General features: G+C 37.0%; 2 long non-coding RNA genes across 2 annotated transcripts; one reads left to right on the forward strand and one right to left on the reverse strand.

The window, feature by feature from the left end:
• Positions 1 to 27,113: 27,113 nt before the first annotated feature.
• On the reverse strand, positions 27,114 to 99,462 carry LOC120772580. Its single transcript, XR_005705071.1, has 4 exons — positions 98,736 to 99,462; positions 80,671 to 81,296; positions 48,089 to 48,162; positions 27,114 to 27,180 (listed from the first exon to the last, which is right to left on the reverse strand). It is a non-coding gene; the product is annotated as an uncharacterized LOC120772580 (long non-coding RNA).
• Positions 99,463 to 106,701: 7,239 nt separating this feature from the next.
• Positions 106,702 to 109,399, forward strand: LOC120772581. The gene is made up of 2 exons (XR_005705072.1): positions 106,702 to 106,790; positions 109,271 to 109,399. It is a non-coding gene; the product is annotated as an uncharacterized LOC120772581 (long non-coding RNA).
• The last annotated feature ends 34,780 nt before the right edge of the window (positions 109,400 to 144,179 follow it).

Consider the following 144,179-nt stretch of genomic DNA (forward strand, 5'->3'; position numbering starts at 1 on the left):
ATGACGACGTTGATAACAGGCGCCATCTGCAGAAACAGCGACCATAATAACGGCATGTATATATTTTGTATATGTGTATGTATATACCAATACACACACATATATAGTTATATGGATATCAATTAGTTCTAATGTTAGCATCAATCTCGGCTGCGCAGCTGCCATCATTTACCGCAACATTTGTGCTCTGATTGATGTGTTGCAGTGTATTGTGATTACCGGTGATTAGACATTTGTTTGTAGAGTAATTATGGTACATTTCGGCAGCTCACAGAAAATGCCTGTACGCCCTCGTAATAACTTCAAGAGAAGTCAAATTATAATCTCTATAGTTGGTGAAGCTTTACTGGCATAAAATAGCGACTCTTTCCGGGGCAAGCTTCAGGGTTGAACTCTTGAAATTTGCATGGACGGCTTCACGAAGTTCGACCTTTCTATGTCGTTGTTGTTGTAGTCTGAAATTGTTTCTAAAATAATTTCGAGGAGTGCTGCCGAGTTGATAGTCCTAGGCCGGAAAAATCCGGGTCCGTTCCGATTTCTTAGACCTGGCTGTCGTGGGCTTTCTCTCAAGCGGCGATTTCACTCTTTTTACAAGAAGTTTCCTTGTTCTTGAAGTAATTTGGAGGAGTGGTGCCGAGTTGTTAGTCCTGGACTGGATAAAAATCCGAGTTCGTTCGGTTTACATAGACCTGGACTTTCTTCCAAGCGCCGATTTCACTCTTTACAAGAAGATTACACCGGAAGAACTCAATGGTATAGCTTTGGATCAAAATAAGAATGCAAATGATTTTCTTAAAACAATTCAGGCTTTACTTTCTAATACTCGGGACATGTAGTATTAACATCCTCAGATTCTCCAAGTGGACCATCTAGTTGAGTGTTTTGATTGAATTCTCCACTCCACTCCACTCCACTCCACTTCAATTCAATTCCATTGAAGTTCTTTCTTGGTCAGTTCTGAAAGACCAATAGCGTGTTTTTTTTTGAATTTTTCTTTGAAGAAACCGATTTTTAGAATGAATTTCTACTTCCGTTTGCTATCCAAATCTGCTTCCAGATACTTTATGTGAACCTTACTTGTTAACTCTACCCCCTTGGGGGGTTTTCCTTATAAATCATATCAGTCTCAGTCTCGAGGGCGTTTAAGTCTTTGTTCGCCGGTATCGTCCATTGGTAAATGACACTTACAGCGTCATTACCCTACTAATACTGTCAAGGAACTTGCCCGTCTCTCGTACATATATTTCATCTGAATAAACCATCAGCTTGGGTGCTCTTCTTTCACTTTTTCCCAGAAACTAATTTTCTACAAGTGGCCATAGGAGAGGTCACAGTCCACCTCCTCTAGGCGTTAATGTTTGCACTAAACTGAGCTTTCTTTGTTCCATTCTTTTATCCATTTTTGTCATTCAGCTTTTGCTAAATAAACGTGGTTGGCGAGCTCTATGCCGGCTGCTTCCAGCTTTGCGTCATTGGAGATATAGTTAAATGTTCCGCTTATGTCAATAAAGACACCCAGAGCATATTCCTTATATTCTAGAGCCTTTGCTATACTTAATAACAAGTAGGCGAGTGAAGTGCAGTCTCAGTGGAACCACTTTTGGTTAAATCGTGCTTACGTTTGGTGAGCCGATGGAATCTTGTGTCTAACGAAGATGCCCATATTTTTATGTGCATTCAAAAGTAATGAGTTTCGCCCATAGATAATCGGTTGCTTGAATAGTAACTCCAAAGCATAGCTACCTCGGTTCTCTTTCTAACTTGCAGCAGAAGCTTTTCTACGACTTCCTCTTGGTTACGGGAATGCCTGTTTCATATTCCTGATGTAATTCTGTGTACTTAACCTTATATTCCCTGTAGCAGGAGGCCTCATCGGCTATCTGTGCCAATTTGAAGAGTTCCTCAACTCCACCAAGGCGACTTCGAATCACGCCTTGCATGTGATGGAGGGCATGACATGTGGTACGCTTTATTGAGAGTAATTTGAAGAAGTATTTATTAAATATCTACATATATATGTATATGTATATTACCTATTTATATCCATTTAATTGGCCAACTAAATAAAAAGGGCGTACAAAGCCATGCACGAAACTACCTCGAGCCGACAAAGTTTGTTCAAGCAATTTGCTCAGTATTATCGCTTACCAACCACCAGAAGGAAGCCGCTTTCCAATGAAAATAAGCAAACTGAGCGCTTCAGCCGACATTCTTTTGTGGCCGCATACTTTTTCACAGTGAACTTTGGCTGCAACTCAACCACATTTGCGCGCCTCAGCAACCCACTTTGAGCTAAGAGGGTTAAGTGGATAAGCTTACAACGCCGAGTGAAGAAGATTGGAGGAAAAAATGTATATATAAGCTATAGAAAAGCCGCTATCAAAGCAGGCAAAGGAATGAGAACGACGAGAATGATGCCAAACGGCAGAAATAAGAATGCAGATTTGATAATATATGTGTATATGTATATATAATTATAATGAATGAATACATATATACATTTATATATATGTATATATATCTAATTGACTTGTGGGAGCATGTTTGCAATGTCAATACATACACACTCCCCCATTAATAGCCGCCTAATACGGCACAAAGTATCATTAACATAAGCGCCTTTCAAAGCACGCATGCAACGAAGAAAACAAAAACAAGAGAGACGTCGAAGTAGACTAAATGACGACGGCGCAGCCTTCTATAGCGATATAATCAAAATAAAGAATATGGAAGAAGCAATGTGCTTAACCTAATAAAGGCGAAACTATGCGCAAGTATTTGAAGCGTGCCACAAGCACCATGTTGCAAGTACTATGTGGAATTAATAGTACTTGTAATATAAACGTTATTGCAGCATAAACTTACATATGTAGCTGTAAGCGCTCAACAATGCAAAAGAGCGATTACACGCACAAACGCATAAATTCACTATATGCATATAAGCTGGAATTTGGGCTTACACACATACACACATACATGTAAAGGCGTACAAGCTCTTATTTTATATTATATATTAGTGGGAGGAGGAACCGATATTTGCCACGCACATGTCATTGGTGTGTATGCTAATAGCTATAAGTGAAAATCAAACAGCATTTTTAAGAAGTTTTGAACTGGTCTAAAAGTAACCAGTTACTAGTGCATTGTTGCCAACTTGAAATCTAGATAGAATGAAAAATTTTGGCATGGCTAATTTATTTTTTAGGAAATTTTCTACTGGTCCGAAAGTAACTAGTACGTTACTAGTAATATTTTTTGACAACTTGAAATTTACATAGAACACCATGCCAAAAAGTGGTATTTTATTTAGATTTCGAGTTGACAAAAAATTAACTAGTAACATACTAGTTGCTTTCGGACCAGTACAAAATTTCTTATACATTGTTTTTTATTTCCATTTACTTACACACTAATGACATGTGCGTGGCGTTTCCCTTTAAACTTGATAATAAATCTCCAGAATTTTTATTCCGCGTTTTCTAGATGGAAACGAACAGACCCTCCAATCAGTGATCTAGCACGATCTAGCACGCATGTACCTATTTTAGTCTGCTTAGCTTAGCATGTAAATGTGCTTGCAAAATTATTTCTCCTTTATACCGTTATGTCTCTTACCGTTAGCGATTACGACATAGCTCAAGCGAAATTCCAAGGCATTAAAAAAGTTTTGCGAAAATATGACAACAACGTTTGCAAGGCGTATTTAAAAGTTGATATGCAGCAACAACAATAACAGCCCTGCAGCAGCAAGGTGAAGGTTCTTTACTGCAATTTCGTCGCACGAGCAACGCACATGAACACACACATGCTCGTGAGCGCAAAAACTTACGAACGAAACGACAGCTTAGCGTAGATTTTATGGTGAAAGTAGTGTGCGGGGGAGGTATGTGGTAGGGTAGCAAATATTAAAGTATTAAGTGAGGTTAAATGACTTAAATGCGCAATGAAGAAATTTAATATCATGTAAGCTAGTAAAGCAGATTAGAAAATGCACAAAGTTGATGGAATTTGTATTGGCAATTTTATTTAATCCTCAATGTTGAGCAGGAGATGAGAAAAGAGCTTTTGCAAGGAGACTAAAAGCAATCGAAGTTGAAAGAATAGTAGTAGTAAAAATATGTTTGGGGTTACATAAAATTATAGTATACCTTGCATCATCAATTGAAAAAATTAATAAACAGGCTGTGTGGTTTTAAGAAGTTTTGCTTACCTGGAAGTAAATAAATTGCAAAAATGGTTAAAAATCAGATATGTTATTGCTATAAATTATAAAGTATTTTGTAATTTTATTTTAAAATTTTTACAATCTAGCAAGCCTTTTTATTGTGTAAAATTATTCCAATTAAAATAAATTTTTGCTTGTTATCACACTTTTTATAATTCACTACTCTTGTACTCTTAATATATTTAACTATTGTAAACACGTGGCAACCCTTTTTGAAATTACGTTCACCTTTTATGAAATTCAGCTTCACAGTTGCTTTTTTATAGCATGAAAGGGTATAAGAAAATCTTTGTTCTGATTTGGCTTGTTCCGTGTTACAAATTTCATGGCAAACTTAATATATGTACATACATACATACCATGTTCACGGTATAATAACAACTGATTTTCGAACAGGTGGCAGCTATTTTTAAACAAATTGCATATATGTATATTTTTTTAACGAAAGCAAGCAAAGCAACTTACTAGGCCTTATGTAATGTTTCTAAACCTTAACATTTTTCTATTTATAATTTAAACACAGTGGCAACTCTATCGAAAAATATGACGAGAAAATTTATTCTAAAATCTATTTTTTAAATTATTTTTATTTTATGCCCATATTACCAATTTTCTAAAATTTTATTGAAAAATTGTAAACATGTGGCAACCCTTAAATTTTTTCACTTCAGCTTTTTTCAGTTTAAGACTCAGTGTTCTGCATCTTATAGTTTATCATACTCACTTATACCAGAAAGTTTTGAATTTCATCGCAAACTTAATATGCAGGGTATAATTAAAAGTAATTTCGAATAGGCGGCAACTACATACATATGTACATACATTTAAGTATATGTACGAACTTCATTTTTATATGCTTTTTTTTTTTTAATTAAAGTAACTTACTTAACTTAAAACTTGTCTGTTTATAATTTTAACACAATGGCAACTCTCTCGAAAAATATGTGCGGAAATTTTTTTAAATTATTTTATTTTTATGCCTATATTGTCAATATTGCGTTAATTTTCAAAAATTTATTTGAAGAAATTCTAAACAGGTGGCAACTATTCTGAAGCAAATTTCATTTATATATATAATTAATTCTTAATTAAAGCAACTTACTAGGTCATATATAACTCTTCTAAACCATACAATTTTGGTATTTATAATTTTACTTTATAAAAAAATGGCAACACTTTCGAAAAAAAAATGTCTAAAAATTTTTTTTTATTATTTTATTTGTATGCAAAGATTGTCAATTTTGCGTTAATTTTTTAGGAATTTAACTGAAATAATTGTAAACAAGTGGCAACCCTACTTAAAATTATTTTCAATTCAGCTTTTTTTCTTAACTATCTTGTAAATATGGAGAAATTTTTTAAATTGTTGACTCGAAAGTCTATACTATCTCTACTCTATTTTTCTCTCTCGTTCTCTCCAGATTTTCTCTTTTTTCCTCTCTCTCTTGCTCTTTTCTGCCTTTACTTCTATTTCTCTCTCTCCCTCCCTTACTATACTTTTCTCACTTTCTCTTTTTACGTATTTCACTCTTTCTATTTCTCGCCTGACATAAATTTGTGCATGGGAGAGTGCATTTTGAATAAGATCAGGGTCAAGAGAGAACTAGATTTGCCGTTGAGCCGCTTTCAGAGACTTATATTTGAAATTCCTGCTTAAAAATATTATTGCAAACAAAAAATGGCTTTGTTTAGAGGATTAGTCTCTTAACTCGTTTAACACAAAAACCACTTTCCAACATTAATTTTATAGAAAAAATCCCTCCCCAACGTCAGCTGTTAGATTGTATGAAGTGTTACGGTATTTGGCATCTCAACTGCATTTGTGGCATTTAATGGCGACTAAGCCGTTGACTAACTTATTTTCACAGACTTTACACAAACACACTCACAGGGACACGCACATGCACCAACACATTTGTTGCAAAAGCCACTTTGCACTAAATTCACCACTAATTGCAATGTCGGAATTATTCACTAGCCTGAGCTCGCGTCCCGAAGCGTAGTAAATGTAGCGTCACAACAATGCAGCGATTGGAGCGCCTCAAGGGTGTTGTAGTTAGAGCACTTGCACCACAAGTACTCAAACATAGTACACAGTCCCACAGGTCTTTGTGTGTGTGTGCGTGTGTTTTTGCACACAAATCGCAGTTTGCTGACCCGAAATGTGCAATTTTCGACGTAATTTGACTAAAATAGTCCGCTTTTTCGCCACCGCGTGCGCCACAAGCACAGCGCTGCATTTTTTAAAGAATTTTTTTTTCACTGCTTCGCTGTTTGTGGCGACGAGTTTCAATTGCATTAAACAGAAAAATTTATTTTTCCGGTGATTGGGCTTTTGCAGCGCGTCAAATACGCTTTGAGCGCGGCAATTGCTTTTACTTTGCGGTTATTTTAGGTCGTATTAAGTGCAGGTGGTGTATGGTAGTGGTGTTTTTCGGAAGCACCGGTGCGTATGAGTGACTTAAATTTTTACAAAATTCTTTAATTGGTGAATTTTTGACTTTAGCTCGTCATTCAATTGCTTCCCTAAAGCTAAAGTGGATACGCCTAATTAAATACCGACAAGGGGAAGGTGGACGGGGAAAAGTTGCCGTTGAAGAGGCGTAGTGATGTATAGATCGAAGCTAGGAGGTAAGGTTGAAGAAGGCGTCTTATGTACAAGTTTAGCTTCAGTGTACCAGACCATTGTGATGCTTCTTAGAAAGGAAAAGCCGAAGCCTCTATAGAAAATAATACAATAAATTATTAGCATGATGAGTTGAGTCAATTTAGCCATGTCCATATGGTTGACAGTCTGTCTGTACGCAAGTTAGTACTCCAGTTTGGGAGATATGGCTCTGAAATTTTGCACACATGCTTTCCTCTCAAAGCAGTTGCTCATTTGTAGGAACCACTGATATCGGATCACTATAGCATATAGCTGTCATACAAACTGGTCGATCAAAATTTATTCTTTGTATGGAAAATTTTTACATTTAAGGATATATCTTCACGAAATTTGGTAGAGACTATTATCTAAAACAATCCTACAATATCCGCAGAAATTGTTCAGATCGAATTATTATAGCATAGAGCTGTCATACAAACTGGTTGAACAAAGTTTATTCCATGTATAGAAAACTTTTATATTTGAGGAGATATCTTCACGAAATTTAGAACTGAAAATTTGCCAAGTCAGGGGCACAATCTCTGAAGAAATTGTTCAGATCGAACTACTATAGCATATAGCTGTCATACAAACTGGTCGATCAAAATTTATTCCTTGTATGGAAAACTTTTACATTTGAGGAGATATCTTCACGAAATTTGGTAGAAAGTATTGACTAAGGCAGTGCTACAATGTCTGCAGAAATTGTTCAGATCGAACTACTATAGCATATAGCTGCCATACAAATCGACTGATCAGAATTACGATTTTTTATGCATTTTTTATAAAAAAAGCTCCTGTGTACGGTATTAAAGGGTATTGTAAAACAAAAACAAAAAATATAATAAAAAAGTTAACATCTTTTTTGTTTACCGCGAACTAAAAGTTTTTAGACTCACACACTAGGTCAAACATGCGCCCCTTCAATAGCATAATTTCAGGTAAAGATTATCATAAATATTCATTATTACTAAATATGCTAGAATCAACTTACATTTTTTTTAATTATCTATTTAACCTTTTTTCCCAGAACATAATTTTTTTGATGCAAACCACCTTACTTGACTCAGCTCCAAACATGTCGTCACTTAAAAGTCTTCCACACTTAAATGAGAGCACGTGTTCATGCATACATACATACACAGATACTAACAGCAGCCACGTGACAATCGTGAGAATGCTATGCACCTGCCTAACTCTTCGCACATGCTTTTAACTAATGTCACTTGCACATTAATGGGCTGACGGTGGATAAGTGAAACAATCGGAATTAAAAAAACTTAATTATAATTATATAATGAGTTATATAACAGTACAAGTGAGCTGGGAGTTCAGCTAGATTACTACATTTTGAAAAGCATTAATGAAGAGCACGAGCATGCCGTGTTTCGCTGGAAATCATAGCGCACCAGAGGGACGTGTTATTTCAGTAGGTTACGTATACGCCACGTCGGCTGCTAGTGTTGTGTAAATTGGCTACAATTTAGTGTAGGAGTTGCAAATTGTTCAAAATTTCGTAATAATTTTAGTTTGGAAACTATGTTTTTGTTTAAATTTTACTACACTCGGCAGTTTTTTATGACGGCACTTCCACTTAATTGGGTGCTTTGCACACACTAAAATTGTAAGCTGTTATGGGTGGTCGTTTAACCCAGCAATAGAAATGTAGAGAATGGAAGTTTTTTTTTTATAGAGTTTGTGGCTTTGAGCGTTAATCTTTTTCGACTAAAGAAAACTAATATTTTCAATGCAACATAAGTTTACTAAAAAACGTAAAATGTTATTTAAATGAATTTTAATCGCTTAGATTGTATGGAAGCTACATGCTCTAGTGACGGGATCTGAACCATTTCTTTGGAGGTTCCGCCATTGTCTTGGAAAATTATCCATGCCGAATTTTGTGAAGATATTTCATCAAATAAAAAAGTTTCCCATACAAAGGCCTGATTCCCATCGTTCAGTTTGTATGGCAGCTATACGCTATGGTGGTCCGATTTAATCAATTTCTTTGGATGGTAGACTATTGCCTTGGAAAGTAAGGCATGTGAAATTTTGTGAAGATATCTCGTGAAATGGAAAAGTTTCCCATACAAGAACTTGATTCTGAACGTCAATTTGTATGGCAGCTAAATGCTATAGTGGTCCGATATCGGCCGTTCCAACACATAAGTAGTTTCTTGATGAAAAAAGGACAGTAGCAAACTTTCAGATCAATACCTCAAAAACTAGTAACTAGATATATACAATGTCTGGTGTGTTTAACGTGGGTACCTACGGAGGACAGCCTTACCAAACGACGCTCAAAAGCACAACGGATCAAATCAATGTATTGATCAGCACGTTTAAAATATGGCTGGCATTTTTAGTGCCAATTGGCAGTGTGGAATGGACACATTAACCACCTTGGTAGGGTTCGAGGCCCATCTAGAACCTCTGTCGTACTTTGAGTTCTTACTACTTACTGCAATCGGTTGCAATGCAACTTCACATTCGACTGACAAAGTGTCAGTTTTTCCGCATTCAGATTTCAATCACAACCACCGCGATACTCCCCGAGGGACCAGTGTGCAGGCGCAGGTTGTAGCAAGCTCCAAGGGCTCCTGCTCCCAGTGGTACCAGAATTATGTCTTCGGTCTATCCTCGTAGCCGAAACTACTACCAGTTGAGCTTCCATACTGCCCTGGACTGGTGACCATTACATGACATTACACACACACACCATGCACACAAGAAGCTGATCCTAATTTTCAGTTAAACGTCTTAGCCGCGTAAACAATTGACGCGCAAACGACTCTAACTGTTCGGCATTCCGACAAGTGAAGATCGCACCGCAAACATTTGGACGTCCATCAGTCCAGCTAATCCCCATACCACCCAGACACCAAATATCCGAGTACATCGCGCATTCAGCAATTACATGTACCCAGTTCTCTATTCCCTGCCACCCCTCCCGCATAAAGACAACCCGACCTATCAGATAGGTGCCTCTGATGCAAAAATGCATTCAGAGGTCCTTGTTCCGTAAGCAGAAAATCCAGACTCAGACAAGATCTGAAGTCTGTGCTAACCTGAACGAACTCAACGTACTCATAAGACCGAATGTACTCATAAGTCACTCGTCCGTAAGGACCCCCAGCTGTCTTACCACCTACACCTGACCCTATCATCTAGAAGCCTCCTGCTCCCTAAACATCCCTCCCGATCCACATCATCAACGGAAATGTAGTCAATCGGCAGCAATGACATACTCAAGCCCCTTATTAACCTGAATGAAACAGCACGCTATACGAGTATAACAATCAGGTCATGAGAAGGTGCACCTAACAGAACCTGCATAGCATCCGTTGAGACGGTGCGACATGCAGGCAAACAGACAAGCATCATTCAAAGCCATACTGAAAGGAGTTTGTGGAACCGCAAGACTGTCGTGGCTGTTTCACACCATACAGCGGCTGCATATGCAAACAAGCCACAATACATGGCGTCGAAGACCCCAATTACTCCACAAAATCGCATATTTGTATACAGACAGACGAGCGGACAGACAAACAGAGGGCCGAACGTGGTTAAATCAACTCAGCTCGTCATGCTGATCACTTACATATAGACTTCGCCGAAATTCTGATGCTTCCTTTTCAATGTCATAAACATCAGGTCAAACTTAGTTCGCCCAAAAAAATATAAATTTTGGCTTAATCGAAGCCAGTACAGCCAGATTCTAAAATAAAATGATTTTCGTATAACAACTCGATTCAACTTGAGTCGGATCTTGAACAGACTTTTTAAACAGTTCAATTTCGATTAATTTGTTACTAGTCCAATACTAGTTACTATGAGACTAGTTTCGAAACTAGTATGTATTCGAACTATAAACTGCAATATTTGTTCCTTATGTAGACCTCATCCGCACACCCACACTCCTACACTGTCAGACATGCCGTTATCGATTGTCGGTGTATTATTCTAGTTTATTTTATTGCTGTACTTGCAGTAAAACTACTTTATGCAAATTACTTTGCAAACTGTTTTCATTTAATTTCCCACCCAAAAAATAAAAAGAGGGTTTTCATTACTCCGGCCGTAAAGTAGAGCGTTCGCAATTGGCAGTTGTTAGATGTTGCAGCTCAAAATGCAATGGCTTGCTGCACTAATACTTGCTTTTGTAAGGGTAGTCTAGTAAATGCTGCAGCACTAAGCCGGCAACTGCGATTTTGGCTGCCAGCTCGTTCTGTCTAAAGCATGTTGCATTTTTGGCCAGCGGCCAAGTCGATTGTTAGTTCAGACATTTCGCAGCTGTGGCTGTTTTGCTTTGACTAGCCAACAAAAGCGTACGCGCCTGTACAAATATCCTTTAACGGTTTTTGCATAGCAAAAAGCACACAAAAAAAGCAAGTAGTGCCGGTATCGACTCAACGATGGCTGCGTGGCACGTGAAGGTTCGGTAAAAGCGGGCGAAAGCCGCAACGAAAGCATGGCGTATGCAGCTATTTAGGGAAATTCCAGAGCGGTTGCGAGGCGGTAACACTGTCTGGCGTTATATATCTATATATGTATATAAAAGGGGTATGTATGTATGTATATAGAGGTACGTGAATGTTTACGATGTGTCTTACGTGCTACCGGCGCGCTTAAAAGATGCCCCCCCATGCACATTAAAACCTCACGCCACCTCACTAACTCTATATGCAAATCAGGCATTGATTTTCACCTGAAAGGTTCCTGTCGTTTAACACTCATTTATTTACTTATTTTTCTAGCAAGCCCTCATAAATGAACACACATAAATTGGCATGTAAATAGTTCAGTTCGCCGAGCCAAACTTTCGTATGTGCCGCACGTACACTTACTATGCTCAAAAGCAATCAAATAAGTACAGACGTGTAAAGCAAAATCTAAAACGAAACTGCTAGACACTTAACCCTGCGCTGAGTCAAGGACTTTAAGGACATTGGAGTGTAGAAATTTAATACACACTGTTTGGGCAATACGCTTGGCCTCATTGCTAAGCAAAAATCAATAAACTGTTATGTGGAGTAATTTTTTTCGCTTTCGGTTGGTGCGTAAGCCTTTAATTAAGGAAGAGATGGGCATTGAGTTGAAATGTTTGCTCTGAGTTTATAACGAGGGGCCTGATTTGAAAACATTTTGAGGATTTAGAAAGTTAAGTAAGCACTTGATGAAGTGATGAAGCCTTTTTCGGCAAGTATTTTTATGACCTGAGCAGTGTTTGCCGCGAACTTTGTAATAGCCAGCAGGAACGCCGGAGACCCTATATAATCACACAGTTTTTGAGATATCGATCTGAAATTTTGCACACGTCCTTCCTTTTATAAGAGACTGTATATTAGTCGGAACCGTCGATATCGGACTACGATAGCATATAGCTGCCATACAAACTGAACGTTCGGAATCAACTGCTTGTATGAAAAACTTTCGTGTTTGAAGAGATATTTTCACAAAACTTGGCCTCAGTTATTACCAGGGACAACGGTGTAATATCCAAAGAAATTATGCAGATCGGGATAATATAGCGAATAGCTGCCATACAAGCTGACCTTTCAAAAGCAAGTTCTTACATGAAAAACTTTTTTATTTGAGAAGGTATCTTCACAAAATTTAGCACAGATTATTTTCAAGGACGACGCAACAATTCGCGAAAGAAATATTTTTCATCGAACCACTATAGCATATAGCTGCCAAACAAACTGAGCTTTCAAAAGCAAAGTCTTATATGGAAAACTTTTTTATTTGAGAAGGTATCTTCACAAAATTTAGCACAGATTATTTTCAAGGACGACGCAACAATTCTCGAAAGGAAAATTCTCCTTCGGACTACTATGTGATATAGCTGCCATACAAACTGAGCCTTCAAAAGGAAGGTCTTATATGGAAAACTTTTTTATTTGTCGAGATATATTCGCGAAATTTGGCACGAAATATCACTCAAGTCCCTGGTAGTTTCTCCGAAGAAATTGTCCTGATCGGACCACTAGAGCGTATAGCTGCCATACAAACTGAACGATCAAAATCAAAATCAGGTCGGAAAACTCTTGAATTTGTGAAAGGTATTACTGTTTCGGTACAACCAGAGTTTATATTTTTTCTTGTTTTTGTTTTCTTTATTGCACAGTTAGTTCTTTTTCTTGTTGACTTTCCGTTTTTGCGCCGAAACTTTGAGTCGTTTCATATTTCAGCTGAAATCTTTGCAGTATCTCGTATTAATATATACGTTAAACAGCAATCAACTGGCAGACCGTGTGCCCACAAAATTTTGCTTGAAACTTAATTAATTTAAAGAACAATTCGTAATATCCATGCTAATCAGCAATGCAAAGAGAACAAGTTGTTTTACCAGTTTGCAGTACACTCTTGCTTATTTGTTTTGCTGCTTATCTGCAGCCACTAGTTTTTTACAGACATCAGACCTCACTTTCGAAATGTGATACGCGAGTGAATGTCAACAACTCAGCGTAAATAAATACCATATACAGTTGTTTGATCATATGCACTGTTTTTATGATGGCCACCAGAGTGGTGGAAGGGTGAGATAACGCAAAGATATGCATATCACTATGCTATAAGGGCTCCGAATTGCATTGATTATCGGTTCATCAACATCAACTGATGATCGACGCGTCAATAAAATAAAGAAATTGGTGCTTGAAATTCGATTATAAACGGTCAAAAATGTCAGTAATCGTTGGAATATCGGAAGTATCAGTGAAAACCATTTTAAAAGATCATTTGGTCCAAAAAAGTGATGCCACAATTGGTTCCAAAATCACTCAAAATCATTTATAGCATCCTCGCTTTAAAGTCTGTGAAATAATGCTTTGGCTACCAGGATGTCATGAAACGTATTATTACTGGCAATGAGTCTTAGGTATATGCTTGCGACCCTAAAACAGATACCGATAAATCGGCCGAATATCGTGGTAAAAGTGGGCCGAATTCGATAAAACTACGTAAAAGCAGGTCAAAAATTAAGGCTATGTTGCCAGTTTTCTTCGAGTATCGAGGTTGATGCACTCCGAATACCTTCCGACCGGCCAGACTGTCACCAAAGAACACTAGTGGAGGCCATTCGTAGAAATAGGTCGGAATAATGGGTGGATAACATTTAGTTTCTGCATCACAATACGGCACCGTCGCATACTGCATTGATTCTTCGTGAGACTTTCCTCAAATTTTTTACGAATATAAATTAGCTCAGTGTGGCTTCTGGCAATTCAGCAAACTCAAATGAACGCTCCGGGGAAACCATTTTGAGTCAATTGAAGACATTAAATTTGAATCGATACTCACATTGAAGACTATTCCGGAAATTAACTTTAACAACTGTTTCGAGAATTGGAAAAAACGTTGGCACAAGTATATTGTGGCCAAGTGGGATTACTTTGAGGGGGACGACATAAATATTGAAGAATAATTTAAGACTTTTAAAATTATGAACAAGATATTACTATTTGTATGAGTAATTATCTTCAACTCAACGTAACTGTTGAGTCAAGCCAGTTTCATGCCATAGAGATTTTGAGATATGGTTTAAGTGAATCTGAAACTCTTTATAAAGCTTTACTAATATTGACCTATTGGAAAGTCTCCAGACTACCACAGTAAACACATCTTTTTTGGACAAAACTCGTTTTATTTTATCCAACATGGTTCCCTTCAAGTGTGACTATAGTGGCCCTCCAACTTTTCGGTACAATTTTTGTAGTAAAATATGTCTTTTACATCAATAAGCCTCGGTTTCGGCGTTCACCTTTTCATTCGACAAAAATTTCATCCCAAAAAACATTCTTGTGGGAATAGGAAATATTTGCTGAGAGCCAGATCTGGAGGATAGAACTGCGGATACGGAAACAATTCGAAGTCCAGTTCTCTGTATTTAAATCAGTTCAAATTTTAAGAAGGAGCTCGGGTTCCCATAAAAAACTTGGAGGACTGAAATTATAACAGCAAAAGTTATCGACGCGTTCAATAAAATAATTACCGCCATGTGGAACGCTTCAGTATAAAATATCGAAAAACTATCGAATATTTGCAAATTTGAGTTATCAGCTTTAAGCCGTAACCAGCTCAATGCGAGCTAACATGCCGAAGATCTCGCTCACTTCGCTCGCTGCTGCGGTCAAATTTACTATCGATTGTTCAGCGTTGTGCTGCATTGTTAATTGCCGTCTGTCCGGCAATCCGACGATTTATTCTTCGCCATATTTGCGTAGATAAGCGCGAATGTCACTGCGTAATGGGAAATAGCGGATATCGTTGTCGCTATAAATATGGCGCACGGCCTTGCTTTCATTTTTTTGTTTCTCTTTTTTTCGACATGTCATGTGACCAAGCAAATAAATACATCGATAACGTCCGTCCAGTGGTATGCCTGTCAGGCGCAGTGATATATATCTACGCAGCACCAGCAGCAAACTAGCTGCCAACAAAAACAACAATGTGTTTGGTTAGCCATGACCGTTGGCCTGCAGCAGCCAGCTGACCGAAGTGTTATGGAATAAAAGCAGAAGTATTGGTGCGTGTGTAAGTGTATTGCAATTGACCCACGGCACCACCCAACCATACACAGTAACCTGCAGTTGAACTGTGAGAGCAAGGCTGGCGGAGTGTGGGATGGCAGTGAAGCCACGAAAGCGCTTGGGGAAATATGTTCTATTTATTTTGCATACATACAAACAGTTATATACAAATAAGGTATATACATACATATGTATGTACATATCTATGTAAGAACATAATTACAAAACCAGAAAACTTAATCAGTGCAGAAAATGCTTAGTTATGTATGTTTATGGTATAAAAATATAATATATATCTATATATATGGTAAATATGGTTTTGGTATATTTATAAGAAATACCACAATAGTATAAGGCCGTTATAAATTCAGGTGGCCAACAATAAGATAAATTGTTTACTGTGAGGAATATTTTTGCATCTTGGAAGACACTGCAATAGTCAGGAAGTCTGAAACTGAAGTTGATAGAGAGCTCCATCCGTTTGAGAAGCTCACTGCCGCTCTCCTGTAACGGCTTATATCCACACACAACTCCATCGTCGATATGTGGGCAGAGAAGCAGCCTTCAGACCGCGGTTTGGCGACATCATGATCCAAGTGATACGGTATGAAGTCAATGTATGTAAGGATATCCGAGTGTCCAGAGTCGGACAGTAACTTTCACAGCCATAGACTTTCCGACGATATCCACGGGCACTATACGCAAGATAGCGTTAAGTGTCAAGGTGGAAGTGAACCTTAGTGTACCGCACATGCTGACAAACGCCGCTCGTTGAACGCTTTCGAGTTTCTTTGCAAGTGTGACCCTCCACTACATTAAGACTCCTTATAACAAAATACGTAGAGTCAGAGGATCACTTTCGGTGAAAGATTTCACCTTTTGCCAATGACACTTTTACAGTAGTATAAGGCAATCGATGCCTTTTTTGCTCTCTTTCTTCGACATTCGGTTTCCATAAAAGCTTCCTATCCATCATGAGCCCTAGGATATTTCACTGTAACCGCCGGTGTCAGACGGTTATCTCCCATTTGCGACAGCGGTACCATCGGGATCTTTTATCTTTTGGTAAATAAAACCATTCGGGTGTTAATTGGGTTGATGGCGAGATCACTTCCGAATGTGAGCACTCTGCTCAAGAACTTCTCTTTGACAATAAGTGTTACATCGTCTGCACCACCTGGCAGCCACGTTCCTCAAGTGTTTTAAGCATTTCCAGGCCCAAGATCCATAGAAGAAGAGAGAGAACTCCACCTTCTGGGGTTCCCTTACTCACATTACGTCGAGCGCGTGCGTTGTCCCACTCCGTTACAATCACTCTGTCGCACAGAAGACTGAGGATTAGGTATTTGAGGTTTGATCCAATCCCAAGACCGTACATAACAGTAACGGCTGCTTCCGATAGGACGCTATTGAAACATCTCTCAATATCAAGAAAGATTCCAACAGCGAAATCCTTAAGCCTAATGGCTTCCTCAAGCCATAATATGCAGGGCAGTATCCACTGACTTACCCTAAACATGTTGCGCTCCTGATACACTTAAAGTCCCTCGGAATGCGTCTCTTTATGTATCAGTCCATCACTCTCCAGAGTTTTTAGTAAGAAGGAGGAGAGGCCGATGGGCCTAAACTTCTTGGCCGTAACTTGGGAGCGCCTACCAGTCTTCGGGATGAACGAAACTCTGACTCTCCAGACCAATGGGATGTAAACCAGTCTAATGCAGTTCGCATAGATAGGTGCCAATCAGCTGCATGACACCTTAACAGCATGTTGAAGCTGCGCTGGTAAGATGTCATGCGGTCCCGAGGACTTGAAAGGTTTGAAGGAATTGATCGCTCAGGTCAAGTGTCGTTCATCCAGAAGGTCGACAAAGGCGCGCAATCATCTTGCAGAACTCCGAGTGCTATTCCCCCAGAGGACGTATTGCACGGGAAGGGAGCATCAAGGAGCATCTGAGGTGTATGCTCACTGCTTAGGGTCCACTTCCCATTTTCGTCGTTAGGATAACCCGGGTAAACGGGATTCTTTGCGAGAATAAGCCTGGACCTAGAGGACTCACACCTCCGTGAAGTCCACTTTACCTTCCTTAACTACTACTATGTGGAAATCTATATAAATATATTTATACCCATGATATACTTAATCTCTCATAACCTTCCACAACAATGTGGTGCCGTGCATAAAAAAGTATCAAAACATATTTCTGCGTGCGGTTATCGCGTGTGCGTCCATCTGCCACGCCCAACGAATGCCGCAAACAAGCTGTCAGCTACACGATTATGGCCCTCAGCCACTGTTGCTACTAAAATTTGACCCCAACGAAAGGCTTCTCTATATGTAAATGCCACAAGCCGGTAGTTTCATATTGGCCCCTCCCAGTCGCAAGTGTTTGTGCGGCTGCGTTTAGCCTAAATTAAATTTAGCAGCCACTTCAATATACATACAAACAATATAAGACTTTGGTTGTTGCAAATGTGCGCCTGACATACCCCAAAAAAGAAAAAAATTGTTGCGTTCGAACGCCTGCAATGTTTCCTCAACCAAAAAGGGTTCACGACCATATCCCTTTGCCGCCTACAACGGCACTTAGTTAACCGCCTAGCGTCATTTTGTCGAAACATATGAAAAATAGTCGTTTCGATCTCGTTAGATGTATGTGTATTACCAAATTTCAGCTGGTAATAGCTTCTGTAGCTAGTTGCTGGAGGGATTAAGGAACATTGTGGCAAGAATAGCATTTTTATCTTTATGCAAATAAATTGTACGACGGATTTGAGTGTGTGGTAAGGTTTTATTCTTTTACGGGTGCGAGATAGTTTAGTTGGTATTATAGTGTCGCATGAAATGAAGAGTTCAATGTCGAGGTTTCTGAGAGAGCCGCTTTGGCTTTTTGATTGAATTTAAACCCTTAAAGCTCGCGGAATCCTCCAGTATCTTTCAAACGAAGGCAGTCAGAAAAGCTACTGTGATAGCTCATAATGCAGGAAACAACATAAAGAAGTCAATCGCATTACGTCAGAGAATGTCATTAGAAGCAAGGAAGCCGTAGATGTAATGGCTGGTTGAAATCGGTTGCATATATACTGAGTTCCTGGCCACAAGGGAGTTCCGGGAAACGAAATAGCTGATGATATTGTCAGAGCGCCAGCGGACTGGCTGCCGAATCAGTCCCTGTAATACGGAAGTCACTAAAACCCACATACAGTGAAATTTCCGAAAGGGCCTAATGACATGTAGTATCACCAAGATTATATTCTAGAGTTCTGAAGAAAAACACGAATTCTTTTTACTCACACGGTCTTTAAAGGATTGTAGGACGATTATTGGCTTAATGACATGTCACACCCTATTGGCATCACAAGCGAGCCGAATGAGCAAAATAACAACGATACATTCAGAAAGTGCCAGCAAGTACACCTCCTGTCATCAGAAAAACAGTTTTCGCATTCGCCACTTGGATCCCAAGTCACTGTTGACAACTTCCGGTATGTTTAACGCGGGTACCTGCTGACGACAGCTTTACTCCGCGGCGCTCAAAAGCACAGCGGATCAAAATAATGCGTAGATCCGCGCCTTGAGAATGCTAAGCATTTTCAGTACCAATTGGCAGTGTGGCATGGACACACTAACCACCTTGGTCGGGTTCGAGGCCCATCTAAAACCTCTGCCGTGCTTTGCCGTGCCCGGTTGCTATGCAACTCCACATTCAACTGACAAGGTCAGTTCTTCCCGCATTTGGGTTTTAACCACAACCACCATGAATCTCCACAAAGGGCCAAACCCAACGAGCAGATTGGAGTTACCTCCAAGGGCTACTGCTCCTCGTGGTACCAGAATTAAGTCTCCGGTCAGACCTCGTAGCCGAAGCTCCTACCAGTAGAGCTTCCATACAGCTCTGAACTGGTAGCCAGGATATTAGTCGCGTCTTACGACAGGCATGCCTTACCACGGGTATATTCTGTTTACCCCCCGAACCCAGAGGGGGTCCCCCTACCCGCAGGGGGAAGTCACTGTTGACAGTCATAACTTCGAAGTCGTGGAAAATTTCGTCTATCATGGAACTAGCATTAACACCAAAAACAATGTCAACCTCCAAATCCAAGACAGAATAACTCTTGGAAACAGATGTTACTTCGGACTGAGTAGGAAATTGAGAAGTAAAGCCCTCTCTCGACGAACAAAGACCAAACTCTGTAAGTCCCTCATTATTCCTGTCCTGCTTTACGGTGCAGAGTATGGACGATGACAACATCTATTGAGTCGACATTACAAGTTTTCGAGAGAAAGTTTCTGCGGAAGATTTATGATCCTGTGCTCATTTGCAACGACGAATACCACAGTCGTTGGATCGATGAGCTGTACGAGATATACGACGACATTGACATAGTTCAGCGAATTAAGAGACTCCGGCTACGCTGGTGAGGTCATGTCGTCTGAGTGGATGAAAAGACTCCAGCTTTGAGAGTATTCGACGCAATACCTGCCGATGGAAACAGCGGAAAAGGAAGCCATCCATTCCGTTGCAAAGACCGGGTGGAGAAGGACCTGGTTTCGCTTGGAATCCCAAATTGGCGCCAAGCAGCGAAAAGGAAGAACAACTGGCGTGCTGTTGTAAACTCGGTTAAAGCGATGTCTATGCTAATAAAGATCAGATGTGTAACAATTTCTTATCACTGAAAATAGTCTTCATATTCGAATAATCTACTTCTTGTAAAATTTTGCTTCCACGAAATTATATTTACTTATTTTTATCGAATTAAATTTTTATCAAATTGGCAATGCCGAATTTAAAAGATTTTCACTCAAGTAACCTTTTTTAATAAATTATTTACATAACCATTTATTTATATTGGCTATTGCTATTATCGAATTCTAGGTTAATATGCTCGTAACTCGATAAGTGGTAAGTAATCCATAAGCTAATAATAAAAGCTTAGAGGATTGGCCGCATTATTAGCTCTTCACCTACAAAACACACACAAAAAAGGCTTGCCATTGCATAACATCTACCCACAGACACACACGTATGCGAATATATTTAGAATTTATAACGGTAAAAAGTCTTCTACATATGTTAACAGCAGTAAATGACAGTAAAAATTTAATATGCCAATCACAGCGAATTAAGTTAGCAAGCTTGCAGACAAAAATATTCCATAAATATTAAATACACACCCTAAAAATCTATGTTACATTACCTATTGACATTACCTATTATTTGACGTACTAACAAAGAGAAAAGGACGATAGCCACAAAAAGTAGCAACTGGAATAACAAAAAAATAGGCGAAAAGGCAAAGGAATGGCGTTTGGTAATAGCTTAGTTTATTTTGAAGAGGAAGATTAATAAATACTGTATAGTCTAGTGTCACGTGTCACATATCAAAAAGTGTCTGGCAATTTTTGAGCTTTTATTTTAATTAGTGGATTAGCGCATAGTGTAAAGTTTAACAAAATTGATTATATGTACATCCCAAAAACACTAATTAGTAGTCGCTTTAATTCAAAGGAAGGTTGGAAAGGACGTTGTTGAGGATTGATAAATGTTACTGAATAAATATAGTTGGACAACCTCAACATTTATTAGACGAGTGAGGAATACATTTTGGGAGAGAGATACTGCTTACTCAGCCTTCATAAGCAAGAAAGTATTTCTAGCAAAAATTAAGTAATTAAGATTGGTTATACTTTAAAAAACTATACTATAAGCTTGAAGCATACAATAAGGCACTAACCAGCACTTTGAGGAATCAATTTGCACTCAGTAATACAATATACTATGTAGAAACCTCAGGAGTTTTGATAGATCAATGCGACAAATGAAGCTAACCTAAGTTATTAATTATGAAGATTAGAGAAAAAAAGTTGGAAAATTATATATTCTGGGGAAGTCCTTTATGGAAGATACCAAAGTGAAATCAAATAAAGTCCACTGTCCTTTTGAGCCAGAAAAAACGTGGTCTTTATTTTAGAAATGACAATTTATAAAACAATAAAGCATAAATGAAATGATATATGATATTATCCCCTAAAATGGAAACCTATAATCAATTTGAATTAAATCTTTGCTATTATGGAGGTGATTTTTGGTAACGTTGTGACACCCTAACATATCCTCGTCACCTCATACCATACAAAACAAACCTGGCTATAATCAAAAAAACGTTACTATTCAATTCATTTAAAAGTGGAAATGAACAGAAAAGATCTGCATCAATGAGATCTGCTTGTACCAACATTACTCTAAACTATTGACTGTGTTCGGTATTAATTAGAAAACGAATTTCAGTTTGTTCATCCGGTAGTGAGAATCACCCGTAAGAGTTGTTTTAGTTAAAGTTTACAGGTTTAGAATACGTATTACTATATCTAAGAACAACGAGAAACAATTATTTTACATATGGCTCAAGCAGCTCATAACTTCCGGTCTAAGGCCAAGTATCCTCTGTGTAACCAAAAATAATCCGTTTGAAAACCAGCCAGGAGAAGGCGAAACATTCCTCCACAGGATTGTGAGCTGGGTTTGGGACCCGCCACTTAAAAAATCACCCGAAATGAAAGAAAAAAACCGCCTTGGATGAAACACCCCTCTTTTGATAACTGTCATTGCAAACGCATTAAGGATTACGATTTAAGGCCAATCACCTGGAATGCCCGGTGTCGCTGGCCAGCTGGTTGATGTGATCGTGAAAATAAAGTTTGATATCACCGCAGTCCAAGAAATGAGATTGACGGTACAGGAACTGAGAATTGAGGCATTTACTACAGTGGTTTTATAAATGAGTGAAAATTCGGTGCCGGATTCGTGGTGGCAGAGAGACTGCGTCGCCGAGTACTTGCATTCACTGCGGCAGATGAACGTCTAGCGACAATTCGTATTAAAGCGAAGTTCTTCAACATATCGTTGATTTTCGCCCACGCGTCGACGGAAGAGAAAGACGATGTGACCAAAGATGAGCGCTTGAAACGCAAGTGGCATCCCCGCCACGGTATCAAAGTCGTGCTTGGCAACTTTAACACGAGGGTTAGCAAAGAAGGTATCTCGGTCAATTCAGCCTCCATGAAGTCGAGGCCTGAAATATGATTATCTGTTGTACTAGATTTCAGCATAGAAAAACTCATCAGCTACCTGACTGTCTCCAGATCGCAAGGCCACCAACCAGATCGATCATGTTCTGGTAGACGGAAGACACGTCTACAGTGTGCGTACGCTCTGAGGTCCTAATATCGACTCGGACCACTATTTTGTTGCAGCCAAGATACGCACCCGCCTCTGTGCAGCAAAAAACGCGCGTCAACAAACATAAGGAAGGTTCGACAAGCTGCAGTCACAATAGACAGCAGAACGAGTTTCTAATCGACTAGCACTCCTGTTCTCTGAGAGCAGTCATCACTATAAGAAAACTTTGAAACGGCATTTCAAGCTTCTAACGTACAGCTGCAAACGAAACTTCTGTTTTTCGGACAAGGCAAGAGAACTTCTGGTACGATGAGGTGTGTCGTGTCGCAGCGGAGAGAAAGCAGACTGCCTACCGACCACAACTGGTTCGGGATGGTATAGATACCGAGAGTTGAAGAGGGAAACGGGATTCACATTGACTTGACTTGAATACGAAGAGGTTGATAAGCTGGCCGACAGGAGTAATGCTGTGCCGGTACTAAGTCAATGATCGGAATAAATTATTTTAAGGAACTAAAGGTAAAAGCTAGAAGACTCTAACACATCAATAATAATCGTCTAAGCGGTATATGGTTTAAGGAGGTTACTGCAATATGACGTATGACAGTAAATGGCACCACCAATGGGTTGCTTGAGTCATATGATATGACGCCGGCAGACTATATTTAGTGGGGATTCGTAGAGTCAATGATCGTATTATTGACGAGAGCGGCAGAATGTTTGTTTCGTAAGGCATATTAGGGCTAACCACAACCCGGAAATCCATTAGTACATAGACCTATGATAACATTTTCGCACTCTGAATTCAAAAGAAGTTCTAGACTTCTATAAAAGCTACTCTCTGTTTACATATGTTATATATGTATGTATATAAATCTCTATGATGTGGTATGTAGGTATGTAAATTTGCTAGTTGAATGCAAATATTCTCATTTGCACGCTTCACACATGATTTGTTGTTGTACAATAAAAGCGATTTGCTTAAAGTCATAGATGCACAATAATTTACGACCGATGACCATGACACGAGCAGCAGCAAATAAATAAAAGGATACGAGTTTGGCAGGCCAAGCTGACGGGCAGCAAATCTAGCTTTCAAGCCGCATAGACCATTTGCAATTGTTGTTTTTGTTTATTTGTTATTGCAGAAGAACTAGTAAAAACTGGTAGGCAAAGAATTATAACGCAGCAGCAGAGTTGTGGCAGGTTGCAACGGGTGCGGCAAGTATGCTTAAAGCCGGATTGTAAAAGTGGCAGCCACCAAGCTGGCTTTGCCAATTTTTTCCAGACATGCAATGGGTGTGCACCATGGATAGCAGACGCACAGCTTAAGCGTTTACAAATATGCATAAGTACATATGTGTGTGTGCGTGTTCCTGGCAAGATAGTTGGTTGTGGCTCGGAATGTTGTGCGTATGCTTATGTATTTATCTTTATTGTACGGTAGCAAGCATTGCGTATTTTATTGCCGAATGCACACAAACACAAACACATTCACATATACATATACTCATATGCGTCTATACGAATATGGTATATTTGTTATTGTTTTATTGCTGGTAGTCGCTGCTGAAGCGATTTATTTATTCGGTGGCTTAATTGGCAATCTGTGTAGCCAATATTTGATTTGTGGCCGTTGCGCTCATCATTTGGGCGGACAATACCCCGGTACAGAATTGAAGTTGGTTCGAGCTTGCTTCATTCCACTAGACTGTGGTTTCTGCAGTGAATTCCGTTTTATTTCACAGAAGAGCTGGTTTCAACTCTTAGCCGTAGTCAAGTGCGTGACTACCACTCAATCGGTCTTGAGTTCAGTTCCTGAAATATCGATGATTAGTTTGCTGCAGTTATCTAATTGGCCAGACTACTTCCGTAAGGAAAAGGAAAATTTTCTAGTGAAGGGTTGTCGTGAAAGTCCTTTTCTTAGTTTAAATAAAGCTTTCAGGAACCAGAAAAACGCTCACGACAAATTCCAGAAGCCAAATATGTGCGAGAGAAAGGTTCTGGGGAAGATTTATAGCCTCCGCGCATTGACAAAGGCGAATACGGTAGCTGATGGAACGATGAGCTGTACGGGATATACGACGACGTTGAATTATCAGACAGCGGCCACAATGGCTAGGTTATCCGAATTGAAGAAAACACCTCAGCTCTGAGAGTATTCGACGCAGTATACGCCGGAAAAAGCAGAGAAAGAAGAAGACCACCTCTGCGTTGGAAAGACTAGGTGAAGAAAGACCCCGTTACACTTGGAATCTCAAATTGACGCCAAACAGCAAAAAGTAAGAACGATTGAAGTGCTGCTCTAATCTACACCAGTAAAGGGGAAGAATTGTAGACGTATATATTTATAGAACCCTGTAGAAAAACTCCCTGACCATTCTCGGATCTATGCTAACAACGGATAAAACAAAAAATTCGAATCCGAAGTGCTAAACTCATCATCTAGACACATCATGTAGACACATCTTCCAGGCGCTTTCTCTTTCTTTGTCCAAATTTCGTCAAGCTAAGGCAAAAGGTTTAACCATTTTAGCTACCATGCTTTTACGAACCCGGCGAATCGGCTGGAGTAGATGTTAGCCAGCTCAATACAATGCTTTGTAGATTTACGACAACCTTTTTGATCTGTATTTAGGACTTTTGGGCAACACAATGGTCAATCGTCTAGAGCAGTTCAAGTGGAATTTGACGTGGTCTCACAAATATTAGCCTATTTACCTAAACTAACTTTAGTACTAATTGAACCCAATTCTGAAAGAGAGATTTTTAAGTATTCCGTTAAAAGCCCAACCTTCCTATGAGTAAAAGAAAGCAAAGAGTTTCTAGGATTTCCAAAGGATATCCTCCTTCGCTTTACAGTTTAAAATCGTTTCCCTTCTCTACCCTCAAGTGGATATTTTCTTCCCACATCCGTCAATTTCCCTCCTGATCGACTAACCTAAGTAGTTTCTACGACGTCGAAGAGTTAAGTATTTTTTTTTTTTTGCTTAACAGTATAAAATCTATCCTCTTCTTCACTCTTAAGTGGTTATTTTCTCGCCATATCCGTATCTTCCATCCCATCTTTAGAAGCAAACTTTTTGCTACAAAGTGATATTGAGTGAGAAAGTTCGGCTTCTGTTTGTACTTTATTGAAGCTTAGGATCCCTTGAATTGAAAATAATATAAAAAAACATAGAGAGTCTAATATTCTACTTGAGAAGCTTTGACACGCTTCTGCCTAGAAACATAATTAGTCAGTTTTCTAACCTTCAAATCTATCATAAAAGAAAACTATGGTAGCAATGAGAATTCACCAGTCAAGATCCGTCAACCGAAATCAGTTTTGAGATTCTTAGGGTATCAAAAATGTTTCAAAAACTAGAAGTTTAGTCAACCGAAACCAAATTTTGAGGTTTTTATAGATTCAAAAGGGTTTCAAAAGTGAAGTGTTATGGATTATGCACTCAGAAGTAATACTCATGGAATTAAAGCGGATGAAGCTCATAAAATGTTTTCAGAATACATAGTATACATAGTTATATTGTGACAAAAAAGTACTAGGAAATTGTTTATTATAATTATTATTATTATGTGTCGTTATTATATATATGTCGTCTTCAAAGTAATCCCCCCAGATGTAATACACATATTCCAACGATTTTTCTAAGCCTCGAAACAGTTTTCATAAGCATTTTTTGATAATGACCCTCAGCTTCTTCAGCAAATTTTGTTTTATCTCTTCGATTGACTGAAAACGGGATTCATGCCGAAGATTTCTGACTTGTTTGTATGTCAAGCTCATAAACAATGAGCCACCATATGTTTCAACGGCAGTTCTAATGCTTTCCCTAAATGCGGGATCGGAATTTGCACGACTTTTTCGGGACGAGCCGAGCACGAACGTGTTTCATACCTAAAATATCCACCAAAATCATTTGAACGAACTCGGGAGAGTTGTCGAGCTCCCTTGCCATTTCTCTAACACTTGCTTGGCGACTTGAAATCCCCATATCCTTCATTTTTTTTAAAATATTTTCATAAGTTGAAGATGTTGAAGGTCGTCCAGAACGAGTCATGTTTTCAACGATCTCTCGAGAATCTTTGAAAGCTTTTTACTACACTGAGGCCTGTGTTGTTGAAAAGTAATTCAATTAAGACAGCGTTAGCCAAATGTACAAAAATTGTCAAAGAAATAAAATTTCCTCCGAGTTAAAGTCCATTCCGTCAAAAATTCTATTAAAAAGTTTCAAGAAAACTATAACACCGTAGTTTATTCTAACGAAATTTCAATGAGTTTCTTTATTTATTTTGAACCATTAAAAACGCTTTGATTTTCAACCGGTAACGGTCAACGGTTCCTAAGCATTTTTCAGCTTAGCACTTAACTATTTTCAATTGGCCATTATCTAACTGAGCAATTAAAAACTTTTTAACCGATTTCTTTATTTAATTAACACAAATATGTGTATATTATTATTATGTTCTTGTTTACTTCAACTATCCTTCACTGCACATAATAAAAATCTTTTTATCTTCGCTTACCTTTCTCCTTTCAATAGACGAAGCACCGTTCGTTTACAATCCAATGAATAACAGTACATCATACGTTATCTGAAATTGAAACAAAATAATGGAAAATACAAATGAATGAAAATAGAATTTAATTAAACTGAAATTCTACGAATGTGTATAAAGTCTAGATTTGTGCACTTAATTGGAAGTGATGAGTACAATCAAGACAATCGTAGACAGAAACTAGAATAAGTGCCGAAATTTATGGGCAGACTCATAGGTGTCGGTTTGTATGTTGTTCATGTGGGCAATCAACACATGGTTAACTAAAATGAAAATCTGTAGAAAACAGTAAATGTATTTTAGATAGCCGTCTACGTTTAAATAGAGAATTTCTGCAAGGAGAAGTTGCATGGCGCTTGAGACATAATAAGTTGAAAATCTTCAAAGTAAAGAGCGGCGAATCGAACAAACAGCTGGTATAAATTACTTCGACTCATATAAGAAAATAGAGACAGAGATAAGTGTGTCAGTTCAATGAGCCTTAGTGATGCAATACTAAGTTTGTTGCTGTATTCAAGCACACAACGCGCAGAGACCTGGCGATTGGTAAACAACTAGAGTTGAATTGTCAAGTATTTATACCACTTTTCTCTGAAATTCAGCCGTTAATGCTATGGTAAAACTAACAAAGAACTGAAAATTTGAAAAGGGTAGAAAAATATATAGACATAGAAGCGTAGATTGAAGAGAAAAGGTAAAGAAAAATATTGAAACAGCAATGTCGCGGGCATATTCCGAAGCTGTCAGCTCGAAACAGGCTATATACTGATCTAGTCGATAAACAGAGACTCACCAGAAAAATTTTTACACCTAAAAATAAATTGTTTCGATAGAAAAGTATTTGTAAATAGAGGTCGCTGAAGAAAAGGCACAGTCAAACCACGAGGGTATTTCTGACAAAAAATCTCATAACGACTTAGAGAAAACAATACCTTCCATCAGATATAAAATAGCTATTATTGTGAGAATATTATACCAACCAAATAGTTGTTAAAAGGGCCTCAAGAAACGAGAGATCGAGTATAATGGCCAAAGTCGCAGCATGAAAAACGAATATGACGAAATCATCTAAGAAAGAAGTGGTTCAGTCTCGATAGAGAATTGGTTGATTAGCACCCCACAACTAGAGAGAGGCTAATCTTACTGAGAGCAAAGACCTAATTCGATCTCTTACGGTCGAACTTGGGCGAAAAGGATCTTGGGACAGCGTCTGAACAGATAGCAACCGAGCGCTTACCAAGCTCCAGCGAAGCCCAGCTGTGGCATAGTAGAAAACAAGAGGAAAATGTAGCACCAACCTATTTATTCTGACATTTTACTGGTAGCGCAGCTAGGGCACCTTTCCATTCCAACTCGTCACCTTTACAGTTATCTGAGATTTCAATGTGACCTTGCATTTACACTATTATTGTCACAAAGTGACTCGATGGCATCGGTAACGTGGTCAGACATTCCCTAACCAGCCGTGAACGCACCATTAGTGAGCTCATTCATAAACTATTTCTAATTTTCGGTTATTATAGCATTAGACAGAGTCTTTGGTATAATAAATTCTCAAGCTAAGATTTTGTACCAGTACTTTGGAGTCGAATTTCCATTTTCATCGTTATTTTCAACACATAATACAATATTTAGACAAAGCAGCTGAGATTGGAATTGGATTGAGAAAAGCATGTGTTTTTTAATATTTTGTATACTAACGAAAATGTATTCGGAAGTCTCGTAAATAAAACCTCAGTTATAACAGTAATAATTGCAAAAATAATATCCATTATCTTAATCCATCATATTATAAATTATGAATTCCATAAATGAGCACGAAATATTTATTTTTGTAATCGCTTATTTTAATATCAATATAATCGCCATTCATTTAATCTCTCACGACTTTAATAAATAAAAGTTAATCATGCTTTATATGATATATTACCGCAACCTACGCCGGCACACATTCCTAATGCTTCATTACTCTTTCAGTTTTTTCTCTCAAATATAATTAATTATGTATGAGCTTATGTACTGTTAGTTGGAGAGAGATTTAAAATATTGAATTTTGTATTATTTTTAATCGTGTCGACATTAGCACTAGCAACCGATTATAGTTAAAATTTTTTATGATTTGTTTACATTGATATTATACATGTCTATATAAATAGTAAATGATGAAAATAAAGAATAAAAGTTAAGATAATACCAGGTAATAAATATTTGATGAGCTGATGGGAAAAAAGGAAAAAAATAAATTGCAAGAACAATCAAAAATATATGAAAGCAAGAAAAAATGGTTCCAGCAATGAACAGAATGCGCACTCTTTATCAGTGCCGTGACTAAAGGTGATTGTTAGGGAATACATGAAGTACAGCTATCTACCACACTCATGGAGAGAGGCTGAGATAGTTTTCATTCCGAAGGAAAGTAGAAACAATCCAACTTACTCAAAAAAGTTCAGGCCTATAAGCTTAACTTCTAGCGCCTCCTAGAAGCTTGTTCCAAGGCGCAGCACGCATATACGAAAGGCAGATCTGTAGAGACTGCACTCCATATACTGGTATTTAATATCGAAGGGGCTCTTGAATATAAAAAATACGCACTCCTGAAGATTTCTGTAGAGTTCTACAACGTCTCTACGGAAACTGTTCTGAATAATATAGTTTTAATACAGTCTAGATTTGGGCATTGGTAGCGGGTCTGGGTTTTAATCCGAAGAAAACGGATCTACTTGTGAAAAGGAAAACACAAAATTCCCCTATGGAGGTTTTTTTTCGATAAATGGGACACAACTCTCTCTCTCAAGGAGCACACCAAGACCTTGGGGTAGTCTTGGACAGTAAAGTAAAGAGTTCAGAGGTTCGCTCAGAGTTTACATCTAGAACTTTAAGCATAGCTCCGTGGGTAATGGCGGTTTGGCAAACACCGACTATATGATCTCACTTTTCCACAGGGAAAGAAGGTTCAAAGGAAACATAGAAAAAGATGGCTGACGTAAAGGTATGGTGAAATGGACAATGGAGTTGGTGCGAGAATAAACTGTCCAGAGTTAGTCATAAGGCTACCTCTTAAGTTGCTTGACGACTTTAGTATATTTCAAGCTGAGGTCTATGCTATTGCGAAAGCCGAAGAGCTGGCCTCTAATGCCCCTATAGGCAATTCCAGGTTCAACATCTTCGTATCGCATACCACAAGTGTCTTGGGAAGCAGGGCAGCAGAAGAAAGTCAGAAATGAAATAGTGGACGAGATTACCTAGAATGGGGTACGGATAACACCTGAAAACGTGATCAACATTGGGAAATCCATGCATTGTCTATATGATGATCTGGACAGAAGCATGCTAAAGAAAATCAAAACCCTACCTGGGTGAAAGCCCGCAATAGTCATGTGTAAAACAATAGATCGAAAGTACACAAAATTCCTATTGGCGATCGGTAGAGGAGACTATGGGAAAATTTTAGGAATACTAACTAGCCACTGTCTGGACATACGCTCAAAAGATGGGCTGGCAAATCGAGAAAACTGCAGGAAATGTCTAGAACACGGCGCCGGAGCAACAATGGAGTATCTCTTGTGCCCATGTCCCCCACTGGCAAGACAACGCTGTAAGCATCTGGGGTCCTCGCGGTATGATACACTGGAGGAAGTAACGAGGGTAAGTCCACAGAGTCTGTTAAAACTGACAGCTGGGTGTTCGATAAGGAGAGTCCACATTTGAGTCGATAAATGAATTTTCAAAAACAAATCGACTTTTAAGTTATCTTTATGAAATCAAAGATTTAGTTTTTGGATACATTTTTCAAGTGTCTTAAAAGTTTTTTGCCTTTGTGGACTGAAGGTGCAAAAAGCAAATATCCGAAATCGGAAGACCTCCACAGCAACAAAACGCTTTCTGCTACTTGCAGTCTCATTCATTGTACATACAATTAACATAAATAGCTTATTCTATATCATAACTTTTTGAATACTTCCGTCATCGTCATTATTTTTATGTCATCGCAACTTTTTCTATTACCCATTAACTGAAGAAAACCTCTTTAGGTGTGTGTGTGGCGTCAGTGAATCTCCGTAGCATCTTGCCAACTACGGCCTTACCTACATCGCTTCTATCGTTGGACGTCGACGAGTCTCTTTGTTTCTATGGATTTGCAACTCATTTGCATTTTAACGTGTTTCCAAAAACTTGTTATGTCCATATATACACATTTTGTCGTCAGCTCATCATGCTGGCGTACATGCAGATTGGGTTTTTGGTTTTTGGTTTTATTATTGGTTTCTTATTTTCTTGCTATTTAAGTCGACATGATTTTAACTTTATGGAATTTCTAATAGGAAATATGCTAATTCGAGCAAACTTCGCCCGCATCTTGCTTGGCAGTCGCACCGAATCAAATAAATTTATGAAATTGGAGACACTTTGTGGCGTAGAATTGTAGAAATATAATTCTTTAAGAGAAACACTTAATATTAATTGGCAATCATAAGCAAATAATAGTCTGATTTGGGAAATGTTGAATACATTTGATATTAATTAAAGCTTAAAACAGCTTCACTCCATTTTTTATAATGACAGAGAAAATAAGCAGTGAGAGTGGACACCAAAACTTATCTCACCTTTATCAATCCCAGCCACTTCGCTGGGTTCTCCAAAGATGTGTCTACTGAAATATTTCAATCTCTGTCTGGCAAAGGTCGGGGTAATAGTGAATAAAGCGACAACGCCTTCCTTCAAACAGGTTGGCAAAGTGCGATCGACCCCGTCTGTACCTATTGAACAATGTCCAGCCAAGAGACCTATAATTGTGGTGAGACTTTGTTAAGAGCTCGTAGTTTGGATGACCACTTATTATTTTTCTTTGGACCAGAAGGATCTTGCAATCACAGATGTTCTGTTTGTTGACCAGCGTTTGCCGAGCTCACTAGAAGTCTTGAGATCAAATGAAATTGGAGTAACGGTACACATCCTAGCAAGCTCATCGGCTTTGCAGTTTCCGATTTCGCTAAGATCGGCCTTTGCACTCCTGGACTAGCTTTGATCACAGAGTCAGTGTGCTCGAGACCATTATAGCCGCTCGGCTTTCGGAGCTAGGAGCATGTACTTCGAAAGGCCTCTTGTGATTAACTTTGGTCCAGAAAGATCTCGCACTCCCAAAAGTTCTGGTTGTTCCAGCGGTGTGTTTGGAAGTCCTGTCAAATGAAATTGGTATAAGGGTACCCTTCCTAACAAGCTCATCATCTAGCCATTCTCCGATTCCACAGTGATCGGCCTTCGCACTCTTTGAATAGTTTTGAGCACAGAGTGAGTGAGCTCAAAGTCAGTATGGCCGCTCGACTATCGGAGTGAATGCATACCTCTCTGAAGTAGGCTGCACTTCGGAACAGTAATTTACCTCTACCTTGATGGCAGCCAAATCCGTTTGGAAGACGCTACAGTGGTCTGGTGGCCTGAAACTAAAGTTCAAGTAGAGCTCCCGACAAAAGACTCCACCACCTACTCTCACTCTTAACTTCGATACATTGAGAAAAAGCTCAATCCACCTCTTCTCCAACAGCTTCGACCTGCCCACAAGTCTCTCGCAGGTGTGTGCTGAAAAGGTACTTCCAGGAGAAAGTTCTATAATGTGATCTAGATAGAGGAATGAAATCGAAGTAGTGGAGAGGTTTAGTGCTTTCCTTCCCGAGGTCATATATCCAACTTCGCTAAGTCTAATAGCAACTTTTGCTGCAAACTGTAGCTAGGTGTGCAGATGCAACATGTAGAATGGCATATAAGGCCTTTGTTGGGATTGTTCTTAGTTCATCAAAACTGTCGATGAGGGTCGCTCCATAAGATAGTGTGCTTTTTTGTGAATCCTCCACCAGACAACGATCTCATAAAATGTTATTGGCTTAACTCCGATTTCATAGAGACAGAACAGCACTTTTGATTAGTGGCCCCACCTCCTCCCAGTCGTTCCTTTGCAAAAGTATAAGACAACCTATCTCTTCCTCACTCTTTCCCTGATGTTTACCTTCCATGAGAGCTTTTTATCCAGTATACGATCCAAGTAATTTACCCTGCCTACCGGTTGAAGAATAGATCCTCTCACCGAGAGGAGATTAACATCAGGGATTTCCAGAAGTTCCTCCAAAAGACCATTCGCCACTAGGATTCGTGCAACTGTGGGAAAGGACGTCAGGTTAAGGCGTGACCCTATTTACTTTGCCGACTTGCCCTTCCTGTAAGCATGCTGAGCACATAATATAGTGTTGCTTGGAATTCTTAAAGTTTCGCGACTCCCTATAGTATTTTCAATAAAAACGAGGAGAGATTGATAGGCTTGAAGTTTTTAGCAGTGACATTATAGCTTTTATCGGTCATTGGGACGAAAGCCAATGGAACCTGGCTCCTAGCCAATGGAGACCATCTCTCAAATACCCTAAGAATATTAGATTCCTTTCAAGTATACGTCCAAACCTAAAGGATTCATGACAGCCCTCTACGCTTTCGCAGCAGGCGCTTCAAGAAGACCTTTTTGCCTTTGGTCATTGTTTACTTTCAGCATTATCAACAATCTGCGAAGTAAATATAATCAAGTTTATCGTTTCGAGGCTTACCTACAGGTATATTATTGAAAATATGAACAAATGACGACAAACTCCCAATAACTGCTCGATTATTATTCAATAACAGAAAAAAAAACAACAAAAAGATTTGCCAAAACTTTACGCTTTCAACAATGCCGCCATTTGTTTCTTTATTGTTGCTATTTTTTCAAAAAAGTAGGCAGCAGCAGCAAATAATAATGAATAACGAAAAATGTATTACAAATGTGATGACAAGCGCGAATACGTTACGCACAAAATAACGCAAAATATTGCCAATATCGCAAGCGCCACCCACATGGTCCACAGCCGACAGCCAACCGATAGGCAACAACAAAAAGTCGATTGCTAATGGGCGAACTTAGAGAATAAAATTCAAGAGACTTAAATGACGCGGCACTTAGGCATATTTTTATCGGTGTATTTATATATCTCGGTATACATATACATATGTATATACATATATGTAGTTATGTTTGTATATCATATATGTCGTTATGTACATAAGTATATAAGAGTTAATAAAAACAACAATAACACATTATAATAAATATTATGCACATCATCACGAGGCAACGCCATAACAAACGCATATGAAACAACTTAGTCATCGCCTTTGGCGTCAAAATCGCACGAACGCCGAGGCTTTATTGGCCTGCGTGGAAGAGTCTGGGTGCGCGCGTGTGTGTTTATGGCGGGCTTAGCAGTTGCTAGACGGCTAGTAAGTATATTAAATATTATTATCAACATTATTGTAGTTCATTAAACAATTTAACACGCCGTCATGGTGCGACTTCGGCGCGACAAGCCAATGATGAACAGGCGGCATACACGATATATGCATGTGCTATATGTATATGTGTAAGAGCTAACAGACGCCTGGCGTGTATGCTGCGCGGTGACCAACAATAAAATTGCGGCAAAACAGATTAAATAATGGAGCTCATCAAAGTGATTTTTTTTTCTTTTTGTTTCTGTTTCCAGTGTTGCTCCTTGCCGCTTGCTTGTTCCTGGCACAAGTAACTAAGTAATTTCGTGAGTGCGTGCGTGTAGCTGCCTTTTTGTGAACTTTGCCGCAAAGCAGGAGTCTGTAGGTGAGCTAATATTGTTGTTTTTGCAATTTCGCCGGTCACTTTAAGGCACATTTAGCATTTAAACGCAATTTTTCGTTGCTTCGCGCAAGTGGCGGCCTTCCTGAATGCGCGACCGAGTACATTAATTTTTTTTATTCTAGTGCAGATCATAACCCAGTCAGTCTTGTAGCTCTTGTACATACATTTATCCAATCACTGGTCGCCCTCATCAATCTCATCACGCGGTGGCGCGCTTGTGCCACCGCTGAGCCTTGTGTTATGCTCTGCAATCACTATGCTTGTATATTGCTTTGTTTTTGTAACCTTAATTGTTTTTCATTTTCATTTTCGCAATTTTAATGCGTAGCTTGGGGGCGTGTCGCAGCGGCGATTTTGTTTATAAAGTTGTACTCATTCATAGTGGCGTTGAAAAATTGCCTCACTTTTTGATTTATTTTCAAGTGCGTGCACTTAATGCGCGATTAATAGCTTTTGAGGTGTTGCAGCAGTTGTTTTTGTTTTCCTTGTAAAAAATTATACGAAAGGCTACGTTGAAGGTCGGACAGGTTTTTGGTGCGCGTAAACGTGTTGTGGGCGTGCAATCATTGATACGCGTTTTGGCCGTTTAATGAGCAGTGATTATGCTTAGTAATTATTGTTTATGCTCAGAAAAGTTGGGCGTTCATCGCTATAAGTCTTTAAAACTTTATATTACTTTTGCCTTTTTCTGAGTATGAAAGCAAAAAAATTCAATTAAAGATGATTTCGGACATGTACCGAATATTTTTGGAGTGAAAAAATTTTCGGAGGGAAATAATTTTCGGAGTAAAATAATTTTCGGAGTAAAATAATTTTCAGAGTTGGTTAATCAAAAGTAGTTACGGTTCGATGAGAGCAAATATTTTTAATTGCTTAAGAATATTTTCGGAACAAAATAATTTTCGGACTTAACAATTTTTGGAAATTTATTTTAGAAAATAATTTTTTTAATTACACAAAACTCTTAATTCTTATTCAAGAGTTGGTACCAAAATTTTTCGGAGTAAAAGTTATTTCGGAGTTAGTTACTTAAGCATTGCTTCTTAACATAAATTTTAGTCATTTTTCTTTAAGTAAGTGAAAAACCGTTCGGAGTAAAATAATTTTCGAAGTTATTTTTTCTGAAGTTATTTTTATTTAAATAGACAAAACTCTTAATTTTTTAAAAAGAGTTGTTGTGTTTTCGAACCATTAAAAAATATGCTTACGTAATATTTAAATAAATTTCTTTAACTGCGTACCAAAAAATATTTCGGAGTTATAAACCTAATTTTTGGATTAAAATAATTTCCCAAGTTATTTTAGTACACCTCATCCGGCATGATCTTTATATTTAATTTCGGAGTTCCGAAATTCGTATGAATTTCGAAATTATAGTATTTATTTACATATTCGGAGCAGATGGAAATGACCAAATATTCACTGCATTTGTTTTTATATAAAATATATAAAATTAGGAGCATAAAAAATTTCGGAGCAAACCCTTTGTTATATTTTCCTTTTAAAAATTTATCAATATATTTTTCTAAATTATTTTTGAATAATTTGAAGATGCTTCTACGAAACTGAAATTAATGTAAGGGTAAGAAAAACTAAAAATTTCGGTGTTGGGCTGTTTTGAATTTTTTTTCTATCAAATTGAAATTAACATTGAAAAATGTTAAACAAAAATTCATAAAATCTGCTTTTAGTCATCGAATCTTTTCTACCTTTTAAAAGCAGTAGTGTTTTGAAGACGGCCGAATTTTCGGAATAAATACTATTGAGAGATAAAAGAAAAATCCTTCCAATGAGAAAAATATTTAAAGCTTTCAACTAAGTCTCATTATGGGAAGGAATGTGAACAATTTTGATTAATTAATTCAAGATAAACAATTTTCGGAGTGAGTGTACTTTGTTTTTGTTGGAGAAAGATCTTAAAAGTTTTTAACTAAGAAAACAGTTTCATTAAATCAGGGAATGCGTATAATTTTGATCAATAAAGTTAAGGTAAACAAATTTCGGAGTAAATGCTTTTTTTGTTTTTGTAAGAAAAAATTATTGAAAGCTTAAATGAAGGAATGCAAATATTTTTGATTAGTAAGTTCAAAGTTAAAAAAAATTTCGGAGTAAACGTTTTTTGTTGTTTTTGTTCGAGAAAAGTCTTTCAAGCTTCCAACTAAGAAAACAGTTTCATTACAAGTTTCAAATTCAAGATATAATCAATTTCGGAGTAAGTGTTCTTCGTTAATTTGGGTGTTACGCAATCTCTTCTAGCATACAAAACATTTGCAAGTTAATATATTTAGAAACTTATACGGCCAGTGGTGCTTTATTTATTCTCTCCTTAGCAAAATACCTTTCAGAGTGATTGTTTGGGTAGATGAAACACAAAGGAAGCATTGTGAAGCATTGTGAAGCAGACCTACACTTCCATGATATTGACAGCTTTAAGAAATTTAATGCTCCTATTATGACGATGCCTTTCAAAGCTAAATAATACAGAGAAAAATACACGTATACATTTTTACTTTTCTTCAAAAAATCCAAACCAAAGAATGTTTGGCTATAATTTTCACATCATCCTACAATTTATGCAACCATCACTACAATTATTTTTTCACCACAGCTCAATGAAAGGCGGCCCCCAGTCCACCAGCACCGCCGCGCATTGTTATGAATGATTAATGATTTTTTATGACGTTAAGCGCATTTTTCAAATCAAAATTCGCTGCTTGCCACAAAATAAGATAACCGGTGCTTGGTGGATGGTGCAACAGCCACATGGCACATGCAGCATGCTACGACTTGCCACGAAAAGTGATATAAAAGTGGCAGAGGGCAGTGGAGACCAGCCGCCAGACAACTTGAAAATGCTTTTATTTTAGATGAGAAAATAAAAGAACAACAACAACGAGACCAAACTTCAAAGCTGTAAAATATTTCTCGCACGTTTTTTCTTTGATTTTAAACTCGAAACTCCAAACTCATTCAAAACGTCGCGCTAAAAGCGCCGGTAGCCATGGCAGATGCGCCGCGCCACAAACGAAAAGTTGCATGCAATAACTCAGTGCGGCAGTCGTCGTTGTCGTTGTCGTGCATGCTGGCCCAGCGCAGCTACCTTCCACCTTCAGCTAACAAGCAAAAATGCGCTCGTTCATTGTGTTGGGAAGCGTATAATTGTTGAAGATGCCGCTGCGTCTGTGAAGATGTTGCCGCCAACGAAAACGAAATGCTGTGTGGATGCGGAAAGCGAAATCATGCCGCTAGCAAACAACTCAAACTGCTGGTCAAGTTGGATTACTCTAAAGCAACAATTTTCGTCGTTGTTGCAGGCACTTGCAACTGCCGCAGTTTAGCAGGGCTGTGGATGATTGGATTTTCTTGGCGTTGACTTGGGATAGGCGGACACTGTCTACATTTTTATGGGGCGTCTGTATGTGTGTTCCCATGTCCAATTTGGAGTATATATTTTAATTTATTTCAATCTGCCACATAATGTATGCAATAACTTCATTTATTAATGAATTATGAGTCTATATTGTATGTTCGTGGCGCCAAAGCAAGAACCCAATTGAAGTTCGCAATCCTGTCATAAATTTTGGAATGCCGTTGACGTGTATAACAACACAATGTGAATTTTAGAAGGGTTTGTTTGGTTTTGGTTTGCGAAAGTAATCACGATATAAACTTTTCGTTTGTGAAATGAAGAAAAAAATTTCGGAGTTAACTCCTAATTTTCGGAGCATTTATTTTTTGAAGTTCAAAATCACAAAATTAACTATGTGTGTTTTGGCGTTAACTTCAAATCTTCGGAGTATTTATTTTTTGAAGCTAATGAGATGAATTTATTTCAAAACGATAATTACACTATTTTGGGAATAAGTCAAATAATTTGTATTATCAAATATGGAAATATTTTATTATATACCTTAAAAAATGTTTATTCGGTGTTTCCATCTACTGCTAATTTTTGGGGGAACTAATTTTTTGAAAACAGAATAAATAAATTAGTTTTCTGTCTCAAATATGAAAATAATATATGTACATACATACATATGTATGCATAATAAGTCTTAAAAAATTTGAAGCCGACGTCTTCAATTAGCGAAAACAGGAAAAGAGTGTTACCGATTCTCGCACTATTAAAAATTAATTGATATAAAGAACTTGTATTTTTGCATAAGGCAACGAAAATGAATGCTAACGATGTTCATTTTATTAAAAATTTATTTTTTCAAAAAGCATTTCGGGTACAATTTTTTTCGGAATCAAATTTCTCGTTAATCCGTCATAATTTTTGGTCAAAGAGTTTTATTTAACGAGCATAGTCTTAATATTGCAATCAATAAATAACTCCGAAAATTTTCGGAGTTAATTTCTTTTGGGAATTTATAAATTTTTTGAAACGGCAATTTAACATACTGATTGATCATGGTTTTTTATTTTAAATTAGTAAGTAATCATCGCTTAAATTGCGTCCAATTTGTTATGCTCATTAACTTAACCTAAGCAAATCTTTGGACTTTCTTAGTGCTGCTATTTTCACATGCGCAACGCACTATTAGCAACATCATTGCATAACCGAACTTTCCGCAAACTCCTAACACATGCACACATAACTTTTTAGCAGTCAGAGTTGAGCAACAACAAATTCAGACGTTTGTTGCAAATGTTGTAAATACTTTAATTGCCACACTCAGACTTTGCTTTTGCAAATTTTCACCTCTTCTTCGTAGTGGCAACATATGCGACTTGTTATTGTTGCAACCACAGCTGTTCTCGATAATTTGCGCACGCAGTCTGGCATACCAGCAACAACCAGTTAAAAACTTTGTTGCTTTCCGTCGCAACTGTGTTCGTTGAATTCCGGCAATGTGAGGTGCCGATTGTGCTTGTGCGCAATTGGGTGCGAGTCACGTGCCACATTTGACATTATTGCCACTTGCTTTTGATGGGCGCACCATTAAAAAATCTTTTCGCAGTTGTTGTTGCTGCCAATATTATTTTTAGTCACCGCTAGCATGGAGGGGAGCAAAAATATTTGCGTAATTCCAGCAGTCGACAGGCGTGGAACGTAAAGCATTTCGTCTCGCAATGTCTGTCTCTCGTCGTGTGTGATTAAAAGTTGTTTACAATGTTTATGTTAAGTATACGGAACCTTAAAAAACGTGAAAGTGTGTGCATTTAGACTAACTGTTGAATTTTATTAGTATACATATGTATGTTTCCTAATTAAAAAAAATTAATGAGAATAGATCTGAAAATTTCGGAGTTTTCGGAGTAGATTTTAATCTTTTATAAAACGATCATAATCGAATTGCGGCCCCAAAGGTGTCCAATCCAAGGTAGTTGGACTGAGATTGGCATTACCGTGACCTCCTCCTCTACGGCCAAATTCTTAATGCTGATCTAAACATTCAAGATTTTGGATTAAGTCACCGCCCAGAAATGGCAAGCTTTGGGCAATACGAAAGGTATTGTGTTTCATCAGCACAATATCTGGTCACGCAGATCGTTAGTGACTCCCCAGAAGCTCCCGGAGTTTGGCAAAAATGTTTTTATGCATCTACCTTATAACGGAGTTTCAATAGGGACGCTACAAAAGTAGACCGATGAGACTCATTTCTGGTCGTATAGCTTCATCAATAAGAAAAATATTTGTTACTGGTCAGGCAGCAATCTACATGTACTGCATGAGTCACCATTGCATCCCGAAAAAATTAAGGTTTAGTGCGGTTTAAGTGTCGGCGGCTTCATTGGGCCGTAATTCTTCCGTGATGATCAAGATCGGCACGTTACTATGATTGGGAATCGCTGCCATTCAATGGTAACCGAATATTTTTGGCGTGAGTTGGAAGATATGGACTTGGGCAATAAATAGTTTCAACAGGACGATGACACAAACCACACAGCGATTGTCTTAATCGATTTATTGAAAACCAAGTTTGGTGAGATAGTACGACGAAATGGTCCACTCAATCGGCCGTCTGGGTCGAGCGATTTGACGCCCTTAGACTACTTCCTGTGGAGCTACGTCAAGTCCATGGTCTATGCCAACAAGCCAGCAACAATTAATGAACTTCGTGCGAATATTTAACGTGAAATTGGAGCAGTATCGACCGATTTTTGCTTAAAAAACGTCGAAAATTGGGTTCAGCGTCTGAACTTCTGCGTGCGTACCCGTGGTGGCCATGGCATCGAATGTAATTTTATAAGAATAAAGAGTTTCATTGATATCCCAAACCGTTGTGGTTAGAGCTGGTTTTTGTGAGAGGGACATTATGAATCGGGATATCTTTAATATGGCACATTCAGCAGCGATTATTGCTCAAGCCAGTGATGCGATCTGTGGAGAAATTATTGAATTCGAACTCTTATAACATAGGGATACCATACAACCTGAACGATCGGTATAAAGTTCTTGTTTGCAATCCTTTTTCATTTGACTAGATATCTTCACGAAATGTGGCATGTATTGTTATGTGAGGCAATGGTCCAAACTCTGAAGAAATTGTTACGCTGGGATAGGTATAGCATACCATATTTTTGCCATACAAGCTGAACGACGAAAATCAAGTTCATATATGGATATATTATAGCTTCTGTGCAATCAGAGTTAGCATTTTTTCCTGTTTTCATAGTGAAATAATACTCACATTTCTTTATAAAGCAAATCACAAATAGATTTAATGAAAGAGATAACTTATGCAATAGTTTTTACAAAAATGGAAAAGTAATAATAATTATTATAGGCAAAGAAAAAACTAACAAATGAACGCTGATAAAAAAGTCATACACCTGAATAAACTGTAAAATGCGGTAATTTCAGCTGAATTGTTCAATTAAATGGCGGCCGCCGAATTCTTTACAATACTTTTTAATGAATCAATTGAATGAAGCGCCATTGCCGCAATTATTATTGCAAGAGACTAAAAAAAGGCAGTGAATATGGGAAAATAATTGGTGATATTTATTATTTATTTTGTTATGACAGCAATCAAAATAAAATCAAACGAAATGGGAATGAAAAAAGCAACAAAAAAAATTAAATTGGTGAAAGTGATGAGCGAACAACGGTATATTATGGGAAAATATATTAATATAAAAAATATATTTGGTATATAGGTATATGGAGATATATTTTCATTTGTATATATGTGTATAAAAACAATATACATACATACATATAGTATATAGTCTACATATAGTCAACCAAAGACTAGCATTGTCATCTATGGCGTGAAATGAACAAAAACAAAATTAATAATTGAGATAATTAAGAGAAGCAACAAATGTAAAAAGGTATTCTATGATTACTTCATATTTAAAAATGTAAATAAAAGAAACAAATGAAGGCTTTCAAACAAAAACATGAAAATATAACAAATTGAATACTGTACTAAATCTCTAATGAAATGGCAAAATCGCACTGTTGCAAAAGCGAAATTAAAATCGTGATTAAAAACAGCTAACGTGGGATTAAATGAAAAAAGGGTATGAAAAAAGTACCACAATAACCACAAAAGAGCACGCAATCGAAAAATATTTAAGCAGCTGTTTGCTGCACATCCGCCAAAAATAGAAAATAAACAAAAATTCAAAAAAAAAATAAAGAAAAAATTATATAAATAAAAAAACTGTTATTAAGATAAAAAACATAAAAAATTAACTCTGGTCACACAGCTGTTTGGCAACAAATTGATGTCTATTGTTGTAGTCATGGTGTGTAATTAACTGTCACCTTTTGACGTGTTCATCAAAGGCATCAACACTAACACGTCATAGTATAAGTATATTGCAACTCCATTATGATATGACATGCTGGTGCAACAAGCAATTTGGTTGTTGTGGAAATTTGAAAAAACAATTAAAAGAAAATTATAAAATGAAAATTATAAAAGATGAGATAGACAATTGGCGTCTGTGTGCCTGCTGTTGCAATTAAGCGCCAGATGAGTGTAGTTGAGCGCATGAAGATGGCGAAGCGCACACATAAATGGTATAAATCAAATTAATATAATAATATCGCAGGCAGGTGGCGCTGGTTGAGTGTAATAAAACAATGTGGGAAAATGTGAATCGAACAAACTGGTAAAACTGGTATAAATATAGTTAAAGATACAGACAGGTAGCGCTATTTCTACAAAATAAAAGATAATGGAATCGAACATACAACTGGTATAAATCATATAAACTGGTATAAATATAATTAGCAATGCATACAGGTAGCATTAGTGGTGTATAATTAAATAAAATAGGAAAATGTGAATCGAACACACAACTGGTATAAATCTTATAAACTGGTATAAATAAAGTTAGCGGCGCGAATAAAGATTCTGCTCAATATGGGTAAAATTAATCAATTTAAAAAGTAGTTAAACGAACAAAAAACTGGTATGGATATTGTTGCCACATGTACTGTTAGTTGCGTACAATTAATCAGTATGAAAAAGTGTGATTTAATCAATTTAAAAAGTTGTAAAACGAAAACAAGACTGGTATAGTTATCGATGCAGACATGTGATGCTAACTGCGTACTATTAATAAATATGAAAAAACGGGAATCGAACACTGAGCAAGCTTAAATTATACAAACGCATACAAATATAGTTAGCGGCGCGGACAAGTAGCGCCACTTGAGTACCATTAAAAAATATGAAAAGTATGAGACAACGGAACACATAACTGGTATAAATTACATAAACTCATATGAATATAGTTTGCGGCATGGACAGGTAGTTGAGCACAATTTGTAAAGAGTCACAATCAAAAACAAACTGGTATAAACTGATATAAATATAGCTAGACGTCGGCAACAACACTCTATCAGACTGATTTGATTTTTTTTTTATTTAGATGGGATGCTGCCATCTATGCTGACCGAATCAATCAAGAAATTACTTTGTTTTGGTCTTACAATTTAAGGGGGTATCCTGTTCTGGAAGCATGAATTTCAGGTAATTTTTAAAGTGTCGTAAAAAAAGGCAATTTATATTGTTACTATCCATTTTTTATAAGTTATTTGCTAATTTTGGAAGAGTACAGAAAAAAATTAAAAACTAAAAAAGTAAAAAATTTCAAAAATTATGAGCTGACGAAATGGGGGTCTCTAAAAATTTCCACGTGACTATACCCATGATTTCAACCCTCCTAGTTATCTGAAACCAAAAAAAAAGATTATTATTCTAGAATAATGTCGCAATGGCCGGAACCACGGAAAAGTGGGAAAAATTTTTTTTTTCACAAAATGGCGACTGACTGACAAAAAAGTTTTTTTGGATCACTTTTTCTGACTATTTCGAATTTTTTAAAAATAATAAAAAATAAAAATTTGGGAATGGGGCTAGTTCCAACCATAGGCAAGCCTTTAAAGAAGACTCTATAAAAATTTCAAGTAAATCGGTCCAGTAGAACCTGAGAAATCGTGGGTATCGTTCCGAAAAAGTCAGTTTTGAGAAAAACGCATTTAAAGTTTAGGAGACAATTCTAGTGAACACGGACGCCACGTCACAAAATCGGCTGTATCTCCGAAAATAAGTCGAATTTTGAAAAATCCTTCCAAGGTCATATTTTTGAAAGTCTAAACTTTCAAGATATGCAAAAAAAAATCGATTTTTTCAAAATCGTAGACAAGAATACCTCCTTAAGTTTTATAGAGCATATTTAGTAGAGTGAACGTCAAACCAGTGATCCATGCTGATGAATGAGCTTTGGCTGACTAGTTGAAAGCCAACATTCAATGTCTTTGTGAACAGATGAGGTTGAATATATTGAATAATATAAAAATATCTATGACCAACAAAATAGCCTTCTTGATATGCCATCCGAAATGTTACATACACGAAGTTTTTTTTTTTTTTTAATTAAATACCACACATAGTAAAGAAAGAGTATCGGTTATTTTTTCAGTTATTTGTCTTATTTGAAATAAAAATTCTCACTAAAACGCACAGCATTCTATACGTTTTCCGTTGAACTTAATAATAGAATTTTGCTTTCTATTTGTAAGAGAATTTTTTGTTTATGGTGCACCAGCTATTAAGTGATTAAATTTAATATTTCTAACCGTTGCCATAAAACAGTTGGATTCACACTACCGTTAAGCGACATATCGTACATAAAGCTGCATGTGCCTGCTGTTGTGGCTGTGTACTTATATCTATGTATGTCAGCTACCCTATTTTTAGGCGTCACGCCTGACTCGACGTTACACTTTAAAACAGTTAAAAAAGGTTAATGAATAATTTCAATTGTTGCACTTCGCGTACAGAGGTACCTAGCGCGCACACAAATAATATATGTAGATCGCTGTATTTTCAATGAAAACTAAACCATTTTGCTTAATGTTCCATGCAGTGGCAATAAATTAAGCAATGCAGTTAACTCATTTAGCCCTCAGGAGTGCATATGGTACCTTCACACCTGACAAATCAGCTGCGGTAAAGCAGTTTGCGGCACTTTTTCAATTGAATTCTTTAGTTAAATGCACGATTTAATGGTGAATGATATGGTAATTAAGAAAAAAACTATGGGTGCCTTTATAAAATATGTATAATATATAAAAACTAAAATTTGTCTCCCCTTTTTCTCTTAAACCTCTCAGCGATTAGTGGCAAGTCGCTGAGCTGCAGCCATTTGTGCATGCGCGTCAACTATCAATTTATTTGACACATAGTAAACTGTTTATCGAGCTTTACAATCCCACACATCAATACAAATATATGTATGCAATGCAAGTACTACAGCACGTCGATAGTGTTTACATCAAAATTTTTTAAAGTAAATACATAAATACAAACTTATAATCAAACACTCCTCCATTCAAAGGTGCTGCCAGAGCCGTTCATAAATGTATGTATATATGCAATATTTGTATTTGTATTTGCATTGCTGTATATTTGGCTAGTAGCAGGCGCCAAGAATTTCACTGTAAGCATTTTGTAAATATATTTCTACAAATTTTTGTACAAACTTACAAATTTTTATGTGTACTTATTTGCTTAATCGACGAATTTTTGAGTGTATGGTACGTAAGTATATATGTATGTATGTCTCTGGCATTTCCTTTAACTCGTGAATGTACCGTTTCTATGTTTGCGCTACCTGAATAATATACTGAATAAATCCAGTTGCTTTTATTTACAGATATGACGGTTAAATGGCATTATACTTGTATATATTATATATTTGTATTTACTGGAATAAATGACGAAAATATCGTATAAATAAGCGAAGGAGTGACACGCATGTTCTTCGTAGAAAAATCACATTATTGATTACTAATTTGAGAAGTGTAAAAGTGAGTACAAAACAAAAAAAAACGTTAACTTCGGTTGCACCGAAGCTAAATACCCTGCACAGGTGCATTTCTGTTAGTAACTATGTGTTCAGTTTGTATGGAAGCTATATGCTATAGTAATCCGTTCTGAACAAGTTTTTTAGAGATTACATTGTTGCTTTAGGAAATAATATTTACCAAATTTCGTGAATATATCTTGTCAAATGTGTAAGTTTTCCATACAACCATTTGATTCCGATCGCTCAGTTTGTATGGCAGCTATATGCTATAGTTAACCGATCTGAACAATTTCTTCGGAGATTACATTGTTGCTTTAGAAAATTATATATACCAAATTTCGTGAATATATCTTGTCAAATGTGAAAGTTGTCCATACAAGCATTTGATTCCGATCGTTCAATTTGTATGGCAGCTATATGCTATAGTTAACCGATCTGAACAATTTCTTCGGAGATTACATTGTCGCCTTAGAAAATAATCTATACCAAATTTCGTGAATATATCTTGTCAAATGTGAAAGTTGTCCATACAAGCATTTGATTCCGATCGTTCAATTTGTATGGCAGCTATATGCTATAGTTAACCGACCTAAACAATTTCTTCGGAGTTTACATTGTCGCCTTAGAAAATAACATATACCAAATTTCGTGAATATATCTTGTCAAATGTGAAAGTTGTCCATATTGCCATACAAGCATTTGATTCCGATTATAATATACAAATTTCGTTCAGTTTGTATGGCAGCTATATGTTATAGTGGTCCGATATCGGCCGTTCCGACAAATGAGCAGCTTCTTGAAGAGAAAATGACGTTTGCAAAATTTCAAAACGATATCTTAAAAACTGAGGAACTAGTTCGTATATATACAGACAGACAGACAGACGGACATCGCTAAATCGACTCAGCTCGACATACTGATCATTTATATATACTTTATAGGGTCTCCGACGATTCCTTCTGGGTGTTACAAACTTCGTGACAAACTTAATATACCCTGTTTAGGGTATAATTAAAAAGCAACCAAGTTGATACAAAACAGGCTTTCGGGCTTGCTTAAAAGATCGTCTAATTTTCAAGTTAAAAACAAAAAAAATTGTTTTTTGCCAAATTCGATATATTCTGTTCACAGTACAACCACCTTCTAACTTGTCAATAAAACTTACGTATGTATGTATGTATATGCGATTTGCTATATCTTCGAAATATACTTATAATCTAACAATCGTTAGAATTGAGTTTTAATATTTCTGTCCACATCTTTGAGTTGAGTTGACTGTGTTCATCGTTTTCGGTAACGAATGTACGGAGTGTTTGTTTTGCCAGGCATGTGTACAACCGTACTTGCTTTGTTTACAGTTACAGCCATCGAACGTCTCATAGCGATAACGGTGATAAGGCGTCAACAGTCAATATTTGAGGCCGCCAAAACCATTGAATACTGAAGAAGGTTGAAAAAATTCTGTCATGGGATTTCGTTGATCTAGCGTATGCTGAGGACAGCAATATTGGGAGCCTAAAAATACCCCCTAAGCACTTTCATAATTTACTCTGTAAAAGCGCGGAACATTGAATAAATTTCAATGTTGCAACAACTTTAAGTGACGTCAATAAGATATCCGAATGGCTAGGTCGTCCTGACACTTTTCAAAATTTTCAAGTACTAAATATCGGTTCTTTGTTAGATTAGAACTTTTTTAACTTCAGCCAGTACTGCTTGAAAATTTTGAAAAGAGTCAGGACGATCTAGCCTGGTCTCTTATCTACATGAAAAGTGTTGAGGAGTTCAATAATCTAACATAGTGTACTTTAGTATTTTATTGCAGGTTTAAATCTCAAGAAGAGAACAACTAAGGATTAGAAATAGTATACGGTCAGTCAGCTTCTCTTCCGAAGATAATTTTCCAGTATATGGAAGCTATGCTATGTTAAATAAATAAAGCTACAAAACAATAACTCATATTTAACTGAAACTTACCCCAAATTGATGCATATTTCGTGTAAAATCTAAACCGAACATCTAACTGTTCTTAGTTGCAAGTTGATGGTTATCTAAAAGAAATAAAAAATGGTCAAAATGGTTATTAGAAGATAACATGTTGATTTTAAAAAATTATGAAAATATATTATAAGATGGATGAGTTAAAACAAAAATACAGATCACTAAACGAGCATAATTTTCTTGCGCTTTGTCAAAAAATATACGACGAAACAACAGTTGAATTTAGTACAACAGAGTACGTGAATATCTTTCTAAAGCGGTATAATTTCCTGTTATTTTAACCACTTTTCATTATACCAGTTTAAATTATTTATACCAGTTTGTTATTTTCGCTTTCGCACAAGTTTTTATACTTATCATATAAATTTATTTTTATTATACCAGTTTAAGTGACTTATACCAGTTTTATATTCGATTATAAAATGTATAATTTGTGTAAAATCTATTATTATTTTGTGCTTTAAACTAATTTAAACTAAAATCACATATTTTTAAAGTTAGTTCTCTTGAGAATCTTTCCAACAATGTTTAGACCAGCTTAAGTTGCATATATAAAACAGTTTATTATTTTTGCTTCCCCACAAAGATTGGCTTTCAGCATGTTTAAGTTTAAGCGACTAATACCAGTTGTTTATTTCATTAAAATATCTTTAAATTTGGGTTAAATGTATATCTTATTGTTTAGTTCTTTAGATTTATTAAAATTAAAAATAGACAATGTCGGGGCTTCTTTTCTCAAGCAGCTTGCACATAAATTTTATACCAGTTTAAGTTATTTATACCAGTTTTGTATTCTTGCTTCGGCACAGGGTTTTGCACTTATCATATACATTTATTTACATTATACCAATTTGGAGCGATTTATACCAGTTGCTTATTCGATTAGAAAACCTAAATATTTGAGTGACATTTCTCACTTTTTAGGTTTTTAGTTTAATCAAAACCATTAATAGTTTTTTTTAAAGCTAGTTCTCTCAAGCAATGTTTGACGACTTCAGTATATATTTCAATGCTTGAACTCTTCGAAGAAATATTCAAAGAATAGTAAAACATGGCGAAATCATAATTTTGTCGGATATTGTATTTATGTATTGAGCGCCCATATAATTGCAACTCATCGATTCAAAATTTTGGCACTCTTAGAAGCCCCAACAATTGGCAATCTTATGAAAATATGCCGCTGACGTGTTTTTGTCAAAATTATTATTATAATTTTTTCTAACATTGCTATGGCTTAACAGTTGTTGTTAAATCGCACATGTGATTATCGTGATAACTGTTGTTGTATTACTTTTTTACCTTTTGTTGGTTCGTTAGCATTGCATGGCGTGACGTCGCGCGGCTTGTCGCGTGGTTAGGCGTGCCGGCTATACACATTCACATACTAAATATACATACATATATTTATACTCGTTCATATGAGTTTGTATGCCTTTGGTGACCCACATTTCGAGTGTTATATTTATGTATGTATGTATACATAAGTATAACATACTCACACATATACGCACAAATTTGTATCATGCATGTGATGCTGATGTTATGCCTCTCTCTACACACATACATACATTATTACTAATATGTGGTTTAATCATTAAATTCTCGTTTGTACCGTTGAACACACACACATCTAAATTGTGGCGCGACATGCCGAACAGCGGCGGCCTGAAATGCAGGTATGTCAGCCATAAATTGTGGAGCTTGAAATGTAAGTGCGTGTATTCGAGTATGTGTTTGTCATATCAATTCATTTACTTTTGTTTTGTTTTTTTTTTGTTTTTGCCATGCATTATGCCGATTCGCGTGCACAAAGTTGATTGAACTTTTAAGTTTGCTGACAGTTTTCACACTTTGCACGCAAACGGCTTAAACCGGCGGCGCCGACTTGAGCCCCCAATTGTTTTTGTAGTTGTTGTGTAGGCAAAAAATAAATTTAAATGCCACATAGCTAGTACATATGTGGTGCATTGCGCTGCTGTAACTTGTTTAACGCTGACTGACGGATTAGCAGCGGCGCACCAATTTGCCGGCGTGTACATACTTTTTTGATTGACTGTAGCGAATGCAATTCGTTTTCAGGCGCGGCTTGCCATAAATTGACATTTTTTTGCTTATGATTAATTCAATATTTGCACAAATTATGCTGAATAATAGCATGCACTGCGAAGTATTTTTTTTTTATTGAAAAATATAGTTTTTGCCTCTTAACTGAAAGCCAAAGCGGATTTTCCACAGAAATACTTAAAGCATACATATTTACATACAACATTCCCGCATACTGTCATACTAAGTAATTAGTATAGCCTGTAATCATAAACAGCAATATACATATGCTATAATTGTGTGAAGTGAACAATTTATTCTGATGCCTTAGGCAATAATCCACGCCAAATTCTGAGAAGACTTGTTGATAATTGAAAAAGTTTTTTATTGACCTTGACGACCTTTCGGAGTACATTGAATTTTCGTAGGTAAGTAAAAGTATAAGCTTAGAAATAAAATTTTCTTCGGAGTGAAGTAGAAATGCATCTAAGTAACTATTTCCGGAATGAAAAGTTCAGAGCAAGTTCAATTTTCGGAGTAAATAAAATTTTCGTAAAATTATTTTGACTTTATACATATTTTCGCTGTATACATATATATATGTATAGTATATAAGATCGCTAAGATATAAACGGCATTTTAAAAGATAATTGAATTTTCGGATTTCATTATATTTTTGAAAAAAGTGTTAGTTTAAGCAAGAAAATCAAATATTCTTTGGATTAAAAATGGATTCTAGGAACAAAAATTTGGAATAAATTTTTCGGAATAAAGTTATTTTTCGGAGTAATCTTTATTACTGTATTTACTCTAACTTTCGCTAGGAAATTACATTAACACTGACTTTTCTTAGGTTTACATATAATAGGCAAGATCAACCAGTTTTCGGAGTTCATTCAATTTGCGGAAATAAGTGATATTTGTGGCTTCGAAGTTCAATGTTCTACGGAGTAAAAAAGGATTCTAGGTACAAAATTTCGACGTGAAGTTATTTTTCGAAGTAATGTTTATTGCAGTATTTAGCTTTCTTCATTCTTATAATTCTTAATTTTAGCTGGGAGATTACAATAACATCCCTTTTCACAGTTTTGCATTTAAACAACATCAACGAGTTTTCGGAGTTCAATCAATTAACTGAAATAAGTATTAATTTATGTTTAAATGCATTGTTACTGTAAAGTTCTGGGGGAAAAATTCGGAGTAAATTTATTTTTCGGAGTAATACTTATCATCTTTTTACCCCTTTGTACTTGAATTTATATTATTAACGACTTTTAAAAGCTTTTGCAAAAACTGAAAAATCATTCGGAGTAAAGTTATTTTTCGGAGTAATAGTTATTTTAATTTTTATATTTCTTTCCGGTATGTATTTATGTTATCGACTTTTAGAAGCTTTTTATAAGAATTGTGAAAACTGAATAAAAGGTTCGGAGTAAGCATATTTTTCGGAGTAATACTTATTAACATTTTTAAATCTCTTTTTGCTATAAATTTGTAACAATATCAACTTTTAGAAGCTTTACGTAAGAACTGTATTTTTCGGACTGGTGGACCAAAGCTGATCAGTATATTATTTTATAAACCCTTACGTTTGCGTTCAAGAAAAATATCTTATATTAACTTTTCAGCGCACAAATATAAGAAATTTTTACTTAATGTCATATATATTTTTTCTGTGATCTTAGCCGCTGAAACTTTATTTGGAATACCAAACAATAGAATAAATTAATTTCTAACTTTGACAGCTTAGGTTGGATACATTGTATGATTTATGTCGTGAATATATTTTTTTGAGCTTATCTATGGCAATTGCTTGGATTATTATGCAGCAAAGGGTTATTTAAAGAACGTCTTTTGCTGTTATAACCCTTTCAAAGACTCTCATCATTATATCATTCCTTCAACCAGTATGCGCTTTGTCTAAGAACTGAATTTAGAACAACAGCTTTTAGCGCTCAAGAGCCAAGATAAACTCCGAAGTAAAATCGCCAAGTGAAAGCTGACTTATTCACTTAACCTCCATTTATTAAATCTGCAAAAAATTCGCACGAAGAAGTGTAATTATACAATTCCGAATGATTACAAACCGATTTGACTTAATTACAGCAACACAATTTGAAAACTGCAAAAAAAAAGTTATGAGAAAATAAATTCTCTCAGCCGCACATTATTTACACTTTGTGGCGCTTACTTCAAGAACATTTCATTTTAGCCAGCAATGCTGATGTGTTGTTGCCATTGTTGCTGTGGTTAGATGACAAACAAAAAAGGAGCATTTCTAAACGCCACAATTACGTCGTTAACGACGCACTGATGGACACTTCTGCTGTAACTACATTTATGTCAAGCGCTGAACATTAAACACTCACAGACTCATGCACATACATACATACATACATATTTATCGATCTTATGCTGGCCATAAACAGTCCATTCCTGCCTCCTGCCACTAGCCGCCTGCCACCAAGCACGCTCTGACGCAACAAAAGCCATTCCACTTCAACTGCAAACGCGCGTTCGGGCATTAAAGCGCTTTTTGTTAAAAAATCAAACACGCACACACACAGGCACATACACTAGTAAACTCATGTTCTCAACGCGGAACATTAATGCTTGGTCAGCGCTGTCATTTGGAGATGCCGTCGCAATGATAGCACGAAATGTCACAGCCAAAATGCTGGCCACAGGGTCCAAAAGCAGTAATTTAATGATATTAATAGCTACCCCATAACATAGCGGCGATGTAGAAATGGCTCGGGCAATCAGCAGTGGATGCCATTTGCATTTTAATGGCGGTATTCCTTACTTTCATAAGTCCGCAGTAAATGAAAATTAATTAGGAAAACAGAACTGAAATTAAAAATTTGCTATAAGGCGCGCTTTAACAGCGCTTAATAGCTTTTCGGAAAAAGGTCTAGGTAGAAAAAGATACTAAAGCTTCAAACTAAATGCGTTTATTTTCGATGAAAAGGGAGTGTGTTTAAGGGAGTCCAGGTTAGGTTGCGCTACTGAACACCGTGCCTGAAATCACCATCCTACTCTAACAGCTGAAGCACCGGTACTTTGTGTTGCCGAAGGTTCCACTTATGGATTCCAAAAGCCTCATGTATCGATGAATCGCTTTGAGTCTTTCAAAAATCGGTTGACGAACCTAATATGTATCAATTTCGGATGATTTACCCGCTTCGCCGAAGGTATGACATCCACAAAGTTCTATCCTCAGTTGAAAGCAAAGAAAATACCGAAGTACACCAAAGTAAAACTATTAGTCAGTTATATAGAAGAATGAAGCTCAGATCGATATAGGCTAAAAGAACTACTAGATATTTGAGTAGATCAGGCTCTGCGATGAAATTTCAAACTTGCTAACTTCAAAGCGTAATTGAAGAAATGGAGATGTAAAAGACCGGTGGTGGCGGGTACAGGCTCTCAATAGAGCTGCAGAATTGGCGGAATAACGTAGAATACAGAAGGTTTCAGGTGGACCATATCTATTCTAGTTTGGTAAATACAATAAATGTGCTTGCACGAACTTTAACTTAAGTCCAGTTATTCACTGCTGAGAGAATGCTGAAACTTTCTATTGACATCTGACTAGAACGACGAATACTGAGCAAAATATTTTCGGGACAGCACTGGAAGAACTAGAAATCGTCAAGAAGAAGGTACAGAAGATAGTAATAAGAACTACGGCACAGTCAGAGGAGACAGTTGGCTGAAAATGTTGGCTGGTGAGCGGTGGACCGCAGATGGCAGCTCAAGGTTATTATTAAGCCATTACTAAGCCTACCGAGTGGTAACCAATTTAAGTCTTAACCAGCAACTCAGATTATTTTTTTTACTCCCGCTGCCCAATATCTCTAAACTAGGAGTATTGGGAGCCGTGGAATATTTCCCTTTTTGACAGGGTGGACATTCATATAGATAATGTTCCAATTTCTGAATGTGCCCTGTGATGACCTTTACAATGTTGCTAAGCTCCCTTTGGGTTAGAAGTCGGAGCTTTTTGGTCTGTCCACCATCAAGAGAAGAGGTGTTCTGTGGATGGACCCTCCATTACTTCAAACCCTGCGGCCTGCGGGAAACTCATCTGACTCTTCCTTTCCTACCATTCTTAAATGACCGGAACAGATGATATTAAAGGAGTTACCTCCTGAGAGTCTATTTCATCCAGTTTTCAAAATCTAACGCAATGAATTCAAATTAGCGCTACGGATAGCCTTAATTGCCGCTTGGTTACCAACTAAAATGTTTATGGTTTTGCTGGTTAGAGCAGAAGCTTACTTAGCACCTATTAAGCCCACAATTCCGGTCTGAAATACTGAGTTGTAGTGGAAGCTCGCTTCTGTTCCTTTTCCACCTTGACCCGACAGTGAATATGTAAATTTCGTTGTTGAAAATGTCGATGACAGTGCCATTGGTTCAATCTTTCGACTGGAGAATGAAAACGATAGGTTTAGCTCCTCGTGGGTCCCTTTTACTCAATCGCAATGAAAGCTAACATGGCCGTAATGACGCCTAGCCTGACTTCAATGGCCCGAAATCATGAGCCGGTTGACAGGAGGCATTGCCTCATACCTCACATGTATGTATATTGTATGTGTTGTGGAGGATAAGCTCCAGAGCCTTTATTTTCCGTAATGCCCAGCAAGTAGGCCCAATATCTCTAAAGTTGAAGTATTGGAAGCCGTAAAATATATTCCTTCTCCACCGGCTGGGCATTCGCGTAGATAATGTTCCATTTTCGGAATGTGCTCTTTGATGATCCTTACAATGTTCTTATGCTCTCGTTTTCTTAGAAGCAGGAGCGTTTTGGGCTGACAGCTATCAACACAAAAGGTCTTCAAAGAAATTGTGCAGATAGGACCACTATATCATATAGCCGCCACACAGGTTTTTATGTAGAAGGGGTTAACTGAAGGGTAACATAGCTTCGGAGCAGCCGAAGTTAACGTTTTTTCTTGTTTTAATTGTGGATCGAAATATAAAAGTTTCGTCAATGTTTAGCTTGAAGATGTAAAAATTCTCAAAATCAATGGCTTTATACATTAAAAGGTAGTTTAGCAACAAGTATGTTGTTCTTGTGCCTTTGGTATTTTTAGAATTCGCTATCAAATATCAGAGACTATTTCTCTATGTAAATCTTGCTTTTATTCCGCCACAGCCAACACAGAAATGTTAACTGTCATTTATTTTCGTTGCAAATGTACGCCAGCTTATCTTATCTCCTCGCAGTTTTAGTTGTTGTTGTTATTATTTTCTGTTATCTGTTACCATTGTTACAACAGTCACAGCACACTACAACTACAACTTGTAGCGCATTTATCATGCCTAGACGCTGCCTCCGCTGCGTCGCCGCTGCCCCCAAGCACGCTGCGAGCTCGCTGCAGTCGAAGTTCAGCCTTAAGCCACCTTATACACCTTCATTTATTTAATTCTATGCATACAGCCAGCTTACATTGTTGTTATTATTATTATTGTTGTTGCTGTTGGCGAGCTGTCGGCATTTCATTTGGCTGCCGCTGCCGCATACCAAGTCTTGTAACTGGTTTCTGTTTCTGCGGAAAATGAAGCCAAAAAACAACAAAGAAATAAAATATACAAGTAACAACAACAAACGCATGTTGTTCTTGCCCTCCAACTCGCTGTTGGTTTAAGCGTATAGCGCGCTACGCTTAGTTGGCTTTAATGTTGCAGCGGTTTGTCCACTTAAAGCTGCTTGACTCGGCATTTTATTGCTTCGGCTGCGGCATTTCTTAACTGTTTCGCGCGCTGGAGGTGCAACGAAAGTCGAGTAGGCAACAACAACTATTTTTTGTTCCAAAAAAAAACAATAATAAAAACAAAAACTATAATGAAGTGTGGCGCATGCTGTAGCTGGCAGCTTTGTATGTGGGCAAGCATGCAGCAATGCTTTTACGACACCCTATACATATACATACATATGTATATAAGTACATATAAGTGTGTATGTACATATGTACATATATACTTCTCTTCATTTGCAGTTAAGAATCGTAATCAAAAACGCTAAAAATGCGGCGAGCGCTCACAGCCAACGGCAACCGTTGTGGCGCGCACCTCCAGCAGCCGTGCGGCAGTTGGCAACGCACTACGCTTGAGTTGCGGAAATGTTGTGCGCGTTAAAGGTATCTGATGTCATTGCTAATAGTGGTTTTCCATTTACTTTGTTTTGCCATTGCCTTCTGTCATTCGTTTGCATATCGTAGCAGCGCGCAGGCACACAGAGCCATAGCAGTAAATACAACAACAACAATGTTGCTTTACGCTGTTGATATTTTAAATGGCAAAAGCATTTAGCCGTCAAATGAATTAAGATTTTTATAGTACTCGCTGGCTGCTACCAGCGTTGCGGCTTTGTACTCCGTTTGGCAATTCGGCGACTGCAAGTTGCTGGCTGCCTGTATGTGTGTTCGTTTGTGTTGTAATTGAGCGTCTGTCACTGCGGTGGCCCAGTCGTGTTGAGCAATTGTTTATGGTAAATTGTTTATCTTTAACCTTTAATTATATTTATTTTTGTTGCTTGGCGATTCTACCTTGACCGCATTGGAAAAATGTGACATCTCGAGAGACATCACTTAGGCAACAATATCTAATAACGATTTGAAATGTTGCTACTTAAGTAGCTAAGATTTTACAACTGTAAATTTGTGTGTGCATATATGTATGTATGTATATGTGCATGTATAGATCTTGTGAAAGATCTTGATTTAGACTACATAAAAAAATTAAAAAAAAACATGATGTATACGACGGTGGTGTCTTATTGTCCCATGAAAAAATTTCCTATGGTATCTTAGTAGTGTAATTTTTTAGTCGTAATTGAATATTCGGTTTGTTTAGGGCGTTTGCGGAAGCAGTCGTGCCCTTCTTTTTCTTCAATTAGTCTTATCTCCATCCTAGCTCCCTCCTTCGCCAACCTCGTACATCAAGTTTCGTCACTACTTTTTAAACTTGGATACCACATCAGAGATACGATCTTTTTCTACACCTTTTACCACTGGCTCTCATATAGACAACTTTTTCACTTGGGGATTATCATCCATTTACACAACATGACCATTTCAGCGCAGCAGCTTGATGTTTATTGCCAGGAATGCCGAAGTATAGCTCATAAGCCTCGTCGTTTGTCCGGATATGATAATCATCACCAACACGCAGAGGACCAAAAATCTTGCGAAGGACTTTTCTCTCAAAACGCAGTTAGTATGAGCGACTCTACGTAAGAGCTTTACATTCTATTTGCTTACTGCGCTTATGGACCTCCAGGCTGATATAATTATCGCTGTTGATGACGCAAACGAAGTATTTGACTGCTTCGAATTTATAGTTCCCAGCTACTGGCTCATTCTCCGTCATATACCTGCTTGTAGCCAGCATAAGTTTTTCCTTATCTTCATTAATCATTTAACTATTTCGACAGACTTCCTGTCGACAACCACATACGCTTCGAAGACATCTCACGATGAACACCCTCATGACGAATTTGAAGAGATCACAAAATAAGTGATAGCTCTGTCTGATATCTCGCCTGACGACAAAAGGTTCTGAGAAGCCCGTTTCTAGATAAAGCTGTGGTTGTTGCTCGCTTTTATTCTGCCAAGGCGCACTAATTTTGGTGGTATACCGAGCTCAGACAATGCGGCATATACACGATTCCTTAACGGGCTATGCCTTGTAATAGACAACGAGTCGGCGGGTGTTGATTTCATATTCTCGAATTTTTTACAGAATTTGACACGGTGTAAATATTTGGTCAATAGTTACTGACTATTTTCCCCAATCGTTCACCGTCAAATATAGGTTTTCTAAGTTTCAAGATGATCACACGTTAGTTTAGTGTAATCACATTAACTACATAGCAGAAAGTTATCCGGGCTCTACTATACCGTATAACTGCGTCAATTATAGAAAAGCCGGCTCCATTTGGCGAAGAAAAATAGTCCTTCCACCATGATAATGTGGCAAATTTTTTTTCGGAATAACATGCAATGTAAAACTAATTTTTCCCACAATCACAATCTTTTGCTTAGCAATCCCATAATGGAAAATTAAGGTTAAAATATTTAAAGTAATATTTTCGGAGTAAATTTTTATTCTCGGAAATACAAGCAGCGCAAAACCAATTTATTCCTCTTTCACACATCATTTTTCATATCAATCTATTTATGGATAATTAAGATTGAAATATTTAAAATTATATTTTCGGAGTAAGTATTTATTTTCGGAATTGCAGGCAATATAGTATCAATTTTTCTCAAATAGCAAAATTTTTCATGGCAATCCAATTGTGTAAAATGAAGGCTGAAATGTTTTGACATTTTATTTTCGGAGTAAATTTTTATTTTCGGAATCACGTACACTTTCGAACCTAAATAATCCAATTGGAAAGAGAAGGTTGAAATATATCAATGCTAAATTTTAGGAGTAAATTTTTGTTTTCGGAGTAAACTTTTATTTTCGGAATAACATGAAATGTAATACTATTTTTTCAAAATTTCATAATTTTTTTAACCTACATATAACCTGCTAATGAAAAATAAGGTTGACGCATTTTAAAGTTAAAATTTCGGAATCAATTTTTTTGGAATTGCATGCAATGCAAATTAAGACACATACATATATTTTATAATTATATTTTCGGAGCTGGATTTATCGTTATATTATCTATTCGGAAACCACAATATCTAAACAGCAATTCAAATATTAAGCATATAGAATAAAAACAGCGCATTTTAAAAACATGTCAAACTTCCACTCTAATATCTCACTTTACCAGTTTGACTTTTATTCTTTGCTTCAGACCTGCGTGATATGTCAAAATATATCTAGCCGCACCTTCGCACCTTCGCATTTGCACATTTATGATTTTTCAAATGACATTCCACCTTTAAAATGCATATCGATTTGCTTGTAACGCAATTCCACGCTTGTGGTGATGCCACCAGACATTAATATGCCACCTTTCAATCGCATATGCAGTTAAATTGTTTGTGTTGCCTTTTTACAACATTTTATAGCACTTTTCGTTTATGGAAATATTTCGCAATAACAAATAATGACATGCCATTAAGGAGACGCTGCGCATAGTTGCCGCCGCCTCACGTAACATCTTCGGCAGATAAGCACGCGTATTTCAACAGAAATATTTTTTAATCAACGTGTTTGCTTTTGCAGTTAAGAAAAATATTAATAAACGAAAATATTTGCTTATTATGCGCACTAACGCTAATGACGTGACCCAAGCGGAGATGGGCCAAGCATTGCTTTGGTGACAATGTCGCCGCGGCAACTCATCGGCTTGTCGCTAGCAACAACAATATATGCGATGCGTCGTCTACTCGTCTGCTTATTAACGGCTTTAATAATGTTGAAGGTCGGCGATTGGCCAATATGCATGCTACACGCCTTTTTGTTGTTGTTTAGAGCTACTTGGATGTCGAGATTTTTTACTAGCAAAAATATTATTATTTAGCCTTCGAGTTACGAACCGTTGAAAAACCTGTAGTAGACAATCTGTTGAAGTGGAATGTTGCATTCGAGAAGCATATTTATTATTGCAGTATTCTAAATTTAATTATTTTTTCTTTGTAATAGCTTCTATTGTTATTTGTCTATCCACTTGATTATAAATGTTTTTTTATGTTTCAAGTCTTGCTTTATTAGACTTTAAAGAAGTGGCCATTAATCTTTTGTTCACATCCAATGAAGACATAATACAGAATCAAGAAATAATAACGGGTAATCTAAGTAGAGGTATGTACTTTTTCAATAGACATTTCTTTTGGCAGATCACGCTTGAGTCAGGTCAAGCTGTCATGTTTATTTTGTTCAGTATTGTTTAGCAATTCATCATGGAAAGTATTATTCGGCACCGTTCGCAGCAACTCGGATTGACGTATAGAACGACTTGACGCATTTTACGTTGAAATCTTAAATTTAAAGCGTACAAAATATAGCTTGTGCAAGAACTGAAGTCGCTCGACCTTCCCAAGCGACATCGCATCGCTCTATGGGATCTTGAAAAGTTCTAAGAAGATCTGACGTTCTCGAGTCAAATTTTTTTCAGCAATGAGTCTGATTCCTGGTTCAAACCGACTATTTGAAGCCTGAAATTGAAGCTTATGATCTCGGTGACATTTTAATTCCAACAATCCAACACACATTGCATCAATCAGTGGATTTATTGAGAGAATATTTCGGAGAGCAGATAATTTCACGTTTTAGGCCAGTCGATGGGTCACCAAGATCATGTGATATCACACCGTTAGACTTTTTCCTTGTAGGATATTAAATTTCTAAAGTCTTTGTTAACAATCGCAAAACAAAACATCTCGCGTGCCATTCGTCAGTTACCAGTCGAAAGCTCGAACGAGTCATCAAAAATAGGACTCAATGGATGAACCATCTGAGACGTAGCCGGAAAGAGATAATCTTCAAAAAATATGTGTCAAAGAATGCTCCTTTGAATGATAATAAATTCCCCATCAGATTTGAAGTTTCTGTGTCTTTTCTTTAAAAAAGTAGGGATTCTCGAAATTGATCACCATTTATATGTAAGTAGGGACAAATCTCTGAAGTTTTTCCTTCAGGACATTCTAGAACGATCTTATCTTTTCGATGTGGAAAAAATTTGAGAAAGTTTATTATAGAACTGTTCTTATCCATGTTCCGACCCACCGACTTACTCGCGAGATTTAGGCTGTTGAGGAGAATATCTCACTAATCTAATAGATTCAGCAAGATTTCGCTACACAAAAAGGCTCTTGTTTATATAATCACCGAGGAGACTATTTCACTTGAGATCTCACTGTGCGACTGACACCAAGGAGATTAATGTACTTGAAATTTTCCTGTGCTACTCCGAGTTGGTGCCATCTGTTCGTCAATAGGAAAATTTATCACATTGTCACAGCTGATTTCGACACTACGAACTGTCAAAGTGAAATCAAAAGTAAAAAATATCAAGTAAATAAAAGAAAATAATAGAAGGTAGTATCGTAAAAAAGAAGAGTAATGTAGTTTGAAGCGGCCGAAGCAGATCTAATGGAGTTATGACAAGAAAACATGCCACAGCTTCGAACGGCTAAGCAAAAATTTGAATAGCTTCAATACGGACAGTGCGGAGGGGGATTGCTCATTATGAGAATACACTCTTTCTTGTGTTTCTAAGTTTTTTCTATCGATTTTCACAACGAGTTAGTAGAAAATCTACAGAATCGATTTCCTATTTAGCCCTATTCACTTGGCCAACCAGGGACGCTTGAAGGTTCCCACTAAAGGCTGATACCTTCACAAGAACGAAGAAACTGAAAGCAAAATCAATAAAAAAATATTCCCACACATGAAGTAAGTAAACAAATTTCGAAGCAGATAATTTTTAACTTTACGAAATCCAGCCCCCAATTTGAAAACACAAGATTAACAAATCAAAAGCTTAAACTAAAACTAAGAGTAAAACAAGTTATAACTCAAATGATTGCAGGTTCGTCTAACATTTTTATGTGCGCGCTCACCTCCAAAAAGGAAAGGCGTGAATTAAAAAAGCAACAAAAAAACAATTACTAAGGTAATAAATTGAAGAAGCTCCGCCGCCGTTAAAACTCAGCAACACCTACCTTTCGTGTGCGGTAAATGGCTTAAATTTAAAGCACATACTATATAATTAACGAATTAAAAGTAATTTATAGAATAAGCCGAGATGAAGTCAAATTGAATCATACCCTACGAAGTGGAGTGAGAAAGAGCGACAGCTGGCCCTGACCCCGATAGAGATGTAGAGTGAAGTCTATTAAAGGTGTTGCAACAACACACTCAGAAAAACAAAAAAAAAAGATAGAGCAGAGCGAAAGGGTGAGAATAATCTAATTCAAGGCAGACGATTATATAATTGGCTATGAAGCTTGAGCAATGAAAATAAGCTTGCCAGCTTGTAGCAGCCAAAAGGAAACGTTGGAGACCCTTTAAAGTTTATGTTTAAGTGATTAGCAAGACGAGCTGAGTCGGTTTAACCAATTATTTTATATACGGAGGCCGATGGATTGCCAACCGAGCTGTTCAAACGAGACTTCAAACAAGGCGACTCCCTCTCGTGCGACTTCTTCAACTTACTGCTGGAGAAAATACTTTGAGCTGTAGAGCTGAAAAGAGAAGAGTATTCTTTAAGAGTGTGCAGCTGCTGGCCTGTGCCGATGATATTATCATCACTAGTCTCACCATCCGCGTCGTTAGTTCTGCTTTCTCCAGATTGGAAAAGTAAGCGAAGCAAATGGGCCTGGTAGTGAACGAGGGTAAGACGAAATATCGAAAATAATTTGTCTATTTTGGAACCGGCATTAATACCAACAACAACGTCAGCCTCGAAATCCAACGCAGAATAACTCTTGCCAACAGATGTAACTTCGGACAGAGTAGGCAATTGAGAAGTAAAGTCTTCTCTCGACAAACAAAAATCAAACTCTACAATTCACTCATTCTCCGTCCTGCTATATGGTGCAGAGGTGTGGACGATGACAAGATCTGATGAGTTGATGTGACGAGTTTTCAAGAAAAAAGGTTCTGCGAAAGATTAATGGTTCTTTGCTATTTGGCAACGTCGAATACGACAGTCGATGGAACGATAGTTCAACAAATTTGGAGACAGTGGCTACGCTGGCTAGGTCATGTCGTCCGAATGGATGAAAGCACTCAAGCTCTGAGAGTGTTCGACGCGGTACCCGTCGGACGCAGAGGAAGAGGAAGGCATCCACCCTGTTCAAAGACTAGGTGGAGAAGTATCTAGCTACACTTGGAATATCCAATTGACGACAAACAGCGAAAAGGAAGGACAACTGGCACGCTGCTGTGAACTCGGCTATAATCCCGTAAGCTATGTCTACGCCAATAAAGAAGAGGAAGATGGCATTGTTAAATTTCGACGGTACTTCGAGGTAGTCATATCTATTGAAAATTCGAAATCAGTATCTTTGTGAGCACCCTACGGCAGAAGGACTTTTGCTTGCTTCGAGATTCCAATTGACGCCAAATAGCAACAAAAAAGAAAAGCATGCTTCACAAAACTGGATATAAGCGACTCCTGCGATTATGGCGCCTACAAAAATATGAAGCAGAAAATCCGCTCTTGAATAACAAAATCCTCAATGCCACTTACGGTAATTTTCTAAATAACTCGGCCTCAACTAATAAGCTCTAAAAGCTTTATGCTGCATAATCGCCCGCCACCTCGAACTTGCTGGCACCCTGCTGTGCATTGTTTCCCCACACGTCAAACCTTTAATCCGCCTGCCCACAGTGCTACATCCTTTTAAAAGTAAGCGCCGGCACCTTACTCCCAGAGCATAAATTTTCATGGCATTCGGCGCCTTCCAGCCATTGTCATTAGCACACGTCATTAACTCATTTGTGCGAATGCAACAATGCAGCAAGTTAACTTAATTGTATGCCTGTGTGTTGTTGTTGTAAAAAATTCAGTAGCTAATGACCGTTCAGTGGATTAAGTTGGCCATTAAGCATACCAATGGCAGCAGGCTGTGTGTGTGTGTGTGGCAAAGGAGAGAAAAAATTTAATGGATGCCGAAATGTGGCAAATAAAGGGTGTATTTTAAGATTTGTGTATGGATTTTTTTTTTTTTTAATTTTACAAATTTGCTGAAAATTTTATTTGCTAAACTCAAATTATTACTAGGGAAGTTAGTTAATTTAACATACATATGTATTATTTATAGTTAGATATAGCTACCTATAAATTTTTTTCTAAATCGAGCTTTAAAGTTTTAGAAATATGGAAAGCTCATAAAATCGGCGTTTGTTATGCAAATTTCAAACATTAGGGTGGTCAGTCACAGAATATAAAATGTTGTAAGTAATTAAAGGGAGTTTTAAATTAGTACAGCTCTTTGTTATTTTAAATTTTACATGCTTTGAATAACTTGAATTTGTATAAGATGTTTTTTGGCGTTGCCACATATATTAAATTGTTTAGTACATATTTTATTTAAAAAAAAGTGATTGATTAGAAAAACTGGTAAGTTAAATTATTGAAGTACTTGAGTTTTCATAGAACACTTTCCGACGTTGCCACCTGCAATAAGTTCTTTAATACATACGCTTCGTAAAATTAAACTAAAAGTGATTGACTAGAAAAATTAGTAGTAGTTAAATTATTAAAGTATGTACTTCAATTGTTAGAGAATATTTTTTGGGGTTGCCACCCATAATAAATTTAAAAAAACAATTTATTTAAAACTATAATAAAACTGATTGACCAGAAAAAATAAGTTTTAGTTAAAGAAATGTTAGCTCAAAAATATTACCAGTGTTGCCACCTGTTTAGTTTTTTTTTAATTTTTGCAAAATCATTTATTGAAAATCCCAAATAGGTAGTGCTTTTAACAACTTAGATTTAGTTAGAACTAAAAAAGTGTTGCCACCTTAATTAAAACTCAAAATAATTTTAAACTAAATAAATACTATTGGAAAGTTTGTATTCGCAAAATATGGCTTTTTGGCATTGCCAATTTTTATAAATGTAAAATTTGTAGGTTAATTGCATTTTTTTCTGAAGAACGTGATAACACAAGAAAAGCCGTTGAATGTATCGGCCAAAAGCTCTTTATATAATTTTACTTTAAAATCTTTAATACTTTTTTATTTGGTTGGTTGGTTGGTTTGTTAAAAACAGTGCCTTAGGAGCGAAAGACCGCAGGCGGACGCACTTAGCTCCTGGATGCCAACATTAAGCTCCTGGATGGTAACCAAATTCAGCTTTATCCAGCAACTCTATGGATTACCAAATCCCGAACGTTATTTTATCCACCCCAGCTACCCAACGTCTCCTAATATATAGCACTGTGTACCGTGAAAGTAATACCGTCTCAGCTGCCTGAAGGCTGGGCACTCGCAAAGATAATGTGTCATCCTCAGTGTATGTTCTGATTCCGCCGAAACCACTTATCGAATTATCTGAAGGTGGGATCTGAGGGGACCCTGTGATGACTCCTGTATTATCACTAAGTTCATCCTTTCACCTAACATTAGAAGATTCCTGGTCTCTTCACCCTCATCACAACCTTAAGCAACTTTGTGGGTTGTCCTGTGTTGCTGGTGCTCCAAGATCTTAAGTGCTCCTCTAAGATCTATTGCTTCAAACAACACTTGAAAGAGCTGATTGATTTAGGCAGCTTTAGGGTATTGTGGTCCTAACTCACCTCCGGCCAATTCGTCTGCCTTTTCATTTCTTTAGAGTCCTATATGACTGGGGTACACATATGATATTAACCGAGTTACATATTGAGGGTCTGGTTAATGTCTGATAGCATAACCTTATACCGTGAGACTTAGTATAGGCGGGAGAGCATAGTCAAATAACCTGGTACCTTCTGCTATATATCACCTTCTGATATGTCAAAAATTTCGGCATGAAAGACCGATTTGAAGTCATTTAGATTAAAGCTACCTTCTGCGTAAGAATTACTACCGAAAAAGCCCGCTCCTGTTCCTATTTCACTCTATGATCCGTCGGTGAATATGTAGCTTTCACCATTGGAACTGTAGATCACAGAACCATTGGTCTATTATTCTCTACTGGCAAATGGATACATAGTGTTCAATTTCTCATGGCTCTTCTTTTCTGCTCACATTGCCAATTTCGTCTGAAATCTTTAACAAATTCGAGTACAACATCATGCTGCAATGACGGCGAGTCTGGTTCCTATGACCTAAAATCATAAACCCGTCGACCGTAGGTAAGTATTGCATCATACTTCATTTGAATATCTATTGGACGGATTTTCGATAATGACATCCACCGTAACACTGCACTATACGTTAGCATGGGGCGGCTTACACTTGTATGGATCCAATAATGGGGTCTTTGGGATAATTTATTTGAATAAGATTATATTAGAAATGCCAGCTTTTTAAACCCAAGTCGATAATAGTAGAGATATATACAACAAAAATGTTCTTTGTCTCCAATCTATTCAAAGCATTGCGAGCTTTGCATGCATTCAGCCAACAAAAGAGAAGTAAAAAAATAAAAAAACATTTTTATTGTATCAAATTATATAAAAACAGAGTCACAGTAAGCAGATACGACGGCGCAGCTTGCTTACCGACAGCACCCAAGAGAACGTGAAAAATTCGTTATGCAAGCGAACACGTTCATTCGACACACACACATATACATACATACACACATAAAGGCAGATTGAAGACAGCGGACCGCAAGCAAACACCAACAAGCTCCCAGCGACTTGGATTTCCCGCGTTTAATCCGAGAACACGGAAAAAAGAAGCGGAGGCAGATAAAACAAAACGCGAAGAATGGCGTAGAACAAAAGATGCAAGTCAGCTATACAAGCTGCAAGCCAGCTAACCACGAAGATGACGAAGAAGCTTAGAAGTATCCGATGAATGCTGTACGCGCGCTGCTCTATAAACTACACGCTAACGACTTGTGGCCGCGGTGGCGGTGTCAGCATTAGCAATAGAAGCACTAGAAGATAAAAAGAAGACATGCGCAACAACAACTACATACATACACGATGATTAGATGGCACTGGGAGTCTGCTTGGGAATCGGGGAATGCGTAAATGTGGCAAGTTATGTTCAATATATGCTCAGTTGCATATAAAACGGCAACCGCAAGGAAGCGCTTGAAGTTGTCATGCTGTTGCCTAACTAACATTAACAACTAAAACAACAACAACAACAACAGTGTTGGTAGCAGCATCAGCAGAAGTAACAAGCGTTTGTTAATGCTTGAATTGCTTGAATTGTATGGAATGGTGTAGAATTGAGATTTCCTGCTGTGACTTACATAAAAGAACTCGGCAGCTGCATGGCTTTGTTGGCACAAAAGAACAAGCAGCAGCTAACCACATGCATATAAATGCACATAAGTATGTAAGTTTGTATGTATGTTAAAGTGTTAACAGTTGGTGTGCACATTTATGTGACCACTGCCGCATTCTTTGTGGTGATAAGTGCGCTGACATCTACCTTTTATATTATGTGTATGTACATATGTAAATGCATACTCGTTTATATGCAACTCTTTATGTATATGCATATACATACATATGTACTTGTATGTAAGTAAGTAAGTATGTGGTAAGAAGCTATAAAATATATTATGCAGAAACTAATATCTATTTATGCAGCAGAGTATAAAAAAGTAAAGAAATGTGCTGTTGCTGAGAAAATGTAGTTGAGGGTGCAATGCTATGCAAGCAGATAAAGCTAAAAAAATGTTATGGATTACCGATATCTTAAAAGAGCTATTGTTTCGGAATTATCATAAATATTTAATATGGTGGTTAAGAAAAGTAAAAAATAAAAAAATATATAAATAAAAAAATTGGTGTTACCACCTGATTTAATTTTTTATACAAAATAAGTTGACAGCTTGAAATACCAAATATTTTTAAATGCGTGAGTTACGTAATAGCAAATTACAATTCGCAAACAATTTTGGAGTTGCCACCTGATTTCATTTTTAATTCAAAATAACTTGAAAGCCTGAAATATCAAAATACTTTTAAATGCTTGAGTTATGTAATATCAAATTATAAAAAAAAATTCGAGTTGCCACATGATTTCATTTTTAGTACTAAATAAAAACTTGGAAAACGAAAGTGTTTTAAAGTTGCCACGTTATTTAAATTTTTTTGAAGTGTAAATAACCTAAAAGCGAGTCTGAGGTTGAACCCAGAGAAAACGGATCTGCTTGTGTTCACAATTCATCTAAGGAGTTTCCCTTCGATAAGTGGGACACTACACTCTCTCAAGCACCGCACCAAGTACAATGGGCTAGTTTCGGACAGCTAACTGCTGTGGAAGCACAACGTGGACGCAAGAGTGAAGAAAGACAGCAATGCTTTATATGCGTGTAGGCAGATGCTCGACACAACCTGGGGGTTCTCTCCCTCTCTCATGCACTGGTACTACACAGTTATTGTTAGACCAATTTTGCGTTACGTTGCAGTATGTATGCTGGACAGGCTTATGGAAAACAACCTATCGGAAGCCAATGGAAAGGGTTCAGAGGCTCGCTGCGCTGTGCATAACGGGAGCTTTAACAACTCCAACGGGGGGTCTTGAACTAGTACTAAAACTGCTGTCTATAGACCTCTTCACTGTAAACTGCGCAACAAAATCGGCGGGACGACTATTGGTTGTAGGAGAATTTACATATAGAACCCTCGAACATAGCTCGGTGGGGAATGGCGGTTGGGCAAACAGCGACCACACGACCCCACTTTTCAGCTGGGACAGAAGGATCAAAGCAAGAAGGGAATCCAGGCATAAGGAAGCCTTTTAAGTTGCCGGAGCACTGCAGTATATTTCAAGCTGAGGTCTTTGCTATTGCGAAAGCAGCGAAGCTGTCCTCTAATGCAACTTCAGGCAATTTTTATTATACGAGCTACCTGGGTGCAATACCGCAAAAGTAATTGTGCAAAACGGTAGATCGAAAGTACACCAAATTCCCATTTGCACTTTATAGAAGAGACTGTAGGCAAAATTGGCAGTCTAACTGGTCACTGTCTGGTGGCGGTACACGTCCGGAACCAAATTTAAAAATAATAAAAAAAATCTCTAAATTTCATCCTTTGTTTCAAAACGGTTTCAAAGATGGTAATAAGTTCTGCTTACAAAAAAATTCATAACAAATATCTCAGTGGCTTGACAAATGCTTAGTTTTTCGATCTATCTATCTATGTTTCAAGCAGTGAGCTTGTTTTTTACAAAAATCTACATAAACTAGTTCCACGACGCCAAATCCAAGATCTATCCAGTTCCAGTCGTTTTATAAATTGATTACAAGATCGATCGATTGTGATGTATCATTGAAGTCCACCACTCGATTTTGCAGCGACAAAACTTTAATATTTCGAATGATAAAGGCGTTAATGATACCGCTACAAGAATTTCTAATATCCCTGAGAAGGGCAATCGATTTTCAACGATTCTATACTCACTATCCAAAACCCTACCTGCATCTACTTTTCATATTAATATAATTGATGTATAACTTTTCCTGCTTTCCTAAAATAAACTACCATAAGTATATTCACAACACCATTAACACTTCGAAATTCGCTACACTCCTAAAAATAGACTACAACTAGACACCACAGTCCTCCAACGAGCACCGCGTTGTGTCATTCATTACGACCAGGAAGCGATTGTGCCGTAGCCAATGATGCAATTAAGAAAAATCACAAACAAATAAATAAGCTAAAATGAGAAATAACCATAGAAGCATACTCATAAACACAAACACACACAGCCACACTAACAAACAAACAAAGACGGCAGCAAGCGGCGTGCTTCACGCTACAGTTGTTGTTGTTGTTGTTGCATGAAAAATGTAGCATTTGCTGACTGCATGCACCTTATTGAGCCAGTGCAGATCTAAAAACAAGACGAGGTGCAAAGCAAAAGGTACGACACGGACACACACACACACACACAGGTGAACATGCCATGGCAGTGACAGTGGCTGCCAAAACAAGGAACCTGTTTTGGAGAATTATTTATGAGTGTGATGGCATGCCAACAAATACAAACAGCAGAAGGAAGAAGTTGAATGTAACAACAAAAACAATAACAACAACAACGAGGAGAACAGTAGTTGCAGTGCTGACAAGAATTCAATGAACTCGGTGGCGTTGGAGCTGAGAACTGAATTTGTTTGCGGGCCGCAAGCGTCGAAAGGTGAGCGTGTGCAGGCTACTGCATACATATACATACATACATACAAATACACGCTTGTAGGGGCGTATGTTAATTTTCGCATACTCAGATATGTATGTATGTATTTGCATGTTGATTGTCGAGGAGGCGGTAATGTGGCAAGGTGGCGTTGCATGCAACAAGGCTGCATACGCAAGCAGAAGGTGTTGCACTGAGCTTAACAAGCAAAAATAAAAGTTAAAAAATCGATTGCAATAACAGCGGAAAGAAAAAATTCGATTTCGAAGCATATGCAAACTTTTTTCTGCGCCTTGTTGGGCATGGCAAGGCGGCGTTCAATGAAATATGGCAGCCTGCAAGAAAAATGTAAAAAAGTAAAAACGTAGAAACAAAAAAATATTTGTAGTGCCAAGAAGAAGGCAGAAAGAAGTGTTCTCAAAATTTCGAGGTAGCGAAAATGCAAAGTGACAGTTTGCTGAAAGAATTCTATAGGCCTAGCGGCTCAAGCAGATGCTGAAGCCTTGCGGAAATTGTGTTGTCCCTTAGTTACGTTGAAAGCTGTGTAACATAAGAAAGGCTTGAAAATTTTGAAGTGCTGAAATGAACTTTTTAAGGTTATGTATGGTTTCTAATTTCCTTAGATCTCGATTCACAGTTGGCGGTAAGTCTTTGCTGTCACTTTGTTAACATATGCTAGAAAGTGAAATACATATTTATCATAAGTTCTACTACACTGTGGTCTATACCTGCTGTACTCACTCCGCCAAGCTTTGCAGAGTGGCGAATCGAACATACAACAAGTGGTGCAAATCAAATAGCAGTAAAGAAAACCATTTTACCGTTTGTTTTGGCTCAGCTTAATATATTTTGTACCTTTCTATATACATGTTTGTCGCATCACCAGGTTGTTAATCATGATAATTAATTGAATAAAGTTTAAAAATGACATTTGGACTCAGCTTTACTTAGCACTCAAAAAGAATTAATATTGATTATTAAAAACTTAAACGTGATAAATAAATAATAAATACATATGAAGTAAATAATACAATAATCATTATTTCTTGGTAATTTTCGGTGTAATCAAAAAATAATTTAATTACTTTTCCATAACTTATTGATTACTTTCCATAAAAAATAAATTCATATGAAATAGATACTACAATAATCTTTATTTATTGACAATTAACCGTTGTAATCAAAAAAGTAATTTAAAATTAATTACAAAAGTAATTTAATTATTTCAATTACTTTCACTAAAAACTAAATCCATATGGACCACAAATTGAAATGTTCATAATTTTTTGATAATTATTCAGTGTAATCAGAAAATAATTTAATTATATTCAATATGAAGTCCATAATTAAATAATCATTATTTTTTGATAATTTAACGATGTAGTCAAAAAATAATCGAATTGCATTACGATTACTTCCAAAAAAAAAAACAGAAATACATATGTGCATACATATATAATATAATAATCATTATTTCTTGATGATTAACCAATGTAATCAAATAATAATATAATTACATTTCGATTATTTTTAATAAAAAATATATCAGTAGGAAGTACACAATGAAATAATCATTATTTCCTGATAATTAAGCAATGTAATCAAAAATAATTTGCCTACATTTTTATTACTTTCCATAAAAAATAAATTCTTATGAAGCACCTATTGAAATATACATTATTTCTTGATCCATTATTCAAAGTAATCAAAAAAAATTTAACAACATTTTGATTACTTTTCATTTAAAAAATACGTATGAAGCACATATTAAATTAAATGTTGTCATAGATAATACTTCGATCTAATCAGAAATTAATTTAGTCACATTTCGATTACTTGCAAAAAAAAGAAACATATACATACATAAAATAATAATCATTAGTTCTTGTTAATTATCTGATGTAAACAAAAAATAATTTAATTACTTTACGTTGACTTTCACTAAAAATTAATTCAATGAAAGCACTTAATATAGTAATTGTTATTTCTTGATAATTATACGATGTAATCAAAAAATAATTTAATTACTTTGCATTACAATATGAGGCGCATAGTTTGGTAATAATTATTTCTTGGTAATCAACTAATGTAATCAAAATGACTTTGACTAAAAATCAATTCATAAAAAGCAAATAATATAGTAATTGTTATTTCTTGATAATCAACCAATGTAATCAAAAAGTAGTTTAATTACTTTACAATAAATTCATATGAGGCGCATCATATAGTAATAATTATTTCTTAGTAATCAACCAATGTAATCAAAAAGTAGTTTAATAACTTTTCGATTACTTGCAATAAAAACTAAAACTATATGAAGCATATTAAATAATAATCATAATTTCTTGATAATTATTTAATTTGAAAAATAATGTAATTACATTTCGATTATTTGCAACAAAAATAAAATAATATTAATTACATAATATAACAGTCATTATTTCTTGTTAATTATCCGTTGTAATCAAAAAATAATTTAATTACTTTTCGATTACTTCTACTAAAAATATAGATTTATGAAGCACATAATGAAATAAACATGATTTCTTGATAATTAAGCGATGTAATCAAAATGTAATTCAATTATATTTCGACTTTTTTCAATAAAAAAATAAATAAATATGAAGTACATAATGAATTAAACATTATTTTTTGCTAATTAACAAATGTAATCAAAAAGTAATTTAATTACATTGCAATTACTTTTTTTTGTAATTGTAATTATTTTAATTTTTTTCAATAATTTTACAAATACTTGTTAAGAAAAATTATTTTGATATTAAAGAATTTATAAAAACAAGCCTATATTTTATCTATAATTTAACCTATTTCTTCGGAGCGCTTTGAGTAAATGAGAATAATGGTAGTGAATATTTAAAAGGTTTCTTTAATAAAATTAATCTTACAGACACTTAGCTTATATGCAATTAAATAAAAATTTTCTAAAACTGATTTAAGATGTCTTGTTTATTTATTTCCGTATCTGTCACTGAAATACAGTACCTACTTAATTTTATTCAGAACGTTAATGTAAACAAAAATATTTTTATTAACATATTAAACCTCTTAACAGTTGAACAAATACAGTTGAACAAATCTTTTTGTCAGAGAAGAAAGGAATACAAGTTTCTTGTAGTTGTGCTGCAGATATTAAAGCATTATTATAAGCTTTTTCGCTTGTTTTTATTTAAAAAAAAAAGTAAAAGAACCTATATTCTATTATTTTTTTTTAATTTTAAGCTTAGTTTGAAAAATAAGCATTTTATTTAGGAAACAGCTGAACATGTGACTCTAATTGCTGCGTTCAAGAGTAATAGAAATCACCTTGAACTTTCGTCTGTACAATATCCCAACAAATACCACCGAACTTGAGACATATGTGACCTTGAAATAGTTTATATAACGGCAATATAACAGCCATACATTTCAGGAGAGTTAGTGTTTACATATCTAAGCGTGCACATGCTTCCATTTATACCACGTTTTCTTCGATCTTCAGCTGAATAAATATTAAAATGTCTGTGGTAGACGTCAATTGACGCCACATTACGTCTATTTAGTGAAATTTTGGCTACTAAATATCAATTTCAAAGAACAGACTTAACCACCCTTCATATTTATACTGATAATTGTCGCCCACCATTGTAGCGAAAATAAACAACATTGCTACAGAGAATACCATAAAAATACCCAAAATCCAACAAAAATTGTTTTAAAATGATTTTTCCCTTTTTTTTATAGAAAACCAAATTTTATGGAAAATTCGTGCAGCAACAACTTTAATTCCGAGACACCACTTAATTTCGCGAATTATTATTCCATTTCAACCTTTACACTTTTTCACTACTTTTATTTCAACTTCTTTTCATTTTTACGAGCGTAAAGTGCCTAACACATGTGGTGGCATGCCGCAAGGCAACCACACACACGCAATCATATATGGTTGGCCTCACGAGCAAACCGCACGCCGCCGACGTCACGCAGCAGCCGCCAGCACTAAAAGCGGCTCACGCCTGCAACTTTACAACGCCAGTGTTGCTTGCCTTGCCTTTTCTGGTTCTATGCGCTGGCATTATATGCCTGGTATTCGCAGCGCACACGCTTCACGCTCGTAAAACTCCGAAGAAATTATGCAATAAAAACATATGAACTCTTAAAGTGGAAAAACGCAGAAAACTAATAAAGCCCGTAGGTAAAAAATGTTATTGGACTTGTTGCTGCTGTTTTTTTTTATACGCGCGTTTATGTTCTATGCAATTTTTTTAATTTACCATTTTGCTTCCAGTTGACTTTAGGCATTCAGCTGACGAAATGTCATGTAACAATACACATACTTACCAAATTATGTAAGTAGCGCAAACTATTGCTTGTGTAAACTATAGAGATGCTTTGGATAGTAATTTTTGTCAAATTTCGTGAAGATACCTTGTTAACCGAAGAAGCTTTCCATACAAGGACTCCATTTTGATCACTCAGTTTGTATGGCAGCTATATGCTATAGTTATCCGATATCGGCGGCTCCGACTTATGAGCAGCTGCATGGGGAGAAAATTATATCTGAAAAATTTCAGATCGATATCTCAAAAACTGAGGGACCGGACGGAAGGTCCGAAGGAGACACGGTGAGACAACAAAATTTGCTGAGTTTTTCGCGAGTAGCGGCCGACGACGGTTGTTGTTGTTGTTGTAGCAGCAGAATCCGTTCGAGTTGTCAGTCTTTGACCGGATAAAAAATCCGGGTTCGCTCCAATTACGTATACCCGACTGTAGTGCAAACAGCCTCGACGACGGCCCAAGGTGCTTAAAAGCACACATATAGATGAAGACAATACGTTGATCAGCTTTTCGCAAAAATTATTTGGTCCCCATGGGTCTGGAGGAAGGGACACCTTTTTCATCTAGGTCCGGTTCGATAAAGGTTTTAGCCGTGCTTTAGATCAGGCACCCGGTCACAGTGTGACTCCACACTAAACCTACTTTTCAATTATACCTGCCTTTAGGTTTAAACCACAGCCACCACGAATCTTCTCAGAGGGCCAAATCCAATGAGCAGATTGGAGCGAACTCCAATTGCTAACTTCTGCCTGTGGTGCCAGATTTGAGTCTCCGATCAGACCTTTTGACTTGTAGCTACCAGTTAAGCACCCATAAAAATTAGTTACTGGTAACATGTGTAGTTTGAACTTCCCCCACTTTGAGAACCAGCATTCATTTTTGGATAATATTCGACCGAATAGACCACGTCCAGCACGCAGTGAAGAAAATATAGCAGCTGAGAGCGTACACGAAGACTGTGTAAAGTCGATTCAGGCCCGTTCGCAGCAACTCAGACTGACTTATGGAACGACTAGACGCATTTTACGTCGAAATCTTAAACTGAAAGCGTACAATAAAGAGCTTTTGCAAAAACTGAAGCCGCTCCTTCCGACCTTCCCAAACGACATCGCTTCGCTCTATGGCCTCTTGAAAAGTTCCAAGAAGATTCGACGTTTCGAGAAAAATTTTGTTCAGCGACGAACTGACTTAATGGAAATGTTTGTAAACAAGCAAAATTTGGGCAATTGGGACGAAGAGCAACCTGAAGAGATTCAAGAGCTGACATTTCATTCAGAAAAAACAACGTTTTGGTGTGGTTTGTAGGCCGGTAGAATTATCGGTCCATATTTCTTCAGAAATGATGCCGGTGAGAACGTAACCATTAATGGCGACCCTTACCGCGCCATGATAACCGACTATTTGACGTCTGAAATTGAAGCTCGTGATCTCGGCGACATTTTGTTTCTACAAGATGGCACCATTTTCCACTCATCGCATCAGTCAATGGGTTTATGGTGAGAACACAGAGGTGAGCAAATAATATCACGTTTTTTGGCAGTCGTTTGGCCATCAAGATCGTGTGATATCACACCGTTAGACTTTTGCCTGTGGGGATATGTATAGTCTAAGAACAATCCCGCTTCGATTCAGGCCTTGGAAGAAAACAGCCGCGTATCATTCGCCAGTTACCAGTCGATATGCTCGAACGAGTGATCGAAAATTGGACTCAAGGGTTGGTCTATCTGAGACGTAGCCGCGGCCAACATTTGAAAGAGCTAATTTTCCAAAAATAACTTTCAAAGAATGCTCTTTCGAATGGTAATAAACATTCCCCATTAAATTTGAAGTTTCTGTGCTTTTTCTTTAAAAATGTAGGGAACCCTGATATGGATCACCCTTTATATATCTATAGTCTATGTGAATAAATTTCTATATACCGCCGATCAGGGCACCTGAAAAAATATCCTCCCGCCTTAAAATCAACGAAATGCAGCCTCAACGCAAAGCCAATGCCCCCAAACGTATTGAGCGTGCTTTGCATAGCCAATTTACAACTACCAATAATACAAAACAACAACAATAACAAATTCCAAAAAAACAGCTAACAATAAATTCTTATTACACGCACATTTTGGGCGCAATCGCTTTTGGGGAGACTCGGCAGCGCGGAAAGTAAATATAACAACAACAAAAATATTACAACAACAAGCAACAATAGAAATTGATTATTTATTTACGCCAATTGCATACCAAGAACTAATTTGCACATGAGCAAATAAGTACATATTTATATTGTACATGTGTATGCATGTACATATATACATATGTATGTACGCAGCAGTGAGACAGCGTTGGTATGTCTGCTAGTATATACTTATGTACACAATGTGGCATCATTAAATGGTTGAATTGAAATTACGCGAAGTTTTCTACTTTTTACTTGTTTAATTTTTTTATTATTTTTTTTTACGTTTTTTTATGACTTTTTTTAATATTTTGTTTATTTTTTTATTGTTTTGCATTTTTGATTTTTTTTATTATTTTTTATTTTGCACTTTTTATTTTTTCTTTATTTTACTTTTTTAATTGTTTTTTAATTTTATTTGCGCGAATTTGTTCGGCTTTTATTACACTTTTGTACACAAATGCATATGTTTGTATGTATGTATGAGCAAATAAATAAATAAATAGTTACATACATACATATAATATATGTATGTATAAACAAGAGATCATTGACTCTGGCTCGCGGTGAAACAAATATTCAGCCTTTTGTGTCTATGCGTCTTTGCAAATATGTGTGTATGTATGTAACGTATGTGCTTTTACTGCCACTGGCAGGTGCTGCTGTGAAAAACTTTTTCAATGACTACACAATTTTGCAAAGGTCGGCACATACATACTTATGCATTCACTAGTTGTATACAGTTTTCTGTACATACATACATATGTACATATATAAATATACACACCCAGAAATAGATACCCATAATAATTAAATATTTCCCTCACGGCACTTTGCAAATAAACAAGACTATGAGCTCTTAAACTCAAATTCATTTGTGATTGTTTTCAATTTAGCCAAAACAAAGAAACAACCATTAGCTCTAGAAAGCGGAACGAAGTGACAAGTACCAGATTTTGAAGAATTTATTTAGAATTCTTTTAATGACCTAAATTTCACAAGTGAGTTGGAGGGAAATACTGGCATGCATATAGAATACATACAGAGTTTTCAAGAATTCCTTCGTTAAACCCACATAAATTAAAGAAATAAAAAAATGCTTATAAAAAAAATTAATAAAAAAAGGAATATAAATTTTTTTAAAGAACAATGTAAAAAAATTATTAAATAAAGAAATATTTAAATTTTTAAAAGTAAATTATTAAAAAAAATATTACATAAAGAAATATTTTAATTTTATTTTAAAGGAAATTATAATTAAAAAAATAATTAAATAAAATATTTTAAATTACTTAAAAAAATTTAAAAAAAAAAAAATATTTTAATAAGAAAAGTGTTAAAAACCCATGTCATGAAATATTTTATGATAAAAACGATTACAAAAATAAAAAAATCTAAAAATTATTAAAACAAATCACTAAAATTAAAACAAAAAAATTATAAAAATTATTTTAAAAAAATCATTAAAAAAAAATATTAAAAAAATATTAAAATTAAAACACAAAAAACACAAAATTTTTTATAAAGAAAATTATAAAAACTAAAAAAACTATTCAAAATATTAAAAAAACTTTATAAAAAAAAAAGTAAAAATTATAAAAAAATGTGCTATACCTTTATTTTGAAAAAAATTGCTTTATCAAAAGGATTACGACATTCTGGTTATATAACTTATCGTTATAGAGGTGAAACTTCGTTACGATTGTAAGATTCTAAGAATAAAGAATTAAGGCCAATCGCTTGGATTCAATATGGAGGGGATATGTAACATATAATGTGTGTATACATATGTATATGTACATATGAACATATATTTAAGAATTATTTTTTTACATATTCAAAGAAAAGTTTTTTGAAAAAATTTTGCTTTTGTCGTCAATACTGCATTGCTTATCACATTTTATAAATATTTTCTTCGAAAAAATAAAAAAAAAAACAATTAATTTCTTTAAAAAAAATTAAAAAAGGTGGCAACATTTTTCAAATATATCGGCGACTAACAGATTTATTTCAAATTTAACACTTTATGTTTGTTCCAATTAAAATTTTTAACAGATGGCAACTCTCTGCAAAATTTATTCTCAACAGAAAGGCACGTTTAGCCTTAAAACTCTTCCAAATACTTTCTGTTAATGGCCAATATTGTATTACGAAGTCCACTTTATAAATCTGTTCTATAAAATTTGAAAATATGTACAAAGGTGGCAACATTTTTTGGAAAAATATCGGCGACGGTAATCTTACTTAAATCTTTCACACTTTATTTTCTTCTCATTAAAAATTTTAAAAAGTGGCAACTCTCTTAAAATTTTTTTTTTTGTTAAAACTATACACTTTATTTATTATAGTAGTGCATGTAAATACGTACATATGTATCATAATTAATTAATTTTTACAAATTCAAACAAAAACGATTTGAAAATATTTTGCCTTTTAGAAAATACTGTATTACTTATCACATTTTATAAATATTTTCTTAAAAAAATAAAAAAAAACAATTAATTTCTTAAAAAATATGAAAATAGGTGGCAACATTTTTCAAAACAATATCGACGACGAAAATCTTTCTTAAAACTATACACTTAATTTTTATTCCAAATAAAATTGTTAACAGGTGGCAACTCTCTGCAAAATTTATTCTCAACAGAAAGGCATGTTTAGCCTTAAAACTCTTCCAAATACTTTCTGTTTGTGGCCAATATTATATTACTAAGCACATTTTATAAATTTCTTTTAAAAATTTTAAAACAGATGGCAACATTTTTCGAAAAAATATCGACGACGGAAATCTTTCTTAAAAATGTAACACTTTTTTTGTTTTAATTAAAATTTTTAATAGGTGGCAACTCTTCGAAAAATTTATTCTCAAAATACATACATATGTATGTATGTCGATTTCGATGATATAGCTCGTCTATAAAAGCCACAGCAGCGGTGTTAATTCCTACTCCTCTCTCTTGACTATTCGTGACCTTACCATTCAAATTAGTTAACGATGATCTAAGCCAAGATCGATTAAGAAGATCATAGTTTTCCTTCGGAGCTTGGATCAGTAGTCCTCCAAGATTTCACAGAAAGTTTGAAGCATATCTTTGTGGATACAAATTAATGTCTGAATTGAGGCCCTGTGGTCTATCTACACACTTTGGGAACGTATATATGTATGTACAATAGTTTGGCTGCTATTTGGAAACGGGTCTATTCTATAGATTTCTCTAAAGCTGTCATATAGTTTTGCGGCAAAAAACAGAGCTACATCGAGAATTTTAACGTGATTGGGAGCCTACAAACACAGAAGAAGCTTATCAATTATCGAAAAATCGACTAAATCACGCAGTTTGAAAACCGTTGGCAATGTTGGAATGGCTTGACTCAAGCAAGTAGAGTTCAGCTGTCTTCTTATTATGTCTTTTCGGTAGACCTAGTTCTAAGTGTGACTACAAATATTTGTGCGGACGTAAACCATGGTAGTTTCTTTTCTTAAATGTATATACATATTTGGAATTCTCCCCTACCACCTGCCCGCATTGCTTGCTAGCAATGGAAATCAAATGAAATCCGAGTATTTATAGCGAACGCTAAGCAACTTGAAGCCAGCACGTTCGTAGAAGACGAGAACTTTCACCAGATTACAATTAAAATAATCTAGTTTTCGATTAGGCATGCCGCAGCAGCAAAGAAGCGCAACCAGAAAGTGCGCATATAATTTACACTTAATGAACGGCTGAGCGGCCAAGCGCGCAGGCGTACAGGCGTCGCTGAATTGAAGGTGCGCAGCAAGACCGCAGCTGGTTGACCGGTTTGCAAGAAGACACCAAAGAAAGACAATAATAACAAATCACAACGCAGTCAGCACAGAGTATATGAATGCAGGAAGACATGGAGCGGCGTGAGACAGGCGTAGCAAGTGTGTATGTGTGCAGAGTGAAGAAGAAGACGCGCATGAAATGACCAACTGCAATGAATTATCGCGCACATCAAAGACATGAAGTGACTTTCGCGGCGGTTGAACGAGTTTTTGTTGTAATTTTTTCTTGTTTTTGTTTTTTTTTTTTTGCTTTTAATTTCTTAATTACAAAGATTGTTAGTTGAAAGATGATGGCAGCGTTGTCGGTTTGCTGCATTTGTGGAAAAATTAATAACTGCGCAGCGTAGAGAAGACAACAATTAATTATGGCAGCAGATAACAGACAAAAAACAAAAATAAACACCAAATCGAAAATTGAAAATCGAAAAGCAAAAACAAATACACACGCATTGTAATCAACCAACTTACCGTTAAGCGCAAATTAATTTTGTATGGCAATAATTAGTTGGTTATGCGCGTAGCTACGCGCCGCGGGAGGCTGTTGAGTTCACCTTCGTGTTGCCAAGTCGAAATTGATTCGAAACTGTCGATCAGTCGCAAGAAAGTGAAACTTATTGACTTAAATTTTTGCTGTTTTTGTTTTAGTTGTTTTCTTGCTTGTTTCTTGTAGCTTTATGCCATTAAATCTTCTGCTACTCTCTTGATTGCATGCATATTCCGCTTAGTTTTGACACCGAATCCGGTATGTTAATGAGGCTGTTGTTGTTGTTGTGCGTCGAATGACAGGTTTCTCCTTGGTGGCGTGTAGCTAGTCTCGCATTGATTTCGTTGAGTTACAGATATGTATGTGTTTTATGCACATATTTTACTTTGCTATTTCACTTTTATAACCGTTGCTTACTTTTTTTCCAAAATCACGATTTTATTAGTCTTCTGAGATTTACTTCTTCGCACGCTTTTTCTGCTTCTACGGAAAATTTTTGCCATATAATTATATGAAGTGAAATTTTTTTACTCTGGCGGTTTTCGACAGCTAGACATAAGCCAATACACTTTCAGAAATTGCCGTTTGTGGGTTGTACTTTATTTTTAAACTGGAAAGAAAGTGATAGTAAAGAATTAGATATTGTAGCTTCATTTTTATGCAAACGCACTTTAAAAGTACTTTAAACTTAATTCCACCCCGAAAAATCACAGTACGCACCCTAAATGTAGGCCACAGTGAAATCGAATATCACATCCTAAATGTAGGCAACACTTTGTGATCGCAAAAAAGCAACTTCCCTAACTCGAACTTCTTTCACTCTAAGTTCTCCATAACTCGAACTCTAGAATTGGCAATAGAAGTCAAATTTAATACAAATTTCCTTCCTTCCATAACTCCATCGCAGTATGTTTGTGGATAATGATGGTTCAAGTTAGGAAAATTCAACTGTATACATTCAATATGGCCTACCTTCAGGCGCAGCATTCAACTTGAGTACCATAATTGTTAAATAGCTTCGAATATTTTCATCACGATATATTGCATTGGTAAAAATTCCTTTTAGCTATATTACTAGCAAAGTTATCGACTGGGCAATGGGTGTCGTGGTTTCGAGCTGGCTCTGGATACCTATGTATTCCCCTAATACCTCCTTGTGTGGAACACTTTATATGCAATCTCAGAAGGAGGTGAATGGGTGAATAGTACTTGCTTATAAGGTATCTGGGGCTTGCTACACCGAAACGCTTGGGGTAGAAACCTCCAAAAACAAATCATGGATGTCGACAATGGAAAGAAGGAAACTAGAATATCTGTCCAAATAACGTTGAGAGACTAAGCTGCTGCCTCCCGCGTGCACAGCGATCCTTCAAGCTATGTCACCAACGGCCACGTTGTAGAAAAGAAAGCGCTGCAAGCATACATATGTATATACGAAAAAAGAAGAGAACTTCTTTGCGATACTGAGCAGGTCACCGAGGGTTTTAGCTCTGGCAAATAGAGAGCGCCCTGAAAGAAACCTAGTCAGAAGGAGTGCAAGGTAAAAACGCGGTAAAAGGCGACGGCCGGGATAAGTAACCGACTCGACAGCAAGTCCAACTTAAAAGAAGAGGAGGTGAAACTGATGCATTTCCTCGGATACAGCTTTGTGGAATATATCGCTAGAAACAGTCAGTGTTCGATAAAGAGCGAACTGAGGATGCCTTTGAAAATGAGGAAGTGCAGAGACATAGCCGAGAAGCTAGAAGACAAGCACGCGCACTAGAAGCCAACAACATCCAAGGAAGCGGCGACAGTCAATGAGCTTAGGAAACGACATTTAAATCAAGGTCACACACGACATCATTAGATGGAGCAGTTATGGATTGGAGGTGTCAAAATCCTGAAGTGTAAGCCGCAGTTGGTCCGTCCAACCACACATTTTATATCTTTAGAATTTTTATTCGTCGATTTATCAGATGAAGTTTATGCGAAGACTCATTTTTATCGAGTTGCCACATGTTATATTATATGTTTGGTTGAAAGGAAAGGTTGAAAGAGCTCTGATCGACACTTGGGCTCTCACTAGGCTATTTTCCTGTTGTCCTACACTTAGATTCGGTATTCTATAAGCACTCTTAGGTTTATTTCTTTATTTTTACTCGTTCTAAATCGACTCCGTTTGGACAATATTTTCCTATCTTAGTTTATTTTACTATTTTCTGCGCTCATTGAGCTTCAATTCGTGAAAGAAACGATATTTCGAGAAGTGAAGTATACCCTGAATGTTAACCACACGTATGAGCACCAATTTCTATCGTCTTATAGACAGTCTCCGAGGTGCTTTACTTTAAAGTTTTCGTTTCTTCTTGCTACGAGTTGGGCATGTTCCAAAACTTACTACATAACTTTAAATGTAATTCTTTTTTAAATAAGCTATTAAAGACATACATAACAGCAAAATTTTTATTCAATCACAAAATCCGCTTTGTCTTCATGTAATTATGTAATCATAATACCCGCTTTACGAAATCATTTTAAATTCCACACATTTAGTAATAGTTACAGCATCAATTATTCACGCCTACATGTTTTCCAACTTTTCTTACAAATATACAGACAAACATATACATTTTAATCTGTGCAGCGATCATTAAATGTTTTCTCTACCCCACTTTACTGTTATGGCATTTTCTTCAAACGGAGAGAAAACAAACATGAAGAAAAACGCCACAGCAATCACCATTTACAAAGCCGGATTTCTTCAAATGCTCGGAACATAAAAACGCTTATCAATTCAAAAGCGAAATGTGGAATACAACAACAACAAAGTAGTAACAAAAGAAACGAGAGAACACATATACACAAACACATAGCCAAAGTAAAGTAGTCCAAAAAGGCAAATGGTAAAATAAAACAATTTTGCTCGAACGGAAGTGCTTATTTGTAGTTACTCGAAATGAATGACTTCAAATCTTCAAACATTCAATTCTGCTTCCGAACTTTGTATGCACTGCGCCTTCGCTATGTGACTGGGCATTTGTGCTTTACGAGTATTAGCCGAGCTTAGGAAGCGCTATGCAGAAAGTGGAGTGGCGGCATGTTGTGAGCGCTACATGAAGTAATACTGATATAAGTAATTACTGATTGCTAAGGAGCTTTCAGTTTTCGTTGCACATGCTGATTTAGTAACATGGGTTCATTGCGTAATTAGCAAGAGAGATAGTGTTTTAGTAATAACATTCCCCATAACTTTCGTCTATACTCTAGAAGCATAAAAGCTTCGAAAGCACTAACAAAAGAAGCAAGCTTTGGATTTTCCTTTTTGTTTCGTTTGTAAGTTCAATGGAATCCTAATCCTTCAAATCTTAAACAAACGGCTAAATTTTATATAGCTTTTCAAAGCTTTAAAGTTTTTCTGAAAGCACTTAAAAAAGGAAAAATTTCATACTCATATAAACGCTTAAAAGATTAAACCATCGACTATTTTATATAGAGCTTTTTAAGGCTTTAAAGTTTCTCAGTGAACATTAAAACAAAAAAGTAAAAGATTTTATTTTTACATATTAAAGCTTAAAAGCTTAAACAAACGATTTTAGAGCTTTTTAAAGCTTTAAAGTTTCTCAGCGAACATTTTTTAGCAAAAGAGAAAGATTTCAAACTCTTATTATTGCTTCACAGCTTAAACAAACAATTATTTTTATAGAGCTTTTTAGGGCTTTAAAGTTTTTCAGTGAACATTTTTTAAAAAAGTGAAAAATTTAAAACTTACATTATACAACTTTCGTACCCACTTCAGAAAAGCTCTTTTTGGATTTTCCATATTTTTTCCTAAAAGCTTCAAAGCTTCAACAACTAAATATTTTTCATAGAGCTTTTTTAAACTTTAGCAATTTCCATTGAAATTTTGAAAAACAGTGAAATTTATCAACTTTACAGCTTTCGTACTCCATTTTCATTAAAATTTTTAAAAACAGTGAAAGCTGCCAACTTCTTGTTTTACAAATATCGTATTCACTTGCAAAAAACAATCCATTGACAACAGCGTGTTTTCTTTTGCCTAACTGTCGTGTACAAAGAGACACAAAACGTTTATTGAGCTTTGGTTCTATTATTTCAGTTCCCTGTGCGACGAAAGCTTCATCGTAATCAATAGAGCTTTAGCTCCTTTACCTAAACAGGGTTTTCTCTTTCTTTTTCATCATAAATATTGTTCCTTTAGGAAGTATTTTACTCAAAAAAAGTAAATCTTTTATAACATAAATATTAATGAAACAAAGTAACTTATCTCTTTTCTTTTAAAAAGCGTCCACTGTGTGACCGAGCTTTCACTAAAATTAATAAATTTTGTCCAAAAATATTAGTTTGAAGTAAATCATCTTTTTTCCTATAAAAAGCTTCCACTATGTGTGCGAGCTTTCATAGAAATGAGCTAAACTTTCACTTAGTTTTACATTCCTGGTAAAGCAGCTTACAAAATTGGAAGACAGCGATGTTTCGCAACCTTTTTAATAATTAAAAGAGCTTTCACTTACAAAAATACCGAAGCTTTCACTTATACAAAACCCTTGTGGTAACTTATTTAAGCAAAAATATTAAAATATACCTTATCACTAAATAATTTATATATTTTCTTTAAAAAAGCTTCCACTACGTGCGCGAGCTTTCACAATAATCAGCTAAACTTTCACTCAAATACTTTTGCCTGTTAAAGAAGCTTACAAAATTGGAACCTAGAAATTTTTTCGAAACATTTATTATATTTAAAAGATCTTTCACGCACAAAAACACCGAAACTTTCACTTATAAAAAACTTGCTTAATAACTTATTTAAGCAGCTGCAGGGCATACACAGTGTCACCATTGACCGTCACTCCCACGAACACTTAAGTGTCTGTAATTTTTCGTGAATTCACTAAGGACTTGTTGTTGCTAAGACTTTTACAGCTACTCTTGTTCTTATTAGTAGCATTATATTTGCGCTTGCTACCAGTGATTTGCTTGCTATCTTTATAGTTTTTTCCAGCAGTTCGTGCGCTGCTTTATCGCCTACCATCCACAATTGCTTTTACATTTTAGGGTCCATTGTTTTGCTGGCTTACCAGCGCGCAAGATTCTTAAGCGAAATTCATCATTGTTGTATACATACAAACGGTTCGGCAACGTGGTGCGGGGTATTGTATTCATTATTTTTGTTGTTGTTGCTTGCTTTTTTCGCATCTACTACAGCTTCCAAAAACTTTTACTATTGCCTGCCTCAGCCTCTCGAAGCTGTGAATTGTTTGCTCCGTATGTATGTATACAAAGTATAAACATGTGCTCTAAACTAACATATGTACATATATATAAATATATATTTTGCGATTTGTTGTTGCTGTTATTCTTTCATTTTATTATCGTTGATTTTGTAGGCGCTAGCCTTAACGCTAACACAGTTCTTTCTTCAGTTGTTTTTCCTTCATATCTTCCTTATTATTTTACTGCGTGTTTGCATTTTCTGCCGCACACAACCCGCCCGCCCTCGCATGGCAGACATCCAACAAGTATTGCAATGACTTATCTGTAGTTTATGCCCTCACATTCTTGCAGTTAACAGCATTGTAAATAAATATATATGCATGCTTGTACAAAAAATGCGGGTTGTATTACTTGCTTTTGTATGTATGTGTGTATATACAATACATGTAGCCTGTAGTACGGGTCATATTGTAGTTGCAGTTACTTTTCAACTTGTGTTGTTGGCTTTGTCGCGACTCAAAGTCACGGAAAAGTAAAAGATTCGGTTCAGTAAAAAAAGTAAAACAATTGTCTGGAGATAAGCAACATTTGCGCCAAAGAAAACAAAGTCGCTGGAAAAGGGCACAGTGAGAAGAACATGATAGAATAAGTATGCTTTTATATTATACATATTGTAGGCGATTTCGTTTAAGTCTTTGTTTATTTTGTATATTTCTATTCAATGGCTGTTTCCCGGAACCAAGTTTTTATTTCAAAAATTGGTTTTCGAAAAGTTATTTAACTCCCAAAAGACATATAATCCAGCATAATAGCTTTTAAAGCTTTAGAATGAGCTTTTGTAAAGTTTTCGGTCGTTTTTCCAAATAAATTTTTTATTCCAAAAATACATTTTTTAATTTTTTTAATTCCCCAGAGATTTGTATTTGATTAAAAGAGCTTTTAAAGCTCGGGGATTAGCTTTTGTAAAATTGTTCAGGTTTTTGAGTTGAAGAATTCAATAATTTCACGCTTTCGTTTGTGTTTCTAAATAAAGAATTTCAAATTTCAGAAACTAATTTTTGAATTTATTAACTCTCCAGAGATTTATATTCGTTTTCAAAGCTTATAAAGCTTTTAAAGATTCGAAATGTGTTTTTGTAACGTTATTTAGGCGTATTGAGTTGAAGAATCCAATGATTTCTCCCAAAAGACTTATAATCGAGTTAAAGAGCTTTCAAAGCTCTGCAATGAGCTTTTCTAAAGTTATTCAAGGTTTTAAGATGTAGAATTCTAAAATGTCATGTTTCTCAAAATCAAGTATTTATTTCAAAAGTTATTTTTTGATTTTTTTAATTCCTCAAAGATTTATAATCGCGTTAAAAAGCTTTGGAATGAGCTTTAGTAACGTTATCCAGGCATTTTGAGTTGAAGAATTTAATAATATCTCGTTTTTGAGAAATAATTTGTGAAGTCTATTCAACGCATACATATGTATATGTTTATCAGCTGTTTAAAAGCTTAGATGGTTGCCAGCTTTTTCGAAAGTCAACTTTAATAAAATTGTTAAGATAAAGATCAAGTTTAATTAAATTTTTCAGTTAAATATAAATTTCAAACTAGCAGTTAAGCGTATTTTTGAAAGTGTTACAACATGCTCAAAATAAATTGAACAAAATTATATGAATGAGGGTTGTCAGCTGTTTCATAATTTTTGGTTAATAAAATTAATGAGATAAATAAATTAGTACATTATAATTTTTATAACAAATATTAAACTTAAAGTTGCAAATATGTTTTTAAAAGAGTTGCCACCTGCTTAGGTTTTTTATTAAATTACATGACTGAAATAAATATTATACTATTTTCACCAAACTAAGCCAGATTTTAATGACGATATTTTTTACAGTGTTGCCACCTGTTTGAAAAACTTAAATATACTTGTACCTAAAATTGAGTTGGTAGCTAGTATACTCTAAGGAACGATTTCTCTAGATATACAAACGTATTTTTCATGTGTTGCCACCAGTTCAAAACAAATTAAACAAAAATTAATTAAATAAAAGGATCGAAGGTTGCCAGCTGTTTTTTAATTTTAAAATAATGAATTTAATAAGAAAAATAAATTATTTTATTTTATTTTTAATATCAAATACTGAACTAAAAGATGAAAATATTTTTTGAAAGAGTTGCAACCTCTTAGATTTTATTTTATTAAAATACATAACGCAAATAAATAGTATACTAATTTCACCAACCTAAGCGTGATTTTGTAGAAGATATTTTTTAGAGTGTTGCCACCTGTTTGTAAAAATTAAATATACATATACGTTGATATATAAACTAGCAGGTGATATACGCTAGCAGCCAACTGCCAGTTAAGTTCTGCTTAAAGACGGAAGGAACCGAAGATCTGTTTTACTGATAGAAGGAGTCTTGGTTGAGTTAACCAGAACTTAACTGACAGACGGTTGTTAACCAGACAATGAGAAAACGGTCTTAACCGTGTCCACGTCAGTTGGGTTACTTAACCCGATTAACCGGGTTGAACCTGGATTTTTATCTCACCAAAGATTGTCAAGCAGGTTGCAAACCTCGAAATCTTCGATCTTTTTCTGCTGCTACAACAATAAAACGGCTTCGAAGATAGTACCTTTAATAATAGTAATTAATCCTGGGATACATTCACTGATTGATCTCCATATTCAGATTAATTTTTCCCAAGTGTAAACCCATTACACATATATTCACGTCTGTACAGATGAAGAAGAAAAATATAGGCATTATTTTATATATGAAAGATGTACGGGTTGGTCGTAATATTGGTGTTATTTAACAGGCATCCCGAAGAGGAGAAAATGATGAATGTAAGGCCTGCTCTTTCCAAAAAAGTATGGTGACTTAAAGGGCTGTAGTAGTACTACAAATCCAGAGCAAAACTCGACGACATTATAGACTGCCAGTATTCACTATTTCTCAAGCGAATAAGGCAGCTTATTTAGAAGCTACATTAGTGAGCATTTAAGAGCGCAATAATTCTGTTATTATGGCATCTTATGCTTCTCTCATATTCACCAGAGTTTTCCATTTTTATTCTCCGCTCTCTCCCTCTCTTTTTAGTTTCCGGTCTCCAATCATATGTTATGTGCTTAAAACACTTGTCTATATGAAATGCTAATTTATTTTATCGAGGAGCATAGTCTGAATAGTATAGTATTTCTTCAGAAGACGGTTTCTAAAGCGTTTGCTACAATCAGGTTAATGTATTATCAGGTTAAAAATAATATTTTTAAATATCCTATCTAAAAATATTTCAAACTATTCAGACGTTGAGATGCCTTCAACGAAAAATGCCCACGCAAAGTCGACAGGTTCTTCATATTATTTTAGTCTGTTTTCAAAAATAGCCAAACACTGAAACCAGATTAGTTAATCAGTATTCAGCTCACACAACCGGCTAATCGCTGTCTAATAATCTAAACACTGGTTTCTAAAGAGTATAACCCATTCACACAATTTAATTAAATTTTGCTGCACACTTTTGGCAATAAACTCGTTCACTTCCTGTGTGCTCGCGCTGCTCAACGAGCGACAGTCGTAAAAAATTCACAGCGTAAGCAAAAGCACACAAAAATTGATCATCAGCCAATTTGTTTATGGGAATCAATTTGCGCGCTCGCATAAAACTTGAGTAAGGCACATATTGAAGAACATAAAAAAACATAAAAGTTGTGCATGCTTCTTTGGCAAACTTTTTTCTTTTTATACCGTTCGTTTATTTAACTTTGTTTTGTGTATACTTTTATAGTCTGTTGTCGTGGGCAGTGCTAACTAATTTCACTTAAATGAATTTTAGTTTGTTTGTAATGTTTTAGGCGTCTTCGATTCGGCGCTAATTTTTCCTCTCTTTCTCTTCTCAAAAAGTAAACATGTAAAAGCTTTTTCGACGCTGTAATCTAATTGAATTCAATGCAAAAACTAAGTGTATGTATATTTAAAGTCATACAGCCTCTTTACATTTATTTTCCATTTTTATTATACCAGTTTGTGTAATTTATACCAGTTATTAGTTCGTTTTGCCACTTTTAAAAGTTTGTCGAATTTAAGAATTATAATCATATGTTAGTTCTTGACATTATCTTAGCAGATTAAACAACAATGTTCTTGATTATACCAGTTTAACCGAGTTATACCAGTCGTTAGTTCGTTTCGTCACTTTTCAAAGTTTGTCGAAATGAAGAACTATCAGTATAGGTTAGAATCAATGTGTTTTAATATACCAGTTTATGTTATTTATACCAGTTATTAGTTCGTCTTGCCACTTTTAAAAGTTTGTCGAATTTAAGAATTATAATCATATGTTAGTTCTTGACATTATCTTAGCAGATTAAACAACAATGTTCTTGATTATACCAGTTTAACCGAGTTATACCAGTCGTTAGTTCGTTTCCTCACTCTTCAAAGAAGAATTATCATTATAGGTGAAATCTTGGCATTTCCTTAGCACATTGGCATCAATATCTTTGATTATACCAGATCATGCGATTTATACCAGTTCCTAGTTCGTTTGACCACATTTCAAAATTGTCCCAATGTAAAAATTATGACTATATGTAATATAATTCCTGACATCACATGGCCATAAGCTAGTCAAATCCCAAATGCATTTCTAAACAAGCGAATTTTAAGAATTTTTCTATTTTTATTAGACCTATTGAAGCTTCGGTAGGACACCAAAATATAAGTATCAACATTTTTATATCGCCTTAAGCATCTTTTTCAAATAGTTTTCACTTACTAATCACTCACTTATATAACTGATTATGTTCTCAACAACTTTGCCTTTATTTAACCCTAAAGTGTTAATTTTGTTTCCGTTTTACTTTTACTATTTTTAAAATTGTTTCTAAAGCTCTTAAATATTCCCACATTACATAACAACCCAATTTCAGGTTTAAGCGCTAATTGGTATATTTTTATGAGTATTTGGTGAAGGTGTAAATTAGTAGTAAATTGTTTTTCCGGGTTGCAATTAGCAGTTCTTTTATTATCGGCAAAAAGCTGTTTTCTTAGCACATAATTTGAAGGTCATAAAAAGCTCTGACAACTAATAAAACTTAAAGCATTGTTATCTAAGTAAACCGCGTTCATGTGGTTACTTTCCGATTGGTTTGGAGAAAATGAAGTAGAACAAATTTGTTCAGCAATATACGCTAAATGCCTTCGTTTCGACCAATCTGATAATGTGGCGAATCGAACATAACACTCGTGTAAATCAAAAGCTCAATAATAAACGTGTTAAATTAAACATTTCGAGCATGACTTCATGAACTAACTTAAAGCAAACCTTAAAAGAATGGGCAAGAATTCCATATACTAGTTGTAACAACAAAGAATGGCAATACAAGATAAGGTCTCTCGAGTTTTCTAAAGCAAACCTTAAAAGAATGGGCACGAGTTCCATATGCTAATTGTAAAAACAAAGAATTCCATTAAAAGATTCAGTCTTGCGAGTTTTCAAGATTTAAGTTATCAAGCGCTTACTTCATCAAATATACAAAGGAGACTTGTTCTATAATTCATAGAACTCAGATTTCTTCTCTTCAAGACATGTTTTTATGTCCCTAAATTAGAATTGAAGTATTCAAGAGATAAAATTACTCACTTTACTCTTCGCAGACAATCGTCTTTCTGACATTAATCAAGAATTAGCACACAATTATACACACGTGTCAAAGCCCATAAGAATACCTTTGCCAATACGAGTGGTATTCACGACTGTTGTCGAATGTAGCTTAACAATACCACCGAGGCCTACAAATTCCAGGTGTTACTGACAATTTCACGCTTTGGCAAACACAATTACAAATATTTACAGACAATTGATTGCCGAATGGTGCTTGAGTAGAGGATATATTTACATAGAGCTTTGCCAATTGTCAAAATGTATTATAGAAGACTTACTTCTAGGGATACACATTTGGCTGTGTGTAGCTTTCAGTAAGCCTATTGAAAAGCATTGAGTGGTAACCCTGCAGGAAATACTTTAAAATAATAGCATCATATGATATTTTGACAGTGACAGTTCTCTCACGTTGTCAGGGAATGAGTAGCATGTCTCCATGGAGCGATAAAAAGCGGTTATATTGTAAAACTTTGAGCTTACAATCAGTTCGTGGGAATTTATGTTTAAAATCTTTTAATTTTTTGCTCTAGAAATTAGTCATATTTTTATTTCCTTGGTTTACAAATTCTCTAAATTTTTCTCAGATATTTTGGTGTACATAAAGTTCGATTTTCCGCTCTAAAAATTTTCAGCATTTTTTTCAAAAATTCTGGTGTTCTTAGGACCCATTAATATCTGAACATTAACTAAGAGAAAGGAATGCTTATCAGAGAAAAATAATTCGATCTAGATTCCGGCTCCATGAAGACAACCATCAAAATATTCAGCTAGGTACTATGTAATATACATATGTTCTCGCTAAATAAAAAGAGGCAGAAGAAGTAAAAGAGGCAATATATTTACCATGTGCTTACGACAATAAGCGGCTGTCAGACCACAGCGTCAAATGGAGCTTTAACTCAGCACCAAAATTGTTGCATGCTTCATAGAGCTTATAAGCACGTGAAAAGGGCTGAGCTATGATGACAGTAAGTGAACACAAAGCAATCAGGATGAGCAGCAGATGAGCTTGAGAAGGTTGAAGCACTCACATGTAAATTTAAAAATTATTGTGGCATAAAGAAGGCTGATTAGAGAACACACATGCCACAGTTTAATATGCAAATGTTGCAGACAAAATATCCAAAGATACTATGTTACAAAATATATCAGAGAAATATTAATAAAAAATTGCAGGCTTGTGCAGAAGATGTAAATATTACAGAGAGTTGCCCAAAAACAGCTGTGAGAGCGTTATAATACGAAAGCTGAGAGCGCGAGAGCGGTTTCCAAGCACTGCCAAAGTCCTTTATCGATTTTTAACAGCGGCGCAGTTGGAGTCAGCACACACAGTCGACTGCGCGGTCTGCCATTGATTATAGGCGGAAATGAAGTAAGCACAACAATGCTATAGGGCTGGATAATAAGAGTCGGCATAAAACAATGTGCTAATAACAACAATAGCAATGTCAATAATACTGCTTGAACAATGAGGGCTTACAAAAAAAATAAAGTTTGTTTTCAGCAAAAATATTGCGGCAGACAATACTAGCGTGCGAAGTCAATGAACGTGCTAAAAAGTAAAAACAACAGAGAAATTACAGAATAAATAAAGTGCAAGAGAGCGTGGAGAGTGGGCGGCGACGCCAACAGGCCGAAAAGTAGCAACAAACGCCGGTTGACGCGGCTGGTGACGCTTACAGCGCTGCTCTCAAAATAAAAAGCAACAAAGGCAAACCAAAATTATTTCGAATGAGAGACAAAAGACAATTGCTCTGATAAATAAACCAAAATAAAATACGACATCAGCTGCTGCGCGCACAACATAAGGCGTTAACAGAGCTGCTTACATGTTTTTAATGTAATGTTAGAGGTGCGATATGGCATAAATAATAATCTGTTATATTATATGTACATAGCATGAGTAAAAAAATTTAATATAGAGAATAAATGAAATAAAATAATTTAAAATAAAATAAAATAAAGCAAATGAAATGAAATAAAATAAAATAAAATAAAACAAAAATAAAATAAAATAAAATAAAATAAAAATAAAATAAAATAAAATAAAATAAAATAAAATAAAATAAAAATAAAATAAAATAAAATAAAATAAAATAAATAAAATAAAATAAAATAAAATAAAATAAAATAAAATAAATATAAAATAAAATAAAGAAAATGAAATAAAATAAAATAAATAAAATAAAATAAAATAAACTAAAATAAAAATAATCTAAAAAAAAAAAATTAAAAATATATTAAAATTAAAATAAATAAAGAACTAAGAAAAAATAAATATAACGAAATACTGTAAAATAAAACAAAATAAAATAAAACAAAATAAAATAAAAATGCAATACAATAAAGACGCAAAATAAAGAATAACAAAAATAAAAATTACTTAATCAAAACAAAATAAATTCAATAAAAAAGTAGTTTGCAATAAATGCAAACAATATAAAATTATTTAAAATAATTCGAAAAAAGAAAAAAATATGGTAATATATTAAAATCCTTAACTTAAATATAATAAAATAGAAAAGGATATATGAAATAAAATAAAATAAACTAAATAATGATGCTACAACAGAAGTATATATATTACCTAATATTAAAAAAGGGTGAAAACTTTAACTTCGGTTGCACCTATGTATGTATGTTATAATACTCCTTCAAAGTACAGAAAATTTCTTACAAGAACTTGATTCCGATATCTCGTCAAATGAAAAAGTTTTCCATACAATGATCTTGTTTTGATCGGTCAATTTGTATGACAGCTGCATGCCATATCCGATCTGAACAACTTCTTCGGAAATTGTACAGTTGCCTTCGGTAATAATCCATGTCAAATTTCATGAAGATACCTCGTCGAATGAAAGGACTTTCCTAACAAGCACTTAATTCCGATCGTTCACTTTGTATGACAGCTATATGCTATAGTTGTCCGATCTGAATGCTTTCTTCGGATATTACATTGCAGCCTAAAATAATAATACATGTCAAATTCAGTGAATGAACCTCGTCTAATGAAAAAGTTTCCTTATAGCCGTTACATTAAATGAGCAACTTATTGGAAAGAATAGGACGTCTGCAAAATTTCAGATCGATATCTCAAAAATTTAAGGACTAATTCGCATATATACAGACCGACGGAAATGGCTAAGTTCCTCTGAGGTTTCTTCTTGGGTGTTACATACTTCGTGGCAAAGTTATAATAATATACCCTTTACAAGGTACAAAATATGTAAAACAAAAGAACATTCAGTTATAAAACTTTAACTTCCTATTTCACCTGCCCTTTCAATGCTATTCAAATAGCCTAACTCCAATGTGCGTGTTGCAAATATAATAATGAATATATATTTCAGACATTAAAATGCTTTTTGCATTGTAAAGAACAATAAAGAACCAACAAATTAGGCGCTACTATGCTAAAACAACAACTACAACCAAAAAGAAGTGCAGAAAAGCAGAGAATAACGAAGAAAAAACTTAATGCATTCTAATATTAGACGCCACAAAGCACTATAATGTGCAACAGTGTACAATAACAACAATGTATAGAACATAATTTAAAGTAAATACGCTGAGTATGTATGTATGCAAGTAGTTAGCCTGTGGTAAATTATGAAATGTATGCAACGGCAGAACACTGCTGCCAAACGGCACCCGGAAAGCAGCAAAGAACGGGAAGATGAAGAAGAAGCATGCACTTGCCAGCGGTTGCATGTGTCACGCGCAAACCTACAGCCGAAGCAAAAACCATAAACATACCGAAAGCGGAAACACCACGACAATTCCGTTGTCACATTGTTGTTGGTCGCTTTTTGTGTCTTTTGTTTGCCGGTTCTCCACACTTTTCTTTACTTATTCGCTCATTTTTGTTTTTTTTTTACTCCACCTTTTGGGCAGCAAACACTGCATGTGACAAGTGTGTACGCACCTGACTTACGTAAGCTAGCGGTATGCTGTTTTTGTTGTTGCCACTTAAGGTGACGTTTCTATTATTTTTTGTGCTTGTTTGTTTGTGTGCTGCCGAGGCTTTGTGTACGCAAATCATTTGTGCACCCAATTAGTAAATTATTGTTTTGTTGACGAAAATCTTTGTGGCACTTTTCTTCGAGCTTTCAGAAGTTTACTTAGATGCTTTATTTGTTGGAGGGATAAACAGTAAATTAATTATATTAATTAAATAATTAATGGGCTACTTTCAATTTTATTTTAAAAATTTTGCATATTGGCATGGTATAATTTGAACTGATTTGAGTAAGTGGGAACTACTCAAAGGATTCCCACTAAATATTTCAGCGGACTGGAACACGACTAACGCATTTCAAGGTTTTTTTTAACAGAATTTAACTCTACAGGGCAACCATGAGTGATTTTTGATATCAAAAAGATTCATAAATCATATATTAGTCTTTTGGAAGTGTTTCCTGCTCGTTGAGACCTAATTTGCGGACGAAAAACGCTTTGGACGACAAATCGTTTAGTTTTGTAAGTTAATAATTTTGATGTTATCTTTAATAGCACTTTTTTGGAATATTTTCTAAGACACCCAATAGTCCACTTTTTTGGTTTTTTGTTTTTCAAAAGAGGGCGTTTCCCCTCAAAACTGTTTTGTCATAGAACGCTTTTATCAACAGTTTACGATAATTTGTTTATGTAAAAATTATTTTCCGTATCATTATTTAATTTTTTTTTCTTTTTTCTGTTATATATTTGTGTGTTGAAATACTTCATTTATTTCAGAGATTTTAATTCAGATTCACTTCTGATAATTTTATATATAGTAACAGATTCTACAAACGTTATCTTACTTAAACTGAGTTGTAACCAACCATAGTGTGGCCCTCTCATACGACATTCGACTGATATCCGTCAAAAACATTCACTCTATTAAACTATTAATATGGAAAAATTTATGTTTTTCGCCAGGTGGCAACTCCTTTTTAAAAAATATGTCTAAACTTAAGATTTTTGTCACACTTTTTGCTTAAAAATAAAATTTGAGCACAGATAATACACTTTAGTATTAATTACACCGGTCAACAAAACATTTTTTTATTTTTGGTTTCACACTCAAATACTCATTCTAGACATTGAAAATTTTTGGAATATTTATTTTTAGCTTTTGAAGTTTGCTTTAAGCTGATAGGAATGGGCCTGATTTGCCCATATGAACATAAAGGAATTACTAAAAAAAAATTTACAAAACTGAGGAATTTTTGAGATATCGATTTGAAAATTTACATTCGCAGATTTCTCACCAAGAAGCTGCTCATTTGTCTGAACGACCAATATCGGACCTAGCATACTATGTATGTACAAACAGATCCGTATGGAACACGTTTTCATTTCACGAAATATTTTCACTGAATATTTTCACATGCCTACGTGTTATTGCCCAAGGCAATAATAGGTTAGGTAATCAGTTTTGATTCTTTGCGATACCAGATGGAGTTCAGTTCCTAGCTCCAAGAGAAATATTCATTCTTTAGAATGCACTTGATTCGAATTTTAACAGACTCTGCGGCCTCACTGTCGATACCTCCTCCAGTGTATCATACCGTGGATACCCGAGATGCTAATAGCATAGTCTTGTCAAAGCGAGACAAGTGCTCAAGGTCTCCTCCATTGTTTCCCTGCTCTAGACGTTTACTGTAATCTTCTCGATCCATCAGATTTTTCCTGCAAGCGTGAGTCGCTATCAGACAGTGATCAGTTAGTATTCCATGAACATGATTCCTACATTCTCTTCTATTGAGTACCAGTTCCGATCTACCGAAACAATGATTAAATTTCCGAAGATCGGATTATTAAACCTTATAACTGCTATACAAGCAAATCTAAATTAAATTCTTGTATGAAAAACGTTTTCATTCGACTAAGTCTATCCAGCAAATCGGGCTATTGCCCGAGGTAGCGATGCAGTATTCGAAGAAACTTTTCATGTTGAGTCACTATTAGCATATACAGTAGAGGTCGCTAATCCGGATCAATTAAAACCGGGCTCTATCCGGAATATAAGGAAATCCGGATTACCAAAGGCATATCAGAACTATGTATTATGAAAAAATATTTATAAATTTATGTTTGTTTATTATAACAAATAATACACATGTTCCAAAAAAACAAAAAAAAAACTTAAACCAATAAAGCATAAAAGCGAATATAGTGAATTATAAACATATGATCCGGATTAGAGAATACGGATAGAGAATGTCGGTCCGGATTACAAGGGACATAATAGAAATTTTGAGTTTTTTAACCCTGTCCGGATTACAGTGAAATCCGGATTAGGCCATGTCCGGATTAGCGGGCCTCTACTGTAGCTGTCATAAAAACTGACCGATTACAGTTCTTGCAAGAGATCTTTGTATTTCCGAAGGGTATTATAGCTTCTGTATAACCGAAGTTTTCCGTTTTAACCGTTTTTTCTCGTTCTATTTTGAAACACACATTTTCAAAACACATTTTTGAAATTCTTAATGGCTTATGTCAGTCCAGATTTTCGAAAGATCGATTTATTATATTTCCAAGCTTAAAACACACTTAAGGACACTAAAACCATCATTAAATGTCAAATATTTGGGCAACTGTGAAGAAAAGCTTGCGATATTCAATTCTTCGTAGTGCGAAGCATCTGTTTCGAAGCTTAGCCCAAAAGCCGCCATTATTTTTTATCAAAATATCAATACAAAAATGTCTTTACACACATAAATATATGTTTAATAAAGCCTTAAAGACAGAAATTCTATTAATTTTTTCCTACTCTCACAAGAAATTGTTAAATTCAGGCTTTGCGAGCGCTATTTGGTCTGCTACCAACACCGCCAAATATTACTGCGAGTGTATATCTAACACAAACGCAATATTCATCCGTGAAAATATTGAAACCACGCAGTCTAGACTGAACAAATATCTTAAATAAAATTTATTAGCTGACCACACACATACTCTTTCATATATAACATTATTTCCGGTAGTTTTATATTTTTAAACACACACAAGTTTTATTTTTAATATCTCACAATTAATGTCGCCTATCTCCCACCCCACAGCAGCTGACCATTAAATATAGATTTTCTTCTTTCGCACAACACAAAACCAATTTCACTGCTACAATTTATGTCTTAGCGAAATGAGCATAGAAATCTATTTACAAGCACACATACGCATACATACTTTATTGAGCGTTTTGTTTTGAACCGCTTTTCCGCCAGCAGCTTCGCACGTTTTCTCCCACAAATTCGCGTCGCAGGCCAGCTGAAGAATATGCCAATCGGCTGTGCTTTACGGCACTTTATGAAAGTAATTTCGTTATTTTCTCTTTTTTTCGCTTTTCGCTCGTCACACACTTAACACGCGCGCTATGCGCTTCGCTTGCCAATGCAATAACAACAATAATATTCACAACTTTTTATGCAAATTTCTCGAACTTCTTTCAAGAACGCACGATTTTTTGTTTACACTACAATAACAACACGCTGACTGACTGATTGCCGCAGCGCACCGACCGATTAACTACTTTTTGACGACTGCCGCTCCGCTTTGCTTTCACACACAGTTCACTGCACGACGCCGCAAAAAAATTGCCACAAAACAAACAAAATATGAAACAATAATATTCCTTACAAAACTTTTTAAAAATGACAAAAACAATAAATCTTTAAGAACTACGCGACTCTTCCGCACTATTGTTTGACATTTATTTCGGCTTTTTGATTATATTTTTCACCTTTTCAATATTTTATTTGTTGCTTACACACGCGCACCTGTCACCAACAGCAACGACCGTGCTATTTGTATGTGTGTGTATGTACATATGTATGAAAACAACACTCACTGAACTCGAGGAGCAACGCGCTAACACGACAACAATCACCGCTGTACTGTTGACAACGAACCAACGCGGATAACGGCGAAACGAAGACTGGACTGCATGCGCGCCCCCAAAGGTAACCAAACAGCAAAAGCCAAGCCAAGCCAGCCAGCAAGGCATCTAGCCAAAGCAAAGGCAGCAGCAGCAGCGGCAGCATAAATGTATTGGCAAAGCACGGCAAGCAAGGCGCACAAGACCGCTCATTCGGCAAGCATTGTGCCGGTGTAGGCACATGCTGTTCGGCTATGTTGGCGGCGGATGTCAACGCTTATGTCTGCGCTGACGTAACAGTCGCTGTTAATAAGCAGACAGCATGCGGTTTGGCGCTGACGCTGCAGTGGCTGTTAGCGCGCGAATAACATTGGTTGGCGCATGTTATTTTTTCAGTTGTGCGGTTCGGTTCGGTCAGGTGCTCGGTTGGCGTGGAGCGAGTTCGATGGCGCTCAAGCAATTTTTAATTGGGGGAGCCTAGTGTTTGTGTGCGTAGTTTGAAAGGCACTGTATTGTAAGGTAATCGTTTAGTTATATTTGTAAGCACAATGAATGAACTAGGAAAATAAGTTTCTGGGAAGAAATAATTTTAAACTGATCATTTATAAAAAAAATTTTAAAAAATTTTGATTTTTAAAAGAAATTAGAAAAAATTTAAAATTATTTATGTTCCTTAAAATTCTACATATTTTTTTATATAAATCTAATTATATTTATGGTCCCTGAATAGAGACTAATTCAAATTTTAAGAGGTTATAATAGTCCATGATTTTTAAAACATCCAAATTTTTGGCGGAAAGTACTCTAGACCCATTTTATATTTTAGTACAAATGTCTTCACTCCAGACAATAACCCGAATCCATTATTGATCTGAAAATGCTTCTAAAATTATTATAAACGCCTGTTTGTTGGACAGCGCAGACTAACACGAGTTCTTTAGATAATAAAATGGGTCACTGCTTCGTGTAATTTTAATTCATATTCCCTAGAAATCAAGCTTTGCTTTTGAAGTTCATATTACCAGAAATCTGTTTACCAAATGGAGATTGCAAGGGTAATCAGCTCCTTCTCCACCTCGTCATTCTAACGGAGTGGAGGTCTTCCTCTTCCCCTGCTTCCCCCTCTGGGAAAAGCGTCGAATACTTTCAGAACTGGAGCATTTTCATCCATTCGGAATACATGACCTAGCCAGCGTAGCCGCTGTCTCTTAATTCGCTGAACTATGTCAATGTCGTCTATATCTCTTACAGCTCATCGTTCCATGGACTGCGGTATTTGTCGTTGCCAATGCAACCATAAATCTTGCGCAGAACCTTTCTCTCGAAGTAAGTAAGTCGACGACTATTTGTTTGATGACAGGAGATATTTTGTCTTGCCCTCGTTCACTACCAGACCCATTTGCCTCCAGACTGGAGAAAGCAGAACTAACGGATTTTGAGGCTGATGATTTCAATATCTTCGGCGAACGCCGGCAGTTGTACGCCCTTGTAGACGATAGTATCTTCTCTATTCAGCTTTCCAGCAGTATATTGAAGAAGTCGTACGATGAAGCTTTGTTTGATATCGAACTGCTCGGATCGTTCCCGAACCTGAAGGAGCTCAACGTCATATAGAACAAAACCTGCGTGGAATAAAACTACTAAATACAGGTATAGCATACCAGGATCTCTACCTTTACCTACAAATATAAAGTAACCTGACTGACTTTTCCTCCGTCTTGTCTTACCCATAGCTATAAGACGACAGAAGAGCCGTCATAGTTCACAGCACAATGAAAGCTTTAGAATCAAAGCAGACCAGAACTATTTATTCAAGGTTTGTCAGTTCGCCTGGAAATCCCAGAAGTATTGCAGAGAACTCTTCTGCCATCGCAACAACTGCAACAACAACAAGAGCCGCCTCCTGGGATGCATATGTACCTACTATCTAGAGAATAAAAAATAGTTCGCATGCAATTTTGCGTATTTCACGACTGCATATAATGGAATACCAACAAAAATAACAATGAAAATTGTATCTACAAGTGTACGCATGCGCTGAAATGAATTTCAATTGTGATTTTATGATAATGAGTATGTGTGTACTTTGGTGTTGTTATTACATTTTAGTTTTGCTCCCATTTCTGCTACCAGCGGCATTGTTTTGTTGCAATAGTCTGCCATCGATGAGATGCAATTTTTCGCTTTTTATCGCGAACTTTTTCGCATTCTTATTCTATTTCGTTAAGATGAACGCGCGCGCTCGCGCCTATAATGCATCTTCGCCAGTGGGGTTCCTATGCAACCGATCAGGCAGACAATTTCGGTCATTCCGTTTTCCCTCAGCGGCCGGCCATACTTCCTCTGCGTGTGGAGGCAGTCATATCCCATTGAGCCTTCAGTTTCGGCGACTCCTTGGCGCGCCGCTGAGTTTTCATTCCGACTTCCATACGATTACAGCGCATGACTGTCACTATTGCTGTTGCTTTTGTTGTTGGAGTATGGTGCTTCTTCTATTTGGGTTCTTTATTGCCATTACGGATCGTTCGCTGCCACTAAATTGCTGCTGTTGCCGCACCTTCTCCTCCTACGCTTGCTCTACTTTTTGTCAGATTGTGGTTATACCCGGCAAGCAACTGGTTGGGAAATATTATTTTTACTTTGGCTTATCTCATTGTCATTTGAAAAAATTATAAAGAAAACGAAGCAGAGGTATTTCGGGAAGAGGAAGATGTCTTTCTCTCCTTCCCATTAAGTTTAACAGACACCTTAAAATAAAGTTGGATTAAAGTGTAAACAGATAAAGAATACAGTGTCTAAACCTTTTTTTGAAATTCCAGCGAAACTCTGATTTTAATTAATCGAAAAGAATGGTGCCTTTGCCTATCCAGTGCTGGATCCATTTAATTTCTTCTCGAGTCTCGTTTTCTTCGATCCAAATATAGATTCCGTTTGAGGTAAGATATCTATTCGTTTTTTCAATGTAAAACCGAAAAATTTTGTTGAAAGAATGAGGTCTTTCACTTCTCTCAAATGTTTAACTCATTCCAAACGTTCTAACTAATATTTGTTAGGAATATAACGGCTTTAGTCCTTCAGGACAGGCGCTACATGTGTTTAGATTTGTTAAACCTAAACCTGGTAAAGAGTCTGAGACCTAGTTGATAAATGTTCTGAGTCCGAAACTCATCTACACACAACTGTCTATCGTTCAAATGAAAGAATCTCTCTTCATTAGTTCCTGTTACAATGTCGGTGATATTTGCCTTGAATTTTTCTCGTCAGAAACAGTTGGTTTCGCGTGCACTTGAAGTTATCACAATATTTGGAGCTTAAGATTTCTTATAGTACAGTATACTCAGCTCTACGGACCTATGACTATAGTGACTGAAAACCAGGCTGAAGCTGAAATTTTTAGAAACCATATCGCCTCATAAGAGATATTGACAGGTTCACCTAAAAATTGTTCAAAAAAAGTTGAAATTGGAGAAAAGATATCTCCTTCTATATTGCCATAGACACCGCTTGCGCCGAGCCTTTAGCATATCCGAGGTCTTCATTACGGTGTTTTTTTACGTGACGGGTCTCATAAACTTTAGCTCGCCTTCAAGCGGATGTTTCTTCGCTACCCAGAGGATAATTGGTATAAGACTGGAAGTCATGAGCTGCTTGAGCCGTATGTAAAAGAATCTTTTCGGGCCACTCCCAAGCGAATGGCGAACAGAGAACTTTCCTCACTTGCATGAACCTCTATCTATTTCTCCATCCTAAGATATAGCGAGAGAATATCACCAGGCCGGCCTAATTTTACTATCAAGTTTCTAACATAACTAATAACTGGTACACACGTTCCGAACACCTAAAGAAATCAGGTTTCCACCAAGAAGTTTAATGTTTCGTAGTTCCGACTGGAGCTTTCAGTTCATCCATATGACTTTTCGTCGAAAAATTACGCATACTCGGTGTACTTTGTACCTTCTACCCTGTATATATCGAGGTATCAAAAGTTAACGAAGTGGGACTATAGAAATGTGAAGTCTTCATTGAAAAAGTTATTTCGAAGAGTTTGAATAAATTCCTTCGATATATCCATACAGTTTAGATTAGTACAATACTTATGGTTGTTAAAAAGAGATCGAAATCGAAAATCAAATCGAAATACCGAAATACGATTGAAATTTTTGTTTACGTACGAATCTCAACGACCTTACTCATCATCCTTTTTTTTTTGTTTATGCTATCATAGATATCCTGCTGTTAAAGCTGCTGTTCCCATTGTTATTGCAGTGCTTGCGCCGACATTGCCGACCTTGTTGTTGCTGCTGTTGTTGTTCTGTTTTCATGCAGCTCCCGAATCAATTCAATTGTTTTCGCCAATTTTACAGTATTGAATTTCTTCATTGCATTCGGCACAGCATGCTGTGCCAACGAATCGATTTTCGTATTTCATTTCGCTTGTTTTTATGATGCTCATCTATAGTGTTGTTGTTGCTTTGATTATTGTTGTTATTCTGATTATTGTTGTTGTCGTTACTTGCTATTGTATTGCCATTATGCTAGCTGATATTCGCCTAGTTTATTTTGAATTTACTGATTTCAATTTCGTAATCTGCGTGTAGGCGGCAGGCTACGAGGATTTGCTGATAATCGAAGTGGAAGAGTAAGGGTGTGAGAAGGGAATATTGAGAAATTTAGCAAATTATTGCTTTTTGTAGGGGTTTGTTGGTGATAAGACAAAGTTGATAGTAGCGTGGCTTAATTAAATACCGAAACTTATTTACACTGAAATAAAAATTTCTGGATAGATGGAATTCCAGGTCCACGATGTGAGAGCTCTCGCTGAAATCGAGGAGAAATAATAATTATTACCGTGTTAATTTTTCATTATTTCCATCTCTGATTGACTTTGTTGGACTTTCTCTCGGTTTGATCTAAACATTTTGTCTTTCGTCTCCGAAATAGATGCGATGAGACATCCCCGTCACAATAAATTTGAGAATGCGCCTATTCAATGAGAGAGAAATTATTGATCTGGAATTACACAATATGCTTTTTTAGAATCATATTGCGGTCTTAGATCGAAAGCTGGGAGGTAAAATTTCTAGAGATTTGGTTTTTTAACCAAAATTCAAGCTCACCAAAATCCTTTAATATTTATATATCAGAAAAAATGGATATAAATGGGGCTTACTACTTCTAAATTTTTCCACCAAAAATTTTTAATGAGACTTATAAAATGATTACCAAAAAGTCAATTAGCAGAGCTTAATAAATGCATTTTGTTATATTCAGAATATAGTTTAAAGAAAGCTCCATTTACAGTATATTAAGCCCCCAATCTAACAGCTTTGTTGAGAAATTATAGGGAGTTTACAGAAGTTTCCAATAATAGACAGAAAGAAAGAACAGGAAGCTGACTGACAGCTAGAGAAAGGAATGAACTTGAACCCACAATGGAAAATGATTGAATTAGCTCAGATTGGGAAGTTGGAAGTGGCAACGCTGTGACTAAAACATTACAAAAGAGTGGTTGAAGATTTGTTTCAATATGACTGCTGAGAAGCTGTTAAATCCTATATACCGATCCATCAACCAAAAACCACTGGTTAACGTGGAATACCTCGTGTTTTGTGAACAATCCTACAGTTACCATTGAACACAGTACTAATCCTCATGGACCTTTGCCAATCTAAAGTACGAATCTCTTTAGAAAAACACATTCCCACTAGCTGATAAAATGTGTTAGAAACAATTGTAATTAGGAATGTATAAAAAAAGTATGTTAACGGTCTTCAATCGTATGTTCTACTATTCTGGAACGACTTGGCTCATTTTACGTCGAGATTTTAAATTGAAAGCGTACAAAATACAGCTTACAGTGGCAAGAATTGAAGCCACTCGACCTTCCCAAGCGACATCGCTTCGCTCTATGGGCTCTTAAAAAGTTCCAAGAAGGTCCGATATTTTGGAGCCAAATTTTGTTCAGCAATGACGCCCATTTCTGGCTCAATGGGTATGTAAACATGCAAAATTGCTGCATTTGTGAGGAAAGACAATCTGAATAGATTCAAGAGCTGCCATTTTATCCAGAAAAAACAACGGTTTAGTGTGGTTTTGTGAGCCGGTGGAATCATTAAATAATTCTTCAAAAATGAAGCCCGTGAGAACGTAACCGTCAATAGCGATCGTTATCGCGTCATGATAACCGACTATTTGATGCCAGAAAGTGAAGTTTTTGATATCGGCGGCATTTGGTTTCTACAAGACGGCGCCACTTGCCACACATCGCATCAATCAATGAATTTATTGAGAAGACACTTCGGTGAGCAGATAATTCACGTTGAAGCCTCCCTTTACAAACGGGTCTTATGCTAGGTTATATGGAGAATTCAAATGGGGAAAGAAAAACAATAGAATAGAAGAGGGGAAAGAGAGTCTGAGTGAGAGAGAGAGAGAGCGAGGAAGAGCAAGGTTATAAAAAAAAAACAATACTAAATGTTGGCGAAGAAGATATTGCGTAGGATTCATGATTATGGGTGAGACTGAAATGAGCTTTGAGTTGTCGATAAGTGGAGGCGAGAAAGTGATTGCCTTGATCTAACTCACTCAATAAATTATTGGCTTAGAAGCCTCATATAAGGCTTCCGGCGAACGCCTCCGGGTCTATCCGCCGACCCTTTAACATAATAACAACTATTCATCATATGTGGCAATACACCGGTATTTATGGCATGCATATAAATTTTTTTATAATTCTTCGCCTTATCTTAGTTTCAGAATTCAAACAGGCACTTGCTGAAACAGAGTACAAAGTAACTTGGGTCTCACGCTATTTAAGTAACGACTGTTTGTGTAACCCTCGAAATGTAATTGAGCAAATACTGATAAGCCGGATGTGGGTATACGCACTGTAAGGGGCTCCATACATACATAGATGTTATTGCACTGTACTCTGCTCCACAGCAACGCGTATTTATAACTATCCACGCTTCATTTATGACTTCTATTTACTTACCATTATACGTTTTCTTCAAAGTTCTGATAAGATTAGGTCCATAGTAAATTTGTTTATTTGCTTGCTTATCGCCGCTCACTTGCTAGCTCACTCTTGTGCTCGCTTTATGACATATTTATCACAAATAGCTGCTTTGTGCCTTATCTAGAGAGTCATATATTGAATGGAGACTTTATCTATTACTTGTACCATATAGTACTTTGTGTAATATTAAATTCCTGTGCGTGAAAATGATTTGATTAAAATTTAAATTTTGAATTATTCAGTTTGACTTGACGGTTCGGTGTTGTAGGACGTGCGTGGCCACTGTGAACTTAGGTTTTAAGAGCCTAAGCGGCTTTTTTGGGCAAAATGTGATCTTACTGGATTTTCGGTGAGTAAACTTTGAAGAAAAATATAAAGAACAGTTGAAATATTCACTCTGGGGTAAAATGAACATAAGTTGAAAGGTTAAGGAGCAGATAACATAAGAAGCACAAAAGCTTAAGAAATAGTTATATAAGTGATAGATTTTAGATTTAGATAGAAGGTTAAAGTTCACCATTACCTAATATATGAGAGGTACATATGTATATAAAGCAACGATGTTCATATAACCTGCACGGAAGTACAGTTTGTTTTAGAAAGGTGAGCATTCACTCACACACCAGAGCTTTGATATTAGCGTTGAGCTCTCAAACTTTGCTCTCAAAATAAGTCAAGGAGTGTCTAAACTCACTAGATGTATCATTAAGCTTCTTTATTATCAGATTCGTTAGGTACGTGAAAATATCGAAATCAGTGAAAATAGTCAATGAGCTAGTCAAAGAGGGTATTCTTACCTTGCTCACATCGGATTGCGAGCGAATTAGAACCTTGTTGTCATCTTGCGTTTCAAGCACTGGACCTATGGACCTCACGTGCGCTTAGCATACGCTGGCCAGTCTCTGCATATTTGCAAAATCCTTCTGGTCTATAGTAGAACGTAGGAGTTGTATTGAACTACTTGCCCCTTAGCAAAGTTCATCTTGCTGCAATCGTAGGAGTACTTACTGGACTTTGTCCAATATGAATTTACGATGTAAGGCCGGTCACTGTCAAAGTTGTGTGGAAGAGTGTGAGCAGCAAACATTTCGGCTCTTTATCCTCCATTGTCCAGTGTTAGCAAGACTGAAGTTAAAACTTCTCGGCAGTCTTACCTTCAGTTAACCGGTAGATACAGTCGAAACTAACAACAGCCGCCTCAGCAAATTTGTGATTGCCTCAAAGTGCGCCGTCTACTTATGAAGATCTTTATGATAAATTTAATAGGAGTTCTAGAGAGCGCAATATAGCGGTTCTAAGCTGGTCAAGTGAGAACTCTGTTAGCATCGACCATTTAACATAAACTCATATATGTAACTATGCGAGAGGTACTTGGGTACCCAATTGGCACAAAATAGTTTCGAATCATACCCAAAAGTTCTTTCTAAAAGTTGTGTTGATAATCGGAATCGAACCTCAAAATTGTCTAACGTATGGATTATACAGCTATATGTTCGTATTATCGACATGACAACACTATTCTGGTTTGCAACAGTTTCAATATTGTTATGTTATAAATATCAATCTTTACTCTTGGCCCATTCCGGCTTTGATTAGAACAAATTTAAAACACCTTCAGATAACCATGCCAAGTAGTAGGAATAAAAATAAAACACCAAAGTAGATGATGTGTTCAAGACCATCTGTCGGTAGGTGAGATACTACTTTTACATCTTGTGGGTTAGCTATAGACCCTAAGCTATAAAGATAGGTTCAAATTTGTTCAGAACTTCCATTTAAGTTGAAGTTTAGTCTAGATGTTAAATTTTAGGAAAACCTCATGATGTTATTTCGACTATATTTTGTACTTTGCCTAAGCTTTTATGGATCATAAAATTTTGATCGTCAGGCTTTGTATTATCAGAATGAAATTTAATACTTCGGAATCGGACAGATCAGACAACAATTGCACATATCTCCCATACAACCGATTTTAAATTTTTCAAGTTTCACATTAAAAATCGCTGGCTCAAAGCCTGTTTTAGACCCACAATCTCTTGGGAAAAGTTGTTCAGAATGATTTACTGCCTTCGCGATTGTATAGTAAAAAAAATCGACCAGCTTCAATGCAGTTCCGATTTGACCTTGCAAGTCAGAGTCAATTTGATTCTGCTACTAATAGGTCGTCATCAAAAGGGGATATCGCATCCGAGGCTGTTGTGTCGTTTTCATTAAGGGTGTTTGTTTACATGGCGAGTCTCAAACCCAGCGCACAACTGTAGTTTGGTATTTCGACTTCTCACTTTATGTAACCATTAAACGGATGTTTTTTGGCTACCCAGAGGATACTTGGTCTAAGACCGAAAGTCGTGAGATGCTTAAGCCGTATGTAAAATAATCGTTTCTGGCCTCTCCCAAGCGAATGGCGCTTAGGGAACTTTCCTCATTTGCGCGAACTTCCACACATGGAGTCTACGCCAATAAAGAAGAACTAATAGCTTGTTAACGAAAGAGGTTACGTATATAGCTAAATTTCGATTAACTTATTCCTTTTTCACGTGATCCCGAAGATCTCTTCTCACGAAACTTAGTTTATGTTATTAATCCACTATACTGTTACTAGACCATACGATCTTTTTATTTAAGGTTAGGTTAAAGAAAATAAGTTGTTGCTTTTTAATTGCTCTATATACCATATGTATGATTTTGGAACTTTCAAGTTTTTTGTGAAAGCTTTTTTAATATAAAAGCTTCTTTGATATGAAAGCTCTATGGCAACATTACTTATTCGGATTTATTTCATTTCATGATGTTATATCTATTAACTTTTAGTGTTATTTTCTCTTTCAGAGGTTCCGGTGATCTACATTTGGACCCAGCATCATGCGCAAAACTTGTCTGAATCCTACATGGTTCAAATAAATCTGGCAATATCACACAGCTGCTACAGTTAAACTCAAAAAGAATTTATCCCCAAACTTACAATTGCTACGAAGTCGAAATAACAGTTAAGCGCCTGTTATTTCTTGTTTTTCTAACTCCGGTCTTCATGGCATTTTAAATACCTTTGAATTATTCTTCCTCCCAAAAAGTATTTAAACTTGTTTGAAGTATCGAGAGTTTGCGCTTACAAAAAATCTACAAAAGTTAAAATATGCTGAAATTCCTCTGATTCTTTATTGCCACGAAGTTTGTACATGATTCTGATTTATTTTCACATTACTTCACATTTTACTGAAGCATCTCAATTGCAAAATTTTTTCCATTCTTCTTTGCTTTCGAGCACGATTCGGATGATTTATCGATAACCTCTGTGTTAATAGGCGACAATTAATATATCCTTGCCGAAGAACGAAGCAACCATTTAGCAAAAATTGAGCTTCGAGTTCAACTGCCAATGGTTTAAGTACTTACGGATGAATTGCCGGTAATTGATGAAAACTGCATCAATAAATTGTAGAGTTCATTAACAACTCCTTAGTTAACGCTTATATTCCCACACATTATAAAAGTTTTATAAGCAAACTACTTAAAAAATTAGCATAGCTCATAAAATCCAAAAGGCTTCAATATTACTCCAATAAGAGCGTTGCAAGCTTTAGAATTTGCTGTGTAAAGAATATATTTTATTTGCACATATCAGCTCCTTTGATACCAAATACATATTATACGAAATTTTTAATTTTGTGAAAGAGCTTTAGAAAGCTTTTTGAATTAAAAAAAGTAATAATTTATAAAATAATTGAACCAAGGTGGTGACGTTTATATTCCTGATCGTTGTCAAATTTTTAAGACAAACTTTACGAAAAATAACCAAACTCATAAAATCCAAAAAGCTTTAGTAAGCTTTGGTAAACTGGTTATTGTAGAGTGTAGATATGTATGTGACTTCTTCACAATCATATTTTTGATACCATTTACAAGCTACTACAAACCATAAAATTTGTAAAAAAAAGCTTTAGAAAGCTTTCTGATACAAAAAATGCAATAACATATAAAAAAAGTTAAGCAAAAATAATTAAAATTCATATTTCTTAGCAGAAAGTAGTGTACTTGAAAACTAAATAAAATCTGAAATACTGCAATTAGTATTGTAGTAAAACCTTTAGAAAGCTTTGGAAACACCTTTTTTGTAAATATATACGTATGTCGATTCGGCACTTATCAAATTGTTGATGCCAAGTATAGTATATTATTAAAAAAACAGAAACTTTGTAAAAGAGCTTTAGAAAGCTTTTTAAAATAGTGAACTTGCTATTCTAAAAAAATCCTTATATATAATAACTGTGAAATAGTAATATTTTGCAAAAACTATAAGCACAATTATTAAAAAGCTGTAATTAGTATTACAGCAAAAGCTTTAGAAAGGTTTTTAAATAAATATGATTTTTGTGAACAAAATCTTGTCTATAGCATCGAAAATACGTGTTTATGACGTCCTTTATAACTGAAAAGTTTGAAAGCTTTATGTTTAATCATTATTAATTATGTGTTTTGAGCTTTAGAAACCTCTGAATTAATACAAAGTGTTATAAATTTACTCTTAATATTAATTTAATATGAAAAATTGTTATATCTTTGCATATTTGTGAATAAAAATTGTCCTTACCAACCTGTGTATATATATTTTTGTTTCATATCTTTTGAATAGCGCTGAACTTTTTCAGTCCATTGAGCTTTTATGCAGAGCCAAAGCTGGCTCAATTGTCAACTACCCTCGGAAAGCTCGGATATCTCATATAGAAAGTCTTGAAATGATCTATAAAAATAAAGTCTTGAAAAGCTCTAATCGGCGGTAGCTAGAATAACCTTCAAAAAGACTGCTACAAACTTGCTCTCAGCTCTTGTTTCATAATCTCTCTTTTCGAATTTTGAACATTGACTAATAGCAGCTGTACGATCGCAAGATCCTTCTGGCTCAGGGTAAATTGTAAAAGATACACGGAGCTCTTCGCTCTCACCAAGGTCCACCTTTTAATGGTAGTCGGAGTTCTAACTGGACACTGAATAATCAGGATTCATGCAGTAAGATTGAATATCTTACCAGACACCAAATTCATCAGTTGTTCGAAAGAAGAAGAGTTATAGTCATCTCCACACATTCCCGGATTTCATAATTTTAGACCAAGTGAAATAGCAGAAATAGAAATGAGACACCTAAGCAGATTTGAGATAGGTTCAGGTTTTGCCGATCGATAACTAACATTATTACTCGCTGGTAAATTCCTTCTCTATTCAGCCACACCTGTCCGATGCGATAGGTTTCAGCCAGTCCGATGCGCTAGGTTTTTAGCTGAAGAACTCTGTTAGAATTTCTCTATTTTTTAAGTGGCCGAAAGAGCAGTCTTCCAATCGTTTCCCATTATCCCACTCTTACCTCTTTTATTGCCATTCATTCACTCCCCGTCGTCGCACAAATTTGAGCTCTGAACGAAGCCTTGTCATTCAAGAATTTATTAACCTTGTCAGAACAATTTAAAACAGGTGTCACTTATCACTTGTGACATCATGACTTGTGACCAAATTAAGAAAGTAAACAGTGCCAAACCACCACTATTGCCGATTTGCGGCAAAAGCGGAGAGTGTCCCATGGGAACCTAAAAAGTCTGGTAGCGTGTGAAATGAGCACTAGAGTTGGCGTTACCATAGAACGCAGCAGAAAATTGGTGCTCGAACACAGGTAAACAAACTTGGCGTGGCAACGCATCTTGCCGCCAACAACACTGGGGTCTTTTCGTGAGGAATCATAATTAAAATGGGAAACACGTAGGAAATGTCAACACGCACGATGATGATGAATTAAGTGGCAACGAGCGAGTGCCACGAGTAACTAAGTTGTGCGTTTACAAGCCGGCAGCTGGTGATGCATGCAACTCTGCCATTTTCATTGGCAGTTACACATTGATTAAGTTGCACCAATGCAACGGCGGCTGCTGCATGCCACGCAGCTATTGTTTTTGTGGATGTGAGGTGTCGTGCGGGCGACCGCTGAGATTTTAGGTGCACGAACTCAACTGAGTTTGCTGTTTAACTTCAATTGGGCGCGGTCGAAATATGCAAGTTAACGCCACATGCTGTATAAATTATTCCAAGTTTCATCTAAAATAGTTCTCCGAAATATACATTTTTTCCGATTCGAGAGGAGTCCTTAATAGAACTTGAAACTTTGCAGATTTTTTTACTGGCCCAAAACTGGCTTTTATTCATCCTTTTTCATTTTATTTCACTTTGCTTTATACCTGTGCTCTCTTATAATTTCTTCCCTGCTTTTTTCTTTTCTTTTACAAAACTGCTTTGTTGCATCACCCAAATTAGCGCTTGTTGCACGTTGTAATTACGAATATCGCCAACGGTTGATCTCTCATCCACCCCATCATTGACGGACTGGCATTGCTGTTGTTCCTCCATTAGACAGCATGTTGTTGTTGCGGGCACAGCTGTGCCAGCCGACATGCATTTAATTAAATGTCGAAAAAATGTTGCAAAGTTGTAATGAAGAGGCTTGGACACTAACTTATGGCGGCAAAAATGCAGATCGACAATGACAGATAGTAGGTGATGGCACGCACAGTGGTCCGGCAACTTGAAATTATCACTTTAAATGCATAGCTTTTCTTTACGGGTGGAACAGCTGCATCTGATGGAGGCTTGGTCTTTTTTGAGACCTTCACAACACAAGTTCTTTTATTAAAGCCAGTGAGCTTTCAGTCTGCCATCTTCCGCAATAAAGGGTCATAAATGTTCAAAACCCTTTGAGACGTTCAAATCATTTCAATGTTTGTGGTACACCCGTTTTTGGAAAGCCAGAATGTCTCTTATTTTGTTCCTTGAACCTTTCTCATCTTTCTAGAAAAAATAGCTATTAAAAAATCTTTGATATATCCCTTACATTAGCTAAATCCATTCCATTACTTGTGGCAAATGCTGGCTCAGATGACGAAAGCTCCGAAAAGTATACCTTTTTACCGCCTTCTTACTATTCGATCTTCCAATCAGTCTATCTCAGTGTTAAATAAGCACTAGATACCGGTCTAAGTTTACTTAACTAACGTGTTTGGAACCTTATATAAATCACCGAACCTTTGATTACCTTTTCCTTCCAGTACAGCAAGCCCTCCCAAAGTATATAACTCATAATATCACTTCTTCTTCCACAAAGAATTTTCTTATCTTTCCGAAAGAATGCCTTCGAAGCCTCAAAGATTAAGAAAAACGAATTGCTTTCGTAAAATTAAGTCTTAATTTGGTTGATGCAGAAATCTTGTAGCTTTACAAGATGATGACTCAGATTCTGAGTGTAATGTAGTGAATTGACTTTATATAAGTCCTCGTAGAACTCTCTTTAACGTGTTTATATTTCTTATACTTTCTCTAAGGAATATCTACACCTCATTACGAATTTGTCAAGTCCACTCCAAGTACTTTCCCATCTTGTCGTGAGCCGGTTGTCAACTAGTTGTCACCTCATTACAAGATTGTCAAATCCACTACGAGTTCTGGTCAATCTTGTCGAAAGTCAAATGTCGAAGTTGTATGGAGGATACAGACACTTTATTCACCATTGTCAAGCCTTTGCAATACTCAGGTTGAGATATTTCCGCAGCCTTGCCTTCGGCGAACCAGGAGCCTGACAAGATCGTCTCAACAAATTTGTGATATGCTCGATTGTCGATTTGTAAGGCTCTAATGACCTACTATAGAGGCGTTTTAGGTATGACAACGGACTGGCGTTCTAAGCAGTTCAAATGAGATCCTTCCAAGGACGGACCTCATAACCGACCTAACCTAGCGTAACAACAAGTTCGACTCCAAGAGCTACTCCAAGCGTTGCAATGAAGCGATCCACTGAAACGATTCAGCGAAAAAATACGGCTATTCCAGCTTTATTTCAATTGTTTGATTAGATCTTTCTGTTCTAAGCTTACAGAATTATCTGGATGTAAGGTTATGGTACCTTATGTTATCTGACAAATGAAAGGTCTTACGACTTTACGGTTAGCCAAGATTTTTGAAGTCTTTCCCGTGGACAGAAATTCTACTTCCCATTAGCTGCTGAAGGGTTACCGCAATTTGAAATAACTTTTTTGATGTTGGTCGGAACCTGGTATCGAGCTTGGGCCCTGCGTAGCGACAGTGCCAACCTCTACAAAACTGCTGTAGCTATACTCTAGGGCTTACAAACAACATAATATAGACCAAGTTAGCTCTCTCGGTCACTTACATGTTCGAGTATGTGAGACATTATTGTACATGTCAGTCACAACACAAGACACTGTTCGCCGCAGCAAGGTGGCAAGAACGGCCGCCAGGCAGGCAGGTGCTCAAAAGTAGCAGAAAAGTGGTTTCTCGTAGGGCTCGAGCTTGAGTTGCTGCTTAAGTAAGCAAATCAATGCTCAGTGCGTGCAACTGTTTGCTTTTTTTTCATGAGCACACACTCACAACCTACCTACCTACCAAGCGCTGAGCCGCCAACTAAGCACGCAAGCGAACTTGTACGCTTCAACGGTGCTGCACATGCCTTCAAGTCAAAACACTGAGCCACTGCTTGCCGCAGCGATTGTCGCGATTAACCTTTTGCATTTGCGTATCGATCGCATTTTTCTGCGCACATATTTACATTTTGATCGTACGCGCATGCGTAGCTGCCCTTTGCATTGTGCTGCCTTGCGCACGCAGCTGATTGGTATCGCATAATTCATATGCATACCTGCGCAAATAAATAGTTATGCGCGTAAATATACAGGTATTCTCTTAGACTTGAGTGTGACTACTTCATGTGGAATCACTGCAGGGCTCATCAGCTGCGCTTCACATATTTTTAAGTGTAGCCGCATACTGGCTTCGACCCGGACCTGCCTTCATATTATTATCTGGTTGATCTTTTAATCGCCGCGACTGCAATGTACATACATCGCTCAAGTAAAGCTTAGCACCTTTGTAATGCGCTAGTGCTCAGAGTCAGCTTTGGTGTTCTGGCTGCGCATACATTGTGGTAATATATACACAATTGTCGAAGGAAGGTGCAGTAGTTAGTTCAGTCAGCAGATGTGCATAAACCGACGAAAATTATCTATGCTTTAATCTCTTGAGTTCGCTGAGAGGTTTTCTGGAATCTTCTTTAGCCGAATCCTCAAGTTTTAGAAGCCTTCAAACATTGGTTTTATCTTAGGAGCGCCTTGTTTTTATTTCAGTAATACTTCCGAACTTTTGCCAGTTCAGAAAATGGGACTCAACCTAGGCTCTGCGTCCCACATAACTATTCGCGAATGAAATTTCTTTCCAGACTTACAGTTAGGGCACAATAATGACTTCAAGACATCTTAGATATACTATATCTTTTTTTCCTCGGTGAATTTATGTCTTAGCCGACTTTTTCTTCTCTTTTATATACCTTCAAAATATTAAGTTGTCCGGATTCACAAAAACCAATTTGGGCCTAATCAGGTACTGTTGGCAGTTATAAATCCGAGGGACTTTTTATATGTATCTCGGAACCAGCCTAAATTCCATGAACAATCTAAGCCTGGAGCCTCAAGCGCAGAATATTGTTTGCCCAAAGGTGCTCCTTTGGGATCGGCAGGCAATTGATCAAGAGATCCCTCTTTTGATGAACCGTCCGTGAATTTAGAAAAAAATGAAACCACGAACTATATAAGCTTAACGGCGACGTGGATATGGTTAAGTTTATAAAAATCCAACGAACATGATGGTTAGATCATATCGAAGTTCACGCACGTGGGGAAAGTTCCCTGAGCGTAATTCACTTAGGAGTGGCCAGAAACGTATCTTTTACATATGGCTTAAGAAGCTCACGACAAAGAACATCCGTTTGAAGGCGAGCTAAAGTGAGAAGGTGAAACATCCCACCCCAGGGTTGCGCGGTGGTTTTGGGACCCGCCACGTACAAAACGCCCCCATAGAAAGGAAACAACAGGCCCGGTCGAGAGATCTCCTTTTTGATGACGACCATGGCATTTAAGGGCATGCACCTGGAATGTCTGGTCAATTAATTGGGTAGGTGTCGCTGCCCAGCTGGTTGACGTCCTCGTTAAAGTAAAGGCTGACATCACCGCATTCCAAGAAGTGCGATGGGCGGAACAAGGATTAAGAGGAGCACGACCTCCAAAGCCCAATATAAAGGAACGCGAATTGGGTGTGAGATTCTTAGTAGCAGAGAGACTCACTCACTGGTGGATGAACGTTTAGCCTCAATCCGCATCAAAGCGAGGTTCTTAAACATATCGCTGATTTGCGCCTACGCTTCGATGGAAGAGAAGGAAGATGCGACCACAGATGCCTTCTATGCATGTGGAGCGCACGTATGAGAGCTGCCAACACCACAATATCAAAATTGTGCTTGGCGACTTTAACACCGGGGTGAGCAAGGAAGGTATTTTTGGCACAATAGTCGGCAAATTCAGCCTCCACGAGGAAACATCCCCAAATAGGTTGAGGCTGATCAACTTCGCCGGGGCACGATATATGGTTACCTGTAGTACTAAATTCCAGCATAGAAAAATTCATCAAGTTACCTAGCTATCTCCAGATCGATCATGTTGTGATAGACAGAAGACACGTCTCCAATGTTTTAAACGTGGTATTTAGGTGGCGGTAAGTATGGCAACAGATTTGGATACTTATTTTTCTTAATTCATATGACTGCTATTTGGATATTATCTGGGTTGAGTAGCGTAATAACATTGTGGCCTTTGAAGACGGAGTCCTTGTTATTCACTTTCTAGGAAATTAACCTTCTTAACTTAATATTGCGAAATAAAAATGTGAACGCTTTCTTGGCTAAAGCTTCAGAACTCTCTTCGGCCTGCTCGTTCAACTGAAAGTTGTTTTTCTAAGGCTGGAATTTCTAAATGATGACTTTCCGTTAGTTGGAGTATATTGGAGGTATGCTCTTCCTTCTTAAGATCTTTGTTATACAATGACGTATTATGTTGAGTTAAGGTTTCGCCGTTATTGATGTTTATTTTCTTGAAGTACGGCATAGTGATTATATATTTATACTTATATAAAGTCCTATATTTACTTCGATATGTTTATAATTATCCACAGAAGTATATACCCGAGTCAAAACTACATTTTCTGCTTAGTTGTGGTCACTTAAGGAATGCCATTGCTGTAAGTCATTTGAATAAATAATAATGCATTCCATATTCTCTTACAAGCCAGAATAATTCTCAACAGAAATTCTTAGCATTCCTTAAGACAGAGCATCTCTCTGTGGTTTTTCTCAATTGAAATTGAAATGGCAATTGTGCCTTGATAGCATTGTGGCAAGTTATATACATACATCCAGTTAAATATGCATTTATTTATTTCGGACATGTTGCACATGCCTTTATATAACTAGCCAAGCAACAATTGCTGTTGCTACTGCTGCTGCTGCGGCTGCCTGGCGGCCTGTGGCATTTTGAGCTGTGAACAGCGATGTCTTGTGGAATGCCAGTGCAAATAAAAATGTCTGCAATCTTTCAACAAAATTGCTGATAACACCATGTTGACAATGCCTTTAATTGAATTTATTTCTGCTGCCGTAAGTTTTTGCATTTTTTGTAAATTTTTGTCAGCTGCTGTTGAAATCTGTTAATTTATTGCGTAGTCATGGGCTTAAGGAGTAACGTACCACATGTAAGTTTAAAATCGGAAAATGGTGATGGACATAAAAATGAAAGCCGAACTTTTTCTCTCGATGGGATCGACGAAACTTTTGAATGTATCCTGCCAAGCTTTACGAAACTCTTTCAGCTGAGATATAACTACTTCGGGTTGATCAAATCTACACCACATTACTACTTTCTCCAGTTTTGAAGAAAAATAGTTTGCCAAATATTTGAATGAGGTCTACGAGATTTAGTCTAATAAACTTATTTAGCTTCTGGCAAAGGCGTCAGTATGGTTTTTCGTGTGAACATCTTGAGAAACCCTCTTAGAATGAACTCAAGTCTTCGCTAGTAGATGACTCAAATAATGTTCGTAAAACTTGAATTTCTGCAGATATAGTATTGATAGAAGTAATGATATTCAAACTCACTTAATTAATCAGAGCCCAACCTCAACCCGGAATCAGGATCGATATGGATAACCAAATTAACTGTCATCAAAGCAGTATGCTTTAAAACCATTAGGGGAGCATTTTTTGTCACTAAAATAACAGCGCCGTTAGTTCTGCTCTCTCCAGGTTGAATAAAGAAGCCAAGAAAATGGGTCTGGTAGTGAACGAGTTCAAGACGAAATATATCCTGTCATCATCTTGTTGTCGCATTCGCGACTTTGCCCTCACGTCACTGTTGACAGTCATAACTTCGAAGTCGTAGATAATTTCGTCTATCTTGGAATCAGCATTAACACCAAAAACAATGTCAGCCTCGAAATCCAACGTAGAATAACTCTTGCCAATAGGTGCTACTTCGGACTGAGAAGGAAAGTCCTCTCTCGGCGAACACAGACCAAATTCTACAAGTCACTCATCATCCCCGTCCCTCTATATGGTACAGAGGTATGGACGATGACAACATCTCATGAGTCGGCGTTACGAGCTTTCGAGAGAAAGGTTCGGCGGAAGATTTATGATCCTTTACGCATTGACAACGGGACATATTAAGTTGATCTTTAAATCACTTTTTGTGCCAATAATAAAGAATCGGTTTTTGTTGAGTTCAACCCGTAAGTCTTGTAGTAAAGAGTGACCTTATGGCTTATAAAAATCGTATGTCTAATCAATAGAACACAGTGAATGTTTAGAAGTCGGAAATTACATATCCTATTCTCATGATCTCTTCATATCTATAAGCATAAGCATATGGAAGAAAAAAACAGTAATGACTAGTTGCCTGGGTATGAACTTTGTGTAGTCAACGCCAGATCATAAGATCCGGGGATCCCGGGGAGGCTCAAGCACCAGGATGCTCAAGAGCTCCCTGAGTACGACTTAACAGAATGTGCAACTTATCAGAATGAACTTCAAAATGAATATTTTCGGGGTCACGAAAACGAATATTTTAACGAGATGCTGAGATGTCTTCACACTTTCATCTTCCTATAACTAAAGCGTTGCCATTAAACTTCATTCATTTCCAGTTGCAAAATCAGCACTTACATGAAGTCTTGGCGCTCAGTGTAATATTGAAACCAAGACCGAAGTGCTTCATACACTAAATTTTCTGCCACCCGCAGCAATATTCAACAATTCTAGGGTTTCTTGAACCGTTGTCTAGCATGTGACAAACGCATGCAGACAGGAACTCACATGGGGGCAACGTGCAGCATTTGGCATTCTAGCAAAGCCATTAAACTCTCCATCGCAAGCCAAATGTGTTAGCTCAGGCCATTTGGCGCATTGACGTTATTGAAGTTTAATGTGTTTCTTTGCGTTATGCCAAATGGGTTTCCGCTCTGAAAGCGCATTTCATGAAGCAAACAGTGGTGAGCTAGTTAAAGGATGGGCAATGATATGCAATGCAGCAGCTTGCGAGGTGGCTAACTGGTGGAATGGAAATGCTGGAAGAATTTCGAGACTTTGCTTTAAAATCGAAAGCTTGAAGGGCTCTTTAAAATTTTATGCAAATTTTCAGATCGACATCTCAAATGGACGGACTCAACAGAGGGACATGGCTAAATCGACTCAGCTCGTTATGCTGATCATACCCTCTTGGTATTACCACTTCATGGCAAACTTAATATATCATGTAAACATACGCGCAACACTCGAAAATGGACGGTGGAGATGTTGCAGGAACCTTTTAAATTGCCCGACCACTGCAGTATATTTCAAGCTGAGGTCTTTGCTATTGCGAAAGCCGGCAGCTCGTATCTCACATCAGCAAGAAGTGTCTTGGGAAGTAGGGCTGCAGTGGAAAGTGTTGTCTGAAGTAAGCAACCTCAATTCTACTGGGTTCCAGGCCACATAAGCATCGAGGGCATTGAAATAGTGGACGAGATTGCCAAAAATGGTGTACGGCTAACATACGAAAACGAGATCAGCATTGGGAAACCCATGAACTGTCTATACAACGATCTCGACAGCAGCATGTTAAAGAAAATACAAACACGATGGAATGGGCTACAAAACTACAAAAGTCAAAGTATTAAACGGTAGAACGGAAGTACACAAATTCCTATTGCCACTCGATAGAGAAGACTATATGAACATGACGGGAATACTAATTGGTCACAGTCTGGTGGCGACATACGCCCGCTGGATGGATCTGACATATCGAGAAGACTACAGAAAATATCTAAAGCAGAGCACCAGAGAAATAATACACCTGTCCCGCATTGGCAAGACAAGGCTATAAGCATCTGGGGTCTCCACAGTATAATAAACTGGAAGAGATATCGATAGTAAGGCCGCAGAATCTGTAAAATTATTGGTAAGCACAGACATTCTAAAGGACGGCTTCTCCTATTGGACCTAGCAACTGAACTCCATCTGGTATCGCCAAGAAAGAAAACCGGTCCATGCGTGGCTTATTGGACTGCCATTTTAATCTAACCTAATGTACCCTGTTCTGGGTATAAATATATCATTGGTTTTGAAAATTTTCGATGTTTTTTCATTCAGGTTTTAAAGGCGAAAGGGGTAACAAAAATATATATATTACCTTGAAAATTTTAAGTGAAATTAAGTGAAAAATATGAAACGAGCGCGAATGCAATAATTAAAATGAAGGAATCAGTGCCCTCACCCCCGAAAAGAACATTCCCACCATACGTACTCGTATTCATTATACCTGCCGCACGCACTCGTAATGCACAATTATAAAGGAATTACATGTGCCAGATGCTGCAAGTGAATATAACGGTAACTCATGCTTACAGTAATTCACCATAAGCACATTTTGCTTTAAAATTATATGAAGGCACACACATGAGCATCCACATACTCATACGAGGCACCGTCATTTACCTGCGGTTTGTTGGGCACCATACGAGGCAAACAACGGGACCTGCTTGCTTTGCAATTATTGCACTTTTCGCGTTGCTCCGCTGAGCGTAAAAGCAACAATCGAAAGAAATAAAGAAATTACAACAAAGAGTGGATAAATAAGATAGGATAGGAGAGGAAAACGGTAAAGCAGAAAAGAGGAAAAGAGCAGTACACCTCAGTTGAAAATGTTGCAAGGATACATGTCTCAATGTTGCATAGTAGGTACTATAGTATACTCGTTTGTTTGCAATAAAATTACACAGGATGGGGTGGTAAGTAATGACAGGTCTTTATGGGATGCTTAACATTCGATCTCAATAGAGCTTGCTCAGTTATTCCGTATTTAATGTAGTGCATATAGGCTTTAATTTTTCGACGAACGGTCTAACCTAGTTTACTTTTAATCAGTGTTGTTTATTTGGGATTCTGTACTGGAAGTCTCCAGCAAAGTATTTCTGAAAATATCCCGAAAATTCTTACCTCACAACGTTCCAATGATGTTGAGCTTACATTCGACATCACATGAGATCTTCATGAGACAAATTAGGCAGTAAGAGCAGAAGGTAAGAAAACCCGGAGCTCCTAACTAAGAGTGACTATAGGAATCCTTTTCCGAATTAACCCTATTGAAAAAGATTTATATTTATGGTTCATGCGTTCTCTAGAGCCTTATGACTCTTCAGTCGATGATTGGAAGAGACCGAACGACTTGGTTCTCTTGAGGCCTTATGACCGTCCAGTTGAGGGTTTGGGAGAGAGGGATGTCAGTGCCGCAATACTTCCAAGATCTCCTCAGGGGTGAAGGGTTCGGAAGAAAACCAGACACGAGCGCGAATGCGATGTGGAAAGGTCAACCTTGGCCGAAGCGTCCTGTTTAGCTCCCTTCCGGATCTCACCAAACCTAGTTACCGCTTCAGGACAGGACGGCAAACTATTCGTCGGCACATCTGAACAGATTGTGCATACCATGGTATTAATCTACACTCTCACATCTAGAACAAGGTCCGGAGTTTTCCTCAACACTCTTCATGAAAAGCACGCATGTATACGGCGCTTAGGCTGCTCGTATTTTTTATGCTCAGATATTTTTGAATGAGGTAATGGAAAAGAGGCGCAGTGAGCTTTTTCATGGATGGGTCGAAGCTTTTGTAGTAGAGAACGTTGGAGTGGAGTGCTCTCCGATAAGCTTAGCTTTAGGCTACCATTGAAGTGTTTTTCACTGAAGCAGAAGTGCCTGTTTTTCAGGTGATGCTTGGCATACTGCTTCGAAAAGAAGTTTCTTTTGGGTGGGTGAAAATTCACTCTATCAGGAGGGAAATAGCTTCAAGCTACTTTATCATCAGACTCGGTTTGGGTAAACCAATGAACTAGCCAAAGTTGCAGCCTTGCCCCGATCATATCGGAAATGCACCCGATTGGATCTTCATTTGCTCCTTGCGTTCTTGCACTGGACCAATGGACCTTGCATGCGGTTTAACTCGCTGATCGATGACCCGCTCCTGTGTTATCGCGAGCTGCTTTGGCCTAGTAGTTCTCAATGTTGTATGGAGAACGGTGAGGTGAAAATAAGCAGGTACTTTCTTTCTTCGGCACCTTTGCCAAACCAGAAGATACAGCCGAAACTGATTTTGATCGTCTCAAAAATATTTTTGATAGGCTCAAAGCTCTTTGACGGGTTGTAAGGGTCTTATGATCTATTATACAGAAGTTTTAGGTAACACAGCGGACCGGCGTTCTAAGCTGTCCAAGTTATATACTTATTAGGATCGACCTCTTAAACTAACTTAACATAACCTGTGTGCAAATATATTTACTCCAATGTTCTAATTATTAAATCGCATGCGTCCTTCCGCCTTTCCAACATCCAAGCTTTCATATAAAATACACATCTATATATGCGACTCCACAAACGAGAGTATTCCCAGTGGGAATGTGGCAAGCAACTCGGTCTCTAGTTTTTAGCCACTAATTCGCTTAGGAGACTGTCTGCGCTGAATTTTATTGAGGCCACGTTGGGATGCACAAGCAGTCGAGGCATAATTAATACGACAGATAACAGTTAATATTACAGTAGTGGTAGAATTTACCCGCATATACATATGCACACACAAATATGCTTAATAATTTCACATGCCGTTATGTACAGTTATGCGTGTTTGTGTGTGCTGCCATTGTCAGCTGGTCACCTGCTGCATGCGCTCATTAATACCCGACCAACGGTATAAAAAATTTATGAGCACCACGTGGAGTTGTGGGCGTTGTTGTGCAACAAACTTAAATGTATTGTCTCGTTTTGTCGTGCGGGTGCGTTAGTGCAATAATTAGCATGCATACATATACAAATTTATGCCCATGTTGCGCTTTGTTCATTGTCACCTCGTAAGGACCGAAAGGACGGACGTGTACTGGAGTATATTAAATTAAATTTACAACGTTATTTAAAGTGAGCAGGGTTGCTTAGCGACTAGCTGGTTGCACTGTAGAATACATAAAAATGTGTAAATACATTAGGGTGGTCCTTACATGTAGGACGAAAATTTTAATTTGTGTCGAAAAATTCGTAAACAATTTTTTGCTTCGATTTTAGCCGATAAATTATTATATGATTTTTCAGGATCACGCTAATACCCAGAACGCTTAAGTTATCTTTATTCGAAATCAATTATTCTATATTGTATTCGCAATTGAAATAAATGTCTAACAAATTGATGAAGAGATCGAAAAAATGTAAAGTATACCAGGTCAGAATCACCCTAGCACCTAGTCTGAATGCTTAAGCCATCTTTAATCGGAACCAATATTTATTTATTGTACTTGCAATTGAGATATAGATTTAACCAATTGATCAAGAAACTGAAAAAGTGTTAAGTAGATTTTTTTTGGTCGGCCTTAGGAATGTTCGAGAGAAAAAGTTTTGAGGAACATTTATGGTTCTTTGCGAGATATATGGTAACATTGACATAGTTCAACAAATCAAGAGACAGCGGCTACGCTGGCTGGGTCGTGTTGTCCGGATGGAAGAGATCACTCCAGCTTCGAAAGTTTTCGATTCAGTACCCGCCTGTGGAAGAGGAAGGAGAAGACTTCCACTCTGCTCTAGAAATTAGCTGCAGAAGGACCTGGCTGCACTTGGTATCTCGAAATGGCTTCAAATAGCGAGAGGAAGAAACGACTGGCGCGCTGTTGTTAACTCTATTTGTTTTACGAGGACACCAAATTCAGGCATAAAGGCAGCTCCTTTTCGTGCTGTTAAAATCAGCTGTGAAATGGTGGTGAATATCTGGTCAGTTGTTGATTTGCCAGGCCTAAAGCCACGCTGATAAGGTCCAACAGTTTGTTAACGGTGGGCTTTAATCTTTAACACAACACGCTCGATAGAGCCTTATATGTTATGTTGAGGAGGCTTATCCCATGGTAGTTGGCGCAGTTTGTGGGGTCTCCTTTTTTGTGGATTGGCAGAGCACACTTAAATTCCAATTGTTGGGCATGCGACCATATTCTACAAAGAAGCATATGTATGCTCCTTAGCAGTTCTTCGCCGCCGTGTTTGAATAGCTTGGCCGGCAATCCATCGGCCCCCGCTGCTTCGTTGTTCTTCAGATGGATAATTGCTTTTCGGGCTTCTTCATGAACGTCTGTTCCATAGTCATCGATTGGGATATTGTATTCGCCTTCTCTTGGCGTTATACTTTTACTGCCATTCAGCAGGCTGGAGAAGTGTTCTCTCCATCTACTTAACTTAAGGTTAAATCAATACTATAGAAATGCTGGTTCTTATCTTTTTCGTTTTTAGCACCACAACAGTGGTTTGGTCTGAGTGGAGAACACAAAACTTCGCTACTTGTCTACATTCTTTCTGAGGTTAATAGTTTTCTATGCACTTGGTCTTAAATTGAATGCGTAGGCGCCCTTGCTTCCATTGTCCACCCATTGGTCTTGAATAAAATAAGCGTTGGAGTACAATCTCCCATCAGAGCGACATCGTCTAACCAGCGCCTTCGTTGGATTTATATGCGCTTAACTCTATCCATGTCGCCGCAGAGCTCATACAGTTCGCAGTTCCATCTTCTTCGTTCTTCATTGCTCACGCGTACGGCTCCGAAGACCTTGCGGAGAACAGTTCTTTCGGAAGCTCCAAGTGCTTTTTTATCTCCGTTAGTCATCGTTCCCGTTTCTACGCCCTTTAATAGAACGGTAGTGTTGAGAGACTTATTTTTGTTTAAATTTTGTTCTTACTTGTCTACTGATCAGAAAGTAGTACTTGTTGGGAAGAGTTATTCAGCGCTGGTATTTATATTCCTCTTAACAAATTTTGTCTTCCCAATATTATTTTCCATGAGTAAAATTATGCTTTCTTTGCTGGAAGCAAGAACGTCAATGAAAATATGGTCATCAAAGTCGAGACGGATGTTTCAAAAGTACTATGTTCTTTTTCCTCCAAAGAGGAAGTCTCCGTAAGCATATCTCAATCTCTTCTTCTCGAGTCAAAAGAAATATTAAAGTAGGGTGAAACAAAATTTCAGATAAATCATACAAAATAATTTTAGGGAACATTACAATCAAATTTATTCTCAACTGAATAGAATGCAAGTCAATAAAATTAAACTCAATTTACACTTGAAGCCCCGCAGACATATCGTGTCACTGACTAAGAAGCATTGAACTGCTCTTTTTGATTCACCTGCCGCGTATCGCTTGTCTCACTTCGCTTTCAATGCACTGCGGCGCCCTCTCCTTGTCAATCCACGCTTGTTTGACGATTTATTATCGTTTCCCGAAATATTTGTTGTGAATACGAAAATTCGGTTTAGGGATTTCGACAATAAATTTGTAATGCGACAAAAAATTGCGGATATTTCTAAATTCAGCGCACGTTTTCGGTTTTGTCTGGGAATGTTTTGCTCTTTTCGTGTTGTTATATAAAATGGTACTCACTTTTTCCGCTCTCTTGTGCCATTTTCGCTGCACACCTTGGCGCATTCTAGCGTGGTCGTTGTGCTCCACAGTGGCTTAGGTGGCTTGTGGCATTGTCATGTGGTGTTCTTTGTTGTTATATTGTTGTTCCTGTGATATTGTAGGAATGTTTTTCACTCCCTGTCAAAGTGAGAATCGCCGTGGGTGCTGCCGGCTGCATAGCATATGCGTCATAAGTTCGTATGACTGCTGTCAGAGCGTTGACATGTTTATTTCGCATGCCTGACATGTCACAACATTCAGCGAACTGTAAAACAAGATGAAAGAAAATGCAAAAAATACAGATAGATACTGAGATATATATACATACAGATGTATTTGTTAGCTTTGAGTACCGACTTATACGCGTTGCATAATTTGAGTGCAAAAAAAAAGTTGAGATATGCGCGGGTTTAAATGCTCAGGGTTCAAGGACACGTTTTTTTAGTTGTCATAAATATTTGTGTAGCTTAGAAGACACTAAGTGGCTTACGATCGTCAAATAGATGTCCATCAAGCATATTTTACTGACGGTTTCTTTTTCAGTTAGTTCCATCTCAATCAGAACGCCTAAAAGGTATCCAAGTCTCTTTACCGCGACTCAGTTTTGAAACTCTTGGTTACTTACTTTAAAGAGATAATGAAAAATACTAGTCCTATCTATATTTTCACATTATCGAGGTAATCACTTTAAAATGATACCCAACAATGAGAACTAGCAGTAATTCGGACTATGATAAGGAGCCAGACTAATTGAATAACCTCAAAGTTCAAAGTCATTGAGGTGGAAATCTCGATGTTATTGTAACGGGTTTTTCAATTGAAACGCTACAAACGTAGACCAATAGGGACAGTAAACACACGACGCCATATATTTTCCTGCTCTTTTGACATTTAGCTTTAGTAAAGTTTGACACTTTATCATGGAAAGATTTGCGATCCAACGAGTCAAAATTATTATAATTTAAAACAGAAATTTGGATAAATTTTTGGTCGTCATAATTGTCCTGTCCGATCAACAATTAAGCGTGTAGTAGAAAAGTTTTAATCTACAGACACAGTACAAAATGTTCCTGTGCCAGTGAGACAAAGAAGTTCCCGTAGTATCGAGAATATTGCAGCCGCCAATGCATAAATTGAGGAAGACACAAATCAGTCTCTCACACGTCGTTCTCAAGAGTTGGGTATCTCTTTGACGCTTAGCTTAAGCTTCTTTTGAGTCAATGCAGGCATGCCAACGCCTCACAATTTTTCACTTCATCCAACCGAAGCATGTTGGCCTTCAGTGCCTCCGGCGAATTTTGTTTGCTTGTTGTTTTGGTTTCATATGATTTTGGAAACGCCATTCGCTTGTTGAACAGTTCCGATATCATATTTAAAATTCACGTCTTGCCACTAGTAATGATCCGTTCGATGAATGTGAGGTCCGCAGCTATATTCTTAAGCATCTTTTTTGCGTCCTTTTTTTTGCAAAAGTTTGTGATCTTTTGGAAGGATTCCAAGCTATTCCTACCCATAGTGTAGGTTATGTTAATCTATTGTCGTCGATGCCTTTGTTGCCTGGCACCCAGCAAAAGTGAAATTGCTTACTTCTAACAACACTTTCCACTGCTGCCTTGCTTCCCAAGGCACTTTCAGCCGATATGTGATACAAGGTTAAGGGCTTGAGGCTTGGTTGTCTACGTAGATGTTGATTCTGAAATTTCCTGTAGGTGCCTTAGAGGCCAGTTCCGCGGGCTTTCGTAATAGCAAAGACCTCAGCTTGAAATATACTGCAGTGACCCGACTTGCCTTATGCCTAGCTCTGGATAGTTTTCCAACTCCATCGTCCATTTTCGATTGTTATGTTTACTTTGATCCTTCTTTCCTAGTTGAAAAGTGGGTCATGTAGTCAGAGTTTGTCCGAAGTTTCTATATTGTAAATTCCCCTGCAGCCAGGAGACGTCCCGCTGATTTTGCTGCGCAGTTTACAACGAAGAGGTCTATAAGTATATGTGGCAGTTTTCGTGTCAGTTCAAGAGCTGTCGTTGGAGTTGTTCTTTGAGTTCCCGTTATGCACATCGCAGCGAGCCCCTGCACTCTTTCCATTGGCTTCTGGTAGATGCATTTCCATACGCCTGTCTATCAACAATATTTGTGTAGATCCTTGCATGAGTGAGCTCCCAGGTTGTGCCGAGCATCTGCCTACACACATATAAAGCATTGCTGGCTTTCCACACCCTTTCTTAACGTTGTGCTTCCAGAGCAGTTTGCTGTCCCCAAGGTACTTGGTGCAGTCCTTGAGAGAGTTGTGTCCCATTTATCGAAGGGCACCCTCATAGAGGAATTTTGTGCCTTCTTGTGAACACAAGCAGTTCCGTTTTCTCCAGGTTCATCCCCAGACCCGCTTACACAGTTAAGGTTTGTATTGAGAGTGATGGTCGTAATACTGCACGTTTTTTGCAAAATATTAAGATCGTTTGGAAGGATTCTAGCATTGACACGCTTCATACTCACAATATTAATAAATATATGTTCTGTCGATTTCTAAGATATGCTGAGATCCTTTACAATAATAGAGGGGCAGCATGAAGATTTTCAGGCACTATTACTTTAATATTTCCGATCTTAACGTCTTTAACAGGAGTGTATTCGCCTAAAGTAAGTTTTTCATACTTTCATGACCTTCACTGAATGTTTTGTGCCAATTACTTACTCGTGTTCTCGATGAAGTAGACTGCCCTAAAGACTACTGAAACAGTTTCAACGATTCCATAGACGAGATTGCATTGAAAAGACAAAAGTTTAAGCAAACTTGTTGTTAAATTTTTTTTCCTTAGTAAAAATCGCTAGACAACCTTTTCGCGTCGCATTCAAACAGTTGTCAATTAGGCATACTAATTGCCATAAAAAATCTAGTAACAAACTATTTATCTTAGTATGAGTGAAATATATAGCGATGCACATGCTTTCTGTTGCCTACGTCTAGGCGCAGTTTACACATTTTTGACTTAAATTAATTAAATGAATAAAAGTAATGTAATTAAATCAAAGCAAATACCATAAAACTTTTTACAGTTACAAGATATGCAGCCAACAAAAGCCTAGCGCAGCCATTGCAGAGTAAATAGCAAAATTATGCAAATCTTTCCTTGGGAATTATGGCTTTAATGTGCTGACAGGGTAAACATTCTAGTTATTGTTGTTATTGTTGTTGTTAACATTCTCTTTACTGTTATTATTGTTGTTCTTGTACGTTGGTACAATGTCGTGTTGGCGTTTAATATGCTATATATGTCATAAATAAATTGATTTGAGAGCTCTCTTGAGCGCCTTAATGTATGCTACGCTAATTTGTACGCAAAGCTCTAAAGGAAGCTGTATAGAAATGCATAAATATATATGTATGTATGTAAAAGGCAATATAATACCGTTCTATGAAATGATTTTCGTTTGCTTACATGTGTGTGTATATATTTGTAGTGTAGAATTTATTTATATACTCAATGATATGCCTTACAAAATATGCTCGTAATAAATCCTCTAAGGAAGCCACTATGCCAACAAGTCTCCACAATTCACAACTCCGAGTATATATATCTGCATATGTGCTCACATAAAATTAAATTTAAATATCTTCGGTTCTTTTGTTGAAATCTATATCATAGTCTTAAATGCCATGCTCTGTGGTCTCATATCTACAGTTATTCATATCTGCAAATGCATGAGTCTATATACACATGAGTGTGTGTCTGCTTGTGGCATATGCTCGTGTCTGTTCTTATATGCGTTGCACGTGACTGATGCTTCAATTGCGTCAAAGCCACAAGCAACAGCTGTGGTTTCTATGACATTCACAAACACATGCAAATAATTCAATTTCGGCTCACTGCTTGCTACAAAATTCATATTCGCCTTGTGGTCACATTTATGCAACAATTAATAGATAAAAGACAAATATACATAATATATTCTAAGATAAAAGTAAACTTTCACAGAGATATTTACTGTTAGAGCTTTGGATTTCATGGTTTCATTGAAAATAATTTCAATATTCGGAACTATGTACATAAATACATCCCATCAATAATTTTCTTCTGTTGCCAACATATATTTTAACTTATTTTAGAAGAAACGTGAGTGATCATTCTGATTTTGGATGTTTCAAGCCTCATGCAGAGGTAAGAGGTAGTTACTAGAAAAAAGTAGTAAGTTTCTCAAAAAATAGTCAAAATAACACTTTCAGTTCATCTCAAGCAAAATAGAATGATGAAACTTTAGTTCGAGGCCACCTAATACCTTAAAGGCTGGGTGCTGGTGAAACTTTGACCTCCAACAGCTTTATGAGAGACTAGAATCACTCATTAATTACCTCCATACGTAATAGAGGGAAGCAAAACTATGTTTATCGGGTAAGACTGAGCTCAGTCTACTACCGGGGTCAGAGTTCGCGGATAGTGAACGGCTTATAATAAGTAGGTTACCTGCAAATAGTAGCCCCCGACCAAAAACTGCTTGGCTCAAAATGCTTCATGCACCCAATGAACCTCCGGAGGAAAGGCGAACACATGCCGCCTTTAAATAAGCGTCCACAACCCCCATCGGGGTTGCTCCAAGAGAGAATCTACCCACGAGTGGGAGGCAATAAAGCAACATGGGATCACACCGCGATTAACACATAACGTGCACAAGCGTTGATGAAAACACTGGAGAAGGACCCATCAGAATCGAGGACAGTAAGATTCTGATTATGGTTTACTCAAAACCCGGAATGGATCAGTCATGATGAAGGACTGGTGAGAGCATCATTCTGTCACCTTGGTAAGTAAAAGTGACACCTCACCAAAATGGCTGACTGGCTAATGCTAAACTCCCATAAGAACTTATGTCAAACATCGCGGACCTCTCTGATTGCATAAATAACCACGTGGTTCATATAGGGCAACTGTTACGCGCGGAGATAGCGGCTTGAAGCGGAGACCCATTAGATAAGAAATGAACACACCATATCAACAACAGAAAGAACATCAAGAGAAATCACAACATAACAACGATGAGAAATACGTGATCATCGTCTACGGGAGTAGTAGGATCCCCATTACTAATCACTACTCCAAAACAACCGGAGCAAACTGGAGAGAAGACAGCCTTAAGAGAAACTCCAGCTACGGTCAATGGCAACAAGATTTACCTAAAAGGAGGAAGAAAACCTACGCAGAAGGATTCGAAGCAATGGACGTTACTATTAGAGCTGGAGAAGGGAGATATTACAAAAGCTAGCTTTTGCGAGATACTCCGGATCAATCATCCTTCAGGAATATGTAACTTTGGCCGATCTTAAACTAAATGGCACTATAGACATTTGAGACCACGACAAAAGAGCAAGTCGCAGAGGCTATAGAAGAAGTGCTACAGGGACCTCAACGACGATTTGACGCTCAACATAGTGACTTATGTATATTTACATTTCCTGTACTGGTTCGGAAGTCAGACTTTCGTTTCCAAGAACTTCTTTATGCCCTGTCAACCTCATAACATGTGTAGAGAAACTCAGCTAAGGCTCTTTTATTGCTGGTTCCAAATCAGAGCTAGCCAGCAAACTTCTGTAGCATCTTTACTCTGTGTGTGACCTATCCATCCCCATCCCCATCCATTTTTCGCAATTTTATATATGAAGTTCGTCATGGGTTCCATTTATATAGATCATCACCAGCAGGTGATGTTACGTCTCTAACTTTTAGGATACAATGAAAGTGTCTGTTAACATAGCTTTGAATCCTTTTAGTAAGGTGGTCAGTTGTATGCCAGGTTTCACATCAGTAAAGCAGAGACAAATTTGGACTTAAATAGCTTTGCCCGGGTATTATTATCAGTATAAAACGAAGAAACATATAGCACCACGCGATCATTCAGTTAAAGGCTTTGGAGTCCATTTCGTTATCAAGGAAAGAGCATCAGGTCCAAGATTCTTCATTTGCTCAGCGATATCGAATACCGTAATGGGCTTTACGAGGTCTTTGATGTCATCGACGATGTTCGGCGACCTAGTTGTAGGTACTAGAGAGGTTTTACGAGGTATGCGTTCCATTTCATCAATTCTTACTGCTGTGTTGTGGATCATTGAACCAGAATTAAGTTATTGTAAGCGAAGTATTACTTACTTCGAGTAATCAGAAGTATTGAAGAATAGCATTCAGTTTAGAGAATCCATCGCAGGCAAGTTTTTGTACTTTATTTCTTTTCAGCGGTGAAGTACAACCGGACCTGTATATCGACATTTTTTCTTAAGAATACAAAGCTAAAAATGTGATGGTAACTACCAGAGCACCATCACTCGATTTGCGCAATCATACATTGTTTTATGGTAGGCACTTATGCATTCTTCTTCATAGCCAAATAGCGGTCATTAAATTGAGAAACGCTTCCATTTTGCCATCCTGTATAATTCACTACAAACTGGAACAGGAATAGGCCAGCAATTGCGCTGCAATATCATAATTTAATGCAGATATGTACTATGCGTTGACCTCCTTTGGCAACCTCGAGCGATTTCTGGTTTAGCAGCTAATCACGTTTAAACGTTTGAACCAGTAGTTTGCCGATGGCGCTGCAGTAAATCACCTACGAAACTGGCATAATTTCATATCTGTATATAGAAACAAACATGCGCATATGCTAGGATCGTTTGTTGGATCTGGGAATTCTTTGAAGATGAATTTGGTACTCTACAGTCAAAGAAGTTGTTGTAGTCAAGTATATGTTAAGACTAGGGTATCTGAATACTTAATGGTTGGACAAAGCTTCTTGATGTGAAAGGTACACTCTAGGGCTTTGTATAGCCCACTGAGAGGCAACTGTAATAGTTAGTCGTTATGGATTTTGCTTCCAACTTGGCTCCAGTCGGACAAAACTCTAAGATTGCAGGGACTCAATATGCCGCACTTAGATTTAAGTACTTCAGTTTTCTATTCTTTTTACCAAATATTTGGAAATACTAACTTCTTTAAAGCTAAAAATTGGTAATACACGTGAGGAGCTATGAACGAACCTCTTCACTGAAGTCCAAAGTGATCATCTACTTAGAACATCCAGAGTCTTCTGCGAGATTTTATCTTCGGAGTTCGAACCACTTATCAGGTGGTTATCAGGTTTTCCGAAGCAGCTGGTTATCGGGTTTTCCGAATAAAGCTGAATATAAGTATAGAAGGTATTCCGGCGTCTCTTCCTTTAACAAACATTCCGATATATCTAAGACGAGTTTCAGATAAGTCTGGACAGTAGCTTAGGAGGTGTTCCAGCTTCTTTCTCATGCCTATTTCCCAGCACTTTCTGCATGTATGCATGCCCATCCGGCTCGCCAGTAAGCTTCGACCTATCATTAGGCAGTTCTTTCGAGACCGTGTTTTTAAAAAATCATAACGACATTATCTCACGTAACGCGATGTGAGATGATTACTTTAATTTATTTTGTTTCCTGAGTTGTTAGCTACCTCAGCCACTTTCTTGGCCGCAAAGACTTCCGCCTGGAAGATTTTGAAGAATTTCGGAAGCTTGAAGGCTTGTCTGAGATCCAGCTAAAAGCCCGTTGAGAGGTTCCACAACAAGTATTGGGTAGTAAAAAAATAAGTAGTATTTACGAATGTAAGTTCTCTAGAGCTTCGAGTGTTTTATTCCTATTAATATGCGCTTCAGAATTTCTTGAATCCGAAATATATTTCCGAGGTTAAAAACAAGTAATAGACAATACTGTGATTTACAGACTCTCGAACTGAGCATTGTCGGTGCGCAAAGCAAAATTGGATTACTTAACTATACTGATCCTTTCCTTGGGCCGGTAGTTGGCCTCTAATGCATAACTTAACGGCTCCGGAAATTGGTATGCGGCTGAAAGTTTCCGGAACATCCCTGTGTCTTGGTTCAACGGATGTATTTTAGCCGTAGCTTCTTAACTGTTGGTATACCAACAGGACCAGTGTTGCATCTGCAAACGCCGGTACAATACACCTACTTAACGAACAGACCTCGTACTTGCAAGCAGACTATTATTAAGCACAGCAGCGACTGCATTGAATTGAAAACGCAGAGGGTTGATGATAGTACATCAACGCGTCCAAAACATGCCACTTGCCACATTGAAGAGCAATTTGTAGCGCAAATCAATTGCATGTATATACATACCGATATATGTATGTAGTTGTACAACAACAAATACACAACTGTGGGTTAGCGCGCTTTGAGGTGTACGTCGGCTTTTGCCGTTTATTTGCCAACTGATAAGCCGTAATATAGCAAATAACACGTACTCCGGGTCTCTGCCATACTTGTCTCGCCACCTCAACGTTCTGTCGGCCGTCCAAAGCGTCTGCCTGTCAATATGCCAAGGCAGCGATTGTCTGTAGTCGATTGCAACTAACTTGCGGCTGATTGCAAGTAGAACGCTTGCACTTTGTTGCACGCGCTGTGTAAGGGGTTAGCCTACGCGTCGGCGCGTTTGCGGCGTGTCGTGGCATGGCTTGTGTGTGCCAGGGTATAATATCTGCGGGAAATCAATTTGCATTGCACGCTTGTAAATACACGGACTTGCAACACGCAGCAACATAATGTGCATTCCGATTTTAGTCCACTGTGGTAAACAGCAAATAAGATCGGGCTTACTTGTTGTTGCAGACTGGGGCGATAAACTGTGAAAGAATTTGTAACTATGCACAGCATTGGAGGCATGAATGTGCAGGCTTCGGTTCTATCTTCCCTTTGAGCCAAAGACATGATTGCTGGAGCTAGCAAATAGACATGGTCGTACGATCGGCGAGCCGTAGAGAAGTAACCATGAAATGTTGGCGTCCAGCACGATTCTGTATTAATTGCTAGCAAAAATAAGTACATCGTTGCAGACAGACACGAAGACCCACAGTGGTTGGAGGGTAGCGAACTGATTGTCAAAAAGGTATATAGTTATTTACTTCCTCTCTGAAACAGTGGATCTTCTAATTTTTAGTATCATAGCTGGTGAGAGCTTGTACAGAAAAATCGTAATGTAATAGAAGGTGGTAACTTTATCATATACGCATTAATAATAAAGTAAAAAGTGGGGGATGGGAGAGATACCGAGATTTGAAGAGTGAAGCGAGACAAATTTGTGGACAAAAAAGAGAGAGGCCGAAATCTGTGAGTATAAAGAGCTTGACAAGTTGGCGGATAGGGATGATGCTCGAAAATTCTTTGTAAAGATGCGACGACCAATAGATGATTTCCAGACCACGGCATACCCTTGTAGAACCCCCAGTGGTGATCTAGTGACAAATGCACAGAGCATACTGAAATTATGGAGGGAACACTTCACCAACCTGCTGAATAGCAGTGAAAGCATAACACCGGGAGATTGTAAATTCGATTATCCAATCGATGACGATGAACCCATTGCCCGACCATGAAGAACAATTACCTGTCTGAAGAACAACAAAGCGGCGTGGGTCGTCATGTCGACCGAATGGATAAAAACACTCCAGCGCACCGGAAGAAACAGAGGAAGAGGAAAACCTCCACTGCGTTGGAAAGAGCAATTAAAGAAGGACCTGGCTACACGTGGAATCTCCAATTGGCGATAAACAGTGAAAAGGAAGAATAACTGCGCCCTGCGTAACCGATGCTTCAAGAACCACTCCAACGGCGGCTCATGAACCAGTGCTAGAGCTGCCACCTTCAGAGCTCTTCACTGAGTTGGAGTTTGCTAAAAACTACTCATGCAGGAAGAACTGACATTTTGTCTTTTGTCAGTTTTATATGGAATTGCATTGCAACTAGAAGCCGGATGCAAATCAAGGCAGAAGCTTTAGATGGACCTCGAGCCCTACCAAGGGATTAGTGTCTCCCTTCCATATTGCCAATTGGTACTGTAAAATGCCTGGCATTTTCAGGGCGCTGACCAACGTATTGATTTGGTCCGCTGTAGTCACGTATTAAATACGCTGGACGTTATTCAGAATTAGGAAATATGGCAGCATTTAAAGCTGCCGGACCACTGCCGTATACTTTAAGCAGAGGCCTTTGCTATTGAGACAGTCGCTGAGCTAACCTTTAATACATCCATAGTCAACACTTAACCTCGTTTCGCATATCGGCCAGAAGTGTCCTGGAAAGCAGGCAGCCGTGGAGAGTGTTGCCAGAAACAAGCGGCTTCACTGGCTTTACTGGGTGCCAGGTCAAAAAGGAATCGAAGGCAATGCGAAGCGGACGAAACTGCATTGTCTATACAACGATCTAAACAGAAGTATGATAAGGAAGATCAAAACGCGATCTAACTGGATACAAGACTGCAAAAGTCATGTGTTAAAAGGTTGAACAGAAATAGACATAGTTTCAACTGGCACTCGAAGAAGGGGATGTAGGAATGTGATTGAAATACTCACCTTTAAGAGTTTAAGAAGACTGCAGGAAGAGCAAGGCACCAGGAAAACAATGAAGCATTTCTTTTACACTTATTCCGCCCTGGCAAAAGAACACACACAGTATTTGGAGGACCCACGGCTTGAGACACTGGAAGATTTATTGTGATTGAGGCCACAAAGACGGTTGAAATTCGCAAACAATTTCTTCTATTTTTTTATTGTGATAAATGTATTAATTAAATAGGTGGCAACCCTCTTGAAAGTACCCATCTCGAAATAAAATATATTTGTGATATAAAGCGAAAAATATAAATGAAAACCTTTTGCATCCATCGAACCACCGTGCGCCATGCGGGTCATGTTGCACGTTCAATGGCCAAGGGCCACTAGCCGCAACGATCGTAACCGGTTACTTGACGTTCTTAAAGCCAGTACATATGGAATCCAGGGTTGCATTACGTTTGTTTTTTATTATTAAACTTAAATTTTTATTATTTCTACGCTTGGCCATTGTTTGTGGCAAACACGCAATTCTCGACGCCGTGCAACATGTTGTTGCCACTGCCTGTACATACCGGCGCAGTGGTGTCTCTCACGATGCATGCAACATAACGCGGTGTCGGTGCACTTTGTAACGCTCTGGCGCTGTTGCTGCTTGTTGCATGCAACTAAAAGCACGCTTCCTCATTCCTGCTACACCTACGGCTCCCTGTGGAAAATGTTAACTCACGTTTTTCATGTACATATGTAAAGGAATTGCTGCAGCAAGGAAAAGCAAAAAACGAAATAGAAAAAAATCAACAAATTCGAATGTATAGCATTTGAGACAAGTGTGTATGTGTGTTCGTGCAAAGTAATACAATGTTGCGATAAATAGCAACAACCTTGCCGCAACATGTGGCAAACAAATTGACAGTTAACATTCTGATATGTGCGATTTGCCACATCATGGCAAGTAACAGCAACAAAAACTGGTAATAACAACAACAAAAGCTTACTGCAAATTTGCTTCGTGTCGAGAATGACCAGTGTGGAGATGCCGTGGCAGGTTGGGGGAGGTAAGTTTTGGCAATTCGAAAACTGAAAAATTACATTTGTGTCATGTTGCCGATATTGCAGCAATATATCTATCAATATATATATACAAATTGACATGTTAACGGCAAGACATGGCTGGTTAAGGGTTCAAAGTGAGAAAGCTGAAAGCGTGAAAAACTAACAGTTTTTCTTGAGTAACCACAATGAAAGGTTGAAAGTAAAAGCAATGGAGGAAAAATGCCTTTTTTCAAATCTCAGCTAAAATTATTTCATTATTAAAAATCAATGTTTATGATACTAGCAGATTAGAGTCAGCTTAAAAAGTTTCTTCGATTGTTGAACATACATATGTACTTTTGTTGACATGCGGCCTATGTTGGGTCACATACGAATATCTAATTTCGAGAGTATCTTTTCTACGTCTGAATTGTGGACCTTTCGTCCAGTGGCGGACGCGAACACAAGGTTATCGGCGTCGAAGTCAAACAAAGCACTACTATGGTATATGTTTTAAAAGTCCGCCATCGGAAAAAATAGTTTCAAAAGTGAAGGATAGGTACTAATAGTCTTTCGGTTTTTTTAAACCAAGTTGCATATCGTCGAGAAATACTTCATCAAGAGGTATGATCCGAAGACACTTTTCTTCATTTGGTGTCAGCTTTTTTGCCTGTGGGAAGTCAACAAGGTGTAGTTTATCAAGCCCGAAGACACTCAAATGAACTGATTGAACTTGCAAAACATGGTGATCAAATGATTTAGGCGTATTGTTTTTTGCTTTCAAATAGGTTTTAATGTTTACTACTTTCAAAGAACTGAGTCATCTCACTTCGAATAAAACTATATAGTTTAGGCAAAAAACAAAAAATGGTCAAAAGGTCGTGCATTGACTGACGACTCAAAACTCCAGACTCTTCTCACTTTATTGCTTAAAAAATTACCAAGGTTTCGAATCATGAAGTTAGAACAATTCTATAAACTCTCGAGCTTTTTGACAGGAGGCGATACGCTGTAATATTTGCTGGAACCAAATGCTTTTGCTTTCATTAGCGGATAGTTCATGAATCTAGCTGGCTCTTAGATCTCAAAAGTCTATGATATCCGGTATTTTTTCACAGTAAAAGCACCAAAGAGTAAGCTGCGCCGATGATGTTGATATCATTGGCCTCAACATCCGCGCCGTTAGTTCTGCTTTCTCTAGACTGGATAAGAATGTGAAGCAAATTTGTCTGGTAGTGAAGACGTCCAGTCCAGCCATCAAAAAAAGAGTCGTCGCACTCTCAACTTGGCTCCCACATCACTGTTGACAGCCATAACTTCGAAAATAATTTTGTCTATCTTAGAACCAGTATTAACATCAAAAACAATATTCACATTGAAATCCAACGCAGAATAATTCTTGCCAACAGATGCTACTTCAGACTGAGTAGACAATTAAGAAGTAAAGTCTTTTCTCGACGAACAAAGACCAAACTTTATAAGGCGAGTATCGCATTCGGTGGAACAATGAACTAAACAAGATATACGATCCCATTAACATAGTTCAGAGACAACGGCCATGCTGGCTAAGTCATGCCGTCCGAATGGACGAAAATACTCCATCTTTGAAAGTATTAGAGGCGGTACATACCGGGGGAAGCAGAGGAAGAGGAAGACCTCCTATCTTTCCAACGATCAGACGGAGGAGGACCTGCCCACACCATTGCATATTCCAAGCAAATGGTGCCAAACAGTAAAAAAGAAGAACAATTGGCGCGTTGCTGCAAACTCAGCTATAACCGAGTAAGCGGTGTCTACGCCAATAAAGAAGAAGAGTTCTTAAGTGGTAGGATTCAAGCTTCTAGCATAACCATATGTGCATAAATTTAGTGGATGTTATACGTTGTTTTACAGAAGTCATCCGGCCCCAGGGTCTCTCTTGGTGGTAACTGATAGTTATGTTAATATTATGGCGTTCATTTAAAAACATATGACTTTTATAAGAGACAGAAATATTAGATTCGGTTAAGTAAATTGACCGATTTTTTGTGTGGTCACTAATAATTTCACATAGACTGCTATAAACACTTGCCCGTTGGGAGGTCTCGAAATCTTAGGTCGGGATCAAAAATACCGTCATATGTATATCGACAAAATGCCTCCGCCCTACCACAAATTTTTGGAGGCGGTTACTATCTATTGTAGCCAATTCGCCGGAATGGTAAAAAGTATGGCAATTGTGATGCTTTCGCCTTGGTTCGACGAAAGCTGGACTGTAGAGGGAAAAGTGTTTAGCTGTTTCCACCTCATTTTCCACATTGCAACTTTGACAAGTTGTATCCTCCAAAATGTTTAGACACACCGCCTGAGTGCCAATGGAACACCTTTAAGTTAGGACGTTCCCATCCTGACGGAATTCGGGTATGGGTACCTTTACATGTAAGCTCAACTAGCTTACTATTCCCGACGTTTTCGCTGTGGCCAGGCACACAGACAAGTTTAATATGGAAGAAGGTTGATGATACTGCAAGTGGAGTTATGCACTCTTTAACTAGCTTTCAGCTCACTGTCAGCGAGCTCAAGTCCTGTATGGCAGCTCTGTTAGCCAAGTCGATACATACCTCCCTAAAAAACAATCGAAGTCAGAGAGGATTTCGGAATGTCCTTATCTTCCCTTGTGCGGTTTTGCAAGGTAATTATCAGGGAGTATACTACATATGTCAATCTTTGCAACATGGTTTGCGAGATATCCATCTACGTCAATATTTATGGGTTGTATGTAAAATATTATTACTACCACAAATGAATGCGACATTTTTGTTTCTTCTACCGCAAAATAAATATGTACTTGTATATTTGTGAGCAAATATTTCCATTTAAGCCATTTTTATTTCAATTCACCAAAATTCTTTCATTCCTATTTCGAACAAATATGCAATGAAAATTTATCTTCGATCATCTGAATTTCTAAATAATTACACACTGTAATTTCTACACATAGACGCACACTTATGTATTAGAAATATATTTATTTCACAGGCATTGTTTCTACTTTGGCATGCAATTCAATTTTCCACTTTCCTGAACTTTACATTTTCAATCAGCGCGAAATATGCAAATTTCGAGCAACATTTTTTTAGCGCACACTGTGATGCAGTCGACCCGGCAAATATCACTCAATCATGCGTGAAATAAATCTGAGGCGACAAATGAAATAAAATATTCGTATTATGAAAATAGGGTTGCGAATGCATGGTGAAATATTTTTGTATGGTAACCTTTTTTAAGTTAAAGAGTGACCCATTTCGAGATTTCCTACTTTTTTAAAGAAAAAAACACAGAAACTTCAAATTTAATGGAAAATATTTATTGTCATTCGAAAGAACACATTTTACATTTATTTTTTGAAGATTATCTCTTTCAAATGTTTTGGTCGCGCCTACGTCTCAGATGGTTCAACCGTTGAATCAAATTTTCGATGACTCGTTGAAGCTTTCGCCTGGCAACTGGCGAATGACACGCATAATGGTTTACAAGAAGGCTTGAATCGTAGCGGGATTGTCCACGTAAACTTTAGACTTTACATATCCCCACAAGAAAAAGTCAAACAGTGAGATATCACATGATCTTGTTGGTCTATTGACCGGCCAAAAATATGAAATTATCGGCTCACCGAAGGGGTCTCTCAATAAATCTATTGATTGTTGCGATGTATAGAAAGTGACGCCGTCTTGTTGTAACTCTGATGGGCTGCGTTATCGGTACTCTTATTCTTGCGATTGATCGGAATGGGATATCCTTTCTATCTACCGCTACTAGCTTGGCTTCGTTGTAGATCTTCCCAAGTTTTGCTATTGCGACTATGTACTCGTATAGCTGGACCGATCGCTCGCCATCACAAGCTATCATCTTGATTTGACATCTGTGTCTGACGGTGGCCGACCTGGATTGTTTAATAGCGCCTCCAGTGTCCAATTAGTCAGCACAGCTTGTGCGCATTTTCATTGGAAACTGGGGATTAATCCTTCGGGATCTCCCTCATGCAGCACAACAATTATAATGCCGTTCCGGGCCACATCAGCAATTGATTTTTTGGGCGTCACGCCCTTAATCTTCGATATTTTGGCTGACAGCTTAGCATCTTCAGGTGGCCTCTGTCGCTTGGCTGCCACTGCTGGCGGTTCAGAAGTCAAATTTTGGCAAGACTGCTCTCGGGCAATCAATGGATTCTTGGGTCGTTTTCGTTAGCTCCTCCTTGGTTGGCGGCTACAGCTGCACTTTTCCTCAGCAAGCAGGCATCACACCGCTTCTTTGCATACTTTACCTTAGCCATCCTTTGGCAAACGCACTACTAGCAGCCCATTTTGCATTTGCATTTCCCTTCTTCGCCTGCTTAGCAGCCGAGTTTTGGCAACAGGGTTTGGTACAGGCTGTCACTTGTGCTGTTGCTTTCCTGAAGCCAGTTATGACTTCAACTCTACTGTCTTTGCGCTGGCAATTCTTAAACTCGTTACAAACGCTGCTCTCTTCTGGGTACAACTAGATCCATCCGACTATTTTACAGGACATCCAGACTTCCTTAAATTCGTATTTTTGTAGTTGAATTGGCTCATATTTTGCACTCAAAAGTGTAGAGGAAGTTTGCTCGTAGCGCATAGCTCCTGGTACCCAAGTAAGGCTATCTTATTACGGAAGGCGCCAGGTATCCATAAGCTCCATATGAGACTAGGATTTTTAAGGGCCCCAGCGAGCTTAACACTTGGCATGGCTTCCATGACACTTTGGTCCATCTCTTTTTGTACCCCCAATCCTAGTAAGACGGTTTCCAGCTCGTGCATGTCTTTATTGTATTACTGTGATATCTATTAGAAGTCGGCATCGTCGGCGAGGTTTGAGTGGGGAATTTTTGAGGACCTACAGACCGGATTACTTCAGAATATAGTTGATCGTTTCATTTTAAGATCAACTATATGCGGATTACAAAAGCACTTGTATGAACAATTTTTATATTTGCCGAGATATCTTCGTGAATTTCGGCTGGTCAATCAAAATAAAGATAAAGGTCTTTATAATAGATTTGTAATATTCATCTTTAGACACTTACACTTAGTTTAATTGGACTACTGTATTCTAACAATTTAAATTATTTCACTCTCTCTTAATTTTTTAACTGTAATTGCAAGTCGCTCTGTTTCTCATTTTGTGCTTTGCTTCTTATTTCCGCGCTTTTAATTTGCAAACTTTCCTTTTTAATATACTTTGCCCAGCACAAACTTAGTGCAACTCTGTGTGATTCTTTCAAGCAGCTACTGTCTACAGCTGAGCTCCTTTAATGCGACGTCTATTATTTTTCACTTAGTTTTGGCGCTCATCCGAGTTGTTGAGTTCCGCTTTTAATGCGGCAATACCCGCGCCGGGCTGTTCATCTCCAGGCGCAATAGAGCTGGCTTGTGAATGAGTTTGAAGATTTACTTAATTTCATTTTACATTATTTTGCTTTGCTTTATTTTCATCTTTTTGGACTTTCCACCGTCGACTCTAATAAATCCCTTACTTTTTTAGCTTCTTTGCTAATTTCAGTTGGCGAAACTTTGTTCACAGCCGCTTAAATAAAACAATGAAACTTCTGTTTTTACTTCACTACAGTCCGCTTTCGGCTTTCGACTGCGCTCCACCTGCTCTTGTTCAGCTTAAAGTTTATTTCTTGATAGTAATGCCAAAAGTTGGCAGTTACTCGTTGCTCGTTGCAGTCACAAATGTTGTTTATTTCTTCATTCTTCGTCCAATAATGGCACTTCCGGAAGCATTTAGAAAGTTTCCGCTAACGAAGTTCTGCAAAATGAATGACAAAAATGGCGAATGTGAAGAGAATATTTGAGTATGTCAGTGGTGTTGGCGGTCCGTAGACGATTAGGTAGTTTGGAGGCGAGCTTAGTCCACAGTTTATTGTGTGAGGTAAGTACCGAGCAAGAAAGTGTTTCGAGTATTTTTGGAACTTTGTATTCCTAGTTTTTGGATTTTTGAGAGACAAAAAAAAAAATAATATTTAAAATTCAATTCAATTCAGTTATCTACAGATCAGTTCCAAATAACCATAGACAAGGTTCGACAGCAGATTTGATTTCCAATATTTTTTGATATCACAACATGGTATTTCGTACCAAATGGGGCATAAAAGACCTAAGGTCGTGGTGCAATCATCGCCTATTTATCTTATCGTCACACCAAATATAGCTTAAATTTGGGTATGGATCCCCTCGAGTTCACCTTATACGAACGCCAAAACCTTATATAAGGTCTAAAAAAGCTCGTTTATCGACGAAACGTTTTGAGCCTATTACAAACCAATTAAAGTAGCTAATATCAATTCCACCCGATTTGCCAGGTTCCCAAAGTTATGACATCCAAAATGTTTCAGTTTCAGCGTAGCAAAAGCTGGACAGTCGCTGAGAAAGTTTCGAGTTGTTTGCTCCTCCATGGTTGCGAG

This window comes from Bactrocera tryoni, chromosome 3, assembly GCF_016617805.1.
Source record: "Bactrocera tryoni isolate S06 chromosome 3, CSIRO_BtryS06_freeze2, whole genome shotgun sequence".
NCBI classification, from domain to species: domain Eukaryota; kingdom Metazoa; phylum Arthropoda; class Insecta; order Diptera; family Tephritidae; genus Bactrocera; species Bactrocera tryoni.